The following is a 143434-nucleotide window of genomic DNA, read 5'->3' on the forward strand; positions in this document are numbered from 1 at the left end:
CGATCACCACATTCTTTTGGAGAGACTGGAAACCCAAATTGGTCTACACGGACAAGTTCTGGCCTGGTTTAGATCTTACCTGTCGGAAAGATATCAGTTTGTCTCTGTGAATGGTTTGTCCTCTGACAAATCAACTGTACATTTCGGTGTTCCTCAAGGTTCCGTTTTAGGACCACTATTGTTTTCACTATATATTTTACCTCTTGGGGATGTTATTCGAAAACATAATGTTACCTTTCACTGCTATGCGGATGACACACAGCTGTACATTTCAATGAAACATGGTGAAGCCCCAAAATTGCCCTCGCTAGAAGCCTGTGTTTCAGACATAAGGAAGTGGATGGCTGAAAACTTTCTACTTTTAAACTCGGACAAAACAGAGATGCTTGTTCTAGGTCCCAAGAAACAAAGAGATCTTCTGTTAAATCTGACAATTAATCTTGATGGTTGTAAAGTTGTCTCAAATCAAACTGTGAAGGACCTCGGCGTTACTCTTGACCCTGATCTCTCTTTTGACGAACATATCAAGACTGTTTCAAGGACAGCTTTTTTCCATCTACGTAACATTGCAAAAATCAGAAATTTTCAGTCCAAAAATGATGCAGAAAAATTAATCCATGCATTTGTTACTTCTAGGTTAGACTACTGCAATGCTCTACTTTCCGGCTAACCGGATAAAGCACTAAATAAACTTCAGTTAGTGCTAAATACGGCTGCTAGAATCCTGACTAGAACCAAGAAATTTGATCATATTACTCCAGTGCTAGCTTCCCTACACTGGCTTCCTGTTAAGGCAAGGGCTGATTTCAAGGTTTTACTGTTAACCTATAAAGCGTTACATGGGCTTGCTCCTACCTATCTTTCCGAGTTGGTCCTGCCGTACATACCTATACGTACGCTACGGTCACAAGACGCAGGCCTCCTAATTGTCCCTAGAATTTCTAAGCAAACAGCGGGAGGCAGGGCTTTCTCCTATAGATCTCCATTTTTATGGAACGGTCTGCCTACCCATGTGAGAGACGCAGACTCGGTCTCAACCTTTAAGTCTTTACTGAAGACTTATCTCTTCAGTAGGTCATATGATTGAGTGTAGTCTGGCCCAGGAGTGTGAAGGTGAACGGAAAGGCTCTGGAGCAACGAACCGCCCTTGCTGTCTCTGCCTGGCCGGTTCCCCTCTCTCCACTGGGATTCTCTGCCTCTAACCCTATTACAGGGGCTGAGTCACTGGCTTACTGGTGCTCTTTCATGCCGTCCCTAGGAGGGGTGCGTCACTTGAGTGGGTTGAGTTACTGACGTGATCTTCCTGTCTGGGTTGGCGCCCCCCCTTGGTTTGTGCTGTGGTGGAGATCTTTGTGGGCTATACTCGGCCTTGTCTCAGGATTGTAAGTTGGTGGTTGAAGATATCCCTCTAGTGGTGCGGGGGCTGTGCTTTGGCAAAGTGGGTGGGGTTATATCCTTCCTGTTTGGCCCTGTCCGGGGGTATCTTCGGATGGGGCCACAGTGTCTCCTGACCCCTCCTGTCTCAGCCTCCAGTATTTATGCTGCAGTAGTTTATGTGTCGGGGGGCTAGGGTCAGTTGGTTATACCTGGAGTACTTCTCCTGTCTTATCCAGTGTCCTGTGTGAATTTAAGTATGCTCTCTCTAATTCTCTCATTCTCTCTTTCTTTCTCTCTCTCTGAGAACCTGAGCCCTAGGACCATACGTCACGGCAAACCGGGCATGATGACTCCTTGCTGTCCCCAGTCCACCTGGCCTTGCTGCTGTTCCAGTTTCAACTGCTCTGCCTGCGGTTATGGAACCCCTACCTGTCCCAGACCTGCTGCTTTCAACTCTTAATGATCGGCTATGAAAAGCCAACTGACTTTTATTCCTGATTATTATTTGACCATGCTTGTCATTTATGAACATTTTGAAAATCTTGGCTCTCTCTAATTCTCTCCTTCTCTCTTTCTTTCTCTCTCTCGGAGGACCTGAGCCCTAGGACCATACGTCAGGACTACCGGGCATGATGACTCCTTGCTGTCCCCAGTTCGCCTGGCCTTGCTGCTATTCCAGTTTCAACTGTTCTGCCTGCGGTTACGGAACCCCTACCTGTCCCAGACCTGCTGTTTTCAACTCTTAATGATCGGCTATGAAAAGCCAACTGACATTTATTCCTGATTATTATTTGACCATGCTTGTCATTTATGAACATTTTGAAAATCTTGGCTCTCTCTAATTCTCTCCTTCTCTCTTTCTTTCTCTCTCTCGGAGGACCTGAGCCCTAGGACCATACGTCAGGACTACCGGGCATGATGACTCCTTGCTGTCCCCAGTCCACCTGGCCTTGCTGCTATTCCAGTTTCAACTGTTCTGCCTGCGGTTATGGAACTGCCACCTGTCCCAGACCTGCTGTTTTCAACTCTTAATGATCGGCTATGAAAAGCCAACTGAAAATTATTCATGATTATTATTTGACCATGCCTGTCACTTATGAACATTTTGAACATCTTGGCATAGTTCTGTTATAATCTCCACCCGGCACAGCCAGAAGAGGACTGGCCACCCCTCATAGCCTGGTTCCTCTCTAGGTTTCTTCCTAGGTTTTGGCCTTTCTAGGGAGTTTTTCCTAGCCACCGTGCTTCTACACCTGCATTGCTTGCTGTTTGGGGTTTTAGGCTGGGTTTCTGTACAGCACTTCGAGATATTAGCTGATGTACGAAGGGCTATATAAAATAAACTTGATTTGATTTGATATTCATTAGGTAGTTCGTGGGTGATTGTCTATGTCTAAGTTGCCTGTGTCTGCACTTATTGTTTATATAGCTTCACCTTCGTCGGTTTGTTGTTTTGTATAGTTTGTCAGTGTTCTTCGTTTCGTCTTCGTTATAATTAAATATGTATTCATTTCACGCTGCGCCTTGGTCCTCCTCTCTTCAATGTTACGACGATCGTGACACCGGTGCACAACTGAGCAAGAGGACAAGTACATTAGAGTGTCTAGTTTGAGAAACAGACGCCTCACAAATCCTCAACTGGCAGCTTCATTAAATAGTACCAGCAAAACACCAGTCTCAACGTCAACAGTGAAGAGGCGACTCCGGGATGCAAAGAAAAAGCCATATCTCAGACTGGCCAATAAAAATAAAAGATTAAGAGCAAAAGAACACAGAGAATGGACAGAGGAACTCTGCCTAGAAGGCCAGCATCCCAGAGTTGCCTCTTCACTGTTGACGTTGAGACTAGTGTTTTGGGGGTACTATTTAATGAAGCTGCCAAAATGTGGAAAAAGTCAACAGGTCTGAATACTTTCCGAATGCATTGTTTTCCTATTTTTTTGTGTGTGTGCCTGTTTTGCATGTTATTTTGGCATTAATATGTGCCACATCAGTTTGCAAACAATGTAAAAAAATTATAATTATTGAGTTAATAAAGGGGTAAGGCAGTAAGTAAGTAAGGCAGCTCCAAAATGCACGCGTTTCAGCCTAGCTGTCACGGCCGTCAATAGAAGAGGACCAAAGCGCAGCGTGGTGAGCGTACATATTCCCTTTATTTAGAAATGACGCCGACAAAAACAATAAACAATACAAAACAACCGTGAAGCTTAAGGGCTATGTGCCACAAACAAAGTTAATTTCCCACACAAAAAGGAGGGAAAGGGCTATCTAAGTATGGTTCCCAATCAGAGACAACGATAGACAGCTGTCCCTGATTGAGAACCATACCCGGCCAAAACATAGAAATACAAAATCATAGAAAACAAAAACATAGAATGCCCACCCCAAATCACACCCTGACCAAACCAAATAGAGACATAAAAAGGCTCTCTAAGGTCAGGGTGTGACACTAGCTCAGTGCTTTCTGTGGTGGAGGGGCAGCCAGTGGAAAATACAGAGCGTAGGTGTTGGCAATCTTCTATAGTTGCGCTGTGATTGGCTCAGTGCTCTGTCACTCACAGGGACACTACGTCAATGTAAAATCTACAGGGTGAGCTATAACTTTGGAACCCCTTTGGGTGCTGCCACAGATTTACATTAGAAGTGCCCATCCAAGAAGGCTCAAGGTCATTGGCCACAGATAAAATGACGTCAAATCATGTTATATCTACCGTAGCTTTGATTGGACTGATCATGTCAACATCATACCTTCAACATCTTAGCTTGCAAGCTAGACAAGCAGTAATCATCATTAATCACGTTGACAATCTACTGGAAAATCCTTTTCAATCCTTGTCATATAAAGAGAAATAATAGATAAAACGTTTCGGTGCTCATAAACATTGGACATAAACATTACGCAACAAGTTGAAAATCGCAAATTAAAAAATGAGTGGTTTGGAAGCACTGCAAATCAATCACTATTTTGCTTCCCCTACCTGCTATTCGGTGGAGAGGGTGTGTGGTCCAGGTCTGGGTTTAAGGGTATTTTTTCCAAGCTTAAAAGGATAAACATTCACATGCAAAACCATTGGGCCAGAAAAGGTTGTATACATTGGCCATGCTGTCAATCCAGTATGACTTCTGCCGTGTTCAATACAACTGGAAACTCAGCACTGGGAAATCTCATACTTCAGTGAGTTCAATATAACTGGGAACTCACTGGGAAAATAAGTTTTGAACGGTCATCCAACTCGGAAATCAAAGGCGGGAACTTGGGCCTCTTTCTAGGGCTCCGACCAGAAGATCACTGACATTATGATTCGATCATGTTTATTTCAGAGACCCAGTTGCCTTGAAAGCACCATAAATCCAGAGAATGCCAGACTTTGATGACAAAGTTTCATGACAAAATTTGACAACAAGAAGGGCCGCCGCGTCACCTTCCTGTTCAAGTGAGCACGGCACAACGGTCAGTCCAAAAATGTATTGTATGCTGCTACATAAAAGATGTAAAATGCCAGGGAGGTATGTATACTGTAGCTAAGAAAGTAATACTACGTGCCTGTTGTGTGGTAAGCTGTTAGTAGCCCATGTGCCTCATCCTAATAATTTGGTCCCTTTCCCCCTGATAACTTAGCCTACTGTTCTGACTTGGTGGTGCACATGTCAAATCAAATCAAAGGTTATTTTCACATGCTCCGAATACAACAGGTGTAGACCTTACCGTGAATTGCTTACATAGAAGCCCTTAACCAACAATGCAGTTCAAGAAAGAGTTAAGAAAATATTTACTAAATAAACAAAAGTAAAAGAGTAAAATACAAATAAAAAGTAACACAATAAAAAATAACAATAACAAGGCTATATACTGTGGGTACCAGTACCGAGTCAATGTGCGGGGGTACAGGTTAGTCAAGTTATTTTGTGACTTGACTGACTGGAGTCTTTGACAATTTTTGGGGCCTTCGTCTGACACCGCCTAGTATACAGGTCCTGGATGATAGGAAGCTTGGCCCCAGTGATGTACTGGGCCGTACGCACTACACTGTGTGGCGCCCTACGGTCAGATGCCGAGCACTTGCCATACCAGGTGGTGATGCAACCGGTAAGGATGCTCCCGATGGTGCAGTTGAAGAACTTTTTGAGGATCTGGGGTCCCATCCCAAATCTTTTCAGTCTCCTGAGGGGGAAAAGGTTTTGTCGTGCCCTCTTCATGACTGTCTTGGTGTGTTTGGACCATGATAGTTCGTTGGTGATGTGGACACCAAGGAACTTGAAACTCTTGACCCACTCCACTACAGCCCTGTTGATGTTAAAATGGGGGCCTGTTCGGCCCGCCTTTTCCTGTAGTCCATGATCAGCTCCTTTGTCTTGCTCACATTGAGGCAGAGGTTGTTGTCCTGGCACCACACTGCCAGATCTCTGACCTCCTCCCTATAGGCTGTCTCATCGTTGTCGATGATCAGGCCGACCACTGTTGTGTCGTCAGCAAACTAAATGATGGCGTTGTAGTCATGTTTGGCCACGCAGTCGTGGGTGAACAGGGAGTACAGGAGGGGACTAAGCACACACCCCTGAGGGGCCCGAGTGTTGAGGAACAGTGTGGCAGATGTGCTGTTGCCTACCCTTACCACCTGGGGTCGGCCTGTCAGGAAGTCCAGGATACAATTACAGAGGGAGGTGTTCAGTGCCATGGTCCTTAGCTTAGTGATGAGCTTTGTGGGCACTATAGTGTGGAACGCTGAGCTGTAGTCAATGAACAGCATTATCACATAGGTGTTCATTTTGTCCAGGTGGGAACGGGCAGTGTAGAGTGCGATTGAGATTGCATCATCTGTGGATACTTTGGGGCGGTATGCGAATTGGAGTGGGTATAGGGTTTCCGGGATGATGGTGTTGATGTGTGCCATGACCAGCCTTTCAAAGCACTTCATGGCTACTGACGTGAGTGCTACGGGGCGGTAATAATTTAAGCAGGTCACCTTTGCTTCCTTGGGCACAGGGACTACGGTGGTCTGCTTGAAACATGTAGGTATTACAGACTTGGTCAGGGAGCAGTTGAAAATGTCAGTGAAGACACTTTCCAGTTGGTCCGCGCATGCTTGAGTTCACGTCCTGGTAATCTATCTGGCCCTGCGGCTTATGAATGTTGACCTCTTTAAAGGTCTTGCTCACATTGGCTACCCGAGAGCGTGATCACACAGTCGTCTGGAACAGCTGGTGCTCTCATGCATGCTTCAGTGTTGCTTGCCTCGAAGCAAGCATAAAAGGCATTTAGCTCGTCTGGTAGGCCCGTGTCACTGGGCAGCTCGAGCCTGGGTTTGCCTTTGTGGTCTGTAATAGTTTTCTAGCCCTGCCACATCCAACGAGCATCAGAGCCGGTGTTGTAGGATTCAATCTTAGTCCTGTATTGACGCTTTGCCTGTTTGATGGTTCGTCTGAGGGCGTAGCGGGATTTCTTATATGCGTCCAGATTAGTGTTCCGCTCCTTGAATGCAGCAGCTCTAGCCTTTAGCTCGGTGCGAATGTTCCCTGTAATACATGGCTTCTGGTTGGGATATGTACGTACGGTCACTGTGGGGATGACGTCGTCGATGCACTTATTGATGAAGCCGGTAACTGAGGTGGTATACTCCTCAATGCCAATGCCATTGGATGAATCCCGGAACATATTCCCGTCTCGAGACTTCTTTAATATTAGAAATCACACACCAGCTATTATTTACAAATAGACACACACACCCGTCCCCCGTCTTACCAGACATAGCTTCTCTGTCCTGCCGATGCATGGAATACCCAGCCAGCTCTATAGTATCCGTGGCGTCGTTCAGCCACAACTCAGTGAAACATAAGATATTACAGTTTTCATAATATTCATAATCGTAGATCCTCCATTTTATTTTCCAGTGATTGCACATTGGCCAATAGTACAGATGGTAGTGGAAGATGTATTCAAGAGTAACAAGTACCTTTGGTTGTCAGGGAAAATGTATGGAGTAAAAAGTACAATATTTTATTTAGAATGTAGTGAAGTACAAGTAAAAGTTGTCAAAAATATAAATGGTAAAGTAAAGTACTTTCAACCACTGATTTGTTTAATTGGACAGGCTCACAGTAACCTGCATTCCTATCATATATCCTCATATTTTCCACCAGGGGGAACAATTTCTCTAAAATGTCACAAGAGGACCCTTTTGGCCCTTGCTGCTTTGATATTAATTTACAGTCTATGACCCATTAGCATGACTAGAAAATGATGGTTGGAGGGAGACCTGAACACAAAAAAAGAAAACCAGGAACATGAGAAATATAGCCTAGGCTACTTGTTGACTGTTGTATACATGTCAGGTAATATGAGAGCATACATGAGAAATCAGTCATGGCACCAAGATCAATATTAGGCCCATACCTTCTCATCATATTCAAAGACTGCAAGAGGGGATGGCAAATATTATTCCCAGTCTCTAGTGCAGAGTGAGAATATACAGTAGGTAGCCTAACGCATCATCACATGAGAGCCTAGATGAAACATGGATAGGCTAAATACAACTATACATTATTTCCATATTCTCTGAAGCAGACGAATCTGTTTCTCCCTTAATTAATTAGACAACACGCTATCCAATAGGCTTCCAGGAGCAAAGGAAAAGAGCGTGTCAGTCCCCTCCCCTTTGGCCACACACCTGACGTAAGTGATGGTGTCTGTTAATAAATGCATTTTTCTGTCGCGTAGATAACCTGCACTTGGTTCTGCTTTTTCAATAAATGTACCTAATAGGCAACTCACGCGACTCCGGCAACCAAAGTAACTAAGTTTATTTCTGGAAGATACAGAGAGTAGAGTCTAGCTGTCTTCTACCAGTGTCCCCCCGGTTCACCCGCAGAATGCGGCACATCTTCCACTGAGGTGGAATAGAAACGGTTCCAGGAAATCGATTACTTGTGCCACTGCTCACTTGGCAACTGAACGACGGGCTGCGAGGTTGCTTGTGAGTTTGGTTTGGAATAAGACCTAAATTGAAGAGCGACTAAAACGTTTAGGGGAGTTTAGGTTACTTATTGAAAGATTCTGCGAAAGGTGAGTATTTGCTATTGATATACTGTTGTTTCCGTTTTTCTTGCTGTAATTGTTGTTTACTTAAAGTTTCTTGTTTTTTTGATTTCCCGATGAATTCCAGAAGGATAAGAGCATTCTTAAACACAGATAGGCTACACTTTTCCACATCAGTTTATATTGATTTTCCATTTCTCTACAAATTATTAGTGATAATGGGCTATAAAGCCCCACAGTTGACGTGTCACCATACCCATAAAACGGGAAATGGTTCGAATCGTTTTTCCACCATCCATTTTCCCATAGGGGATTTGTTTTGTGTAGGCTTAACGTTTTGATAACCATTTAAATCTCTCTTGGAAAGGTGACATCAATATATTCAGCTCTATTTATGCTCCAATTCGAAAATTACCGCAAGATTTTATGGGTATTATGACTCATACTGTGGTACTCTATAGGCCTATATTTTCTGTACTCAACAATACGCCAACTATTGGCAATTGCGTATGGGCTAGTCTTGTGTTGCCATACTGCCAAAATCACTTCGTTGTCATGCCTAGAGGTCTGGAGAATGTTGTATTGCAAAAACAGTTTAAATTGTCCTCTGGCTACCAGCTGCAAGATTTGATTGGATGGTACATTTCAACGTATGGGGTGGGGGGTGTCAGCTATGACATGACATTTTGAGTTTGAAAACATCTCCTTTTTGTTATTGAACTACAGTGAAGTAGATTTACACCCGGTAACAGAATTGCGGTAATGAAATTGAATCATGGATCCCTGAACTGCACTACATAGAACAGCATAATTATCTATATGAATGTCATTCTTTTCATGGGGATGTATCCTAAATAGGTACACAACTGTAGAAATATGCAATATCCTCCTTTGCATATGTGGGTACTATTCTACACACTGGCTATTATTTTAATGCGCTCTGCCTCCAAACAAGACCAAATTTGTTTGGACCGAACCAACTCTGAACCAATCATAAATGTTTTATGTTTCACAAGTTTGGACATTATGGTAAAGTAGTTTAGTAGAGTACAGTACATTATAGTGTGCTCAACTCAGTGTGCTCTACTATGTACTGTAATTAACTCTATTTTACTGTACTGTACTGAGTTTTTTAAAAACTTTACTGTACTCTCCAAACTTGTGAAAAATAGGAGTCTGATTAGATTAGATCAGGACGTTTAAATTAAAGCTTGTCCGTACCGTTCCAAAAAAACGTCTGTGAACGTTGAAATCCAGGCCAGGGCGGACTGACCTAATTTTAACTACTTTTCAACGTCCATGGACGTCCGGTGTCGGTCGGTTTCTCACTGGGTAAGGATGCTGGTTACAGTAAATGGAGGGCTCAATGGTAGGTGTCGGTAAGAGCTGGGAGAGGTGACATTACCTGGAGAGGGAGAGAGAAAAGGAGGGGTTGTCCAGACTGTTTTCACACTTGCTTTGACCACCAGACGACAGAAAGGGAAACATACAGTGCCTTCGGAAAGTACTCAGACCGCTTTACTTTTTCCCAATTTTTGTTACGTTACAGCCTTATTCTAACTGTTTTTTTCCCTCATCAATCTACACACAGTAGCCAATAATGACAAAGCTAAAACAGGTTTTTAGAAATTTTTGCACATTTTACAAAAAAAAAACGGATCACATTTTTCATAGGTATTCAGACCCTTTACTCAGTACTTTGTTGAAGCAGCGATTACAGCCTTGAGTCTTTGTTAGGACGCTACAAGCTTGGTACACCTGTATTTGGGGAGTTTGTCCCATTCTTCTGATTGGTGGAGTGCTGCAGAGACTGTTGTCCTTCTGGAAAGTTCTCCCATCTCCATAGATGAACTCTGGAGCTCTGTCAGAGTGACCATTGGGTTCTTAGTCCCTGACCAAGGCCCTTCTCACCCGATTGCTCAGTTTGGTTGGGCGGCAAGCTCTAGGAAGAGTCTCGGTGGTTCCAAACTTCTTCCATTTTAAGAATGATCGAGACCACTGTGTTCTTGAGGACCTTCAATGCAGCAGAAATGTTCTGGTACCCTTCCCCAGATATGTGCCTCGACACAATCCTGTCTCGGAGCTCTACGGACAATTCCTTCGACCTCATGGTTTGGTTTTTGCTCTGACATGTACTGTCAACTGTGGGACCGTATATAGACAGGTGTGTGCCTTCCCAAATCATGTCCAATCAATTTAATCTATATATTTGCGCCCATCATCTCAGTGAACTAATCCATTGCTGAGGCCTAGACTAAAAGTCAATTTATGCTTGATTTGAAAATGTGGTTGGAGGCTCCAACCAGGAGGGTTGGAGGGTGTGACGCAATTGCGTGGCCTCCAGAAGCATGCGGAGGGCAAATCGAGCTCTGTACAGCTTCGCCATACGCTTCCCAAATATTGTAACAATGCGGAGGGCTCTGCATAGCTCCTCATTGACATGATTGGTTGACGGTAGGTGGAGGCGGTACATCCTGTAGAAAACACACACTCACTTCCTTGACAACAGCTCTGCACTGCTCCGCGATGCGCAAGAAGTATGAAGGCCCTGACTACTGCTGAGGCCATATCACCGTAAATGCTGCATGGCCAATGCAGACGTAGGATTGGCCAAGCGTCCAGATGCACAATGCACTTCTCTTTCCAGAATACGCTTTTCCCGCCAATTTGTTGACTTTCATTGTTTCATGACTCCATTGTGTGAATTGTTGGTGTTTTGATTGTTAGTGTAAGAATATGTCGAAGATAAATACACAACGCAGAGACTGAGGACGAGAGGTCAAAAGGATGAGACGTCAATAGAGTAATAATGATTTAAGGGAAAGTGTTTTTTCTGTAATAGGGAATTATTGATCAATGGTTCAGAGAAATGGGAGGAATAGGTCTTCTGAAATAGGATACTTGTTATTTGGCCATTGGCTAGTTTTATTGCAAGGAATTCTAATTGGTCAACCACAGGCTAGGGCTGGGTTATAAAACTACATGCTGTCCCTTTGTTTGGGGGAGAGAATCACTGGAGAGAACCGCTGGAGAGCATCACTGAGGACAGGGGAGAATGACCATCTATGATTTGTCTTCTTTGAAAAAAAACTATTTTCCTCCCCCTGATTTCCTTTGGAGTTTGTTATTGAAGAATAACATAAATCGCTAACATTAGTATATATCAATTCCCCATTACATACGGTACCAGTTAAAATGGCGCCGGAAGAAATGGCAGCAGTTTTACGGGCGCCCAACCAATTGTGCTATTATGTGGGGGGTTTTCACGTTATTTGTAACTTATTTTGTACATAATGTTTCTGCAACTGTATCTTACGGAGAAAAAAAAGAGCTTCTAAATATCAGGACAGCGATCACTCACCTCGGATTAGACAAAGATTTTTTCTTCAATAAGCTGGACGCACAGGACATACTCTGAACACCAGACAAGGCCAACATCCCAAGAGGAAGAGACGCAGGCACAGAGGACACCGGGCGGGATGCGTCGTTAGGATCCGCCGACGGCGAGTGGGAAAGCTGCCGTTACCGTCAATATTACTCGCCAACGTGCAATCATTGGACAATAAATTAGGCGAGGTACGATCACGAATATCCTACCAACGGGACATCAAAAACTGTAATATCCTATGTTTCATGGAATCGTGGCTGAATGACGACATGGATATTCAGCTAGTGGGCAAGATAGAACAGCACACTCCGGTAAGACGAGGGGGGGCGGTCTGTGCATATTTGTAAACAACAGCTGGTGCACGAAATCTAAGGAAGTCTCTAGAGTTTGCTCGCCTGAAGTAGAGTATATTGTGATAAATTGCAAACCACACTACTTGCCTAGAGTTTTCAGCTATACTTTTTGCGCCTGTTAATTTACCACCACAGACAGATGCTGGCACTAAGACCGCACTCACTCAGCTGTATAAGAAAATAAGCAAACAGGAAACCACTCACCCAAAGGCGGTGCTCCTAGTAGCCGGAGACTTTAATGCAGGGAAACTTAAATCAGTTCTACCTAATTTCTATCAACATGTTAAATGTGCAACCAGAGGGGAAAAATTATAGATCACCTGTACTCCACACACAGAGACGCGTACAAAGCTTTCCCTCGCCCTCCATTTGGTGAATCCGACCACAACTCTATCCTCCTGATTCCTGCTTACAAGCCAAAATTAAAGCAGGAAGCATCAGTGACTCGGTCTATAAAAAAGTGGTCAGATGAAGCAGATGCTAAACTACAGGACTGTTTTGCTATCACAGACTGGAGCATGTTCCAGGATTCTTCCGATGGCATTGAGGAGTACACCACATCAGTCACTGGCTTTATCAATATGTGCCTCGAGGACGTCGTACATACCCCAACCAGAAGTCATGGATTACAGGTAACATTCGCACTAAGCTAAAGGCTAGAGCTGCCGCTTTCAAGGTGTGGGACTCTAACCCGGAAGCTTATAAGAAATCCTGCTATGCCCTGCGACGAACCATCAAACAGGCAAAGCATCAATACAGGGCTAAGATTGAATCATACTACACCGGCTCCGATGCTTGTCTTATGTGGCAGGGCTTGCAAACTACAAAGTGAAGCACAGCTGCGAGCTACCCAGTGACACGAGCCTACCAGATGAGCTAAATCACTTCTATGCTCACTTCGAGGCAAGCAACACTGAGGCATGCATGAGAGCATCAGCTGTTCCGGACGACTGTGTGATCATGCTCTCCGTAGCCGACGTAAGTAAGACCTTTTAAACAGATCAACATTCACAAGGCTGCGGGGCCAGACGGATTACCAGGACGTGTGCTCCGGGCATGTGCTGACCAACTGGCAGGTGTCTTCACTGACATTTTCAACATGTCCCTGATCAAGTCTGTAATACCAACATGTTTCAAGCAGACCACCATAGTCCCTGTGCCCAAGAACACGAAGGCAACCTGCCTAAATGACTACAGACCCGTAGCACTCACGTCCGTAGCCATGAGTGCTTTGAAAGGCTGGTAATGGCTCACATCAACACCATTATCCCAGAAACCCTAGACCCACTCCAATTTACATACCGCCCAAACAGATCCAGAGATGATGCAATCTCTATTGCACTCCACACTGCCCTTTCCCACCTGGACAAAAGGAACACCTATGTGAGAATGCTATTCATTGACTGCAGCTCAGCGTTCAACACCATAGTACCCTCAAAGCTCATCACTAAGCTAAGGATCCTGGGACTAAACACCTCCCTCTGCAACTGGATCCTGGACTTCCTGACGGGCCGTCCCCAGGTGGTGAGGGTAGGTAGCAACACATCTGCCACGCTGATCCTCAACACTAGAGCCCCCCAGGGGTGCGTGCTCAGTCCCCTCCTGTACTCCCTGTTCACCCACGACTGCATGGCCAGGCATGACTCCAACACCATCATTAAGTTTTCTGACGACACAACAGTGGTAGGCATGATCACCGACAACGACGAGACAGCCTATAGGGAGGAGGTCAGAGACCTGGCCGGGTGGTGCCAGAATAACAATCTATCCCTCTACGTGACCAAGACTAAGGTGACGATTGTGGACTACAGGAAAAGGAGGACCGATCTCGCCCCCATTCTCATTGACGGGGCTGTAGGTTGAGAGCTTCAAGTTCCTTGGTGTCCACATCACCAACAAAATAGAATGGTCCAAACTAGAGGTCCACCGATTAATCGGGATGGCCGATTTAATTCGGGCCGATTTTCAAGTTTTCATAACAATCAGTAATCGGCATTTTTGGACACCGATTATGGCCGATTACATTGCACTCCATGAGGAGACTGCGTGGGATGCTTGACTACCTGTTATGCGAGTGCAGCAAGGCGCCAAGGTAAGGTGCTAGCTAGCATTAAACTTATCTTATAAAAAAACAATCAATCTTAACATAATCACTAGTTAACTACACATGGTTGATATTACTAGCTTATCTAGCTTGTCCTGCGTTGCATATAATCGATGCGGTGCCTGTTAATTTATCATTGAATCACAGCCTACTTCGCCAAACGGGTGATTTAACAAGCGCATTTGCGAAAAAAGCACTGTCGTTGCACCAATGTGTACCTAACCATAAACCTCACGCCTTTCTTAAAATCAATACACAAGTATATATTTTTAAACCTGCATATTTAGTTAATATTGCCTGCTAACATGAATTTCTTAACTAAATATTCAGGTTTAAAAAAATATACTTCTATGTATTGATTTTAAGAAAGGCATTGATTTTTATGGTTAGGTACATTCGTGCAACAATTGTGCTTTTTTCACAAATGTGCTTTTGTTAAATCATCCCCCGTTTGGCGAAGTTGGCTGTCTTTGTTAGGAAGAAATGGTCTTCACACAGTTCGCAACGAGCCAGGCGGCCCAAACTGCTGCATATACCCTGACTCTGTTACACAGAATGCACGAGAAGTGACACAATTTCCCTAGTTAATATTGCCTGCTAACATGAATTTCTTTTACCTAGGCAAATTGTGTCACTTCTCTTGCGTTCATTGCACACAGAGTCAGGGTATATGCAACAGTTTGGGCCGCCTGGCTCATTGCGAACTAATTTGCAAGAATTTTTACATAATTATGACATAACTTTGAAGGTTGGGCAATGTAACAGCAATATTTAGACTTATGGATGCCATTCGTTAGATAAAATACGAAATGGTTCCGTATTTCACTGAAAGAATAAACGTTTTCATTTTCGAAATGATAGTTTCTGGATTTGACCGTATTAATGACATAAGGCTCATATTTCTGTGTTATTATATTATAATTAAGTCTATGATTTGATAGAGCAGTCTGAGCGGTGTTAGGCAGCAGCAGGCTCGTAAGCATTCCTTTAAACAGCACTTTCCTACATTTGCAAGCAGCTCTTCGCAATGCTTCAAGCATTGCGCTGGTTATGACTTCAAGCCTATCAACTCCCGAGATTAGGCTGGCAATACTAAAGTACCTATTAGAACATCCCAATAGTCAAAGGTATGTGAAATACAAATGGTATAGAGAGAAATAGTCCTATAATAACTACAACCTAAAACTTCTTACCTGGGAATATTGAAGTCTCATGTTAAAAGGAACCACCAGCTTTCATATCTTCTCATTTTCTGAGCAAGGAACTTAAACGTTAGCTTTTTTACATGGCACATATTGCACTTTTACTTTCTTCTCCAACACTTTGTTTTTGCATTATTTAAACCAAATTGAACATGTTTCATTATTTATTTGAGACTAAATAGATTTTACTGATGAATTAAGTTAAAATAAAAGTGTTCATTCAGTATTGTTGTAATTGTCATTATATATATATATATATATATATATATATATATATATATATTAAAAAATCGTCCGATTTAACCGGTATCGGCTTTTTTTGGTCCTCCAATAATCAGTATCGGCGTTGAAAAATCATAATCGGTCGACCTCTAGTCCAAACACATGAAGACAGTCGTGGAAAGGGCACGACAAAGCCTATTCCCCCTCAGGAAACTAAAAAGATTTGGCACTTGTTGGCATCCTCAAAAGGTTCGACAGCTGCAACATCGAGAGCATCCTGACTGGTTGCATCACTGCCTGGTACTGCAATTGCTCGGCCTCTGACCGCAAGGCACTACAGAGGGTAGCGTGTACGGCCCAGTACATCACTGGGGCTAAACTGCCTGCCATCCAGGACCTCTACACCAGGCGGTGTCAGAGGAAGGCCCTAGAAATTGTCAAAGACCCCAGCCACCCCAGTCTTAGACTGTTCTCTCTACTACCACATGGCAAGCGGTACTGGAGTGCCAAGTCTAGGACAAAGGCTTCACAACAGTTTTTACCCCCAAGCCATAAGACTACTGAACAGGTAATCAAATGCCTACCCAGACTTTTTGCACTGTGTGCCCCCAACCCCTCTTTTATGCTGCTGCTACTCTCTGTTTTTCATATATGCATAGTCACTTTAACTATACATTCATGTACATACTACCTCAATTGGCCCGACCAACCAGTGCTCCCGCACATTGGCTAACCGGTTTATCTGAATTGTGTCCCGCCACCCACCACCCGTCAACCCCTCTTTAACACTACTGCTACTCTGTTCATCATATATGCATAGTCACTTTAACCATATCTACATACTACCTCAATCAGCCCGACTAACCGGTGTCTGTATGTAGCCTCGCTACTGTTATTTTTCACTGTCTTTTTACTGTTTTAATTTCTTTACTTACCTATTGTTCACCTAATACATTTTTTGCACCATTGGTTAGAGCCTGTAAGTAAGCATTTCACTGTAAGGTCTACACCTGTTGTATTCGGCGCACGTGACAAACTTTGATTTGATTTGAAATGTTTGGACACTTACTCATTCAAGGGTTTTTATTTTGACTATTTTCTACATTGTAGAATAGTAGTGAAGACATCAAAACTATGAAATAACACATATGGAATTATGTAGTAACCAAAAAAGTGTAAAACAAATCAAAATATATTTTATATTTGAGATTCTTCAAAGTAGCCACCCTTTGCCTTGATGGCAGCTTTGCACACTCTTGGCCTGTTGGCCACTTGGCCTGTCTATGCTTGGTTTATTTGACCACGTCAATAAAAAAATGTCTAAGAATAACAGTAGGTTTCACAGCTTTTTCTCCCAATTTTGTGATTACTATCTTGTTTCATCGCTGCATCTCCCCAACGGGCTCGGGAGAGGTGAAGGTCGTGTTGTCCGTCCCCCAAAACATGACCCGCCAAACTTTTTTTTTATTCGTTTTTTTATTTTAATTTTTTACTATTTTCTACATTACAGAATAATAATGATGTCAAAACTATGAAATAACACATGGAAGCATGTAGTAACCAAAAAAGTGTTAAACAAATCAAAATACAATTTAGATTCTTCAAAGTAGCCACCCTTTGCCTTGATGACAGCTTTGCACACTCTAGGCAATCTCTCAACCAGCTTCATGAGGAGTGTTTTTCCAACAGTCTTGAAGAAGTTCCCACATATTCTGAGCACTTGTTAGCTGTGTTTCCTTCACTCTGCGGTCCAACTATTCCCAAACCCTCTCAATTGGGTACTGTTGAAAAACAAAATGATAGTCCTGCTAAGCGAAAAACCTGGATGGGATGGCGTATTTCTGCAGAATGCTGTGGTAGCCATGCTGGTTAAGTGTGCCTTGAATTATAAATAAATCACAGACAGTGTCACCAGCAAAGCACCTCCACACCATCACACCTCTTCCTCCATGCTTCATGGTGGGAACCACACATGCAGAGATCATCTGTTCACCAACTTTACGTCTCACAAAGACATGGCGGTTGGAACCAAAAATCTCAAATTTGGACTCATCAGACCAAAGGACAGAGTTCCATTGCTTGTGTTTCTTGGCCCAAACAAGTCTCTTCTTATTTGTGTCCTTTAGTAGTGGTTTCTTTGCAGCACTTTGACCATGAAGGCCTGATTTCATGCAGTCTCCTCTGAACAGTTGATGTTGAGATGTGTCTGTGACATGAACTCTGATGCATTTATTTGGGCTGCAATCTGAAGTGCAGTGAACTCCAGTGAATTTATCCTATGCAGCAGAGGTAACTCTTCCTTTCCTGTGGCAGTCCTCACGAGAGCTAGTTTCATCATAGCACTTGATGGTTTTTGCGACTCCACTTAAAGAAACTTTCTAAGTTCTTGAAATTTTTCAGATTAACTGACCTTCATGTCTTAAAGTAATGACGGACTGTTGTTTCTCTTTGCTTATTTCACCTGGTCTTGCCATAATATGGTCTTTTCCCAAATAGTGCTTTCTTCTGTATACCACACTACCTTGTCACAACACAACTGATTGGCTCAAACGCATTAAGAAGGAAAGAAATTCCACAAATGAACTTTTAACAAGGCACACCTGTTAATTGAAATATAATATAAAATATGTTTTGATTTAACACCTTTGGTTACTACATGATTCCATATGTGTTATTTCATAGTCTTGATGTCTTCACTATTAAAAATAGTAAAAAATAAAAACTTGAATGTGTAGGTGTCTCCAAACCTTTGACTGGTAGTGTGTGTATCACAGGAAAATCAAGTTTATGACTGCACTGGGCCTTTAAGTCTCTGAAATACATTTTTGTGCTGGCTTAATTGATTAGAGGGCTTGTGGTTCAGAGGTCATTTAGAGCCTGAACAAGTGGCAAGTGTATTGTGCTGTGCTCCATTATTCAACACTCGTCTAAGCAGTAGTTCAACCAGTCTTTCTTACCTCGTTTTCAAGTTCCTTTTTTTCCCTCTCGATCTCTCTCTCAACGTATTTTTTGTACAGTACTGTACAGCACTTCAGTCTTTCTCTCCCTTTGTCTCGTTCACCTCCTTGTATTTCTAAATAAAAATGTCAGTGACTATTTTCTCCATTAAAACGTCTTCACAAGGAGTGAAACCTCCAGTCTGTAGAGGGCATCAACAGGAGATGACACATTCTTAATGACCGATTGGTCACTTTTCCTCATGTCGACCTCTTAACCTACAACTATTGTCTGAGCTCAAGGGGGGGAAGTAAAACTGAAAGTGAGGGTCGTTTTTCCTACTATTACTCATGACAAGACCTCCTTTCTATTTCTGAATAATTATTTACTTTCTTTATTAAGGCAATTTCTAAACGTAAACATCTGGATAAGTGTAAGAAGCTTTGTGTGAGATCCTGGGGGTTTCCACAATGCTAACAATACTTTATATCCTCTCTTATCTCACTTTATTACTCGCCTCTCTTCCTTCCTCAACAGGTGCCAAGATGTCCAATGAGGTTGACGCGGGGGACTATGGGCCAATGAAGCGGCTCAGTACCATGTTTTCAACCCTCCAGGATAAGCTACACCGAGACCGTGAGTGTTTTTCTTTAGAAGTGAAATGGAACTGAGCCAAAGTGTGTATAGAACATAAATTAGGCGTCATTGGAAAAGGTTCATCACAGATCTCTACGCAAACATAGAGTAAGAGGCAAGCATGGATCATCGGGATCATGAGCTAAACACGCCTGTCAAGCAGACACAAAGATTTAGCCTCGACTGCTTTGTTCGCTCTCACTCCGGCAAACACATTGGATTCCTAAAACCCAAACGACACCTCCTTATAAACACACATTTTTCTCCCTCCAGAAATTCACTTAGACTAATCCTGGAGATATGGGAGGAATTCAGATTGTCTTTTAATAAGAGGGATAACCAGGATAAAGCTGGACCATGCTGGATGTTTTCTATCATGTACTTTTAGACATTGTTTAGTTTTTTTTTTAAAGTTTTTTAAACACAGCTCCTGGTGTTTGACAGTGCATATCATCTGTTGTGGCAAGTCATCAGGGACACCGTTATGTCGGTGACCATCTAGCTTACTGGTTGTATTGGGGCTTAACTGGTGTTACCATGGTGATCACATGGTAGACTAGCAGAAGTATTTGCTTGTTTTGCAGAAAGCAGCACAGTCACACCTGAACTGTCACACAACTGTCACTGGTGGTTAACAAGGGGAATTGTCACATTGTCTTTTGAACAAATCCTCATTCTCAGGCTTTCACTGGCACCTTCTACCCCACAGGCAAAAACCACCTTTATGTAAGACCGTTGTCAGTGGCACTTCCTGCTATCATTTCTCCTCTTGTGGTTTCTGTTGGTTTACACACTGTTCCTCTTAGCTCTTTAGCTTCCTTTGGAGCGTTGTTGTTTTATTTTTATAAAACTATGTTTACCCCCTTTTTTCTCCCTATTTTGTGAATATGATCTTGTTTCATCGCTGCAACTCCCCAACAGGCTCAGGAGAGGTGAAGATTGAGTCATGCGTCCTCCGAAACATGACCCGCCAAACTGCACTTCTTAACACCTGCTCGTTTAATCCCGGAAGCCAGCTGCACCAATGTGCCGAAGGAAACACTGTTCAACTGAAGACCGAAGTCAGCCTGCAGGCGCCCGGCCCACCACAAGGAGTCGCTAGAGTGCGATGAGCCAAGTAAAGTCCCTCCGGCCAAACCCTCCCCTAACCCGGACGTTGCTGGGCCAATTGTGCGCCGCCCTATGGGACTCCCGGTCACGGCCGGTAATGACAGAACCTGGGATCAAATCCGGGTCTGTAGTGACGCCACAACGCTGCTATGCAGTGCCTTAGGCTGCTGTGTCACTCGGGAGGCCTTGAGTATTTTGTTTTAATCTATAGAGCATTGTATAGGCATCCTCCTAAACTAGTATAGAGCTGAATCCTAACTTAAATATTCACTCACATCTTCCATGGACATCAATGCATGACATTTAGCAAATTACTTTGGCCTACTGGACTGGCAGAATACCAAAATAAAATTATTCAGTTCCAAGCCATGTGGAGTTTGGAACAAACTGTTTCATGGTCCTCCTAGACCATTTATGAGAACCACCATTCCAAGCCACAGTTAGTTGACTGTCCCTCTCTGTCTGTGTTTTAGGGAGTGATAGGGATTTGACCCTGCCTCAGCCTACTGCCCCAGCCCTCGCGGTGACCTCTTTCTTTGAGTACCTGGTGGTGGTCAGCCTAGCGAAGAAGAGGGGGCAAGGGACGTATGAACCCCAGATCACATATCAGTTTCCCAAGGTCAGACCGACACTGACATAATAGACACACACACACACGCATAGTGAGCACCACTCTAAAATGTGTTTGTGTGTGTGTTGTAGCTAGCTAATATGGGGCGCTCACAGAGAGAGGAAGAAGAGAAGTCCCTGAAAGCCATCCTCCTTTTCTGTTTCCCAGAGGGGGTCAACTGGGCCCCCCTCACTGAATACCCCAGGTACGTGCCACCTCTCATATTCTCTCCATCTGTCACTGTCCTCATCTCTCTTTCTCTGTGCTTGTCTCTTTGTTTCTGCCCCCCCCCCCCCTCACTGATTGTTTTCTCTCTCACGCAACCCATTTTTTCAGTTCAGTGTCACACTTGGCTCAAAATATATCTGTGTGTGTATGTGTTGTTCGTGTGCAATGTTTGCAAACTGCAAAGCATCATCTCTTGCAAACAACTTCACTTTGACCCAGGAAGCAGAGGCATCTCTCTCTGTTCTACTCCTCTGCCAGAGAACAGGTTTGAATAGAGAGGAGAGACTGTTTTGTACAGCCAGAAGAAATGGCCTTATTATTTTCATTACAATGGATCCCTTCTTTAAGCCAGTCAGTGCTTCCTCTATGATTCTGTTCCTCCACCTGGATGCCAATGCAAATCAGTCTCCAGGTTACCTACTGTCATTAACTCTACAATCTGTTGTTACCTCTCTTCTCTCTCCATTTCCTTGCTTTCCTGTCTGGATCCACTGACTAGCAGGATGTTCGATAGTGGACTGTTCCTGCTTCCCTATAAGATGGGTGGTTGTGTGGTCTCATTTTCTTTATCCTACGTTCTCTTTTGGAAAACAGTTTTGGTTGAAGATGGATATAACACATGTTGATAGAGTAGACGCAGGTTCACTTTGCTAATCTGTTTCGCCCTCCCTCTCTATACTCTCTCTTAATTGCTCTTTCTGCAGTGAGACCTTCTCCTTTGTTCTGACGGAGGTCGACGGCAGTAGGAGGAATGGCTACTGTAGGAGGTTACTGGTAAATGGATCATCCATGGTGTGATTCTCATGATAGGACATGAGAATAATCTCTGGTATTGGGTTTTCTTGTTTCTCATGACATGATGTCGTTGACCGTTTTCTTGCAGCCCCATGGCAAAGGGGCGCGGGCTCCAGAGGCCTATTGCATCATCAGCCGGGTGGCCTGCTTTGGACTCTTCTCTAAGGTGAGCGTGGAGGGCAATGTAACACACACACACACACGCATTTGCAGACACATGCACTCGCACACATGCAGACACGGAGTGTGATGAACTGATGTCCTCATTCCGCGAGGATGTCTTCTAAACCTTACAGTAGATTATCTTTGCTGGGGCAGGTAAGGAGTCTATTTGTTGTCAGCAGTTTGTCTGTGTATTTACAGTGGGGAGAACAAGTATTTGATACACTGCCGATTTTGCAGGTTTTCCTACTTACAAAGCATGTAGAGGTCTGTAATTTTTTATCATAGGTACACTTCAACTGTGAGAGACGGAATCTAAAACAAAAATCCAGAAAATCACATTGTATGATTTTTAAGTAATTCATTTGCATTTTATTGCATGACATAAGTATTTGATCACCTACAAACCAGTAAGAATTCCGGCTCTCACAGACCTGTTAGTTTTTCTTTAAGAAGCCCTCCTGTTCTCCACTCATTACCTGTATTAACTGCACCTGTCCACGCACTCAATCAAACAGACTCCAACCTCTCCACAATGGCCAAGACCAGAGAGCTGTGTAAGGACATCAGGGGTAAAATTGTAGACCTGCACAAGGCTGGGATGGTCTACAGGACAATAGGCAAGCAGCTTGGTGAGAAGGCAACAACTGTTGCCGCAATTATTAGAAAATGGAAGAAGTTCAAGATGACGGTCAATCACCCTCGGTCTGGGGCTCCATGCAAGATCTCACCTCGTGGGGCATCAATGATCATGAGGAAGGTGAGGGATCAGCCCAGAACTACACGGCAGGACCTGGTCAATGACCTGAAGAGAGCTGGGACCACAGTCTCAAAGAAAACCATTAGTAACACACTACGCCGTCATGGATTAAAATCCTGCAGCGCACGCAAGGTCCCCCTGCTCAAGCCAGCGCATGTCCAGGCCCGTCTGAAGTTTGCCAATGACCATCTGGATGATCCAGAGGAGGAATGGGAGAAGGTCATGTGGTCTGATGAGACAAAAATAGAGCTTTTTGGTCTAAACTCCACTCGCCGTGTTTGGAGGAAGAAGAAGGATGAGTACAACCCCAAGAACACCATCCCAACCGTGAAGCATGGAGGTGGAAACATCATTCTTTGGGGATGCTTTTCTGCAAAGGGGACAGGACGACTGCACCGTATTGAGGGGAGGATGGATGGGGCCATGTATTGCGAGATCTTGGCCTACAAACCTCCTTCCCTCAGTAAGAGCATTGAAGATGGGTCGTGGCTGGGTCTTCCAGCATGACAACGACCCGAAACACACAGCCAGGGCAACTAAGGAGTGGCTCCGTAAGAAGCATCTCAAGGTCCTGGAGTGGCCTAGCCAGTCTCCAGACCTGAACCCAATAGAAAATCTTTGGAGGGAGCTGAAAGTCCGTATGCACAGCGACAGCCTCGAAACCTGAAGGATCTGGAGAAGGTATGTATGAAGGAGTGGGCCAAAATCCCTGCTGCAGTGTGTGCAAACCTGGTCAAGAACTACAGGAAACGTATGATCTCTGTAATTGCAAACAAAGGTTTCTGTACCAAATATTAGGTTCTGCTTTTCTGATGTATCAAATACTTATGTCATGCAATAAAATGCAAATTAATTACTTAAAAATCATACAATATGATTTTCTGGATTTTGTTTTAGATTCCGTCTCTCACAGTTGAAGTGTACCTATGATAAAAATTACAGACCTCTACATGTTTTGTAAGTAGGAAAACCTGCAAAATCGGCAGTGTATCAAATACTTGTTCTCCCCACTATGTGGGCGTCTGAGTGTGTCTACTTGGGTGCACTGCACAGAAGTGTGTGTGTGTGTGTGCGCGAGAGGAAGATAAACAGGCTGTTTTTAGTTTTGCCCTCTTAACCTTTTGCTCAGACAAAGGGAGATATGATTTCTCTACTTTATTAGGCCCCAAAGGTACCTGATAGTCTGTTTATGATAAACTTCTTATAACTATTTACAACTTGAGAGACACTCATCTACCTACACACACACACACAAAATTAGATGGCAACCTTATCTAGCTAGATGAGTAATATAAAGCATCGATCACAAGTCTAATTGCAATACAATTAGATAGGCCTGATGACACATTCTAAATGGTATGCTTAATATGGAGGCCGGTCTTCCCGCAACAGTGCGCTACTACGGTTTTAATGGTGATTTATAATTCTATATCTATGTGTGTTTCAGATCTTTGATGAGGTGGAGAAGCGCCGGCAGATCTCTATGGCGATGATCTATCCATTCATGCAGAGCCTGAGGGAGGCGCCGTTCCCTGCTCCTGGAAACACTGTCAAGATCAAGAGCTTCATTCCAGAGTCTGGAACAGAGGTATGGAGTATCGATATATACACACACACACCAAGGTTGTTAAAAAAAAATTATATTTGTTTTTATTTCTATTAGTTTAAAAAGATATCTTTTGAAGTTCAGTTTAGTTTCAGATAGTTTTCAGATCCACTTTACTAGATTTGATTTATTATAAGTTTTATATTGTTTTTGTATTGTTTAGGTTTAGTGTTCGTGACAGAAAGTAGCAAATGCCTGGGAGCAGTGGAGGCTGTTGAGGGGAAGACGGCTCATAATAATGGCTGGAAGGGAGCAAATGGAATGGCTTTAAACCATGTGATGCCATTCCACTGGTTTTGCTCCAGCCATTACCATGAGCCCGTCCTCCCCAATTAAGGTGTCACCAACCTCCTGAGGCTGGGAGCCATTTATGTGTTGTATAGTTTGTTTTTTGATGTCAATACATAGTGATGGGTCAGGTCATAGGTTAGGTTTAAAGGTAGACTCAGCGAGATGACGTAGATGCACAAAGTAAACAGTAGTCGTTGGTCAATTTCTGCAACAACCAGGAGCGTTGAAGCGAGAGGCTAAAGTTCTCTGCTGTTTTGGTCCCGTAGCTACCACGTTGTAGCGGCGTGAAGGGCACCCATGCACATGCACACATACTCTGTGTGACTTTGTAAGAGCAATCTTGCATTGTGCTCATCTCAATGGGCTCATTCGAGCGGATCACTTTTGTCAAGCCTTTCAAAGTGTTGCTTTCTGGGGATGAAAATTGTCCGACTTGCACCTACATGTCGACTGCATGAACTTTACAAAAATGATGTGATCGAAGGTCATGAAGGTTTGACTGCAGTCAACTATAGGTTTCTGCAGTTGATCTTCACTAATGTCATCCTGAAGCCATCGCCTGCATTGTGGGAGGCTGTATTATCAACCAATCATTAGGATGTTTTTGTTTGACCCACGCGAACGTAACCAAAGACATGATTGAAACAGGAGCCAATTTGCCGCAATTTATATGGAAAGTGGATACATAAAAATAAATGTGATATTTAAGGCTGTCATTAATTTATTTTACAATGCACATTATATCAACATTTCAGTACAGCGTGTGTGATATAGGGTTTAGATACATTTCTAAAGACAATGGCAACACTGCCATGTTGATCTGAGCCTGGCTGTTGGAAAACCACATTAGTGTCCGACTTTCGGGCGATCGACGATGCACCTCCCCCAATTTCACTCCTCGACTTTTGCATACAGTCTGCTGCTTTAACCTACCACCCTACCACCCTAACACACCCAATATCTGTGGCATTGCTCATAGCAACCGTCTACCATTTTAAAATGATCTAAAATCAGTCTCAATGTGACCTGCCAGATTCAGAAGCTTGAAAACCCCATTAGAATTTTTATTTTATACAGGAACACTTGAAGTAGATTTTAATTGTTAATGAACAATGATTAATTTAACTGGAGAGGTTCCAACAAACTTGATGCACCATAGAGCTCCTGACAGACGTGTACTATCGGGGCAGTCCCGTTAGATCTCTTATATACTGCTTACAGGCATGTTACAAAGGCATGAGTTAGCTTAGTCATCATTCCTCATTAAGTTAGGTTCATGCATGTGACAGACCAATACCTCACAAGGCTTCTTCTCTCCAAGCTGAGACCTTGAAAATAAGATATCCTTTCTTTAAATTGCAGGTACTGATAGTCAGTCACTTGCATGAACACAGAAATTGGTTATTAGAAAAGCAAAAACAGAACATTTTCCATCACAACCCCATTTGATTTTTACCCCCCTGATTTTGACTAAATTGTTTTTTCATGATTCGTTTTAGTTTACTATAATAATCTTGACACACACACACCCTGGCACATGTGCACACACTGGCACACACACAATGGCACAAACAGAGAGCGGGAGAGCTTCAGGTAAAGCGTTAGGATCAGGACCTTCATCCTAGATTACGGCACTAAGATACAGACACACAAACGTATACACACACTGAAGACCTGCTGTCGCTCTGCCCCTGGCCTGTGCGTCTTCAGATCATCAGTTTGACGAGGCCGTTGGACTCATGGTTGGAGCATGTGGATTTCCGGACACTGTTCCGCTGTCTCACAAATGAGGAGGTGCTGAAGGTGTTTGCGTCCACCGTGCTTGAACGACGAATCATCTTCATGGCTGAAGAACTCAGGTACAACCCTAACCCCTACCCTAATCCTAACCCCAAAAATGACATCACTGAGCCTGGGTTGTCTGGGACATAAGCAGGCCTGTTGTCTGCATGTTGAATGGGTGTAAAGTTTGTACCTGCTTCCCCCCCCTACAGTACCCTGTCCCAGGTGCTGCATGCAGTTGTGGCGCTGCTCTACCCGTTCACATGGCAACACACCTTCATCTCCATCGTTCCCTCAGTGCTGATTGATGTCGTCATGGCACCCACTCCCTACCTACTTGGTGTCCAAAGGAACAAACTGGATGATGTCATCGACCAGAGTGATGTGAGTGTGTGTGTGCGTGTTCTGTCTCTGGCAGAGCAGAATAATGTGTTTGTGTGTATGTCAGCTTAAAAAAACACTATGTGATGAAGAGTTGTTTGTTGGGGAAAAAAGCCAGAATTGCTATTGTTTTATTTTTCCCAATAAGTTTTAAGGGATGCTTTGGGATTTTGGCAATGAAACCCTTTATCTACCCCCCCAGAGTCAGAGGAACTCATTAATACCATGTGTATGTCTCTGCATCCAATATGAACAAAGTTAAGAGGTTGTTTTGTGAGCCAATGCTAACTAAAGTTAGCACAGTGACTGGAAGTCTATGGTATCTACTATCATGCTAGCAGTTACCATAACCTTCCAATCATAGCTACTTCCTTTAAACTACACGCAGACACATAAAAATGGTATCGGTGGGTTCATCTGACTCTGGGGAAGTAGATGCTAAAGTATGCCTTTTTTAGGGCAGTTGTTGAGTGCTGTAAACAATCAGTTGTTTTACTGTCTGTTTACTGGTGTGTTTGGGTTAAGGCATTCTGGCCTCTACACTGTGTTACAGGCTGCAGATGAAGCTATCCAGTGACACTCGTTAAGCAACTACTAACACGATTACAGTCTATGGAAACCAGCGAGTGTGTGTATCTCCAACCTGAAGATTTATGTTTGTCTATTTATTTGTCTGTGTGTCCTCGCTCTCTCCCCACACATGCAGATCTGTCTTAATGTGTGTTATTCTGTCTTACAAACAGATGCTCATTGTGGATCTGACAGAAGGAGCAGAGAACACCTTCATAACCTGTGTAAGTATCGCATGCGCTGTATTTCCCCCTCAGGTTCAGAAACAAACATACAGAAATAATCATTACACAATCATATCAGTAAACTAGCATCACTCCTCCTCACATGATTCTCATTTTGTATTCTGTGTGTGTCTGTGCAGTTCAGACCAGTTCTATTCAATGTTTTTCTCTCTCTCTTGCCAAATGTGTGTGTTCTCAGAAATACCTAAACATTACCGCTGGTCTAACAACAACCTCTCAGGTTCCTGTCTGTGTGTGTATCCTTTCTCTCTCTCTGGCACAGATAGGAGACGAGAGCACCATCCTACCAGAGAAACTACAGGAGGAGCTTCTCCAGGCCTTGTGTTGCAGAAGAGACAACTCCAGTGAGTGGACCCATCCTCCATTTTGTTATGACGGCGTAGATACCTGATGACTAGGTTCAAACACAATCTCTGAGGGAAGTTGTACTATCAACACATCCAGGGATTTCACTCTTGTTTATTGGGCTGAAATGGCTTTTTAAGAGGATCCAGTAAACAGTTAAGGGTCTCACAGTTCACACCAAATAAGGATCTCCCGTTCGTCTACTGATCGTTCAGCGCGCTGTTGACCTCTGACTGCCGACATTTCCGTGCTACATGTAAAATCGGTTTGCGCTTGGTTCACAAGTACTCTCGGCTGGCAAACACTATTGGTGTGTTCAAGCCCTTCAATAAAGAGTGACTCAGACTTTCATTCGATTTCAGCAAAGACTGACTTAGTCAGCCACAAATCGAACCATATAGGTTAGCGTCACGGTCCATACAAACCCAATAATAGAACTGAGATCCTCTGTGAAGAATGAGTGAAAAAGAATATGGATGTGCAACGAAATGGACTTCATGATTGCTGCAATAGAAATATACATATCTCACACAGGGTTGGGGAGTAATGGATTTGTAAGGGATTACAAAAGAACGGTAACTGTAATCAGTTACGGTACCAGAAATAATATTGTAATCAGATTACAGATACTTTGGAAAAACTATATTCCTTTTAAAATCAAAAAGGATGTTTGCGGGGGAAAAAATCTTTGACACTTCTGTTTTCTCAATGACATTCAAATCAGCATTGAAAAAAGTTTAAGTTTGTTCCACCTGAGCATGTCTGACCACAAGTCAGAGACCACTATGATGACACACCAAATGTGTTTGGATTGCGGGAAAAGAGAAGGAATAGGCTTTTGTGGGCTGCGGTCCAAGCTATGTCTTCCAATGGTGCGACTGATGTCGGCATCCAAAGATTTTCCAACCTGAAAAAACGCTTGTTGGTAAGGATGAGAGCAGTGGTGTAGTCTTTGGCGATACGGATATCACTTATTATTGATATCTACATGGCGCATTGTTGTGAATCACACTGCTACTCTCTGATTTAGCTATTTGCGCCTTACGGATTGTGGTTGTTGTGGATGGCTGTTCAGAAATCTAAATGTGTATTTGAACCCAATAATGGTTGCATTCAAGAAGTTTAAGCTGCTTATCAATCATTGTTTTTGAAACCAGTGGACAGCCAGTGCGCTCTTTCAACAGCTGCATAGGGTGGATCCCAGCCTATGGAATAAAAGTGGGGCTTTTATTGCTCAATCTAATTCATGCTGATGAAAAATAAATACATTCGTAGGCCTAATGGACACATGCTCAAACTCGCACACTTTTGATAGACTTAAAAGGGGCAATCAGTAGTTGCTATATCCATTTTTGGACTTATATTAATTTATATATATATATATCATATATATTAATGTAAAGATATTATTATATGTAGTAGAAAGTGATGGGTTAGATGAAGCCTACACAACCAACCCATAAAGTAAAATGTAACATCCATATATGGCCAGCTATGTCAACTTTACCATTGATTTATCCTGCAATAGATGTCATTCAATTACTAACATACATTTTTGTCGACTTCTAATGCCTCATAAGGGGAAAGTAATCTAAAAGTAAATGAATGTAATCAGAATACGTTACTGAGTTTGGGTAATCCAAAAGTTATGTTACGGATTACAATTTTGGACAGGTAACTAGTAACTAATGGATTACATTTAAAAAGTAACCTACCCAACCATGCTCTCGCATACTACACTGTGAACCCTGGCATATCCCCAAGTTTGTTAGTCTGAGTGTGTGGGGTGGGGGGGGAGTGTTGTGTTGTTGGGGAAACATACTGTATGAACATGAATACACAGGGCTTGACTGTGGCACAACCCTGGAAATTCCACTCTGTGTACTGCAATGCCAAAGTTGATCCAGCAACCTGGTCTCAGAGCATTTCGTGTTATTCTGTACATAAATCCGGGACACTCTTTAGTATGAAATGTTACATTTGGTATGGTTTCAGAGGACGGATGGTTAATTAAGGCAAAAATTAAAGAAGGGTGGTTGGTCGGGCGAACTTCTAGCAACCCAAAAGTTGCGAGTTCAATCTCATCATGGACAACTTTAGCTAATTAGCAACTTTTTAACAACTATTTAGCTACTTTGGAACTACTTAGCATGTTAGCTAACCCTTCAACTAACTCCTAAATTTAACCCCTAGCCTAGCTAACGTTAGCGACCTAGCTAGAATTCGTAACATATAATACGTTTTACAAATTCGTAACATATTGTAAATATGGCAAATTCGTAACATATAATACAAATTGTAATGGATAACATCATACGAAATGGGTGATGGACATCCTCAAATTAATACATACCATACAAAACGTAACATATCATTCTAAATGGAGTATAGGGTATTTACGTACAGAATAATACGAAATGCTCTGAGACCAGGTTGGATCCAGACAGATGCTACTCCTCAACCCCTACGCTCTCATACAAACAGACCCAAGCCCCACACACACGTTCACCATGTTTTGTGGTTGCCATACAGTTGTCATTTGCTTTACAACCCTATGATTGTGTTGACATCATAGGATGTCTCATAGCAGACAATACTTTAAAACTGACTGAATCTTCTGTTCACGCCGTGTTTTGCCCAGCTTCGGAACACAGTAGAGGGGTGATGTCAGAGGACTTCCAACATGTGTTTTTATAGACAACTCCTCAGCATCCTGACTGAAACATCTGTATTCTCTTCACTCTGTGTTTTGTATCTAGCCTCAGAGGAGTTAAACAAGGTGGTCTCAGAGGCCTTCCTCTCCTTCTTTGTGAAGACGGTGGGTCACTTCTCCTCCCATGTCAAAGGCAGCAGCGGTAGTAAGCCCGGAGTGTTCCAGAAGAAGAGCTTCTGCAAGGCCTCCGAGCACAAGGCCAGCCAACATTTTGTCAAGCGTTTTATCCAGACACAGATGTTTGACATCTTCATACAGGAAGTGGAGAGACGGCCCACACAGGAAGGTCTGACCGCATCACTACCTGATAGAATAGAATGTAATAGAATACAATATAACTTTGTACTTCCAAAGATAGATGTGTGGGTAATTCATAGATGAATATTCACTTACCCAGCCAGCAATGATTAATTTGTTTTTCCCCTGTCTTGTTTTTTAGGATTCTTCCACAAAAAAATTGCGGAGTACCAAGAGAGTAAGAAGAAGGAGAAAGCAAAGAGAGGTGAGGGGGCTTGTGGTGTAAATGTAGGCGTCTTCATACAAAATAAACAACTTATTTGTCACATGCTTCTTAAAACAACAGGTATAGACTAACAGTGAAATGCTTACCGGTCCTTTTTCAACTATACAGAGTTAAATATTTTGTTTTTAAATAGAAATAGTGACATGAGGAATAAAGATTTTTTTTTACAATTATGTAACACTGTATACAATGTCAAATAGTTGTAAACAGTTGTGATGCTGGCTGAGGGTGACAATACAGGATTTTTATTACATTGTTTGGGGGGGGGGGGGTCGATCAGATTTAATAGTGCGGCTAGATAGTAGATTCCATCAATGTAATTGTTTGCATCATTTCCAATCCCCAATATATATTTTTTGTAAATGTGTGTGTGTGTACATACATACATACATACATACATACATACATACATACATACAGTGGGGCAAAAAAGTATTTAGTCAGCCACCAATTGTGCAAGTTCTCCCAATTAAAAAGATGAGAGAGGCCTGTAATTGTCATCATAGGTACACTTCAACTATGACAGACAAAATGAGGGAAAAAAATCCAGAAAATCACATTGTAGGATTTTTAATGAATTTATTTGCAAATTATGGTGGAAAATAAGTATTTGGTCACCTACAAACAAGCAAGATTTCTGGCTCTCACAGACCTGTAACTTCTTCTTTAAGAGGCTCCTCTGTCCTCCACTCGTTACCTGTATTAATGGCACCTGTTTGAACTTGTTATCAGTATAAAAGACACCTGTCCACAACCTCAAACAGTCACACTCCAAACTCCACTATGGCCAAGACCAAAGAGCTGTCAAAGGACACCAGAAACAAAATTGTAGACCTGCACCAGGCTGGGAAGACTGAATCTGCAGTAGGTAAGCAGCTTGGTTTGAATAAATCAACTGTGGGAGCAATTATTAGGAAATGGAAGACATACAAGACCACTGATAATCTCCCTCGATCTGGGGCTCCACGCAAGATCTCACCCCGTGGGGTCAAAATGATCACAAGAACGTTGAGCAAAAATCTCAGAACCACACGGGGGGACCTAGTGAATGACCTGCAGAGAGCTGGGACCAAAGTAACAAAGCCTACCATCAGTAACACACTACGCCTCCAGGGACTCAAATCCTGCAGTGCCAGACGTGTCCCCCTGCTTAAGACAGTACATGTCCAGGCCCGTCTGAAGTTTGCTAGAGAGCATTTGGATGATCCAGAAGAAGATTGGGAGAATGTCATATGGTCAGATGAAACCAAAATAGAACCTTTTGGTAAAAACTCAACTCGTTGTGTTTGGAGGACAAAGAATGCTGAGTTGCATCCAAAGAACACCATACCTACTGTGAAGCATGGGGGTGGAAACATCATGCTTTGGGGCTGTTTTTCTGCAAAGGGACCAGGACGACTGATCCGTGTAAAGGAAAGAATGAACAGGGCCATGTATCGTGAGATTTTGAGTGAAAACCTCCTTCCATCAGCAAGGGCATTGAAGATTAAACGTGGCTGGGTCTTTCAGCATGACAATGATCCCAAACACACCGCCCGGGCAACAAAGGAGTGGCTTCGTAAGAAGCATTTCAAGGTCCTGGAGTGGCCTAGCCAATCTCCAGATCTCAACCCCATAGAAAATCTTTGGAGGGAGTTGAAAGTCCGTGTTGCCCAGCAACAGCCCCAAAACATCACTGCTCTAGAGGAGATCTGCATGGAGGAATGGGCCAAAATACCAGCAACAGTGTGTGAAAAAGCCTTGTGAAGACTTACAGAAAACATTTGACCTCTGTCATTGCCAACAAAGGGTATATAACAAAGTATTGAGAAACTTTTGTTATTTACCAAATACTTATTTTCCACCATAATTTGCTAATAAATTCATAAAAAATCCTACAATGTGATTTTCTGGATTTTTTTTCTCATTTTGTCTGTCATAGTTGAAGTGTACCTATGATAAATTACAGGCCTCTCTCATCTTTTTAAGTGGGAGAACTTGCACAATTGGTGGCTGACTAAATACTTTTTTGCCCCACTGTACATACATACATAGTACCAGTCAAAAGTTTGGACACACCTATTCATTCCATTTTTACTATTTTCTACATTGTAGTATAATAGTGAATACATCAAAACTATGAAATAACACACATGGAATAATCTAGTAACCAAACCAGTGTTAAACAAATATAAATATATTTGAGATTCTTCAAAGTAGCCACCCTTTGCCTTGGTGACAGCTTTGCACAGTCTTGGTGTTCACTCAACCAGCTTCATGAGGTAGTCACCTGGAATGCATTTCAATTAACAGGTGTGTCTTAAGTTAATTTGTGGAATTTCTTTCCTTAATGCGTTTGAGCCAATCAGTTGTGTTGTCAATTCGGAAAATTTCGGAAGAATTTTGAAAGTTGAAAGCTTCATTAAATAGTACCCGCAAAACACCAGTCTCAACGTCAACAGTGAAGAGGCGACTCTGCGATGCTGGCTTTCTAGGCAGAGTTGCAAAGAAAAAGCCATATCTCAGACTGGCCAATAAAAATAAAATATTAAGATGAGCAAAATAACAGACACTGGAACTCTGCCTAGAAGGCCAGCATCCCGGTGTCGCCACTAGGAGTGCCACCTCCTGGATGAGCGTTTTCCTGTTTGCTTATGGCGGAATACAGCTTATTGAGTGCAGTTTTAGTGCCAGCCTCGGTCTGTGGTGGTTTGTAGACAGCTACGAAAAATACAGATAAACTCTAGGTAGATAGTGTGGTCAACAGCTTATCATGAGATACTTTACCTCAGGTGACCAAAACCTTGAGACTTCCTTAGATATCATGCACCAGCTATTGTTTACAGATATGCATAGGCCCTCGCCCCGTGTCTTACCAGAGGCTGCTGTTCTGTCCTGCCGATAGCGCGTGAAGCATGGAGGAGGTGTGATGGTGTGGGGGTCCTTTGTTGGTGACACTGTCAGTGATTTATTTAGATTAAGACACACTTAACCAGCATTCTACAGCGATATGCCATCCCATCTGGTTTGCACTTAATGTGAATATCATTTTGTTTTTCAACAGGACAATTACCAAAAACACACCACCAGGCTGTGTAAGGACTATTTGACCAAGGAGAGTGATGGAGTGCTGCATCAGATGACCTGCCTCCACAATCACCTGACCTCAACCCAATAGAGATGGTTTGGGAATAGTTGGACCGCTGAGTAAAGGAAAAGCAGCCAACAAGTGCTCAGCATATGTGGGAACTCCTTCAAGACTGTTCGAAAAGCATTCCAGGTGAAGGTGGTTGGGAGAATGCCAAGAGAGTGCAAAGCTGTCATCAAGGCAAAGGGTGGCTACTTTGAAGAATCTCAAATATATATTTTGATTTGCTTAACATTTTTTTTGGTTACTACATGATTATTTCATAGTTTTGATGTCTTCACTATTCTACAATGTAGAAAATAGTAAAAATAAAGAAATCCTTGAATGAGTAGATATGCCAACTTTTGACTGTTACTGTATATGGCACAGTTGTTCCTTGTTTTGGTTCTTAAATACAAGTGATATATACCTTTTATTTTATCAGAATTGTCTTTAACCAATGTTGATCTTTAATGCAGGGCAAACAGACAAGCTCCTTACTTTTTCCCACTTCCACTTGCCTCTTCCATTTTTGCAGTAATGCTGGATTTAGTTGGTTGTATTTTTGGGGTAAAGTGGACATTTCCATATTTTTTTTTTTGGTAGCTGCATGTGTAAAAAAATTAAGTCGCACACCATGTATAAACTCCCAGCAATTTAATGGGTATTTACCAACGTTTCGGCATCACTGTGCCTTCCTCAGGGTAATGTCATGAATAGTTGAACCAGGTTATGTAGACACACAGTGCAATTAGTGTAACCAATGAAAATAGTGAGAGGTGTCATAATGATTAAGTTAATTAACATTAGTGAAACTGTTACAAAATACTATATGGCATATTAAATATATTACGCTATTGTTATCATATAGACACATAATGGAATATTGTACATCATATTAGCATCAACATGCATTATTTCATTCAATTTCACATCATTTCGTATTTCATTTTTGTTACATGTAATCTTTTGGTTCAACCTTAATATATTAATGAGCATCATCAACAGGGGGAACATATTAGCGTACACCTAATAAGCTGTAAAAATATTTTCTCAATTTATAAGACTTGTTCATAAGAAAGGCCTGAGATCAAAGTCAATATTCAGACCACTAGGGGTCAATGTTTTTAGATAGGATATCCAGTAAGCCTCCCTTTTGTAGGCTTTTCCACATGAACAGGTGATGAGATAGATTAATCTCTTGGTCTTGCATGAGATGATACCCCTAACAGGGATCTTTCGACCTGTATGTGGGTGTCTGAAGAAATACGTTTTTTATAGTGCTATTGCACTGTGTGCATGAGCCACATTTGTAGTTCCCATTAGGGATAGGTGTCTGAGTGGGCTCAGGGGGCATGTCAGATCTCACCAAACTATCTCCAATATTGCGACCACGCTTATAGACCACCAGTGGGGGTTTCTTGAAGAGGTGTGCAATTTTTTTGTCTGATTGCAGAATATCCCGTGCTTTTTCAGGATTCCTTTCATTTTTCTCCGAACCCTTGGTGTACTTTAGTGCAGAAGATGGTTGTGTTTTTCTTCTTTGATGGGTTTTTTAGTAATTCCTCTCTTGGTTGAGATATTTTCATCATTGCAGCATCAAGAGTTTTGTCCTTGTAGCCTCTCATTTTGAATTTCTGTCATTCTTTTAGCATTGCTTTCAAAATCTGACTGGTGGCCACAGATTTGTTTAACCCTGCATAACTGGCTATATGGTAGACCATTCTTGAGGGGAAGGGGATGCATACTATCTCACATAGCAAGGTATTGCGATCTGTGGGCTTTGTGTACAAGTCTGTGTGTAATGCATCATTCTCTTTGATAATCCATAAGTCCAGGTAGTTTATTTTTCTCTTATCAGTCTGCATGGTGAATGAGGTATTCAGAGCTCTCGTTTAGTAGAGTTTGGAATTCATTTAGTTCCTGCTGACTTCCTTCCCAGAGCACAAAGACATCAGCTATGTATCTCTTCCATAGAAGTATTTTGTATGTCTCTGTTTTATAAAGGAATGCTTCTTCAAATTGCCCCACATACAGGTTTGCATAGTTGGGGGGGGGGGAAGGGGAACCCATGGCTACACCCTGAATTTGAAGGAAAAAGTCTGACTCAAAGACAAAGTAGTTATGGGATAATACCAGTTCAGTAAGTTGTAAGATGCAATCATTGGATGGTGCAAGTGTAGAGTCTTTCTGCTGAAGGAAGTGTTGCAGCACCTGCAAGCCTCCAGTGTGTGGGATGTTAGTGTACAAGCTCTCCACATCAAAAGTGGCCAGCAGGGTGATCATCAGGGTGATCATGTGAAACTCATGTGAAACTTACAAGAATCATTACTTTGATGGAAAAACTAATTTTGCCTCTTAGCCTATGTCGTAAACAATTACGTATTCCTTAACACTCGATAACGTTATGGAAAAAAGGTTTCATGGATAAATGTGGTAACTCATCACTTGCTGCGATAACATATTTTTGGCTAGTTTTCAGGCCTTGTGTGCAGGTTTTCAGAGGTCATAGGGCTAGAGATTTGAGCTGGACCTGGCAACACTGAGCATGACAGTTAAACCCAGGGAGTTCTTTCAGAAAAGGGAAGAATGCTTCAGGAAACAGTGCTTTGACAGTGGAAAAGTAAGTCAGCTAGCAAGACCTCATTTTATAACAGGTGATGATCAGCAGAAATAAGGGAGTACTATCTCTCATAGTAGTAGATGTGGGTTTCTCTTTCAAACAATCCCCTTGTACACAGCTAATAGCTAGCTAAAGTTAGCCAAAGCAAGCTAGCTAACTACAAGCTAACTAGTGCAACCCTAAGCAACAGTACATATGAAGATGAAAAATGATCAGGCCTACTGTACATCTTACTGTAGAACTTATTGGTGAAAACAAGTCTAGGTTGGAACTATTGCTGTTAAAATACAAGTAATTTTTTAAATTCTGAACTGGAATAAAATGATTGAAGCAAGATGCTTTTTGAGGAAAACACACAGTTCTGGGTTGTTCATCTACAGCAGGAAGTGGTATCCTGCCTGACTGAGAAAGCAGTAGATTTTCTGATCCAGTTTGTCACCACATATCTATGAGTCAGGGTTCTCAACTCTGGCATACTTTAAAAAAACAAGTACAGAAACAGACTCCATGCTGAGCATGACCTCAGGGTTTCATTGTCAAAGACTGAGCACAGAATAGACCTGCTTGTTGAAAACTTCAACCAGTCACACCTCTCATTAGAGCTTTGTGTTTCTTTTCTGGTTTACATCTGTGTGATATGATCAATCAGTTTATTCCAGTTCAGAATGAAAATTATTATAGTTTAACAGCAACAGTTCCAACCTAGACAGTGTTTTTAATGGGGGAAAATAAACATGAATAGCTATTTATATTTAATTTCATTGTTATTTGTCTTTATTGCATCTGTTTTAGGCTGGCTTAAGGGCAATGAAATGTACTGATATTTATGTATAGTTACATGTTTTCATAAGCTTGAGTCCCAGGAAAATACAGAATTTCTCATTTGGGTCCAAGGCTGAAAAAGTTGAAGAAACCCTGCACTACACTAACAAAAATCCCTATATGGAGGCTAATGCAAAGATTAGCCGCTAGCTGGAGGCGAGCACGAAAATATCACCCGTTAAGCTGGCCCAGGCTATAGCTGGAGCAGAGCCAGCCGTGGGTAACATGGACGCCAAGGAATTTGAGGACACTGCTGCAGAGCTCATCATTGCTCGAGTACGAATTCTGTCATAACAGGATCTTCACAAAGGATAAAATGCTCACTAACAGGGATGTAAAAAATATATAAAAATGTGAGTATGGAAAATTTCTGGTATCTTTTATTTGAGCTCATGAAACATGGGATCAACACTTAACACATTTTGTTAATGTTTTTGTTCAGTTTAGTTTAAGTACAATTAGATGTGTGTATCATTCTCATGAAATGTATGACTAAATATATACTGTATAATAGTATGGTACGATGTAAATGACTCAATATACCAATAAATGTCATAACTATCTTGTTATTGCTTTAATCTATAACGGCATTAGAAGTAAAATGTTTTATTCTGTTATAAAGCCTTAATAAACAACAGTGAATTTGATGCTTTTCATTCTTATGAGAATGAGACAAGTAAAGCTTCTATGTAGTTACTGCATAGGTGATTAGGTTAACATGAAACAGATTGATGGAATTATTCAGGCCAGTTAACAGCAATACCTCCACACACCTCCAGGTGGTTATAGAAACTGGTGGCAAAAAGTGGCCAGCTGAAATGTTTTATATACTGTAACAAAATAAACTTTTAGTAGAAACAAACATCTTAAAATAACCAAAAATCTTGTATTAAGCACCTCCTTACATCTCACCAATATTGTATCCATTCTACAGGAAAGAGAAATTCACATGACTTTTTATGGGTAATAGAGATGATCATTGGGGAAAATAGAAACATAAAAACTAATAGAAAAGCATCCCAAGAAAATCCATAATTCACAAATGACCAAACCTACAGCCAAACCCAATTCTTATATTATCCTACTTTAACAGAGTGAGAGCAACATTAAAGTTAGCATCCCAAAGCAAAGTAAAGTAGAGCAAATAAATCATATTCTAGTTAATTAGTTCAAGTGCCTTGCTGTAAACCACCTAATGATATCAATTCTCATGAAAGACAAACGTAAGATAAATCTAACAATGAGCATTTGTTGCGCTAAGAAAGCCGAAACAAACATCTTGACGATTCTTTGGCACCATCGAGAGGCTGGTAGAGAATAGCATACCGGTTAGTTGTGTTCTGACTACTGAAAAAAAAGACATGTCTTTATCAGCGGATCGATCCCCTTTAGGTTTAAGAAAAATATAATTACTTTCTAACAAGAACCAAAATGTCAGTATAAAAGGGCATGTGGAATTTACACTATCTGAGAATTAGGTCTTTTCAGCGGTATATTTAAGCAATAAGGCCCGAGAGGTTGTGGTATATAGCCAATATACCACGGCAAAGGGCTGTTCTTACGCAAAACGCAATGCGGAGTGCCTGGATACAGCCCTTAGTCGTGGTATATTGCCATTATACCACAAACCAATCAGAATTCAGGGCTCGAACCACCCTGTTTATAATAGTGCTTGTTGATTACACCCTCAACATTCTCATTGATTCCATTCAGTATGTTCATAATTACAGCTCGACTCAACCGCAACACTAGGAGTTGTCCTGTTCAGATGCCCCCCGCCATCAGTGGGGAGGTCTCAGATTGGTTGACCTGTGCAGTGATGCTGTAGTGGGGAGAATCGTAGAGGTGATTGCTCTGTAGGTCCACCTCTGTCCGCAGCGTTACTTTCTACAAATGGGAAACGGAGAACAGTTGTTAGAATCATGGTCTCCAACTTCTGCCCTGGAGAGCTATGGGGTACGCAGGATTTTGCTGCAGCCCACCTGGACAAAAGGAACACCTATGTCAGAATGCTGTTCATTGACTACATCTCAGCGTTCAACACCTTAGTGCCTACAAAGCTCATCACTAAGCTGAGGACCCTAGGACTAAACACCTCCCTCTGCAACTGGATCCTGGACTTCTTGACTAGCCTCCCCCAGGTGGTAAGGGTAGGCAACAACACGTCTGCCACACTGATCCTCAACACTCAGGGGTGTGTACTTAGTCCCCTCCTGTACTCCCTGTTCACCCACGACTGCGTGGCCAAACAACTCCAACACCATCATTAAGTTTGCTGACAACAACAGTGGTAGGCCTGATCACCGACAACGATGAGAGAGCCTATAGGGAGGAGGTCAGAGACCTGGCAATGTGAGCAAGACAAAGGAGCTGATCGTGGACTACAGGAAAAGGCGGGCCGAACAGGCCCTCATTAACAACATCGAGAGTTTCAAGTTCCCATCGAGAGCATCCTGACCGGTCCAAGCTTCCTGCCATCCAGGACCTATATACTAGACGTTGTCAGAGGAAAAGCCCCAAATTATTGTCAGAGACTCCAGTCACCCAAGTCATAAGACTGTTTTCTCTGCTACCGCACGGCAAGCGGTACCGGAGCGCCAAGTCTAGGACCAAAAGGCTCCTTAACAGCTTCTACCCCCAAGCCATAAGACTGCTGAACAATTAATCAAATGGCCACCGGACTATTACATTGACCCCCCCCTCCATTTGTTTAGTACACTGCTGCTACTCACTGTTAGTGTGGCTTGATCTAGTAATTCCTACATGTAGAAATTACCTCAACTAACCTGTACCCCCGAACATTGACTTGGTACCGGTACCCCCTGTATATAGCCTCGTTATTGTATTGTGTTACTTTATATTATTTTTTACTTCAGTTTATTTGGTAAATATTTTCTTAACTCTTTCTTGAACTGAACTGTTGGTTAAGGGCTTGTAAGTAAGCATTTCACAGTAAGGTCTACACATGTTGTATTCAGCGCATGTGACAAATAAAGTTTGATTTGAACATATATTCTGTCTGGTCCAACTGATGGAGTGAGTGAGGTGAGGAAGAGAGCTTAGGTACCTGGAAGTCTCTGATGTAGGTGAGGAAGAAACTGACGAAGGAGAGAGCCAGAGACCACTCAGAGATGGTGCTGATGATGTGAGGGATGTAGCCCTGCAACAGACAGAGGTGTTAGCGCACACACGCACGCTAACACAAGCACAAACCATCACAAAGTCTACTGACCGTCTCTCCAGGTATCCAGTGCAGTTTATGGGCCACGTCCACTCCGGGTAGACTGCTGTACATGATGACAGATGACACAAACACTGAGAGATGAGGGGGTTAAGGAGCACAACAGGCAGAGGCTAGAGCTGTGTTACAGAGGGCAACTCTTGCAATATTTCAGAACGGTTGGATCTTGAACAAGCTGTCAGAGGTCCTTGCAATTTGTTGCACAAGTTCACAGCTTCCATTCACTGTAATTGACTGGCATTGTCTTATAGCAACAACATTCTATTATCAGCAACAATGAATCATGATTTCATATTTTCTTGTTGCAGAAATAGTGGAGGATACTGCTGATGATGCTGGCGAAGGTCCAGACTCCGATGCCGAGTCGGACCCAGAAGATGCTCTTCCCGTGGACGTGAGGCTGCATGTACAGAGACACCAAGGTCTGCACCAGGATGTACAGTGCCCCCACGCCAAACGTCAATATTGCCCCCACCAGGTGCATGGAGAACAGAGTCGTTTTCTGGTTGTTGTTGAGAGAGAGAATGATTTTATAGTACCACATTTACATACACTGTCATCAAAACAAACAGGAACAAGACTCGAGTCACACACAAACACACACGTGTCAATGGGTACCTGAAAGTTAGCAACAATGCACATGCCAAAGGAGCTGGTCCATCCCAGCACCAAACCCAAGAGGTTGAGTTTATGCAGCTTCGACTCCTCTTCGACTGTCAAGGCTTGGACCTGCTTGTAGCGTACGTACATGGTGGCTATGCCTGCCACGACAAACATTATCACAAATCAAAATATAGGTCACAAATTCAGTCAGATTTACAGCTGGTTTCAAATGTATTGCTAGATTCCAAAGAGGAATCCAAGAGGTAATGGTGGTGTTACCTAAGTATGCTGAGATGTCCAGCATGATTCCAAACACACATCTCTCTGGGGCAACTGTCCCAGTGTCGCTGTGAACAGAAACATGACCATCAAATGTAATCTCCTACTATCACAATGTAATGTACAACTGTAATACATGTAAATTGTGTCTACTACTTATAAAGTGAAGTGATTGCAAGTATAATGGTAAAAAGGCACAGAGGATGGTGTTTTGAGCCTGTGTCTGACCTGATGTATGGCACCAGTGGGTCCACATGTCTCAGCAGCACAGCAGTGATGTAAGCAAAGATGAACGTGGCCGCTGTCCATAATACCAGAGCCACCGGTAGAATACACAGGCCCTGCTGGAACCACCACATATCCTATGCTGTGTGTGTGTCAAACCACCAGTAGCCTATCCAAGTTAGACCACAGATGCTGGTATATTGCATTCACCTGTAGATATTGGATTATGTGTGAGGCACCACACACACACAAAAAAAAAAAAAAATTGCTGAAGCTGCTGCACACTCTTGTTTCCTCATTCTGGATAAAAGCTTAGAATCAAGAGACTACAATGTATTCCTGCCACGTGATCTCATTTCCTCTACTAGTTGTGTGGCTTGATCTAGTCAAGTGACTTGAGATACAGAGCGAGCTAGTTACATTTGGTAGGCCACAATGCATACATGTATTTATTTTTTAAATAACCTTTATTTAAGAATTAAGTTAAGAACAAATTCGTATTTACAATGATGCTACAATACATGCTACTGTTTAATAAAATGAGTAGAGTGAACAAGATCCAGGTTTTCTGTTCTACCTCATAATTAACTGCACACACCTGGTGTCCCAGATCTAAACAAGTCCCTGATTAGAGGGGAACAATGAATAAATGCAGTATAACTGGCTTCCAGGTCCAGAGTTCAGTTTGCAGGCTTGATGCTGCGTTCAAAACAATTGGGAGCTCGGAAATCTCCGACTTCAGTGCACTCAAAACGACTGGGAACGCAGAAAAATTAGCTCCGAATGGAAAAACTTGATTCGAACGGTCAGTCCTCTCGAAATTTAAACTCGGACACTCGGGCCTATTTCCAGAGCTCCGACTTTCCACCTGAAAATCTGACGTCATTATTTGACCTAGTATTTTTCCGAGTTCCCAGTTGTTTTGAACGCGGCAATAAACTGTACCTTCAAAAAAGCGGTTCCTTTGTTGTCACCTCATCACACGAAATTCGGTCTCACAAAAGACCAACAATGAACAGCGGGAAAGCAGAAAAAGCTAATATTTCTAGTCTACTCTTTAGATCGCTCTGATTAAATGAAGGCTACATGACCCAGATGAGGAATTAGGTCACGCTTTCTCAACTAAAATCACAAGCTCATTACTTCCTGTTAGTGTTCCAGAAGAGGCGTGGCATTGAAATACCCAGATCTGTAGCAAACGTCAATAAAGAGACCTCCGTTCCATCAGCAACAATACGCAAGACATATCAAGAAAAAGACTGTGACCTCGGCGATTTCCCTTCAAAATAAAAGTCCCCCGGTGACGATGGTAGAAAATAACAATTGGACGAAATTCATAACATTTTATGCTGAAATATTTTTGTTGTTGTTTAACAATATGAAAAAAGGAAAACATTTAATCGACTTTATAGCACAAATAATATTATAGCGCTGACATTATTGTTAACAGCAAAAAGTAATGATTACTAGAGAGTTATCATGGTAACAGTAATACAAATAACTAAACCTTATTTATAATACTACTATTATTAATAATAGTAATAACAATATTAATAATAATTGTATTATTATAATAATTATAATAATCTACTTTTGAAAATACTTTTAAATCCCATTGTTAATTAGTCCATTCGTATTGCACGACGTTCAGTACGTTTTTCATATTGGACATATACACTGCTCAAAAAAATAAAGGGAACACTTAAACAACACAATGTAACTCCAAGTCAATCACACTTCTGTGAAATCAAACTGTCCACTTAGGAAGCAACACTGATTGACAACAAATTTCACATGCTGTTGTGCAAATGGAATAGACAAAAGGTGGAAATTATAGGCAATTAGCAAGACACCCCCCAAAACAGGAGTGATTCTGCAGGTGGTGACCACAGACCACTTCTCAGTTCCTATGCTTCCTGGCTGATGTTTTGGTCACTTTTGAATGCTGGCGGTGCTCTCACTCTAGTGGTAGCATGAGACGGAGTCTACAACCCACACAAGTGGCTCAGGTAGTGCAGCTCATCCAGGATGGCACATCAATGCGAACTGTGGCAAAAAGGTTTGCTGTGTCTGTCAGCGTAGTGTCCAGAGCATGCAGGCGCTACCAGGAGACAGGCCAGTACATCAGGAGACGTGGAGGAGGCCGTAGGAGGGCAACAACCCAGCAGCAGGACCGCTACCTCCGCCTTTGTGCAAGGAGGTGCACTGCCAGCGCCCTGCAAAATGACCTCCAGCAGGCCACAAATGTGCATGTGTCTGCTCAAACGGTCAGAAACAGACTCCATGAGGGTGGTATGAGGGCCCGACGTCCACAGGTGGGGGTTGTGCTTACAGCCCAACAACGTGCAGGACGTTTGGCATTTGCCAGAGAACACCAAGATTGGCAAATTTGCCACTGGCGCCCTGTGCTCTTCACAGATGAAAGCAGGTTCACACTGAGCACATGAGCACATGTGACAGACGTGACAGAGTCTGGAGACGCCGTGGAGAACGTTCTGCTGCCTGCAACATCCTCCAGCATGACCGGTTTGGCGATGGGTCAGTCATGGTGTGGGGTGGCATTTCTTTGTGGGGCCGCACAGCCCTCCATGTGCTCGCCAGAGGTAGCCTGACTGCCATTAGGTACCGAGATGAGATCCTCAGACCCCTTGTGAGACCATATGCTGACACATGCACATTTGTGGCCTGCTGGAGGTCATTTTGCAGGGCTCTGGCAGTGCACCTCCTTGCACTAAGGCGGAGGTACCGGTCCTGCTGCTGGGTTGTTGCCCTCCTACGGCCTCCTCCACGTCTGCTGATGTACTGGCCTGTCTCCTGGTAGCGCCTGCATGCTCTGGACACTACGCTGACAGACACAGCAAACCTTTTTGCCACAGTTCGCATTGATGTGCCATCCTGGATGAACTGCACTACCTGAGCCACTTGTGTGGGTTGTAGACTCCGTCTCATGCTACCACTAGAGTGAGAGCACCGCCAGCATTCAAAAGTGACCAAAACATCAGCCAGGAAGCATAGGAACTGAGAAGTGGTCTGTGGTCACCACCTGCAGAATCACTCCTGTTTTGGGGGGTGTCTTGCTAATTGCCTATAATTTCCACCTTTTGTCTATTCCATTTGCACAACAGCATGTGAAATTTATTGTCAATCAGTGTTGCTTCCTAAGTGGACAGTTTGATTTCACAGAAGTGTGATTGACTTGGAGTTACATTGTGTTGTTTAAGTGTTCCCTTTATTTTTTTGAGCAGTGTATATTGCACCGTACACCATTTTTTGTACATTGTGTCTCAGTAAAGGGGGGGTCTATTCTACCCAGGGCCACTTCTAGTTTCCAAATCCACAGTCTCGATGTTTCTACCAAGCAAACATTGTATCCACCAACAAAGTGATGTCATTTGTCCCCGCGCTCAGTTGGCGTGCCAACGTTTTTCCCGCGCAGACTTTCAACTGGTGACTTTACTGCAAGCTTAGCTAATTTAGACGAAGCTAAAGTAGCTTTCATTACTATATTTACATATATTTCAAAACGTTTGAAACAAAAGTTTTGAAGCAAAATAAGGATTTTTACTTTGATAGCCTATTCTATTTGAAAATAGGTCAGTAAATTGATTTCACACCTGGCACTAGATTGTTAACAGTGGTTAGCTGTTAGCTAGCTAACGTTAGCAAGCATATACAGTAGGCTAAAGTTGTCATTTGAACCAGTTCTTTGGCACATTTATTTTCTTTATTGACAACCAGCAAGAAATGGCAATGCACAAGGGACATGCTCAGAAAGGCAAAGCAAAAGGCACTATAACCAACTTAGGCAAACCCTATATGGAGGACTTCAATGAGAGTTTCAACAATGAAAACCTGCCAGGTAACATTGTTTGTCCTGGGAACTGGTAGCCTAAAATATTGTGCATGTTTTTATACATGACATAATATCTAATAGTCTACTTTCTTTATTGTTACAGTAGTTGAGGCAGAGGCATTGAGAGGAAGGAAACATCTGTCAGAGCCAGATGATGATGATATTGACATCACCAAAGGGTAGGCCAAGCATTCGTCACAAAGTGACATTTATTTATCAGAGGTGAACATACAGTATCATCCTGTGTGATTTAATTCATGGGTTGATATTGGTGTCATTCAATAACTATATAATGTCTTCCTCTTCCACAGAGGGGATATGATGACCATGTTGGATAGATTTGGAGGTATTGTGTGTTCCAAAGAAGAATCTGATTTACTTTTCCACTAGATTTATATCTAATCTCTCACTTTCTATCCTTATATTTCATACTCTGGCCTTGTGGTGTAAAGTACTTAAGTAAAAATACTTTAAAGTACTTCTTAAGTCGTTTTTGGGGGTATCTACTTTACTATTTATATTTTTGACAACTTTTACTTTTACTCCACTATATTCCTGAAGAAAATAATGTACTTTTTACTCCATACGTTTTCCCTGACACCCAAAAGTACTCGTTACATTTTGAATGCTTAGCAGGACAGGAAAATTGTCAAATTCACACACTTATCAAGAGAACATCCCTGGTCATCCCTAATGCCTCTGATCTGGCGGACTCACTAAACACAAATGCTTAGTTTGTAAATTATGTGTGAGTGTTGGAATGTGCCCTTGGCTATCCGTAAATTTGAAAAACAAGAACATGGTGCCATCTGGTTTGCTTAATGTAAGGAATTTGAAATTATTTATACTTTTACTTTTGATACTTAAGTATATTTTATCAATTACATTTACTTTTGATACTTAAGTATATTTAAAACTCAAGTAGTATTTTACAGGGTGACTCACTTTTACTTGAGTAATTTTTTATTAAGGCATCTTTACTTTTACTCAAGTATGACAATTTGGTACTTTATCCACCACTGGGGCCTTGCACACTGATTGGTACAGCGATTGTTTCTCATCAATGAACTATGCATTACATCTGTGAGCCTCTTTCTCTCTTTACTGCCAGCGGACATCAACAAAGCCTTCCTGGCAAAACGCAAACGTTTGGAAACGTTCACCAAGTCCTCTGTGAGGACTAGCCATCAGAAGATTGAACAGTTATGGAGGGTCCAACAAAGAGACAGGTAATGAGATGTGTAGAGTGAAAGGAGGGTGCAAGTGTGTGTGTGTGCGTTTGTGTGTGTGTGTCTGTGTGTGTGCGTGTGTAGCCTGATTTGTATTATATCAATTCCGCAGGAGTAAAGTGACAGAAGATTACTGCACCCAGTTCAATGCAGTCTTCAGTCAGTGGGACACAGATGTGCAGAAGTCCAAGGATAACGAGGAGAAACTACTGGTAATGCTCTGTCAGGACAGAAAATATTGTACCTATTTCTATTCTATACCTACTTACAGAGTAACACTGGAGTAACTAAGGCATCTTTTAGAGCTAACTGTAGGTGCTGTATATGTTCCCATAGAGTATGTTCCAGCACCAGCAGAAGATGTTTCAGCACAAGAGGGCCTCCCAGAGCCAGAGACTGAAGACTCTCAAGCAGCTGCTGGAGCAGTACATCCAAGTATATTATCTCATAGTAGTCTTTAACATGGTGATTTTAAATCTATGTCTCAGCTGGTTTTCTCATGCTACCTTGTTTTGCTGGGCTGGTAGAGCCTTGATACGATGGAGAAGACCCATGTCAGCCAGCAGGGTGCTGCACAGGGCGAGCTGCGCCAGGAAATGGCACTGTTTCAGAAAAAGATTCTCAGTGACACAGTAAGTAAAAGGACAGATCAATTTACTAACTCATTGTTCACGCGCCTTACGTTGGTTGACCTCTTTGCTTAGCTGAAGCATTGCTAAGAATACAAATTGATATGTGCCATTTTTAAATATTAGCATACTATGGGCATGAGCACTATGAGCATGAACTGAGCTATTTAGAAAATACTTATTTAACTGTTCTATTTAGAACATTTCATTTAGTTCAACAGACAATACATTTTTTATTAACAGCAACAGCAAGAGATGGCTACAGTGCGCAAGTCTCTGCAGACGATGCTGATGTAGGATCTTCAGAATGCAGGGAGCTGAGATGAATCAACTCCATCCAAATGCTTGTTGTGTGTACATATCACTAAGCTGGGTTGCCTGTTCTACTTTAGTTTATGGATGTGTTTCAGATAGAACTTTACAATCCCCAGATAAGTGTTAAACATCTCAGGAACCACATCTACCTGAACCAGTAATCTGCAAATAGCTGTTTTGAAATCTTGTGTGTTGTGTACATGTAACATTGCATTTCTGTTGTCAACTGCTTCATTCAAAAGATCAAGATTGTGTCAGCTGAGGGTTCCAGACAAAGTGTTGAAGTCAAAGAGGAATGTCATTCACTTCATATTTTGGAGTTTTGGTTTCATATGTTTAATCTACTTAATTGATCCCTGATTGAGAGGGGGGTTATGGAGAAAATAAGACTTCTCGTTACTAAAATGTTGTCAGGAACTAAGACCATCTGTTATTGTAAATATACACTGAGGTGTACAAAACATTAGGTACACCTTCCTAATATTGAGTTCCACTCCTTTTTGCCCTCAGAACAGCCTCAATTTGTCAGGGAATGGACTACAAGGTGTTGAAAGCGTTCCACAGGGATGCTGGCCCATGTTGACTCCAATGCTTCCCACAGTTGTCAAGTTGGCTAGCTGTCCATTTTTGATACACACAGGAAACTGTTCAGCGTGAAAAACCCAGCAGTGTTGCAGTATTTGACACACTCAAACCAGTGTTCCTGGCACCTACTACCATACTCCATTTAAAGGCACTTAAATATTTTATCTTGCCCATTCACCCTCTGAATGGCAGACATACACAATCTATGTTTCAAGGCTTAAAAATCCTTCTTTAACCTGTCTTCTCCCCTTCATCTTCACTGATTGAAGTGGATTTGGCTTTCACCTGGTCAGTCTATGCAGTGCTTGACTTGGACTGAAATAGATGCCAGTACTCATTTTTGGTGTCCGTACTGTTTATATTTAGGTGTAGGAGCTCCACAATACTTTTGAGCTAATATAAGAGGAGCAGGAGTTCAATCAGTAGAACATTTGAGGTGCCAGTTCTCAGCTCCGGTGAGCTCCTGCCCAAGTCAAGCACTGAATCTGTAGTATGTCATGGAAAGAGCTGATGTGTTTTGTACACTCAGTGTAGAAACCTTTATCACAAATAACACAGGCAACAAGTAGCTTCTTACATGTGTGAATGACATTTTATTTGCATTGGTAGGTGAGGGAGAGATTGTCGAAGTGATTTTGAAGTTATTTTCTCATAGCCTATGAACATACAATTCTGCACACTGTAATATACCTGAGCTTGACGGTCTGGCTAAAAGAAAACAACAGTAACAAGGAAGAAAACACAAGCCTTTGCCAGTAAACACACACAGAGACAACATGCCCCTAATTTGTTTAAGAGGCTTGACCTTTATCTTCCAAAAGAAGAAAAAAATTATATTGTGTTTAAGGCAACCTTTTACTTGTCTGAAAATTACTTGTACACATTGTCAAATGAGCTCAATAACAATACACACAGAAATAAAGTCTGTTTTTCATTGAAATGACAGAGTTTCTATTGATTCTGATGGTGAATTATAAGCAGACTGCAGGTATAGAGGCAAAAACGTTGTACAGACAAATAAGATTAGGGCACAGTTAGAATATCATTTTTCTGTCACATTGAAACTCCCCAATTCTCCCAAAACACTATCAATTGCTGTACGTGGACCTGGCACAGGGCAGAAAGTTGTTCGTAGATGTGTTACACGGTAATTTAAAAATAAATTACAAAATCATTTTAAGTAAAATTAAAACATGTCCTTAGATTCTAGATATGAGCAAGCGCAGACAACATCTTTAGCTTCCAATGAGAATGACACTACTTTTTGGGGGGACAAAAATCACATCAATACTTTTCAATAACACTTGGCATTTAGTTTTCGTTGAGCATTCCCGAGACAAATGCAACACGACAGTATCTGAGAGGGCAGAGGTGCAACAGGACAATACAATAATAAACAGGCACACAAATCTAAAGCAAAATGTAAATTATATGTTATACATTCAACTATTTAAAAGCAATATTAAACTGGATATACAGAGTAGTATGCTTGACAAGCGCTAGCAAACCTGCATGTAGTGCCATAAGCACTGTGTAATGTTGGTGGCATTGGAGACAATGTATGCTTGAGCCATTTCAGGGAAGCAAGGCTTGAGACACTTATCTTTTCAAATATGCAATACAATTTGTATCTTTACAAGAATTTGTTTAGTCATGTAGTAATATCTGTAATATATTACAGAAATCATTTGAATGTAATTGCAAGGTAATGTACCACTTATGTAGGTTTGATCAGATACTGTATTGCCAGGAAAAACTTTTTGAAATAAAAGAACACTACAAATACCAACACCCTAATAGTTTGATATTTGTGAAACTGAAAAGTGAGGTTATGCAAATATTGCAAAATGATATATACATTTAATAAAGACACGACACTCTTACGAAACAAAACTGAAAGCAGACTGACAACCTGTGTAATCTCTTTCGATGCTGTACATTTCCTTGTAGAGAACAACTAACCAACAAACACACTATGTCAACACATGAAATGTTTGTTTCAAAGTTCAATAAGAAAATAATAATGATCATTATTAAATGAATAGGGCAGCACCTATTCAAGCCCCTTGCAGTCTTCTTGCACTTATTTACCCTCTCTGACACAGAGAAGAGCATTCAGTACATGTCCAATGTGACTATTCATTTCAGAAAAAGAGACAAAGCATTATTTTTGTTCAGGAATCTGATTACTGTAACAAGATGAAATCAACAGAAATTGCACAAAGCAGCGATGGACAATAACTTATTATTATTATCATCATTATTATTAACTCATTATATTTCATTTATGCCCACATTCACTTGCCAGCACCTCTACTGGTAATAGCTCCACCCACATCATAGCTTCACACACATCCACCCCAACCCTGCCTCAACAAATACAAAAAATGGTGAAAGAGCAACAACTTACTAACTAACATGAAGAGAGAGCGAAAGAAAGAAAGAAAAGAAAGAAAGAGCGATAGACAGCAATGGCGTCCGTGCCCTCACTGAAGGGTGGAGGGGGTCAGTGGCTTTATTCGGAAGACAAAGATGTGAAGATGGGAGGCGATCTGGTTGCAAACACTGACACAGTAACGCACCAAGTCAACGAAAGACAGGATCTGCAGACGGAAAGCAGAAGAGGAGAAAATGAAGAGTCAGGAAACAAGATAACTTGATCAACACAACTGTACACAATGGATCCAGTGTGTAGATGGCTAGATGATGCCGAAGATAAAAGTATGAAAGGGTTTTGCGACTAGTTCCAAATAAACGTGGCATTAGACTGAAAACACGTGCCTCTGAAAAATGCACAGTAAGTCTTTATACCTTTCAGAGTGAAGTACAATTAGTGTTGGATATGATCAGACTGATGGTTCATTTCAAAGATACATGTTGTCATTAAAACACATGCTGCAGATTGCATGCCCTCATGCATTGTTGTTGCATAACTTCACCCTGGACTTGCTCAGATACTATAGACCTCTATGTCATGGAAATGTGCGTGTGTGTGTGTGTACTCACCAGCGCAATCCACAGCACCAGGTATTCATCAATAAAACTGTTGAAATACTGGTCCAGGAACAGCAGGCCTGGCCCCAGGAATGCTATATCATGGAGATGCATCTCACTCTTTGTCATATGTGCTACCTGAAACAAACAAGACACAGGCATCAGTCATGCTCCAATCAGCAAGCACATTTACATTGATGACATTCATTTACGTCATAAACGTTCTTACATCCAAGCACATTTACACAGGATGCACAGGTATTACATTACACCAATTAGCAGCGCGCCACACTTACAACTAATTTGTTGGTGATCTTGGCCGACACGAAGCCAAAGGCCAGGATATAAACACAGGGGTGCTTCTCAAACAACTGGATAGCTGACATCTTATAGATCATCATGGCCAGTATTATTACTGAGCCTATATGTAACACAGGAGATAGGACACTGGTTCCCTGGAGAAGAGAGGGAGAAAAGAGAGAGAGACTGTATAATAAACGACATTAATAGGCCACAATGATACAATATGTGAATGACATGGGAATGCAGTTAGGGTGAAAGAAAACACACAGTAATGAACGCTGGTGTGTATAATCCACCATCACCTTAGGCCGAAACATTTGTGTTTTGTTTTCACCTTTCATTTATGCACTATGATTATTAAAACATCATGGTGCCGAAACAAACATCTTAATTTTGCGTTCAAGCCTCAGTTTTGGATTTATTCCTTTGTTTGACAGATGGTCTCCATCTCTTCCAGTATTCTTATTTAGAATTTTATGCACCTGGAACAGACACTATTCAGTAGTAAGGACCTTAAAAGAGCACAGATGGCCTCATATAATTTGTGTATAACTAGGTGCCATAACATACAGTATCTCCCGAAGGAAAACATATAAAGTAATTACTTCCATGTGACAAACACTGATATCGCTCCGACAACTGAACTGAACTGGGATCAGGTCCAACAGTCTTAACACACATCCTTCATTTCCTCTGAAGCTAATAGATAACTCCGTAAAATGGATGAAACAAGTACACAAGCACATCAAGCTAGCTTCACCATCTCTAGAAGGTACATGGCAAAGCCTATATAGTGATTGTGAACTACCTTGTGTCAGTGTTGGTGAAGGAATTTGGGAGAAGGACTGATGTCAGATTGCCCCTTCCCCCTAGGCATTTCTGTAGATCTTAAAGGACTGGAAATATGTGAGCAATAGGGAGAGAAAAAATCTGAGTCTATCAGGGCAAGGAGTGACTACCATTAAGTTGATATGCCCATCTACATGAAGGTCATGGACTAGGCTACAGGTCGATTTGGAATTGAGCGCGAGTGTCGACTTACTGCTATTGTGGATCCATTTTTGCCCTTACCTCCGGTAAATATAACCCGGAAGTAATTAGTACAGGAAAAGATGGCACCTAAGAAAGTGCAGATGGCTGGAACTATTTTCATCTGGATGTTTATGACTGGGATCTGTGGAGGTGAGAGAGCAAGATATTATTCATTACAAAACAACAACCAGTCACCACCACTTGAGTGTTTAGTATATTAAAACAGCCCTGAACATTGTTAGTAAGATGGGTACTTGTCAGTAAAACTGTTTCATTACTCAAAGTGAAATTGCATTTACTATGGTAAGGAATCATACTGCACAAAGAATTAGAACATACCAATGCAGGAAACTCCACCGTTATAATAGCAGTTACTGTTTCAGTTTCAACATTCAGTTATGCCATTCATTTCAGTTACCAATAGACAATCAGTGGAAGTTTGAGCCAATCAGAATTACCAGTGACTGCCAGAAAGCGGATCCTCCCACAGCGGCCAGCAAATACATGATTATAATGAAGATTTGCACCTCAGTCACATCAATGCTGAGAGGAGCAGGCAGAGAGCAGAGGTTAGTCAGAAGTCATCAACTCTGTCCATAAGCACAGCGCCACACAGCTGCCCTATGGACCGACCCAAACACTGTCCACCTGACCACAGCTCTCCCAACCAATCATGATAGACTAATAGTAAACATGTATACTACCGTTCAAAAGTTTGGGGCCACTTAGAAATGTCCTTGCTTTTGAAAAATAAATAAAAAATCCATTAAAATAACATCAAATTGATCAGAAATACAGTGTAGACATTGTTAATGTTGTAAATGACTATTGGAGCTGGAAACGGCTGATTCTTTATGGAATATCTACATAGGCGTACAGAGGCCCATTATCAGCAACCATCACTCCTGTGTTCCAATGGCACGTTGTGTTAGCCTTTTAAAATGAGAAACTTGGATTAGCTAATTGATCATTAGAAAACCCTTTTGCAATTATGTTAGCACAGCTGAAAACTGTTGTTCTAATTAAAGAAGCAATAAAACTGGCCTTCTTTGGACTAGGTGAGTATCTGGAGCATCAGCATTTGTGGGTTCGATTACAGGCTCAAAATGGCCAGAAACAAAGAACTTTCTTCTGAAACTCGTCAGTCTATTCTTGTTCTGAGAAAAGAAGGCTATTCCATGTGAGAAATTGACAAGAAACCGAAGATCTCAACTGAGCAAGAGGACAAGTACATTAGAGTGTCTAGTTTGAGAAACAGACACCTCAAGTCCTCAACTGGCAGCTTCATTAAATAGTACCCGCAAAACACCAGTCTCAACATCAACAGTGAAGAGGCGACTCCGGGATGCTGGCCTTCTAGGCAGTGTTGCAAAGAAAAAGCCATACCTCAGACTGTCCAATAAAAATAAAAGATTAAGATGGGCAAAAGAACACAGACACTGGACAGAGGAAGATTGGAAAAAAGTGTTATGGACAGACGAATCTAAGTTTGAGGTGTTCGGATCACAAAAAAGAACATTCTGGATGAGTGCTTGACGCCATCTGTCAAGCATGGTGGAGGCAATGTGATGGTCTGGGGTGCTTTGGTGGTGGTAAAGTGGGAGATTTGTACAGGGTAAAAGGGATTTTGAAGAAGGAAGGCTATCACTCCATTTTGCAAACCCATGCCATACCCTGTGGACGCACTTAATTGGAGCCATTTTCCTCCTACAACAGGACAATGACCCAAAGCACAGCTCCAAACTATGCAAGAGCTATTTAGGGAAGAAGCAGTCAGCTGGTATTCTGTCTGTAATGGAGTGGCCAGCACAGTCACCGGATCTCAACCCTATTGAGCTGTTGTGGGAGCAGCTTTGACCGTATGGTACGTAAGAAGTGCCCATCAAATCAATCCAACTTGTGGGAGGATGCTTTAGGAAGCATGGGGTGAAATCTCTTCAGATTACCTCAACAAATTGACAACTAGAATGCCAAAGGTCTGCAAGGCTGTAGTTGCTGCAAATGGAGGATTCTTTGACGAAAGCAAAGTTTGAAGGACACAATTATTATTTCAATAAAAAAATCATTATTTATAACCTTGTCAACATCTTGACTATATTTCCTATTCATTTTGCAACTAATATCATATATGTTTTCATGGAAAACAAGGACATTTCTAATCCCAAACTTTTGAACGGTAGTGTATGTTTCAATATTCCTTCAGTAGCATGGACTACTCCTCGTCACATGCTCCGTAAACAACAGGTGTGGACTAACAGTGAAATGCTTGCTTACGGGCCCTTCCCAACAATGCAGAGAGAAAGAAAATAGAGAAATAATAGAAAAGTAAAACCCGTAATAATAAAACAGATACACAATGAGTAACGATAACTTGGCTATATACAAGGACACCTGTACCGAGTCGATGTCTAGGGGTGCAAGGTAATTGAGGTGCATATAACTAGGAATAAAGTGGCAGATATTAAACAGTAGCAGCAGTGTATGTGACGAGTCAAAAAAGTTAGTGCAAAAAAGGTCAATGCGGATAGGTAAATATTTAACCAAATAGCTACCCAGACTAACTATACTGAACAAAAACATAAAACGACCCATGTAAAGTGTTGGTTCCATGTTTCATGAGCTGAACAAAAAAAAACATTCCAGAAATGTTCCATTCGCACAAAAAGATTTCTCTCAAATGTGGTGCACAAATTTGTTTACATCCCTGTTAATAAGCATTTCTCCTTTGCCAAGGTAATTCATCCACCTGACAGGTGTGGCATATCAAGAAGCTGATTAAACATCATGCTCATTACACAGGTGCACCTTGTGCTGGGGACAATAAAAGGCCACTCTAAAATGTGCAGTTTTGTCACACAACACAATGCCACAGATGTCTCAAGTTTTGAGGGAGCGTGCAATTGGCATGCTGACTGCAGGAACGTCCACCAGAGCTGTTGCCAAGCCGCCTCCAACGTCATTTTAGAGAATTTGGCAGTACGTCCAACCGGCCTCACATGTACATGTGTGGAGTCATGTGGGCAAGCGGTTTGCTGATGTCAACGTTGTGAACAGTGCCCCATGGTGGCGGTGGGTTATGGTATGGGCAGGCATACGGACAACGAACACAATTACATTTTATCAATGGCAATTTGTATGCACAGAGATACCGTGACGTGACCCTGAGGCCCATTGTCGTGCCACTCATCCGCCTCCATCACATCATGTTTCAGCATGATAATGCACAGCCCCATGTCGCAAGGATCTGCACACAACTGTCACAGTTCTTCCATGGCCTGCATACTCACCAGACATGTCACTCATTGAGCAAGTTTGGGATGCTCTGGATCGACAGCGTGTTCCAGTTCCCGCCAATATCCAGCAACTTCACACAGCCATTGACGAGTGGGACAACATTCCACAGGCCACAATCAACAGCCTGATCAACTCTATGCGAAGGAGATGTTGCACTGCATGATGCAAATGGTGGTCACACCAGATACGGACTGGTTTTCTGATCCATGCCCCTACCTTTTTTTATGTTGCGTTTATTTTCTTGTTCAGTATAAATCTATTATAACTATTAACCCAGTTGTCTCCCAACTCCCACTGTTGCCAACTCCCTCTCCTCTGAGCGCAGACACACTCACATGCCAAAGCGCAGGGTGCCAGAGACGTAGGTCTGCCAGTGGGCACAGTAGAACATGAACATGCCAGCGAAACAGCAGAAGAACATCCAGTCAGGGTTGGTGCCCAGCTGCACTGCTATACTGGTGCCCAGGACCACAAACACTGAGAGAGAGAGAGGAAATAGAAGCACAGATTCAATGACATCCTAATAGGGCAAACCCACAGACACACAGAGGGGCAGCTGTACCTGTGGAGAGGGAGTCACAGCCGTGGTCAAACAGTTCGCCCAGTGGAGAGCTACTATTGGTTCGTCTGGCCTGCTTCCCGTCAATGGCGTCCAATGACTGGTACACAAACAGGCCCACAGCACACAGAAGGTATGCCCACAGAGGTGCCTGAAGAAAAAGGAAGTCACAAAAATGGGGGACTTGGTGAATACTTATGACTTCCTTTCTCCCAATGGAGAAATATAACATGTTTGATTATGTTAGGGTAATTTCCACAAGGCATTTAGAAGTTGTGTTCTTTGAGAACCAGTGGGTATTATCATCAATAGTGCACCATCTGACATAAAATATGATCTTCTGGCAGATGTAGGCTACAGCTATACAAAGGAGAGATGTTTGTGAACTTGTATAGTTTGTTTCCCTCTCAACAGCTTTGGAACACCGCAGAGCTTGGTCCTTCATTAGCCAATCAGCACGGAGAGAGTTTCACAGCATCATCAATGTTGTCTGCCTTCATTTCCTGTTCTGTACTCACTGGGTCTATGATGAGCTGACAGCAGCTTATACACTGACTAAAACCAACTGGAATATGACACGGCCTACAATTTACAGGCTTGCCAATTTGGCATTCATATAAATAACTCTGTTATTGCAGAGTGGCACAACCTGGCTCATACCCCGATAAATTACGCTTTTTTTTATTCATTCAGGCCCTCTGACCAAAAACAGGGATTTGGGGAGTGGGAGGGGGTTTGCGAAAGGAAAGTTTGTTCGTGGGGCATGTGGGATGTTGAAAAGTAGAGCAGGGTGGAAAGATCTACCGACTGCCTCTGTGTTCTCATGAAACATGTGATTAGGAATTAAAAATGCCGTGAGAAATCTAACAAGGGCCCCTAGAGCAAGTAGACTTTCTGTTCAAACACGACATGGTGAGACACTCAGCAAAGAGAACATGACACCCTGTATCAGCTGCACCGTTTACTCATTACGCCTGACATTTTCAGTCATTTAGCAAACGCTCCTACAGAAAGAAACGAGTACAGAAAGAAATGAGTACAGAAAGAAATGAGTGCATCGATTTTCATACTGGTCCCCCATGGGAATCGAACCCACAACCCTGGCGTTGCAAGCGCCATGCTCTACCAACTGAGCCACACGGGACCCACATAGACTCCTATAGAGCACTAATACACCCACAGCCACGGGGCAGTCTGTCCTTAACGATCCTGACCTGGGCCATCAGCAAACAGGACACTGACTACTGCAGCATGTTAAGTAAATACAATTGTCTCTGGGCTATGAAACAGTGCTGCCACTAATGTTTTAGCATCCTGTTAACATAAATATGACCTGTGATGTCAAGTGTCGAATCACTCTTACAACAATGAGCATGGACATTGTAAAGGCAATATAATTAGGACGTCTGTACATAGTCACTGAGCCTCTCCCTCTAGAGCTAGTACCCTACCAAGCCTGTCCTCTCTGTACTAAACTCAACTGAAGTCCCTCGTCTCTTCGTCTCGCTCTGCCCAGTTTCTCCACATTGTGAGCATACAGTACATGCGCGCAGAGCCATCTCTCGACCTTTGTCCTACAAAAAGAAACAGGAAGAGGAGGAGGTCGAGAACTAGAGACAGAGCGCTATTTATAGAAAGGGAAAACAAAGTTACGCCCTGCAGATCCTCCTAATTACACCCCTAACTAACTGCTCTAACCCACCTTTTAGCTGCAGCCTGTTAAGACTGTCGTCTGCTTTAGCAGCACAGGGGAAGTCAGGGGACACTAAAGCAGTGCTCTTCAACCCTGCCCCCTGGAGACTCACAGGGTGTGCAGGCTTTTGTTCCATCCCAGCACTGGATTCAACTAATCAACTAATTATCAAACCCTTGATCAGTTGAATCAGGTGTGTTACGGCTGGGCTAGAACAGAAACCTGCACAACCTATGGGCTTCCAGGACCAGGATAGAATAACACCGGCATTAAAAGAGACCCATAAGATGAGGCCATGTTTTGCCTTGCAGATAACATCCAAAAGTAGGCCGAGGGTAATTTGTGGATTCAATTCAACGGTCAAATATACAGTTAGCTGCTAGCTGGGAAAGCTGGAATTTTGATCAATATGATAGGGTTAATACATGTTTTCTTCCATGGTTAGACTGGCCTTTCTATGATAAAATAGGTAGAGACTAAGTCCAGTCCACACTAGTGCTGAACCCACAAAGCACATGGTGGTCTATGGACGAACAAAATGCATTATACTGCATTGGGCTGTTTGGTAATGGCTCTTGTATACAAAGTTTTCGTTTGAACGTAATCTAACTCCATGTACTTTGAAGTCTGATATCACCAATTATATTCCCTTGTGGGAAGTTACTCTAGGCTTTCGGTTCTAGAGGGGAACTACTAAGCTTAACAGTTTGCATGTTTTGCCGTGTCCTCTCTATTCCGTCCTTAGCATGCACTCATCTCTGCTGTGGTGCTGGTGTGGGGTGTGGGCCGGGAAGGGGGCTGGGGAACGTGGAATCAGGTGCAGACTAGCTGTAACCTGAGAGCTATGGGCACGGGGTGTTCATCCAGAACAGAAAGCCTGAGCTATACCAAAACTCTCCTCGACAGCAGAGAGAGGGGAAACAAACAAAGCTGTTGCTAATAGAAAAATAAAAAAAAAACAGCCACAGAACCTTGAGACAAAACAACTGACGTTAATGTGTTTTCAAAACAGCTGGGCAATACAGGTAGCTTCACTGCTCAATCATCTGACTGTCTGCGATGGAAGCTTCTCTCTGTCGGTCTGTCTGTCTGGACAGGTAAATACCACGCGGTAGCACTTTACTTCAACCCTCAAACTGTGCAATGTCCACGGCACTAAGCCAGTGTTAGGTTCTTCTTTTTCAGAGTAAATAACTCCCGGACACTAGAGAAGCTTTAACCAAGTTGAATTCTTCCCAAAGGGTCGACACCAGCTGTATTCAGACAAAAGACATGGCTTCCCCCGCGGTGGTGTTCATACCCCACTTTGGGTGGAGTCTCCTCCTTATCTCTAAACATTGCATCCTTCTCGCTAAGCAGGGAACTAAGTGATATGAGCCTTCAATGGTTTCTCGCCTTATCAGTACTGTCACAAATGATTGCAGAGAAAACACTCATCACCCTCCCAAGCTTCATTATGGCACCCCTCATGTCTCCTTTGTAACCAATGTTCCTATACTCTGAGTATAACAATGTTCAAAGTTTACCCCAGAATCCAACACCAGGCAGTGTACAACCAACCAGTTCAGTGGCTGTGTGGCAGTACAGTAGTACGTACACACTACCTGAATAGGTGCCATATTGTTGCCATTGTTACCTGTTCAGTGGCGGTGGGGCAGTAGTAGACTAGCACCAGGGTGGTGAATACGTTGGTGGCCAGGCCCACGATGGTGATGAGGTTGGGAGCGATCCAGGCTGGCACGCGGCCCACCAGCCACTCCCAGTAGCGCTGCATCAGAGGCTCCAGCAGGGAGCGACCTGCACTGCTGTACCTGTAGAGGGGGAACGAGTGGAGTATCCCGGAAAGCCAAAATATTTGGCTTCTTTTAACCAGATAAGGGAGTCTGGGATTTCTTGGTTCCGGAACGGCTGCTTCTCGTTTAAGTTACTAGGCGAAGCGAAGCGCAGATTGGTTGACCTGACAACTGGCGCGTGCGCGTAACACTCAAAAAAGGTAATTATGTCGAGGACAGAAAAAAACGATAGACATGGAGCCAAAAGACCTAGACTTGTGAAATATTGTTCTCGAACAAGAAACAACTGTAACACACAACGAATACGTTCCCATATTTATCCAAAGAAGTAACACACTGACCGCAGCAAAAGACAGAGTGAGCCTGGCAGAAAATTGCAGACCGATTCAATGCATAAGTGAAATTCCAATTCCAATATGTAATAGGCCGAGCTTATACACATGAGTGATTAGTAATAACGCTTTCACTTTACAGAGCACTTTTAGGGCAACGCGGGTGATATTGCATGTCAAGGCTATAACCTAACATGTAAGTTGTAGTAGCCTGTGTCACAATTGCAGTGATAGGCCCATTCCATATCCTATGTTGGAGGAATAATAATTGATTGACGACAGAGTGCTTTTCATGACAACACGGGCAACAACGTTCAAAATAAAGAAAGTCGGACACACCATGTATAATCTCCCAGCGATTTAATGGGTATTTACCAACGTTTCGGCATCACTGTGCCTTCCTCAGGGTAATGTCATGAATACTTGAACCAGGTTATGTAGACAAACAGTGCAATTAGTGCAACCAATGACAATAGTGAGGGGTGTGACATTAGTTTAGTTGTAATCCCCATGGGAGTCCCAGATCATCTGACCAAAGAAGTAAGAAAGATCATTGAATTGAATGACTGTTTCTGGAAATGATTTGGTTTGGTGAAAGTGCAGGCGACAGTATTCAATAGCTACCTGTGTGTTTATACTTAATAAGATTGTATATTCACGTAGTCTCCTTCATTTGGTCCAGAGGGTCTTTGAATGGGGGATATGTGTCCCATCTATAGCGTCAATCATGTTTGGAAAATCTGCGAGATGAATTAGTCAATATTCTACTTTTTATCATGTTGCCTAGACTTATTCATTTGAGATTAGCAAAGTATCGCTGGCAGTCAACTGACTGCAGCCTACTCTACCTGCAATTCTGTAAAAGTCCCACTTGATTATATGGACAGCTTGATGGCCAGGGAATGCAGCAAAGACGTAAAAAAATATCTTCAATGCGAAGCAGAATCTTCTCACGGCTCTACACACAGTTGCCTTGCCAAATCGTTCAGCATTCCCCACATTGCACAGGAAACTTACAGCGGCAAAAAAACTTACAGTGGGTTGAGTATGTTGGCCAGATATACACTGAGTGGACAAAACATTAGGAACACCTGCTCTTTTCATGGCATAGACGGATCAGCGTTATCCAGGTGAAAGCTATGATCCCTTATTGAGGTCACTTGTTAAATTCTCTTCAATCAGTGTAGCTTAAGGGGAGGAGACAAGTTAAAGGATTTTTAAGCCTCGAGACAATTGAAACATGGATTGTGTGTGTGCGCCATTCAGAGGGTGAATGGGAAAGACAAAATATTTAAGTGCCTTTGAACGGGGTATGGTAGTAGGTGCCAGGCGCACCGGTTTGAGTAAAGAACTGCAACGCTTCTGTGTTTCCACGCTCAACAGTTTCCTGTGTGTATCAAGAATGGTCCACCACCCAAAGGACAGCCAGCTAACATGACAACTGTGGGAAGCATCATATCAAATTTGATGGTCACATACATGTGTTTAGCAGATGTTATTGTGGGTGTAGGGAAATGCTTGTGTTTCTAGCTCCGACAGTACAGTAATATCTAACAATATCTAGCATCCCTGTGGAACGCTTGACGAATTGAGGCTGTTCTGAGGGCAAAAGGGGATGCAACTCAATATTAGGAAGATGTTCCTAACGTTTTGTACACTCAGTGTATGATTGATTGTGCGGAAAAACAATAACATTCCAAAATAATTATTCTGAATGATCTAAAGGATGTATTCGAGGTCCAATAATTTGTTCCCTTTGTAATGCTCGGCAAACAATGCAGGCTACGATGTCAATTGGATTTTCCGCAAAGGGACAGGCCATACACGTGCAACACAGCATTCCTAACCTAGCCCACAATGTCTGCTGTGTGGATCGAGCAGTCAACAAGTGGAGCAGTCCTTGAAAGAGTAAGATTTCAGCGAGACAACTCAAAGGCAAAATCCATTAACGCCAAGATAATGGAATTCATTGCCCTTGACAATCAACAGTTCTCTGTCGTGGATGATGTTGGCTTTCGCCGACTGGTCGAGCACCTCGAGCCCCCGGTACACACTACCAAGTAGGCGCTATTTTTCAGATGTTGCCCTACCGGAGTTACACAGTATTGTTGGAAATGCACATCCATGAGCTACTTGCTATGGGAGTCACTGCTATTAGCTTCCCGACTTCCCGATCGTTCGGACAAGCGATGTCAGCCCCTTAAGTATGCGGAGTCTGACAGCACAGTGGGTCGACGAGAATTTCCTACTGAGGAAAGCCGTATTACATGCTCAAGAATGTACTGGTTCTCATACCGCTGCTGCAATTTCAATGGCATTTGCGAACATGTTTGAAACTTGGCAACATGAACACACCCCTAGCTCCATTCGAACAACTGACTGGAGAAATAAGCTCATCAACTGAGTCTGCAGCAGACGTGATACCCTCTGTCATGGCATTGAAACACCTGCTCAACAAAACTGCAGACAGACCGCGGGGTTAACTTGGAAAAGTACTCTACTAGAGACTGTGAACAAGCATTTCGGTGGCATTCTCTCTGCGCCTCTACTGTGTTGCCACCATGTTCGATGCTAGGTACAAGGACTGCTACTTCGATGCAGACAAGAAACAGGGTTTACGTGAAATGTTACATACACAGCTGGACAAGATGGAAACGGACACAGTGACAGTGCGCTCCGAGGAAGAGAGGCCACGGACAGACAAAGCTGAAACTTCACTGCTTGACATGTATGTTGAAATCCTGGTTGAGAATGAAACGACTGAACAAATGAACAACGAAACAGCACAGCAAGTAAGTGAAAGAAATAGGTTTTGATTATGTTTTACTGCTAATGGGGACATATGTAAATGCCAACAAAATAACTTTTGGGTCAGTGTGTGTTTCAACTATTTAACTGTACTAGAATGCTTAAAAGGCCGCTAATAAAATATCGGTTATCGGTATTGGGTTTTTTGGCAAGGAAAATATCGGATATCGGTATCAGACAAAAATGTCAAATTGGTGCATCCCTAGTTTGATGTAATGACAAGTATAAAACATACCATATGATCATCAGAACAAAGGTAAATATTAGATTTTTCTATCACAGTACCTGTGCTCCTCCAGTCTCTTCAGCTGGTGGCGGTTGAGCGGGGGAGACGGCAGCTCAATCAGTCTGCGCAGGGCTCCAGGGGCCAGGCAGCAGGCTGTCTCCATGCCCACACCCTGCCTAGGATCCCTCTCCCTGAGTGTGCCTCGGCATGTCCGAAAACCCCCCTGCTGCTGCTGGTACCCGGTGACGTTCATGGCCCTGCTAGCGCTGTGCCCTCTGCCTCAGGCTGCCCCAGCCTCTGCCTCCCCCCGCCGCTCGCTGGGGCTGGGGATCCACAATGGGGCCCGCACACTGAGGGGTGGAAGAGGAGAGAACAGGTAATGTGAGGTTGGCTTACATGTAGGCTAGGTGCTGAAATGGGACTTGGAGTTCAGTTTGCTCTTGTAGTTCTCTCTTGCCAGTTGCTTCTTAACTGTTTTACGTGAAATGAAATTAGTTCAGTAAGTTCTCATTTCAGTGAAAGTGAGCGATAGGAAGGAAGGATGTGGTGGAATAGCTAGAAAAATTGTTGAAAATGAAAGTGAGAATAAGAATGAACCCTAGGACCCCGCCGTGTTATCTATTGCCATATGCACACAAGTGCACGAGTACGTTCCTCTTCACCCAGTTCTGAGTAATAAAACACTGTGCAGCCACAGTCTTAAAGACGTGATGGGGCAGGATATGGCAGGTCCTGCTGTCACACTCCACTAAACATGAGGCTTCTCAAACAAATCTTAGCCCATAGCGATCCTATTAAATTAAAAGAGGGGCCATGTCATTAACCGTCAATGTTCCAGAATGGCCAGAATGGGGGTAAAAATGGACCCATATTGGTCAGGGAGAATTCCAAACCAGTCTAATTGGAATGAATGGCAGTAGAGACATAATCCTGATTTTACTTATGCAGGAAAATAAAAGTAAGACATATGTTATACTTACATGCTGATCACTACGCTTGCGTCGTGTACGCGAGCGTTGAAAAATAAATGTATACATACGTTATTCAAATATTGCACCCACACTGCTCGCAGCGCCATCGAGTGTCTGCATTGCCAAGTGCTAAAATAGAAGTCAGTTCTATTTGTGACGCTGAACACGGTGCAAGTCCTGCCTCTCCCCATTGGTTTATAGAAGCAGACACCCACGTGCCATCTCCTCATTGGTTATACCCACGTGGGTGATTAAAAGATGAACTGAGGTCGGTCGGTCAGTCGTGGAAATAATATAAAAGTTAGATGCCAATCGCCATATAAAGCCCAAAGAAGAAAAAGCCTGCAAGGAGGAGAGATGACTAGAAACGATTCGTTTGACCATTTTATGTGTGGATTAATTGTCCAAGTAGAGGACCTTGTGCATTTCAGGTAAAATAACAACTCAACATTTATATCCCAGGACAAATTAGCTAGCAACAGCAAGCTAGCTAAATAGGACAAATTAGCTAGCAACTGCAAGCTAAATTTCCATAAAATGTTTAACGCTTTTCGACCTGTCCCCAAATTAATATAATTGGTTCAGAGTTTGTTTTGATATTTCAACCTGCGTGTCGTGATCGCGTTTGGTGTGGGGGGACAAAATACATTTCTGCACGATGGCACAAGTCCAGTCTGGGCATGGTGTAAAGCAATAAGGCCCAACGGGGTGTGGTATATGGCGCAACGCGGAGTGCCTTGACACAGCCCTTAGCCGTGGTATATTGGCTATATATCACAAACCCCCGAGGTGCCTTATTACTATTATAAACTGGTTACCAATGTAATTAGAGCAGATAAAATAAATGTTTTGTCGTACTCGTGGAATACGGTCTGATTTACCATGACTGTCAGGCAATCAGCATTCAGGGCTCAAACCACTCAGTTTATAACATAAATTACGTAATATAATTATTGTCAAGCTAAAATAGTCATATAGTTATAAATACAGTTTATACGGGTTTTAAGCACATTTTCTGTATAAATCACCCTTTAAAATATATTATTTGACACAATATCTTATCACAGCACTGGCAAACTATGGTTGACTAACTCCCTGAATAAAATGGCTGACCTTTATCCCATCATAAGAAGGTTCATTTCCATTCTAGTATTCTTATTCTGTATCTTAGCCACTGAGAATGCCGGCCCATATCATTGGAGAGTGACAACTTGCACAAAGTAACCACAGAAATCCTCTACAACAGTGGATCCTCAAGTTTTGGAAAGTGGTCAGTGCATGTGTCAGTCAGTTTCTCCCTTAGACAACTTGTTGTTTAAAGCAAAGCAGCAGAAAGTCAGTCAGACCCCAGGTCATTCCCAACAGGCTAGTTTCCACTTGCAACGTTAGCACCTACAGTACCAGTCAAAAGTTTGGACACAACTACTCATTCAAGGGTTTTTCTTTATTTTTCTACATTGTAGAATGATAGAGAAGACATCAAAACTATGAAATAACACATGGAATAATCTAGTAACCAAAAAAAGTGTTAAACAAATCAAAATATATTTTATATTTGAGAATCTTCAAAATCGCCACCCTTTGCCTTGATGACAGCTTTGCACACTCTTGGCATTCTCTCAACCAGCTTCATGAGGTAGTCACCTGGAAAGCATTTCAATTAACAGGTGTGCAAAGTTAATTTGTGGAATTTCTTTCCTTCTTATTAATGTGTTGGGAGCCAATCAGTTGTGTTGTGACATGGTAGAGGTGGTATACAGAAGATAGCCCTATTTGGTAAAACACCAAGTCCATATTATGGCAAGACCAGCTCAAATAAGCAAAAAGAAACAACAGTCCATCATTACTTTAAGACATGGTCAGTCAATCTGAAAAAGAAACTTTCAAAGTTCTTGAAATTTAAGTGCAGTCGCAAAAACCATCAAGCGCTATGATGAAACTGGCTCTCATGAGGACCGCCACAGGAAAGGAAGACCCAGAGTTACCTCTGCTGCAGAGGATAAGTTCATTAGAGTTACCAGCCTCAGAAATTGCAGCCCAAACAAATGCTTCACAGAGTTCAAGTAACAGACATATCTCAACATTAACTGTTCAGAGGAGAATGCGTGAATCAGGCCTTCATGGTCAAATTGCTGCAAAGAAACCACTACTAAAGAACACCAATAATAAGAAGAGACTTGCTTGGAACAAGAAACACGAGCAATGGACATCAGACCGGTGGAAATCTGTCCTTTGGTCTGATGAGTCCAAATTTAAGATTTTTGGTTCCAATGACTTTGTGAGACGCAGAGTAAGTGAACGAATGATCTTTGCATGTGTGATTCCCACCATGAAGCATGGAGGAGGAGGTGTGATGGTGCTTTGCTGGTGACGCTGTCATGATTTATTTAGAATTCAAGTCACACTTAACCAGCATGGCTACCACAGCATTTTGCAGCGATACGCCATCCCATCTGGTTTGCGCTTATTGGGACTATCATTTGTTTTCAAAAGGACAATGACCCAACACACCTCCAGGCTGTGTAAGTGCTATTTGACCAAGAAGGAGAGTGATGGAGCGCTGCATCAGATGACCTGGACTCCACAATCACCTGACCTCAACCCATTTGAGATGGTTTGGGATGAGTTGAACCGCAGAGTGAAGGAAAAGCAGCCAACAAGTGCTCAGCATATGTGGGTACTCTGTTGGAAAAGCATTCCAGGTGAAGCTGGTTGAGAGAATGCCAATAGTGTGCAAAGCGTGACTACTTTGAAGAATATCAAATATATTTTGATTTGTTTAACACTTTTTTGATTACTACATGATTCCATATGTGTTATTTCATAGTTTTGATGTCTTCTCTATTCTATTCTCTAAAAATAAAGAAAAAAACTCTTGAATGAGTAGGTGTCCAAACTTTTGACTGGTCAAAAAGTAATGCAAAGTAACTGAGTTTGATACTGGCATCAATGAATATAAAAGGGAAGATCAATGGGAATGGAGAGCAATCATATGCAATACAACTGTGTTACAACTCTTAAATCTGTCTAGAAGCTGCTAGTGGTTTCTCTGCTGTCCCACTAAATGACAGGCACTTACAAAAAACAATATATATATATATATATTGTTTTTTGTATATATATATATATATATATATATATATATATATATATATATATATATATATATATATATATTTATGACTGGCAGGCAGTCTGTGGAATTGTGGCATCCCGGCTAAAACTGGCTAGCTAGCTAACTACAACACTAGCAAATGACAACATGACACAAAGCTATTTCACATGATTTCCCTCGATTAATTTACAATGTAACTGCCAATGTTTCCCCAGCCGATCTCTAGAAATACATCCGTTAATTTGCTACTGCTGTACAAAAAAAAAGCACCCTTCCCCCACCATCACAATGCTAACCAGTAGTTAGCAGCGGGCTAGCAGTTTGCCAAGGAGCCACTGACCTGGCAAGTAAACAGGACAGCAGGGTGTCGAGGCACTTCACAGTGCGTTGAATGACTGACCCGTTGGTAGGATCGTAGCAGCAGTCTTACAGTTTACGGCGTATAAAGGGTGGGAAAGTCCTCAGCGAATGTTACGACAGGCAGGATTCACAACACGTCGGGTACCACTCCAATGTCCGAATGGGGTCCGTGCTATCCGGGATCCTTGGGAAGTCCCTACCCCATGAAGTTGAAATGTAAAACGGGTAAGGGTTATGATTAAGGGTAGCGATTAGGGTAGGGATATCCCAAGGATTCCGGATTGCACTGACCGTCCCACTGGATAGCTGATCCTAACATTAGCTAGTGATGGGTCGTTCTTTTTGAACTGATCTTTTTGGTCGGGACCCGAATCGCATCGGAGAAAGCCAGATAGCGACGTTTATTTAGCTCCCTGATTTACATACAGCTTCTATTGATTTTTTTTTAGCTCAAAACAACGATTACCTGCAGATATATTACAATAATTATACAATGAGGGTGAATCCTCACTGCAGAAACAATAACATGTTAGGAGAGTGCTTCCTTCTGGTCTAAACTCATTTTTGCAGTGCATTAAAAAGAAACGTCTTCTTTTTTTTTTTTTTACAGGGGATCTAATAATTTGTCCAGGTAAAAAAGTATTAGTATGCTCTTTTCACGATCTGGCATAAATGGTACCCTACTTTTTGGCTTTGCATTGGAGATTTGCAATTTTTCCTTGGTTCAAGATCGGCTTTTAAGCATTTTGAACAAAGCCATTTGGGAGCAAATTGGAATGCTTGGCACGTCCCTATCCCCTATTGAAATTGAAATGTAAAATGGGTTAGGTAAGGGTTAGGATAGGCTAGGTTAGGTAATGGTTATTGTAGGGACGTCCCAAGCATTCCAAGGATTCCAGATAGCACTAACCGTGACTGGCTAGCTGATGCTAACATTAGCTGCTGTCAGAAAAATGCAATCTGGGATCCTTGGGATCCCCATTTACGTTGACATTTAAGGTTAGGGTTTAGGATTATGGACGTTATGGACGTCCCAAAGGATCCCTGATAGCAATAACCGTCAGAAAAACACCGATCACTTCCGTTGCAGTCGAGGACCCCAGCGCGAGGTGCGTTCAAGAGCATCAATTCAAACCTGTATTTTTGAACTTGTGTGAAAAGACAGCATTTACAAATAATGTCAAAACTTAGTTCGAGATGGAATAGGGGCGTGCCTCAGATATCTGCTGAGATATCTGCTTGATTTAACAGTTAGCTACTAGGGTGACCAGACGTCCCCATTTTCCGGGGACAGTCCCCGTTTTTGGTGGCCTGGCCCCGGCTGGAGCTGGCCCCGGAAATGCCCCCTTTTTTAACTGTGCGTTAAAATAATACTGCAAAGTGAAATAATATTTTAAGAAAGACCGGGCAACAGAGCCTACCGGTTGACGTCTCAATCGCGTTGTGCTTGTTTTGTCCAGCAGAGGGGCTGCTCGCTATAGCAGCTTCATTCACCCTCCTTCTACTAACTACCTGCTCGCTATAGCAGCTTCATTCACTCTCCTTCTACTAACTACCTGCTCGCGATAGTTTTAGAGAAAACTGCTGTGAAAAACTCGGCCAGAAGCTAGCAAGTGTCAAGTGAATCCACAACATCACCACAAACGTCTTTTTAAGCCAGGTAATTTACAATCGTTTGAGATACTAGCTAATGATGTTATAATGTCACAATGTATTATATAGATAGATTGTCTTCTTTATAAGGTTTTAAATAGGTTATGCTATCTAGCTAGGTTAGCTAGCTACTGTCATGGTAACTTAGCTAGGTTAAAAAACGTTCACATGTAAACATGCAGTGGACGGGCTGTTTTGAAAATATGATTATATTAAATTAATGCACAATTAATTATGAGAATATTTATTTGTAGATTACAATGTTAATGGTTTGGCGTTATAATAAGTAGTGTGAAAATATATTTTGACATTTTCATGGATGACATTAGCATAATGTTTTCTGTTAGAGAGTGGAGAGGAAGGAGAGGAGGAAGACTGGATAGGAAGAAGAGTGAAAGAGATAGAGGAGAAAATGTAAAAATATTATTACAGAGCCTGCCAATTTATTAGTCCAAGCAAAGTTTTTGAGATAAAATACAAAAATGAGGCAAGCAATGGGAATCTGTTAACCAAAGTATTTTATCTAATAGTGTACTATTTATTATTAAAGATTGGAGAAGAAGGAGAAGGAGAAATTAAGGGAGTAAAAAGAGTGAAGCGAGGAGAGTGTGGAAGAGTGAGGTGGAAAGGTAAAGAGCAGGAAGACGAGTGAAGAAAAGAGGAGGAGAAAGATTGGAGGAGAAGAAAAAGTTTGGCTGGCCTTTGTCCATGGAAACCTGACCGTATTCAGTGACACGATCAAGATGCTTGAAGGCCAGGACTGCTGTGCTGTGGAGTCAGCTGCAATTCTGAGAAATGTTGAGGCAAATTGACTGCAAGACGTGATGACAACTTCATTCCAGTTTTGGTCAAAGGACTTCTGAGAGAGCTAGAGGAAAATGGAGCCATGTCTAAAGAGAGCTTTCTCAAAACAACCCAATCATTCTTCACTATGGCTGTTAACTACTTGCAAGCATGGGGAAAGCACACAGATAATCTAAAAGATTTTACATTGTCTCCTTTTAAAAAGGAAACCTCAGCGTGTGGAGATCCAGAAGGCAGCAGGCACACTGCAGGAAAAATGCTTCAATGTGACCATCAATGAGGATGTTGTGTGACGAGGTTACTGGCCTGCAAGAGTTCCTAAAGGGGGGATCGCTTGAAGAATGGATAACATCTGAGACACCGCTTAGTCAGAGATGGAGCACGGTGGTTACCCACTTCAAAGAGAACGACATCACACACACACACTAACCTGGCTAGATTAGCGTCTGTTGTCATGTGTTTACCTGGAAGTAATGCACCAGTCGAGAGAGTGTTCTCCCAAATGAATGATCTATGGACAGCAGCAAGAAATAGGTTCACTGTTCCTACCATCAAGGCCATGCTTATTGTGAAGACAAACTTCAATCTCCCCTGCCAGGAGTTCATGGAGAAGCTTGCCAAAGACAGAGCAATCCTGAAGAAGATACATTCTTCTGAGAAATATACAGATTAGGTTGGTATAAGTATATTATGTGGTTACCAATCTCATCGTCTTATTTCTTATGTTGTTAATTATTTCACATATACTATTGTCTGTTTTTTCAATTTTGCTCATGTTCTCTTCTGCTCTTATTCTACCCAGACTACAAGGACCACTGAATGGCTGTTCAGATCGGACAGTTCTGTCTTGTCTGTAGTCAGTTCTGTCTTGTCTGTAGTGTTTCTCTAATATAGTTGTTTTCTCTATCACAGTGTGCCTGTTAGACTAAATACATGAAACCGGAAATGTCCCCTTTTTTATTTCATAGATATTAACATTGGATATTTTAATGATATATTGACCGCCGAACTGGAAATGTCCCCGGTTTTAATTTCAGGAATCTGGTCACCTTATACTAACCTGCGTCCAAACAAAATTGTCTTTCAAGGTTGCTTAGCGCAGAAGTATAGGACATCGCTGCCACCTAGTGTACATCTACGTTAAAGTAAGTATCCAGTGTTTCCAGATGTCTATGAAGTATGATCTATAATTCATTACAATATGAGAGAAATGGTTTTCCTTCCAATTTTTTATTTGGTGTGGGTGTATTTTTTTTTGATCCCCTTTAGCCGACGCCAATGGAAACAGCTAGACTTACTGCGGTCCGACACGACGAAAAAGACATTACAGACAAAAGACTTTACAATTGACACACATTTAAAAACATTAACATGTAGTGTGTGTGCATCTATCAGTTATACATACATGTCAGTACATACACGCAACAAGCAGGTCACATGGAGGGAGAGGCATTGTGCCGTGAGGTGTTGCTTTATTTTTTAAACCAGTTTTGCTGTTCACTTGCGCTATATAAGATGGAAGGGAGTTCCAGGCACTCATGGCTCTGTATAATACTGTACGTTACCTTGAATTTGCTCTGGACCTGGGGACTGTGAAAGACCCCTGGTGGCATGTCTGGTGGGGTAAGTGTGTGTGTCAGTGTTGTATGTAAGTTGGCTCAGCAAACAATTTGGAATTTCCAACACATGAACGTTTCTTATAGAAACATGAAGTGACGCAGTCAGTCTTTCTTCAACTCTTAGCCAAGAGAGTCTGGCATGCATTGTATTAATATTAGCCCTCTGCTTACAATGAAGAGCAAGACGTGTGGCTCGGTTCTGGGCCAACTGCAGCTTAACTGGGTCTTTCTTTGCAGCACTTGGCCAAATGACTGAACAATAATCAGGATAAGATACAACTAGAGCTTGCAGAACATGCTATGTGGGTGTGGTGTCAAAAAAGCAGTGCATCTCTTTATTACAGACAGACCTCTCTCCCCATCGAATCTATATGCTTTGCGCATGACAGTTTACGATCTAAGGTAACACCAAGTAATTTGGTCTCGTTTTTACGTTTAGCAGACGCTCTTATCCAGAGCTGTAAGTCGCTCTGGATAAGAGTGCATATATTTTCATACCTTTTCTTTCTTTCATACTGGTTCCCCATGGGAATTGAACTCACAACCCTAACTGAGCTACACAGGACTTGTCTCCTCAACTTGTTCAACAGCCACACCATTCATTACCAGGTTCAGCTGAGGTCTGAAAATAATTGATAGTTAAAAAAAACGATGTGAGTAGACCGCTGGTTGGCCAGCTCACTTCATCCTCAATGAGGTAATAGATACAAGTTTGAGGTGGGGCTTTTGAAGTGTTTTTTCCCCCTCCAATTTATGCTTTGGCCACAAATATGAGTATAGGATGAGTCAACAACATTATTTGGGTACGAGTTAACAGAATATTAACTTTTAAAAGTGAGATTTTCACTGGACAGTTACTTTAATGCAGGATTAAGTATGGATGGAACAGTGGCACACAGTTCACCTGTGACCAACACTCATTAAACAAATGATCATATGTTGATAACAGATCTGTAGGTGGATGTCAAAGGGTGACAAATAGGCCACTTTTCGAAAGCTACGAATATTAGACTATATTTAGAGGGATCTTATGGGTTACTTAACATAGAAGGGTATGAGAGGTGGAGGTGATAGTTGAAAGTGACCTAAATAATTCTGCCATGCCTCTTTGAATAATACTAAGGGTCAGGGCAGGCTATCATTATCACTAAGCCTATCATCAATTATTATTATCATCATGAACAACATAATCATCATTACCTCGATCAAGCCTTAAACTGATCCTAGCAGCCCACACGACCATGGCCCCAGTAAGAGGCCCGGGGTAATTTGGAGCTCTGCGGGGAGGGGCACTTCACTTCCCGTAATTCGAATGGATACCGACCGTCAACATCATCAGACTCGAGCGAGGGGAGCAGATCCGACTTGAATTTAACCGATTGACGCCATAACAGAGGTGAGACTGAGAGTAACATTTAATTTGACAATGACCATGGAGACGTTGTAGATGTGGAATAATAACTTATCTCATGAACCTTCTAACGGTAGTAGTTGTTTGGGGGTTGGGGTAAAAAGCGATCTCTCGCTTGGCAGATGTTTACGCTTTTCTGAACAAAGCAACCAGTAAAAACGAGCCTACTAGTGTCTCGCTCAGCTACTTTAATATAACAATATGAGATCGTAACCTTTTATTAAAGAGTTCAGATTTAGATAGGCTACCTAATAACATTTGGTAGATATTGGGATTTACTTTAGGAAGTTGAGAACGTAAATCCGCACGGGTAAAACAAAGGCTCCTCTCTCCAGCCTTGGTAGCTATTTTTGAGTACGCTAGTTTACACAAAAAAGTCCAACCAACCATGCCATTAATGCAAAACGGTCAAACATTTCGCATACCTAAATGTGTTCCGTTTTATTGTAGGACTATCTGTAGGCTATTAAAAGTGTAACACCAGCATTTGATTATAGTACTGTAGCTAGGTACTGTAGTTTATTTATTCTTTAAAGGTCGATTGTAGCCTACAATTACCTCTAATTGTATCTAGATGCAAACACCGTATTCTCATTGCATCGGCTTTAGACTATTTCCTGGCCTTTATATACTTTTATATAAAGGCGGCTATTTGGCCACCATTTCTCAAGGTAAAGATGGCAATTCTTTGGCCAAACTAAATGTAGTTAAAAAAACATTTTTAAAGTCATACTTTCTATTCAGATTTTATGAGTCTGAAGCTGACCTAGGCTAGTCTTCTGTCACACCTGAAGACAACTTGCTGTTTAGTATACAATGTGTTAATAGTATAAGCAGTGCAGACCACTGATAAGAGTAAACACAGTTAATTAAACAACTGTTTATTTATATACTTTTTTCCCTTTATCGCTTTTGGAGCCTGGGAGGTGTGAATGGTCTTTGTCTGTGTCGCTGCCTCCTTTCTCATTTCACGGAATTCGGTCTGCTCCACAAATGATGGGGAACAAAAATTCTATCGGATATTCGGTGCATAATCGGGTTTCTCTCGCCAATAGCTATTGAACCAAGCATGACATTCACACCTTTTTTTGTGTAAAAAGAAAAATACAAAACATATTTCGGATTTTAATCATCAATAGCTCTTAAACAAACAAACAAAGCTTATCATGACTATGAACATGAAGATTGAAGTCCTAAATCTTATTTTGTACAAAAAAAAAATGAATTGTTGTCCATCCACCCAGATTCAGAATATACAATTGTCATACTCATGGCATGCTTGGTTCCATAGTTATTGATGAGAGAAAAACCGAATATCTACACAATATCCAAAATAAAACACATTTTTACCTTGGTTGCTCCACATTCTCTGGGAGACTGTTCTTCTGCTGTGTCTAAACAGGGATAATTGAATATCCTCGGCCCAGCATTACAGACCACAAATCATGAGTCTAAGAAAAGCTATTGCCAGAGGAGTCTGTTTCATATAGTCACTCTCCTCGCACAACTCAAGCTTTCATATCTGTTTTGAGTGTCAGCTGATGGAAAGTATAAATCCCTAGTAGAGACTGTCTCGTTGTCTCTGCCATGGCTGTCCAGAGCCTCTGGTGTTTACTTGAGGGGCAGTGTGGAGAGGGCATGTGTGACTCATGCCGATTCAAAGCTGTGTTTGAAGTGAGAGTCTATGGCTATCTTTACAACAGGCATCTCTCGTAATGTGTCTGTTCTGTTCTGATGCAATTGTACACACACACACACACTCTTGCACAAACATGCAGCCCACTCAGCCTGGCAATTCATTGTCTTCAACAGAGCCCATAGAATAGGGGACATCTGTAGATGGTAGGGCATAGGATACTTTACACTAAGGTGTGCTCCAATTTGTGTGTGGGTAGGTAACCATGGCGACGAGGGGTCATTCCTCTTGCTCCTCGATGAGTAACCACACCAAGGAGAGAGTGACCATGGCTAAGGTGACCCTGGAGAACTTCTACAGTAACCTGATATCCCAGCATGAGGAGAGAGAGATGAGGTGCGTGCTATGGCATTGACACACACACACACGCACCATGCTCTCACATGCTGGAACTAGGAAGATCAGTGACATTGAAAGGGATCTGAAAAGCAAAGGTTGTTCCTCAAAACATGTCAGAAGCTGAGAAGGCAGCACAGTGCCACAAACAAGAGGAAGAGAGAGTAGAGGTGTTACACATCACTGACCTCAACTCGACCTCTCTCTCTGCTTAGAGCCTCACCCTGCCTGGGGGAGAAATGGGTGTAACCGCACCCTGCCAATGCGTGTAGGCAATACAATAAATGCAGTAGTAAAATAAGTCTGAACGATGTTTCAGTGTGTCTGTGAAATATGCTTTTCCCATGACTAGTGCTTTTCACAATTCATCTGGAAGTACTTTTAGTTTGATAAGATCTTGATTTACCCACTGTTGACCATCAGCAGTCCTACCAGGGTCCTGGGAAATTCATATTCAGTTGTTGAATTAAAATGCAATCCCATTCAATCAAAACCTGAATCCAGCAATGCCAGGGATAAGGTTAAATTAAATCGTTTTATACCTTTAATAACCTCTACAGGATCTGTGTACCCCCACGAGGGACGGTTGAGCTAATGTAGGCTAATGTGATTAGCATGAGGTTGTAAGTAACAAGAACATTTCCCAGGACATAGACATATCTGATATGGGCAGAAAGCTTACGTTCTGTTAATCTAACTGCACTGTTCAATTTACAGTAGCTATTACAGTGAAAGAATACCATGCTATTGTTTGAGGAGAGTACACCGTTATGAACTTGAAAATGTATTAAATAACCAATTAAGCACATTTGGGCAGTCTTGATACAACATTTTGAACAGAAATGCAATGGTTCATTGAATCAGTCTAAAACTTTGCACATACACTGCTGCCATCTAGTGGCCAATATCTGAATTGCACCTAACCTGGAATAGTACATTATGGCCTTTCTCTTGCTCTTCAAAGATGATGGGGAAAAACACACAAAAAACGTTTTTTTTTTTCTTTGTATTAACTTTTACCAGATCTAATGTGTTATATTCTCCTACATTAATTTCACATTTCCACAAACTTCAAAGTGTTTCCTTTCAAATGCTATCAAGAATATGCATATCCTTGCTTCAGGTCCTGAGCTACAGGCAGTTAAATTTGGGTATGTAATTTTAGGCAACATTTTTGAAGAAGGGTCCGATTTAACAAGGAACTCTGCTCTGCTAAAGTGCCAGTAATCCATCAGTTTTAACAATTTTGAACACCCACTGTTTAGCTTTGTATATGTGGCCAGAAGTCTTTTGTCAGTGCTGTGTATTATGTTGAGCTCTGTTTAGTCGAGAGAGAGAGAAAGAGTGTTTGAAAAGTCATACGGTTTATACAGTTAATACAGTTTGTCCAGTGGCTGCAGTTGTATCTCATATTTATGACTTCAGAAGCCGTTAGAGGCGTCTGAAAAATAAAGTTATGCACAAATCAAGCACCCAGTCACAGCTCATCCTACCCACAAACGAGCCGTGCCAAAAGAGGAAGTCCACACAAAGAATATTGTTCATGGTGTCACAGACCTGCTTTGAAAGGAGAATATACAATAATTATGGGGGCTGGTTTGGCTAAGCTCCCTCATTTTTTCAAGAAAAACATTTATGGTTTGTTTCTCTTTGAGAACATATGAATGGGTCATTCCTTTTCTGTCACCATTCCTCCATAACTGCCCCAAATAAATTAAAGAACAGGTAGTGTAGTGCTCAGTATGGAGCTGCAGGCTGGGAGGTGACTTCCTGAATCAACATATTTGACCCTAACCTTTGATTCTTGACCCCCGACCCCTATCTTGTTGCTAGGCAACAGAAGCTGGAGAGGGTGATGGATGAGGAGGGACTGCCTGATGAGGAGGTGAGTGTAGTAACACACGCACGCACACACACACACACACACACGACACAAACACAAACACTTACACATACCCTGTGTTGCAGAAGTGTATGCGGCGCTCCCAGCACGCACGTAAGGAGACAGAGTTCCTGAGGCTGAAGAGAACCAGGCTGGGATTGGAAGACTTTGAGTCCCTCAAGGTGATTGGTCGAGGAGCCTTTGGAGAGGTAAGCCTACATAGAGCTATTGCAGTCCTAGTTAGGTTATTACTATGTAATTAGTTATCATTTCACAATATAATAGCTTTGCGGGGTAAAAAGTGGGTTTGTCAATAAAGTGTAGCTGAGTTATGTTTGTTATCACGCTCTGGAGTGGATCCTACCATTTTCTCTAGTCCCTGCTGTAAGTTATCTATCACTCAGCAGCAATAGAGGAGAGTGGGGTAAGTTGAGTAATTTTTTACATTCAGCATCACTGATATCTGCATTTATTTTAGGATGTTGTGGATCCCTGGAAATAATAAGAATTCATGTAAACGTTACTGTTTTGATAACCTAGCTTGTCCAAAATAAGTGGTCTCTTGGCACAATTTATCCCGGGTATGGGTTAATCACGGTCACTTTTTGTCTTTTAATCATTTTAAGCATATTTTAACACAGGCTTAACACCTAACAAACACTTTTAACATAGTACAGCTCCTGTTGTTACCTCATATCCTTGTGCTCCCGAGTGGCATAGCGGCCTAAGACACTGCATCTCAGTACAAGAGGTGTCACTACAGTCCCTGGTTTGATTCCAGGCTGTTTCACATCCGGCCGTGATTGGAAGTCCCATAGGACGGCGCACAATTGGTTCGGGTTTGGCCGGGGTAGGCCGTCATTGCAAATAAGAATTTGTTCTTAACTGACTTGCCTAGTTAAATAATAACTTCTTTTTTTTAAATATCCCAGCGATAATGCCTTGCATTACTCCTGGGAAGAAAACACTTACATTTGCTCAACTTGACATTGGCTTAATGATTGGTTCACTTTACCCCACGGCCATTGGCTCAACATTTTTACTATAGTAGCCCACAAAGCTACAAGGATGTACTTTCATGATAGGTTTAGGACCTCCTATTGCAGCTTATAAAATGATGACCTCTTCCTAAATATTTGGTCAAATTATACATTTTGTATAGTTTATAATTATCCCACAAACAAGGGTGGCTCAATGTACCCCACTCTCACCTACAGTCCTGTGTTTTTCAGTCTGAACTGCCTAATCCACTGGTTTCAGAAAATAATTTGATGATGGCGATGATGTAAATCGCCTCCCATTTGCCATGACCTCATGAACTCATGTTGGCTCACCTTTGCCCTCTGACCAACAGGTGCGTCTGGTCCAGAAGAAGGACACAGGTCATGTCTATGCCATGAAGATCCTGCGCAAGGCTGACATGCTGGAGAAGGAACAGGTGTGTGTGTTTCTCTTTTTCTCTCTCTCTCTCTCTCTCTGGGTGTAACGTTCGTCGTTAAGGGTAGACCAAGGCGCAGCGTGATTTGGGTTCATCATATTTAATCAAATGTGAACAAGCAAAAAAAACTAACAATACAACGAACGAAAAGCTTCGTCGTGCAGAATACATGCAACCAAACAAAGACAAGATCCCACAACTGAAGGTGGGAAAAAAGGGCTGCCTGAGAATGATCCCCAATCAGAGACAATGATAGACAGCTGCCTCTGATTGGGAACCATACTAGGCCAACAAAGAAAAAGAAAACATAGATATACAAAAACTAGAGTACCCACCCTAGTCACACCCTGACCTAACCAAAATATAGAGAATAAACAGGGATCTTTAAGGTCAGGGCATGACAGTACCCCCCCCCCCCCCCAAAGGTGCGGACTCCGGCCGCAAACCTGAACCTATAGGGGAGGGTCCGGGTGGGCATCTACTCTCGGTGGTGGCTCCGGTTCGGGACGTAGCCCCCGCTCCCTACGCTGATCCCTCCGCTTCTGTGGAACCGGACCGTGGATCGTCGCCGGAGACTCCGGGCGTTGAATTGTTGCCGGAGGAACCGGACCGTGGATCATCGCCGGAGGCTCTGAACTGGGAACCACCGCCGGAGGCTCTGGACTGCAGCTCGTCGCTGAAGACTCTGGACTGCAGCTCGTCGCTGGAGGCTCCGGACTGCAGCTCGTCGCTGGAGGCTCCGGACTGGGGACCGTCGCTGGAGGCTCCGGACTGGGGACCGTCGCTGGAGGCTCCGGACTGGGGACCGTCGCTGGAGGCTCCGGACTGGGGACCGTCGCTGGAGGCTCCGGACTGGGGACCGTCGCTGGAGGCTCCGGACTGGGGACCGTCGCTGGAGGCTCCGGACTGGGGACCGTCGCTGAAGGCTCCGGACTGGGGACCGTCGCTGAAGGCTCCGGACTGGGGACCTTCGCTGGAGGCTCCTTTCCCTGGATCGTCACTGCAGGATCCAGGCCACGGATCGTCACTGGAGGCGTCGTGCCACGGATCATCACTGCAGTCTCCGTGCCACGGATCATCACTGCAGTCTCCGTGCCACGGATCATCACTGGAGGCTTCGTGCCACGGCTCATCACTGGAGGCTTCGGGCCACGGATCATCACTGGAGGCTTCGGGCCATGGATCATCACTGGAGGCTTCGGGCCATGGATTATCACTAGAGGCTTCGTACGTGGAGCCGGAACAGGTCTCACCGGACTGAGGAGATGCACTGGAAGCCTGGTGCGTGGAGCAGGCACCGGATACACTGGGCCGTGGAGGCGCACTGGAGGTCTCGAGCGTAGAGCTGGCACAACCCGTCCTGGCTGGATGCTTACTTCCGCCTGGCAAATGTGGGGCGCTGGCACAGAGCGCACTGGCCTGTGAATGCATAACACGGTGCCTGACCGGTCACATGCTCCCCATGGTAAGCACGGGGAGTTGGCTCAGGTCTGCACCCTGACTCCGCCAATCTCCACGTGTGCCCCCCCACAATTTTTTGGGGGGAGCTGCCTCTCGGGCTTCCGTTGTTGCTCTAACTCTTCGTACCGTCGCCGTTCCGCTCTCGCTGCCTCCATCTGCTCCTTTGGACGGCGATACTCCCCGGCCCTTGTCCAGCGTCCTTCTCCCTCCAGGATTTCCTCCCAGGTCCAGTCCTCCTGACCACGCTGCTTGGTTCGTTGGTTGGTGGGATCTTCTGTAACGTCGTTGTTAAGGGTAGACCAAGGCGCAGCGTGATTTGGGTTCATCATATTTTATTAAAATGTGAACCAGCAAAAAAAACAATAAACAATACAACGAACGAAAAGCTTCGTCGTGCAAAATACATGCAACCAAACAAAGACAAGATCCCACAACTGAAGGTGGGAAAAAGGGCTGCCTAAGTATGATCCCCAATCAGAGACAACGATAGACAGCTGCCTCTGATTGGGAACCATACTAGGCCAACAAAGAAAAAGAAAACATAGATATACAAAAACTAGAGTAGCCACCCTAGTCACACCCTGACCTAGCCAAAAAATAGAGAATAAACAGGGATCTCTAAGGTCAGGGCGTGACACTGGGCTCTATTTTAACAAACCTAACACAATGGTAAATCATAGCGCTGACGGTAGCGCTATAGGTTCGGGGCGGCAGAAATACTTTTGTTATTTGACGACTTGAATTATGGGTGCAGTAGCTGGCGGTGGCACGAAAGCCTGGGTTTTAATTACTAAACAAGTTGAAGGTGTGTCCAGGCTTGACCCCTTATTGCTCAATCAGAACGTGCTCCATGGCTAAATATGGGTTTCTTCAAGTTGTGTACGGTCTTTTATGTATTGCGTTGTCATCAACTCCAATTCAAATGTGAGTCCATTATAGCTTCGTTTGTTAAAAAGCCTCCAGAAACAGCATGTAGGCCTATCCCATCTTTGCTAAATACGTTGAACATGTTTGCAGTCAACATTGTAAGAAGCCTTATTGCATGGCTTCAATATGGAAATACATAGCATTCACTCTGATATAGGGGCTAGGCCTACTGTAAATTGCATTATGTCTGCCATGTCTGAGCCATGGACCTGCCAAATGATGTCAATAAGCAAGATTAAATTCCGAAAGAGAGCGAATCATTCTAATCAAATTCTTATCAAAAGGAAACAACAACTTGTTTGAAATAGGCTATGTCTAAATACTGTTACAGGCACCATAATTGCTCTCTTTGGGCGTATAATATTAAGGTAGACATTGTTGTAAACAAGTTGTTGCTTTTACTCACATCCAAAATAATAACGTGAGCAGGCAAAAAAATATATGTTTTTCTGCTTCCAAACCTGATCTTTTAATAAAGCTTATTATTGATTAAGATTTATTTCAAAGCAGTCTCACGAGCCAAACCCTTTATTGATAGGCTACTATTTGGCCAATGCATTGGGCAGAACAACAACAAAAAAACAGCCTTCATTGAGTGGGGGGGGGGGGGGGGGGGGGTGGTTTTTAATAAAATGAAATGGAAAAACAAGCAATCTTTCTAAATAGGATGGGGTCAGAAGCGTGACATCATAAATCGCATCTCGCGTCAATGTCTTAACATGACATTTGCACGTCTATTTAAAATACTAGGGCCCTGTCAATTGTTTCGCTGCCTACTGAGAGTGACTCCAAAATGTTTCAAGTCACTCTCAGTAGACCATTTAAAACCCCTTCATTCATAGGCTACTTAGCTAATACATGGCCAGGATAAAGAGATGCACCTATACGAAGCTGCTAAACCAGGCTATGCTCGGTTTTTAATCAAATTAAACGAAATGGGAGGGGAACAAATCGTTTTTTTATGTTTCTAAATACGAGATTCAAAGGCCCAAAAGACACATCTCTCTTTCCATTGGCACTGTGAGCCATCGCTGGATAGCCTGCGCTTCCACACTCAAATTCCATGCCATTATCAACTGTGTTACCGTTAAGACCAGCTTTTGGTGGGTCTTAACTGCCCTTTAGCACTGCATGAAATTGTCACTATGCACTTGTTTTTAAGGACACACCTCAAATATTGCCACTCCTCCCACCTCAGTGCAAGCGAGCTGATGTGTAATGCCAGTGCGCCAGTTTTTTTACAATGACGAAATTGCAAACTATTGTGTGTTCGACACTTGAGTCTCCTTAGCGCCTGCTGATAATAGAGCCCTGTGTCCCTTTTATTCACTCAGCTCAGACATGTACTGTATCCAAGGAAATGTACTGTATCTAAGGACATGTACTGTATCTAAGGCCACAGGATTACTTCACATTCCTCCTTAAGCCTTGTGTCGTGTTGAAACATATTCCTTATTTTCCCAACGCATTATGGATATTTAACGTTGTTTATGTAGCAACAGCAATGGCTATTTCTGAATGTACCCTCTCCCCCCTCTCCTCCACTGCCCTCGGATGGGACTGAACCTGTAGGCTTATTGATGTATACATTCTATGTGTTGTGTTTTGATGTTAGGTGGGTTAGCATTAGTGTAGAGAGATTGGGTGTGTGTGTTCCTTCTATGTGTTGTGTTTCGATGTTGGGTGGGTTGGCGTTAGTGTAGAGAGAATGTGTGTGTATGTGTGTTCATTTTATGTGATCTATGTGTTGTGTTTCTATGTTAGGTGGGCCATATCCGGGCTGAAAGGGACATCCTGGTGCAGGCAGACAGTCTGTGGGTGGTCAAGATGTTCTACAGCTTCCAGGACAAGATGAACCTCTACCTACTCATGGAGTTCCTACCTGGAGGTGTGTGTGTTTGTGTGTGAAGTGTGCACGTGCATGTTTGCAGTTGTGTGTGTGTGTGATGCTGATGCTCTTTGTGGCACTCCATGCAGGTGACATGATGACATTGCTGATGAAGAAGGATACTCTGTCAGAGGAGGAGACTCAGTTCTATGTGGCTGAGACGGTCCTGGCCATAGACTCGATACACCAGATGGGCTTCATACACAGAGACATCAAACCTGACAATGTACTGCTGGACTCCAAGGTACATATACACAGAACATGCTATATAATACATACATGCAAGCAAACACACACACACTCTGTAACGTACGCGCTTGGAGTCAGGAAGCCGGTGCAGAAGGTACGTTTAATGATAAGAGACGGCAGATAAACAAAACATGAGAAGCATACTGAACGAGAACAAAACCAATACTGCCTAATGACTGAGGCTACTGAGGGCTAAATAAAGGGAGAGTATTCAAGGGGATGATGAGGTCCAGGTGTGCGCAATGATGGTGCCAGGACCTGTGGTTAGTAGACCGGCGATGTTGAGCGGCAGCTGGAGTAGGCGTGACACTCGGTCTGGCTCGGGGTCCACGGAGCCAGGGCTGGCTGATATCCCAGGACGCACTGGAAGGGAGTCAGCCCGGTAGAGGAGTGACGAAGTGAGTTCTCTGCGTACTCCGCACTGGGAAGGAACCGGGCCTACTCCCCCTGCCGGTCCTAAGGAACCTCCCCAGCTTCTGGTTAGTCCTTTCCACCTGCCCGTTGGACTGAGGCCAGTACCTGGATGTGAGGCTGGCTGTGGCCCCCAGCTTCTCCGTGAAGGCTCTCCATACTCACGATGTGAATTTGGGGCCACGGTCGGAGATTATGTCCACCCGGAAGGCCTCAGGGCCAGAACATCTGCTGGAACAGTGTCTCAGAGACCTGGAGAGCGGCAGGGAGACCAAAGAGAGGGATAAAATGGCAGGATTTAGAGAATCTGTCCACAACAACCGTAATAGTGGTGAAACCATCAGACGGGGGGAGATCAGTGACAATGTCTATGGACAGATGGGTCTGAGGCCGCTGAGGCATGGGAAGGGGAAGGAGGTTCCCTGCTGGAGCATGCCAGGGAGGTTTAGTTTGGGCACATACGGAGCAGGAGTTGACAGAGTGGGCAACGTCCTGCGCCAAGGTGGACCACCAGTACTTAGCGGAGATGGATTGAATGGTACAGGTGATACCTGGGTGTCCAGCGGCGAGGGATGTGTGCGCCCAGGTCAACAGCCTATCTCTTACCCCCGTGGGAACATAGACTCGTTCAGTGGGGCAGGTAACAGGTGCGGGTTTCCTCTCCAGAGCCTGGCGGATGTGGAACCACAGGGTAAGGGAAAGCAGGGCTTCAGGCATCCTGGTGCCGAGGCGGTGCGAAGGCGGTGATTCTCATCCTTCGACCAGGATAAGGTGGGGTTATGACGTTGGAGCCACGGCAGGCTGAGGATGACTTTGTGTACGGGTGTAGTGATGATGAAGGCTTTCTTGGTGCATGGCTCCCACGGTGAGGTTGAGTGGTGCTGTGATGTGCGTGATAGTGCCGGATCCCAATGGTCGGCTTGGACCGGAAAAGGAGAGGAGAGCGGGTATGAGGTGATGTTAAGGGAGGAGGCGAGGGCCTGGTCGATGAAATTCCCCGCGGCACCGGAGTCCACTAGAGTTCTAGCGACAACACCTGAGGGACAGCCAGCCAGTGAAATGGAAACCAGGAAGGGTTTGGCGGAAAACGCTGATGATGGAATACTCACGCCTACCCTGGGAGACGGATGATCACGGGACCGCCCCTCTGCCCTAGTGGACCCCGTGTTGGGACGCACCGGACAACACTGAAGCTGGTACCTCTCCTGGCCGCAATAGGAACACGACGTCGCTCTGCTAAGGACAGGTGTTTGGCCCCTGCCTCCATGGGTTCAGGCACTGCCTCAGAACGGCCAAAGGAGGAGGGCGAGGGGTGAGGAAGGTTCCGGCACTCCCAAAGAAGGTTGCTGTAGTAACCTGGTATATTTATGTTAAGCATTATGTTTACCAATAGATGGCAGTATTGACTCAATACGGGATTTGCTTTCAGTTATCCGTAGCCGTTTAGTCTGTCATAAAACCGTGCTCGGAAAAGCCTCAGGAAGCTTACGCAAGGTGCATTCCGGTAATGTTATTCTAAGTAAGAATTAAATAATAAAACGTACTTATGTGTCCGGTGTCATCAATCTAAGAAGCATCCTAAGATACTACAGTTGTCCAGACAGATGGCCATCGCGATGAGTGCGTCCAAAGAAAGGTTGTTGTCCCGGCACGCCAGCTCCGTCTGAACCGCCTCGCGCAGTCCTCTACGGAATAGGGTGCAGAGCACCGGTTCATTCCATCCGCCGGAGGCTGCCACGGTCCGGAAGGTGAGGGCGTACTCAGCAATGGTCTGGGCATCCTGCCGGATTTGGAATAGTCGGTCACCTCCTTCTCTGCTCTCCGGTGTATGGTCGAAGACCGCCCTTAACAGAGCCATGAACCTCTCATATGAACCCATGAATACAAACAGGTTGAAATCTGGTTGAAATAACGTCATTAAAGCAGGTTGAAATCTGGTTGAAATTATGTAATTACAAACAGGTTGAAATTACGTAATTACAAACAGGTTGAACTCTGGTTGAAATAACGTCATTAAAACAGGTTGAAATCTGGTTGAAATTATGTAATACAAACAGGTTGAAATTTGGTTAAAATAACGTCTTTCCTGTTTTGCTTTTTTACGACCAAATCTTTAAAATAAATTATGTAAATGTCATGTTATAGTAGGGTCCAGACACTTTTTTGCGATTTCACTTGTTTTGGAGAAACTTACCTCAACCAGTGATTCACTTCCTCGTCCTTGTTGTGCTGTACGGGAGGCTCCGAAAAATATGAACAAATTCTCCAAAAACACCCAAATACGTCCTTTTAGAAACTGAAAAGCTCTCAGTATAGTGATGCAGGTCTTTAGATGTTGTACACAAAATTGTGTCATTCAGAACTTTGGAACGTTATATTTCAATTAGTTGCAACACGAGTGATACCGCTCTGTCCATTCTATCAGCAAGCTACAAGGAGAATGGAACAGCTGGATAAAGGAAACAGAGTCGCACAAAATGCAATGTAACGTTGCGATGAAGTTCAGAATGACAATTTTATGTGTACAACATCTAAAGAACTGCACCACTCTATGTTTGCGTTTCTAAAACAATGTATTTGGTTGTTTTTGGTGCACTTGTTCATGTGTTTTCAGAGCCCCCTGTACTGCACAACGAGGATGAGGAAGTGAATTGCTGGTTGGGGTAGGTTTCTCAAAAACAAGTGAAATCTAAAAAAAAGAAAAAGTGCTCTGGACCCTTCTTTAATCTATAACATGCCATTTACATTTATATTTTTTGATTCGGTTATAAAAAAAAAAAGCAATCAACCAGATTTCAAACAGGTTGAAATCTATTTGAAATTACATCAACACACACACACACACAGGAGGATTACATCAGCATTAGAATGCGGTGATCTTCCTGAGTGTCGAGTCTGAAACTGTGTTGTGGATTTATAAATTTCAAAGTCACCACAGGAAGTGTGATTTCAGAAACACTCTGGTGTTGTCATGCATTATTACTGAAACATCCCCAGGAAGTGGTGTAACACAAATAACCGTGTGTGTGTGTGTTCAGGGCCATGTGAAGCTATCAGACTTCGGCTTGTGTACAGGGTTGAAGAAGGCCCATCGGACAGAGTTCTACAGGAACCTCAACCATAGCGTTTCCAACGACTTCAGTAAGTACAACAATAAAGCTATACTCAATGAATTTAAGTATATACAATTAGTAGATACAATTAGAAAGCTAATACAACTATATATTTGTCATGAATCTTCCTCCTGGGTGCTTAGCTGTAACTGAGTTGTGCCTAAGACCAATCATTTATTCTCCACAGCATCTCAGTACATGAACTCCAAGAGGAAAGCAGAGACCTGGAAGAGGAACAGACGACAGCTGGTGAGTATCATGGAGCTCTGGCTACCTTTAGTCACTACTCCACTGGAGGATCGGTCTTAAGCCCAAACTTCCTCATAAACACAGCAAAGATGACTGTAGTTGTTAATAAGGGTATAAGACGGTTTACCAATGGCCTCTGCTTTTGAAATGTGTTGGTTATCCGTGTTCATTCACTCATAGGAAAAAGTGTTCTCTCCTGTAAAGAGTAGAGCATCTCCAAAACCACATTTTCTCTTCGTGCGAGAGAGCCTGTCGTTCTGTATAGACCTGATTTTCTAGATGAAATGAGGAAGGCCAGTGTAGTAGCAGAGATACAGTACACATCTGGTGTGCAGATGGTTGGATGTCTGTCCCTTTTTATGGGCTGACATTTACAGCACGGTTACAGTTACGTCAGCTTGGTTTCCACAGCGAATGTACTGTGTGGCATGGTAAGAGAAAAAGGCTAGGGTTGACTGCATTTTAATTAGGTCAATTCAGAACATTACTTGAAATGGTTATTCATTTCAGGGGCTAGAGGTTGTTTTACTGACTGGGCTGTGTCTAAAGCAGGGCGTACCTCTTACCCTCTCAACTCTCCTCTCTCTCTCTCTCCTTTCCTCTCTCTCCTTTCCTATCTCCCTCTCTCAGGCTTTCTCCACTGTGGGAACTCCAGACTACATCGCCCCGGAAGTGTTCATGCAGACCGGATACAACAAGCTCTGTGATTGGTGGAGCCTGGGGGTCATCATGTACGAGATGCTGATTGGTAGGAGTGATCGGTTGATTGGAACACAGGCACTAACTTGCAAGAAGTAAGTTATGATTGAATTAGGATTGCTGTCTAAGTTTCTTTGTTTCTCTCCAGGCTACCCCCCGTTCTGTTCGGAGACGCCCCAGGAGACATATAAGAAGGTGATGAACTGGAAGGAGACTCTGGTGTTCCCTCCGGAAGTCCCCATCTCAGAGAGGGCCAAGGAACTCATCCTCAGGTGAGCACCAGTACACTCTTGGAAAAAAGGGTTCTAAAATGGTTCTTTGCAGAGGGATGGAGTTCTACCAATAACCATTTCCATTTGAAGAATCCTTTTTGGAAGATGAGGGTTCTTTGTAAGGCAAAGGGTTCAAACTAGAATCTTTCTCATCCTAAGAACCGTTTTAGGAAGGAAGGGTTCTTTGGATGGCAATAAGGATTCTTTGAAAGACAAGAAGGGTTCTACATAGAACCCTTGTGAATCTAAATAAGCTTTTTTATTGTATTTTATTTTAAATAGTGCCTGAGCATTCCTGTTTATCTCGGTGTTTAAAGTTGAACCCTCGTGAGCTTAAAAGGATAGGTGTAAGAATGTTTTAAACTGCACCTACACTACCGTTCAAAAGTTTAGGGCCACTTAGAAATGTCCTTGTTTTCGATGAAAACATACATGAAATGAGTTGCAAAATGAATAGGAAATATATTCAAGATGTTGACAAGGTTATAAATAATGATTTTTAATTGAAATAGTAATTGTGTCCTTCAAACTTTGCTTTCGTCAAAGAATCCTCCATTTGCAGCAATTACAGCCTTGCAGACCTTTGGCATTCTAGTTGTCATTTTGTTGAGGTAATCTGAATGGATTTCACCCCATGCTTCCTGAAGCACCTCCCACAAGTTGGATTGGCTTGATGGGCACTTCTTACATACCATATGGTCAACCTGCTCCCACAACAGCTCAATCGGGTTGAGATCCGGTGACTGTGCTGGCTACTCCATAATAGACAGAATACCAGCTGACTGCTTCTTCCCTAAATAGTTATTGCATAGTTTGGAGCTGTGCTTTGGGTCATTGTCCTGTTGTAGGAGGAAATTGGCTCCAATTAAGCGCCGTCCACAGGGTATGGCATGGCTTTGCAAAATGGAGTGATAGCCTTCCTTCTTCAAGATCCCTTTTACCCTGTACAAATCTCCCACTTTACCACCACCAAAGCACCCCCAGACCATCACATTGCCTCCAACATTCTTGATAGATGGCGTCAAGCACTTCTCCAGCATATTTAAATTTTTTCTGCGTCTCATGGATGTTCTTCTTTGGGATCCGAACACCTCAAACTAACATTTGTCTGTCCATAACACTTTTTCCCAATCTTCCTCTGTCGTGTCTGTGTTATTTTGCCCATCTTAATCTTTTATTTTTATTGGCCAGTCTGAGATATGGCTTTTTCTTTGCTACTCTGTCTTGAAGGCCAGCATCCCGGAGTCGCCTCTTCACTGTTGACGTTGAGACTGGTGTTTTGCGGGTACTATTTAATGAAGCTGCCAGTTGAGGACTTGTGAGGCGTCTGTTTTTCAAACTAGACACTCTAATGTACTTGTCCTCTTGCCCAGTTGTGCACAGGGGCCTCCCACTCCTCTTTCTATTCTGGTTAGAGCCAGTTTGCGCTGTTCTGTGAAGTGAGTAGTATACAGCGTTGTACGAGATCTTCAGTTTCTTGGCAATTTCTCGCATGGAATAGCCTTAATTTCTCAGAACAAGAATAGACTGATGAGATTCAGAAGAAAGTTCTTTGTTTCTGGCCATTTTGAGCCTGTAATCAAACCAACAAATGTTGATGCTCCAGATACTCAACTAGTCTAAAGAAGGCCAGTTTTATTGCTTCTTTAATCAGAACAACAGTTTTCAGCTGTGCTGATTTCAAAAGGGTTTTCTAATGATCAGTTAGCCTTTTAAAATGATAAACTTGGATTAGCTAACACAATGTGCCATTGGAACACAGGCGTGATGGTTGCTGTTAATGGGCCTCTGTACGCCTATGTAGATATTCCATTAAATATCTGCCGTTTCCAGCTTCAATAGTCATTTACAACATTAACAATGTCTACAGTGTATTTCTGATCAATTTGATGTTATTTGTATGCACAAAATATTTGCTTTTCTTTCAAAAACAAGGACATTTCTAAGTGACCCCAAACTTTTGAACGGTAGTGTGTGTGGGAATATTTGTACACAGCAAATTGGCCAGTGTTACCTAGTGTTGATTTTTCAGTGAAACATTTTTAAGGTTGATTCAGGAGTTAAATTAACTCTATAAAGAGCTAAATTAACACTCAGGGGTTTAAACAAACCCAACTGTTGGTGTTAATGACCAAAGGTAAATGTGTGATTGTGTCATTTGTACTCTGTGTAGAGTAAAACACTCAAAACCACACCCATCGTTAACATGTTTCCTAGCATGCTCTATAGCAGGTTGTTGTCTCCTATGGGGACAAACCGAAGGACCCTATATGGTTCTACTTAGCACCTTTTTTTCTAAGAGTGCACTACATATAACATGGTCAAAAAGAGAGAGAGAGATGGATAAACAGTCCATAGAGGCCATTGTAGAGTATGTTATTCTTGATAAGAATGAACGTCAACTAAATGGTTCAATTGTAAAACATGAATGTCATCTCAAGCTAATACTGTATCTCTGGCAGGTACACTTCTATGTCCCTTTATGTGGTTGTTCTCAGGATCAACATTTTGGTTTATTCCTACTTAGGTTCTGCTGTGAGGGAGATCATCGGATCGGGGCGACAGGGGTGGAGGAGATCAAGAGAAACCCATTCTTTGAGGGAGTCGATTACGACCACATCAGGTACACAGGGACTTCTTTCCAGGAACAGTTTATAGGCAAAACAATTCGTTTTTTTATATATATATACCTCGGCGGTCCAAGAAGTCCAGGTCTTACTACAGTCTTACTGTGTTTGTCGCCCAAACCAGGGAGAGACCTGCAGCGATCCCCGTGGAGATCAAAAGCATAGACGACACATCAAACTTCGACGAGTTCCCTGAGTCGGACATCCTCTCACCCACAGGTGAGACAAAGACAAGCGTTTCGGCAGAAACTATTTTCTTGTGTCTTTCATAGTTTGTGTGTTATTCTTGACTGTGTGTGTGTGTGTGTGTGTGTGTGTGTGTGTGTGTGTGTGTGTGTGTGTGTGTGTGTGTGTGTGTGTGTGTGTGTGTGGTTGTACAGTACACCTTGTGGCTATCAACTCTAAATTTCTCCCTTTCTCCTTGTCTATTTCCGCTCCCTCTTTCTTCTCCCTCTTTCGTCACTCTCCTTTCTCGCCCCCTTTCTCTCTCTCTCCCCCCAGCTGCAGCAGCACCCACCAAGTCTCCAGCAGCAGCAGCTGCAGCGGAGGCTGACTATAAAAATAAGGACTGGGTCTTCATCAACTACACCTACAAGCGATTCGAGGGCCTGACAGCCAGGGGAGCCATCCCTTCCTACATGAAGGGAAGCAAGAGATGAACTCTGACCCTATAACCTGTGCTGCAATGACCCCCTGATTCCCATATCCCCCGCAGCACCCAGATACCTTCACACAACGGTTCAGTTTCATAATACAAATATGTTTTTTTTTTTTTACAAAATTCAACTGTTAAGCTGTTCTATTTCCTGCAGGCCTTCTGAACCAGGATTCTGAGAAATCTGGTTGAACCAACTCTAACCAGTTCATTATACCCTGTGGATACATGGTTGTAACCACAGTTTGGCCTTCTGTGACTTAGGGCCCAGTAACCGGGTTTCCCGGATGTGAAAACCACCATTCTTCTTTCACTGTCAATGCATGTTTGGATGAATTATCAGTAAAATTTTTACAGTGTGTAACAATAACTCATCTCAAATATGCTTTCTCGCTGTGTAGGAAGAATGTCAATTTTATCTTCGATACCAGGATAGCAGTTTTGATTGAATAGGGCCCAATTTCTCAGAGCTGAAGCCCGGCTCTTACTTTCCCACCAGCACTGAACTCTGATGTACAGCCTTATAGCTGTCCCCTTGTGTCCCTCCAGAACCTTCTCCCCACTCTTCTCCTCAGCCTGTCATACGGTTAATAGGGAAACGTCTCTACTGTTCTCTAGGAAGCTGGCAGGTTCACAGCAGTCTGTCTCACTACCCCTGTGACGTCATTAGATCACCGCTTGCCTCAGAGAGAGGAGTTCTAACAATGCTATTTTTAGCATTCTATTTCTGTGATTCCTGTGATGTCATCAGTCCGAGTGAGTGAGAATGTTCAACAAAGGACGGAAAATTCCATGGTAGTCTAGCTACTCCTCAGTAAGGGGTTTATTGAGGAAGCACTTCTCCATCACTGCCTTTGTTGGTTGTCTCAACTTTTAATGTGCCCTGTTATTTCTTTTATCATTTTGTAATGTATCATTTTCATAATACAGACGTTTTCAGAAAGGTTCATTCGAATGCTTTGTTGGATTGAAATAGTACTAGTCTTCAGGGATATAACTAATGCTGGTTGTGTGTGTATGTTGAGCTGTCTGAATGACACTACCTTGAGACATCATGTCCATTTTATATGCCTTACCCAAAGAACTCCAAGAGCTGTACATTAGTTTTAAATTGGAATCCCCCTTTTTTTGTTTCATGTTAAATTGTTTGTATGCAGGATGGAATGCTCTAGACTTTTTGCTCACCCGACAGTGCTTGATTTTTTTTACAGCTGCTCTTTCTAAAGCTGGTATTTAATGAAAGGCTTCTCATGTTACGTTTTTTTCCCCATATAGTATTTTTAACTCAAAAAGGAACCACTGTTTTATGCACAATGCTGGGGATTTATGAATTTCACGTACATTTAAAACTTCAGCAAATATGAAATATAGAGCTTGAACTTTCACATATATCTGTGTTAAAGCACTTTCAGCACTGTTAGTGTGTGTATGTGCGTATTATGTAAAAAAGGAAAACAAACTTGGCCTCACTTTACACCTTCCATGAGTAACTACAGGATAGCTTTTACTAGATGAACTACTGCAGTCAGGTAGTAGTAGGCCTAACACTAACCATTTGTTCTCACTCTTTTATTTTTCAAGAGACTAAAATGGTATGTGCTATAGAACTACTTGTACTTAAATGTAATTACATAGATTATTCCCACATAGTAACCCAGTAGTAATACCTGTGTAAAGTGATGCAACATTTTTTCCCCAGATAGACGACTGAATGATGTTGACGGTTAGTTCTCCACTCGTTCTGATTTTCACTCGAGTGCTTTAAGGTCTTTGTACCCGCTGGAGAAGTAAACTCTGAGCAGCTGCTTAGCATGATAGACTCTTACTAGTGTAATGCTGTTTGAAAAGGTGCAGATGCCAAATAGGCGGTACAATAATTCCCATTACGTCTGCTTATGTTTTTTAAAATAGCCTATATTTTGTATCAATGCTCACACCAAGCTGTTCCTTTTGAACAAGGAAAAATATTGATATGCAAATGAGTACATGTATAAACCGCAGTCATTTCTCTGCTGGGTGACACATATACTATGTATAGATCTGTGTGTGTATGTGTGTGTATCTTATTGAATCCTTCTGTATGAGGTTTGAATGTTTTCAGCTCAACTATATTTCTCAGCAAAGGAGAACACATGTTCACTATGAGAAAAAAAGCTTTAAATGCTGAGAAATTATTTAATCTTTCAATAAAACATTTGTACAATTCTGGGGCATACTGTTGTTTCTTTTTTATGCCTTTGTCAGCATGGCCATCTTTTCTATGAGATGTCAACCTGAGGTTTTATTTATCAGAACACAAAATCATGAAGTTAGCTATGCCATCATTTTATTTCGGTTTCCCGTGCAGCTGCAACAATTACTTGAACAAATTCTTTGAACAAAAACGATGGAAATACTTTAAACAATAATATTAACTGCAACCTTTATATAAATGTAGAAAGCATATAAAATGTAATCGGTCATAAAAGGAAAAAAAGAGCACACACACACACACACACACACACTTATTATGACATAATACATTCTAAATGAGGAAACACTAGATATACTCTGGTAAGGTCTAGTTATCTACTGTAAACATCCTCCTTGTCCAAATCCATGTGTGTATGTGTGCGTACATGTGTACATGTCTGTGTTTCATGCGCATCTGTTTCTGTATGCGTACATGGGTTGGACTGTATGGTCATGGAGGTTTGTTTGAGTGTGTCTGTAAACTCACACATCCTGAGTGGAAGACAGGCTGATGTGGTAACTGATGACGGCCTCGGGTAGAAGTTGCCCCAAAACACAGATCTAGGGCTAGATTATTTCAGATCTCCGCTTGCTGACACCCACATAGAGGTCACAGGTGGAACTGCATTAGAGCTGTCAAATCAACAGGCGCTCCCGGCGTTATACCTAAAGCGGACATTGCCATTGGCTGCACGGTATCGCATTAACAGAAATCTCATGCAGCCCTGTTTACAAGTTAGAACACTGGAATGTGAGATGTAATCTACACCTCAATTAGGCTGATAGAAATCCTCATTATTTTGTTTAATGATTTTGAATTTGAGCGTCATTATTTCTATACAGCCTACACATTCTCGGTCTGAACTTCTAACACAAGTGGGACGGTGTGGCTTCATGAGATCACCAGAGCAGCTGCTCACTGATTTGACAGCTCCAACCCAGTTACATCTCCGACACGCCAGAACATCAGCTATGCGGGTGTCGTCTATCGCTGGTTAATGCTTGATCTGATTGAATCTAGGCCCTAGTATCAGCGCAACCTTAACCTTGCCAAACCCTGACCTTGACCAATAGGGAAAAAAAAAAAAAACTATACCCAAGGTCAACTTCTACCCTCTCCTCAACTATCATTGGTGGGTGGGGGTGGGGCCTGAGACTGGGGGCGGGGATCAGGGCTGATCAGCCTATCCAGCTCATCGACCTGCGGGTTGGGTGTGGCTGCGGGTCGTGTTGGCTCCCCCAGAGAGGCGATGAGGTTGGGGACACTCTTGCTTCGGACGCACTGGAAGTCCACGTGTCGACTCTTCCCTTCCTCCTTCTCCCAGGACAGCTGGATGAAGGGCCGCTGCACGTAGTTATAGATGACCTCTGACCTCCCACCGGGACGGCGCTTCACCTTCTCCTTACAGGTAGGGTACCCTGGGATACATGAGGACCAGACGCACATCATGTTCACTATCTCTGTAGGGTTTGCAGATTTGAGGGAAGCAAAATGTAGCCTATGGCATTGGAAGACTTGGGGCTAGATTCAATAAGTATAAGATTTGTGTTATTGCACAATTTAAATGGAAATATAATTTTCGATTGAGACGACATATCCCACTGGGCACAGACGTCAGTTCAACGTCTAGTTTTGATTTAAATACGGTTGAGTTGTCAACTAACGTGAATTCAACGTGAAATCAACAAACAATTTCACCATGTCATTGGATTTAGGTTAAAAGCTGGATGAAAAAAAGGAGAATGTCTTGACGTTGATGACTTTTTGCGTATCCAATCAGTTTTCCACATTGATTCAACATCATCACATAACATATATTTTTTTTATTGAAATAACGTAGAAACAGCTTTGATTCAACCAGTTTTGCCCAGTGGAATGCAGCGTGTAACACAAATGCGGGAACATAGCCTTTAAATTTCAATCTAGCTATAGACGGGTTGGTTGCTTAGCAACAAAACCTCTGTATGCAACTATAGGGCAAAACAGACGGGGTTGGCTTAGATTGTTGATAACATGCCAACTATATTTAGTCTCCAATGTATATTGAAAATACATTTTCACAATGAGCACTTGTTGTTTCTCAAATACATCGTTACAGTTGTTGGTTAGCTAGCTAGCAAATGTTTTGCCATATTAGCATTGACATAAAATCAGACAAAACACCTCAAAACAAGACATAATATCAATAACAAGATGAAACGTGCCACTTAAGATTCCTCTCAATGTTACTAGCTATCTTGCCATCCAGAATCACAACAAAACATGGACTTCGTCCCCATTAAAACATGTGCATCATTTTCATTTCTGCTAACCCATATATAGCATGGATCTTCCGCGATACGGATTGAATCTAAGCCTTATTTCTTATACCTATTTGTTTCTTTCAGATATTCTGACACCTAAGCAGAAGAGGCTAGGAGAAGAGGCTGAGGGCTAGCGGGTTGATTTGGGACATGGTAACGGACTCACCCTCAATGCCGATGCGAATGTTCTTCAGTCCTCTCTCCTTTAACAGTGCTTTGGCCACATCTCTGTTCTCTATGTACTTGAAGAAGCGGTAGAGCTTGGTGCTGTACAGAACTGGGAACATTGAAGAGAGAGAGAACAGGAAATAATATTGAACAAAGTGCTCACTCCAAAATTATTCATAATTATTTTCCAAAAAAGGTTGGGGCACTAGATTCTCAAAAGTCTAAAGTATAGAAAATGAAACAAACAGCACTGTCCGAAATATACATGTCAATGATCTATTTTATTAATAATGTATGATTCATTATAATTACCCTGAGAGAGTTGAAGGACTAGGTCACTTACTCTGTGAGTACTCCTCTCCCATGGGTGGAGGGTTGTCATGGTCCCAATCCACTATGTCATCATCTGTGAGAACTACGATGTGACACTCCCTCTCCCCCTCCTGAGCACTAGACACCATCACCGGAACAACTAGCTCCTCTAGGAAGACATCAAACTGACGCTTTGCACCATCGTTGGACAGCTCATGCAGCAATGCACCTGGGACAGGAACGAATGGTCACACCATTTGAACTATGACCTCTGATTTGACATCATAGTCTCTTGTACATGGCAAAATGTATATTTCAATAGTGAAAATTCAAGATGAAGAAGACTCGGCAATTAGGAACAGGTTTTGAAAAGTGGTTTAACTTCATTTTGAAAACTGTGCATGCAATAATTGCAAAACATTACTCAATGTTTCGGTTTTGAACTGGGCCCTGGTCAAACCCGGTGTGACTGTGCTACTCACTGAGGTCTCGGCACCTGACGGTACTGTAGTCAAAGTTAATACAGAGGTAGTCACACGCTTCTCTGAGCTCAGACACTGACACCCCCTCTGGACACTGCAGGATACCCCCTTTGTAAAAGTCCTGCGAGAGAGGGAGAGAGAATGAGAGAGAGAGTCAAGGGACAGAGAGGAAGAGGGGGGAGAGAGAAACACAGTAGGTTAGTTTAGGTAAGGGAAGATATAAGCAATTTCATAACTCAGTGGAACTATTTTAAGTGAAACACACCAGGACGACTTTGAATATGCTGGCTCCGATTCCCTCAGCGATCTCATACTCTCCCTTGGCGTTTGGCCGGGTGAAGTGACGGGCAGGACCAAACATCCTGAGAATTCAAATGTGTTATTTATTTATTTCATTATACTAAATGTCCTCACAATAAGCATTTCCGAGTTTAATGCATGTTGAAAGCCTTGTCTGTGTAGATGTCCAGTTACCATTCAAGTCTTATTTCCTTTCTTTAGTGCAGTGTTGTCACACCCTGATCTGTTTCACCTGTCTTTGTGCTTGTCTCCACCCCCCCTCCAGTTGTCGCCCATCTTCCCCATTATCCCCAGTGTATTTATACCTGTGTTCTCTGTTTGTCTGTTGCCAGTTTGTTTTGTTTCGTGAAACCTACCAGCGTTTGTTCCCCTGCTCCTGTCTGTTCTTGCTCCTGTTTTCTAGTCCTTCCCGGTTTTGACCGTTCTGCCTTCCCTGACCCTGAGTCTGCCTGCCGTTCTATACCTTGCCCCACCTCACTGGATTATTGACCCCTGCCTGCCCTGACCCTGAGACTGCCTGCCGTTCTGGACCTTTTGCAGCCTCTCTGGATTACTAACCTCTGCCTGTCTTTGACCTGCCGTTTGCCTGCCCCTGTACTATAAATAAACTTTTGTTTCTTCAACACTGTCTGCATCTGGGTCTCACCTGAAACCTGAATCATAACAATGCCTCCATTGTGTATGCGAGAGAAGGTGTTAATGAGAGGAATATTCCTGGGTAATATTTGACCAATCTCAGATTATTAGCCCAGATTAACCCAAATGGCCAATGGGTCAGAGTAAACATCTCTGAGACTAGAAACAAACCACTCTGAAATGATTCCTGAGGGATTAGGGTTTTGTTAGTGTTTCTTCTTTATCTGTCCCTGGTCTAATAATAGGCTGTACTACTGTATTGGACACGGTGGTGATCCACGCGTGCCTGATGACTAACCTGGCCTGAGACCTGAAGACTTGCGCTAAGGCTTTGGCTGATTTAGGTCAGTGGGCTAGCACAATCTCAGTCTGTTATAATATAATAAAATAGTCTAAATCTGACACACTGATTGTGATGCTTAGGGGTCTGGACTTTACCTCCCCAGCATGGTGTCAGGGTGGGCGGTGAACAGGGCGGGGTCCACCACAAAGTGAGTCCCGTCCACCATCAGGGTCACCCGCTCATGGGGGAGGCGAGACAGGGGAGACAGGTTCTTCTCACCCCTCCCCTCACGTTGGAAGTCTGGACGTGCTGCCATGTCAATGTCTGGGAGAGAACAAGTGCCATCACAGTTGACCTCATGGATTTACATTTGTGCCAGAGATATCCTACAAATATGTCAACTGACAAATGTGGCCAAAACCATGAGGCAGTGAGGACACTGGCTCTGACATGGCTTTATCCCCCATTACTCCAACACAGCCATATCAGGGTTAGACGGAAACAAAGGTGGACTGGAGCAAAGACATGCCCTACTGTACTGTAGGTCTAATTGATGGTATGGGGTCAGACAACTAGTAGTATTCAGGCCTTCAAACTGGCCATCCCACTGAGTCAGTGAGCCTATTAGCCTGGTGCCCTGGACCCATCTGCTACTGTCAGCCTCCTCACTAAGTCCCGAGAGAAGGAGGAGATTACTGCAGTAGCGTACCGTAGCTGCACAGTAACATGCCAGCTTTTCCAGCCTCACCAGTTCTCCCAGTTATCTGGACTGGGATTGAGACAGACAGCAGCAGGAGGAGGGGTCATGGGAATAACTGTCGAGTGATGAAGTCGACAACAGTGGCCACAATACTCTCTGTCTTACATACAGTATCTGCTTGGGTCTCTGACATTGAAGATTGTTTTGCTACTAACAAACCTGGCATTCATCTCCCACCAACAGGACTGTGACATCCCTCCTGCACTTAAACTTAGTATTCAGCTGAGACAACAGAAATAAAGCATTACATACAGAAGTGAATGTGAGAGGACAAAGAGTAGGTATTATTCCAGTGGAATGAGAGATTTTGTTATTATTTTTATTTAACCTTTAGTTAACTAGCCAGTTAAGAAGAAATTCTTATTTAATGACGGCCTACCGGGGAACAGTGGGTTAACTGCCTTGTTCATGGGCAGAAAGACAGATTTTCACCTTGTCAGCTCAGGGATTCGATCCAGCAGCAATCTTTCCGGTTACTGGCCCAACGCTCTAACCACTACGCTCTACCCAACGCTCTAACCACCTGCCGCCCAATTAGAACCTGTCTAATGAGAATAACCATTAGACAGGCCGTAAACTATGTTAATTTAGCTTTTCAAAGTAAAATAGATGTAGTAAAAGGGTAATTAGTTAAAGGGTAATTAATGCGTGGGTTATTCTACTGGTATAACACCTGAGTTGTAACAATGGTCTTCAACGGTGTGCAGTGCACAGCATTCCATTGTAGCCAACAGGTGGAAGACAGACAGGTTCTAATGTAACACAATGAGGAAAAGGTTTTGATGGGATGCAAATTATAACAACTGTTGAGGAGAGCTGATAATATTAACACTGCACTGTAACGTAACTGGTAGCCTAAGCCCAAAATCAAGATATATGGTAGGCTACCCCAACCCATACCGTATAGCCCCAACCCCATCAACAATTCTGTATTTGTCTAGCTAATAAACAGCACTGACTATTTTATTCAGTCTGCGTCCAGGGTGTAGACAATTTTCACTGTATCCGTCCCTGCTGATTTGAGATTTGACAGCGCTACGAATTACGCTGCGCCACATGTCTGGAGCTTACGTGCCCGTATCACGGTCTGCATACGTCATAACAGAAATACAGAGCTGTATTATAAAATGCCATAATAACATTCAGATACAGTTGCAGACATATTACCAAAACATAAGCTATAGGCGACGGAGACCACCAGACAACGACTAACCACCAGACTTACCAGAACGTCTGAGTGAAAACGGCTGTTCTTTGTAACCGGTCTGTCACGCGAACGATGGACCCGATGCCAAGTGCCAGAGCGCGGGGTGCAGGAATATAGGTTTACCGAAAGCGCCCCAGCCCATACGGTGACAGCGGATCAGTGCTCTCAAATCCAATTACTCCCGATGTAGAGACCCAGAGACTCTCGTAAGAGAATTCCCAATCCGTTTGTTTCAACGCGCAGAATTGCTACTGTGTATCTACCTTTCCTTAACTGACCCCTACCATATATCTCCAATAATTTGACGGGGGGGTGGGAAATATTTTCACTTCATAAAGTCATATTTATTGGTATGGTTTAGAGAAACAATATTGAAACATATAAACAGAGAGAAAATAATAAAATGTCTCAAATAATGTTATCTGACCGTAAGGCGCTACAGAGGGTAGTGCTTACGGCCCAGCACATGACTGGGGTCAAGCTTCTTGCCATCCAGGACCTATATAATAGGCGGTGTCAGAGGAAAGCCCATAAAATTGTCAGAGACTCCAGTCACCCAGGTCATAGACTGTTTTCTCTGCTACCGCACGACAAGCGGTACCGGAGCACTTAGTCTAGGACCAAAATACTCCTTAATGTTGAGGACAGAGGGCGCTGTTTTCACTTTGGGGGAAAATCGTGCCCAATTTAAACGGCCTCGTACTCAATTCTTGCTCGTACAATATGCATATTATTATTACTATTGGATAGAAAACACTCTCTAGTTTCTAAAACCGTTTGAATTATATCTGTGAGTAAAACAGAACTCCTTTTGCAGCAAACTTCCTGACAGGAAGTGGAAAATCTGAAATCGATGCACTGTTCTAGGGCCTGCCTATAAAGGTCCTTGATATTTATTAGAATACATGCACTTCATACGTCTTCCACTAGATGTCGACAGGCAGTGAGAGAAGAAATGGAGTGTGTAACTTGATCTGGGGTCGAATAATAGCTCTCGGCATGACGTGTCACCAGTTTCCTGTTTTCTGGAGAGCGCGTGAAGGGACCTGGATTTGCCTTCTGATAAGCTGTCGTTAAGGATGACTAATATCTCCGGCTTTGATTTTATTTGATACATGTGACAATATCATCGTAAAGTATGTTTTTTCAATATAGTTTTATTAGATTATTGAAATTTATTCGGGACGTTAGGCGTGTTGCGTTGTGTGCCTTTGTTCAGGAAGGAGAGCTTAGCGCCACTTTGCTAGCTTTCCGTGCTAATTGACTGGAGAAGAGGACATTCTAAATCCAAACAACGATTGTTCCCGACAAAGGACCCCTTGTACAACATTCTGATGAAAGATCATCAAAAGTAGGACCCATTTTATGATGCTATTTCATATATCTGTCGAACATGTTGTACTAGTCGTTTGCGCCCAGATTTTGGGTACTCTCTCGCTATACCTAAGCTGGATGTTGTAATGAAGTTATTTTTAGAATTCTAACACGGCGATTGCATTAAGAACTAGTGTATCTATCATTTCCTATACAACATGTATTTTCTAGTAACGTTTATGAATAGTTATTTGGTCAGAATAGTTGGAGTGTCATAAAAATATCCGCACATTCTGGGAAAAAGATGCTACGTTAGCACAATGTATAACCACTGATTTCAGCTCTAAATATGCACATTTTCGAACAAAACATAAGTGTATATATAACCTGATGTTATAGGACTGTCATCTGATGAAGGTTTATGAAGGTTAGTGAAAATTAATATCTTTTGCTGGTTTATTCCCTATCGCTAACGTGCCTATTGCTATCGCTAACGTGCCTTGATGAATGAATGCGGTAGTGTGGTAGGCTATTGTAGTAAGCTAATATAATGCTATATTGTGTTTTCGCTGTAAAACACTTAAAAAATCGGAAATATTGGCTGGATTCACAAGATGTTTGTCTTTAATTTGCTGTACACCATCGATTTTTCAGAAATGTTTTATGATGAGTATTTAGGTATTTGACGTTGGTGTCTGTAATTACTCTGGCTGCTTCGGTTCTATTTCTGACGGTAGCTGTGATGGTAGCTGCAATGTAAAACTGATTTATACCTCAAATATGCACATTTTTCGAACAAAACATAGATTTATTGTATAACATGTTATAAGACTGTCATCTGATGAAGTTGTTTCTTGGTTAGTTTGGTTGGTTCTTGGTTAGTTAGGTTGGCTTTGTGCATGCTACCTGTGCTGTGAAAAATGTCTGTCCTTTTTTGTATTTGGTGGTGAGCTAACATAAATATATGTGGTGTTTTCGCTGTAAAACATTTTAAAAATCGGACATGTTGACTGGATTCACAAGATGTGTATCTTTCATTTGCTGTATTGGACTTGTTAATGTGTGAAAGTTAAATATTTCTAAAAAATATCTTTTGAATTTCGCCTTTTCAGTGGAATGTGGGAGGAGTTCCGCTAGCGGAACGCCAGAGCCAGACAGGTTAACAGCTTCTACCCCCAAGCCATAAAACTGCTGAACAATTAATCAAATGGCCACCGGACTATTACATTTACCCACCTCCATATGTTTTGAACACTGCTGCTACTTGCTGTTTATTATCTATGCATAGTCACTTCACCCCTACCTACAAAAAATTATCTCAACTAACCTGAACCCCGCACACTGACTCGGTACCGGTACCCCCTATATATAGCCTCGTTACGATACAAATATGATGGCAGTAAAGACATGACCCACCTTTTAGTAAAATCAAGTATAGGCAGTGGCGACCTGTCATTCAGGGCAGGTGGAGCTCATTTTTGCAAAAAATGAATAAATAAATTTTTTTGGGGGGGGCTTGCCTGTTTTGCATGTTATTTTGGCATTAATACGTGTCACATATCAGTTGCAAACAATGTAAAAAATATATATATCATTGAGTTAATAAAGCCGCATACAAACATGGTCTCTTTTTTGTTTTCTTGAGTAATGCAGCTCCAAAATACAGGTGTTTCAGCCTAGTTCAGTGCTTTCTGTGGTGGTGGGGCAAGCCAGCAGAAAATATGGAGCGTTGCGCTGTGATTGGCTCAGTGTTCTATCACTCATGGGGACACTACGTCACCTCCAAGTCTAAGGGTAGAGCTTGAAAATTCAAGCCCCTTGGGTGCTGCCATAGAGTTACATAAGAAGTGTCCATCCAAGAAGCTCAAGGTCATTGGCCACAGATAAAAGGACATCAAATCACGTTATATGTACAGTAGCTTTGATTGGATTGATCATGTCAACATCGTACTTTCAAAACCTTAGCTAGCAGTCATCATCATGAATCAAGTCGACAATCTACTGGCAAATCCTTTTCAATCCTTGTCATATGAAGATAAATAATGAAGCGAAATTATAGATGAAACGTATAGGTGCTCATTGGCCATTGGACATAAACATTACACAACAAGTTGGAAATCGCAAATTCAACAATGAGTGGTTTGGAAGGAATCAGTGACAGTGGCTAACTGCAAGCATTGTAAAGCAATCACTAGCCTGCTATTCAGTGGAGTAGCTGTGTGGTCCCAAATCTGGGATTAAGGGGCTTTTTTCCAAATTTGAAATGATAAACATTCAACACTGGCCGTGCTGTCAATGAAGCATGATTTGTGCCGTGCTCAAAACAACTGTTAACTCGGAAATGCGAAAACTTGACTTCAGTGAGTTCAAGACAACTGGGAAGTCGGGAATAAATGAGCTCCGACTGGGAAAATATGTTTTGAATGGTCATCCAACTCGAAATTGTAAATCCAGCCTCTTTCTAGAGCTACGACCTGAAGATCAATGACGTAATCATGATTCAACCTAGTTTTTTTCAGAGTTCCCAGTTGTTTTGAAAGCACCATAAATCCAAAGAATGCCAGACTTTGATGACAAAATTTGCCAACAAAGGACCGCCGCGTCATGTTCAAGTGAGCACAGCACAACAAGGTGAGTCCTGCTGTATGCTGCTGCATAAATGATGTAAAATACCAGGGAGATATGTATACTGTAGCTAAGAAAGTAATACTAAGTGAATGTTGTGTAGTAAGGTGTTAGTAGCCCATGTGCCTCATCCTAATAATTTGGTCTATTTACCCCTCTTAATTTCGCCAACTGTTCTGACTTGGTGTACAGGGAGAACACTGTAAGAACGGCCGATGTTCTGAATTCTGTCGCTGTACATTTCAAAAGTGCTAAACAAATAGTTATATTGACTACATCTGTCCTAACTCGCTCATTAATGTCTTAATCGAAATTACGGATTGCCTCTTATCTGCTTGTCTTCCCCTTATGCCATAGTTTGTACATCTCAATTGTCATTAGAAACCACATTTGTTTAAGCAAGTCAGCCATATCAGCTAAATGAGGCTGAATGAACTGTTTTGCTGCCAGACAAGGCTCCGCTGATAGCCAGGTGTAGCAGTGGTAAGATGTTGGGACTGCTGTTGGGACAGCTTTATGTAGGCCGTTTGTGGGCACCGTTTTTTACCGTTATAGTGCAATTCATGTATTATTTAGTGTTGTGTTGTGTAGTGGCTTTGCTAGCATATATCCTTCTTGTATTGTTTTTTTCCCCATCAAGAGTTACATGCTAAAATCACCACTGAGTATAGGCTACACATTATACACATTACACACCTTTGCTTTGTTTAAAAAGGCCTGTGGGAATACCAGATTTTATAATTCAAAACTTATTGAGATTCAAATGTTATTTCATCTTATTTTTTGCCTTCATCACACTACAGCTACTTTATTTTGCCTTTATTTAACCAAATTACAGATGAATCATTAAAAAGACAATACCACTACCTCTTGAAATACAACCTAATCACTTTTAAGCTTTTAAAAGGGGCAATCTGTGATTGCTATTATGTATTTGTGGACTTTCTAACAAATTATGTACACATTAATACTTGAAGAATATAACGTATAAATGCCTTATAGAGCTCCTATAGAGCTCAATTTTTATGGAATGGTCTGTCTACCCATGTGTGAGACGCAGACTCGGTCTCAACCTTTAAGTCTTTATTGAAGACTCATCTCTTCAGTAGGTCCTATGATTGAGTGTAGTCTGGCCCAGGAGTGTGAAGGTGAACGGAAAGGCACTGGAGCAACAAACCGCCCTTGCTGTCTCTGCCTGGCCGGTTCCCCTCTCTCCACTGGGATTCTCTGCCTCTAACCCTATTACAGAGGCTGAGTCACTGGCTTACTGGTGCTCTTCCATGCCGTCCCTATGAGGGGTGCGTCACTTGAGTGGGTTGAGTCACTGACATGATTTTCCTGTCTGGGTTGGCGCCCCCCCTTGGGTTGTGCCGTGGTGGAGATCTTTGTGGGCTATACTCGGCCTTGTCTCAGGATGGTAAGTTGGTGGTTGAAGATATCCCTCTAGTGGTGTGGGGGCTGTGCTTTGGCAAAGTGGGTGGGGTTATATCCTGCCTGTTTGGCCCTGTCCGGGTGTATCGTCGGATGGGGCCACAGTGTCTCTCGACCCCTCCTGTCTCAGCCTCCAGTATTTATGCTGCAGTAGTTTACGTGTCGGGGGGCTAGGGTCAGTCTGTTATATCTGGAGTATTTCTCCTGTCTTATCCGGTGTCCTGTGTGAATTTAAGTATGCTCTCTCTAATTCTCTCTCTCTTTCTTTCTCTCTTTCTCTCTCTCGGAGGACCTGAGCCCTAGGACCATGCCTCAGGACTACCTGGCCTGATGACTCCTTGCTGTCCCCAGTACACCTGGCCGTGCTGCTGCTCCAGTTTCAACTGTGCTGACCTGTTGCACCCTCGACATCCACTGTGATTATTATTATTTGACCCTGCTGGTCATCTATGAACATCTTGGCCATGCTCTGTTATAATCTCCACCCGGCACAGCCAGAAGAGGACTGGCCACCCCTCATAGCCTGGTTCCTCTGTAGGTTTCTTCCTAAGTTCTGGCCTTTCTAGGGAGTTTTTCCTAGCCACCGTGCTTCTACACCTGTTTGGGGTTTTAGGCTGGGTTTCTGTACAGCACTTTGAGATATCAGCTGATGTAAGAAGGGCTTAATAAACACTTTTGATATGATTTGATGGTCAGTCTGGCGGGTAGCCTAGCGGTTAAGATCATTGGGCCAGTAACCGAAAGGTTGCTGTTTCGAATCCCAAAGCGAGCAAGGTGAAAAAAATCTGCAATTCTGCCCTTGAGCAAGGCATTTAACCCCCAACAATGTTGATTGAGGCAGCCCCTGCACCTCTCTGATTCAGAGGGGTTGGGTTAAATGCCAAAGACACATTTTGGGTGAATGCATTTAGTTGCACAATTTACTAGGTATCCCCTCTCATCCATAGTTCTGTCTATGAATTTGAGAGTGGTTACATTTCTCCAGCCCCATCCCTCAGCCGTTTACCAAAAGTGGTGAGGTTGCTGCTCTGTTATTGTTTGAACTGCAGATAGTCACTTTAAATACTTAAACAATGAATGATTTTTTTTTGTACCAAATTGTTTTATTTCTTATTTATTTAGTTGGGGAGGGGGGGGGGGGTAGTTACAGGTACAACAATTAATATTCTTTATAAATAATCTAACATTTAATTTCCATAATAAGTAGGTTTCAACCAAATCGCTCTACCTCAAAAAGAAAATAGGACAAAATGCCATCTACAGAGAGGACTTTAAACCCTTGGTATACTACACCATAAGTTGTCCATATCTCATACACACTGCTCGCTAACCACAAATACAATCCCAACCATTGACTCTAACCTTACTCTTCATCCTAACCTCATCTTTAACCACATCCTCTTATCTGCACTTTAGTCCATTCTACAGTAGCATGGCCAGCTAGTGACTACCCTACACCACAAGGCTTTTCTCCCATGTTACACTACATGGTCATCCTCTCCGTGCTGGAGATGATGTACATGTTTGAGATATAGGATTTACAGTTTAAAAAAAAGTCCAGGCATTGTGAATACATGTTGATATGTGGAGATCTGTACAGAATGTGTGTGTATCTTGAACATGCACGTTAGCTTTGTCAATACAGCTTACATCCTGAGATGGTCCTAATATGGACACCGTATACATGATCCAGCCCAGAGACATCCTGCCCCAGCTATGTCTTGCCTTGTCATCATGACAGAATTCAAAGAATGCCCCCTGAAAAGTAACGTCCTGACCCTGCAAGAATACTTAGAAAACACAACCTTCCCTTCCTCTTTGAGCTAATCACTGACACAACCATATTCAGTACCTACCCAACTACAGGTGCATTAGTGATTACTTCAAGGATGGAGGGAAAGACGCTATTTTTCCAAACAGGGCCGACATTTTATACAAGCAAAACTTCCTTAAATTGAGACTCAAGAACATGTTTAATCGGGACAACGGGATGTTCACCTGAACTCAACGTAAGTCCGAACAGTAGTCTGTTCTGTGAACATAACATGGTAAAGATATGTTCACATATCGTAAGTCTGCTCTCTCCCGGGGAAAGTCTTTATATCAACCAAGAGAGAAATCATCCAAAGTCAGAATATCACCACAACAGTGGATTCATAAAGCCTGCTTAACCAATCAGATGATATCACTTGCTATGAAGGCACCCAATAAGGCAGCTTGATTCGGCCTCATGACGATTTTTTCTTGAGTGATGGTCGGGGGGACGGAACATAATTACAAATCATTTGTAGACTGCAATTTGACTGCAAGAAGCCCAAACAGATATCATATTTGACTAAAGCATAATCATTTCAAACCTTGCTTACATTTGAATACGATCACGTGTCTCTCTATTATGCGTGAGAATACTTGCGAACAGATTTCCAAAATTAAAATCACATGGAGCTGATTTCCTAGTATTTTTACAAACTTTTATATCCAACAATGGACATTCAAAAATATCCTATATACTGTATATATATTTTTTGGCAAAAACAACTTGGGGGGTCAAATAAAACCACCTATGGGCCAAATTCGTCCCACGGGCCACCAGTTGGGAAACCCTGCAGTAAGGACTGTCCTATTTGTAGAATCTGGCATTTATGACTCAGCACGTGATGTCACTCGATGACATACTGCGGCGCTACGCCAGACAGGCCTATTGGCCTACACAACATCCCTGGGTGTTGTTCATTGGTTGGCCTTTCTCTGTGATCTGCGAGGGGGCCTGATTGGAGGTGTGGCAACGCTCCCTCTGCGACCATTCATAAGCTCAGTGGCGGAACTTTCCATGTCCACAGGGTCAAAGTTCAACGCTTCAGCCATTTCCCGTTTCGTCACCGACACAAAACGAGGGTCCCTGGCCAAGCTCTCCAACCCCCCGTTTATCAAGACCTAACAGAGGTGAAAGACATGAGGAGAGAGGAGAGCGAGAGAGAATAACTATAAGTGTCTGATTCAAAATTAGTTTTGACGAGTGTTCCATGTCAATGTCATTAATACAATATGAATTCAGTATGTACGAAATGCAGTGCCTGGTCTCTCCACTCACCTCCTGTATAAGTGTATCGAAGGCGCTGTCTGGGCCCTGGGCCTGGGCCTGCTGGGGGCTGAGGGGCTCTCTGTGGGTCTCAGCGTCCTGCCTGGGTCCAGCTACTGTCTGCAGCTGCCAGTCTCTGTCTGGGGAACTTCTGCTGGTTGAGATGGTATAGACCTGAACCCGGTCATATGTCCCATAAGAAAAGCTACAGAAGGACAAAGAATCAGCTTTTTATCCACCTGCTTTATTACTGTGTAGTGTGACCTCTCAGCTAAAGAAAACAAACACACAAAACACACAAAAAATGACCACTCACACACACACTCACCTTTCCCCGGCATTGTTGTTGACATTGTTGTTGTTGGTTTTGTTAGGCGTTGAGGGGAAGAAGTCCTCGTTTGCATGGTAGGCAGGTGAACAGGTAGCCTCCCCGTCGTCTGATCTGCTCATCTGCAGGGGCCGCTGGCTGGTCACCTGCATGGAGACACAGACAGGTGAGTTACCTCCATCGGGCCAGGAGTTTTTCCTGTCGACATGATCTGGAAAAACTCAGGGTCCATACCATGTAAAGCACTTTGAGTCCGAAGAAGGTTACATACTGTAAGTGTTAATACTGAAATGGTTGAAATGATGAAATGATGACCTGTGTAGCGTTAGGGTTACGGGTTCCTTCCTCCATGGTGAAGGAATCAACGTGGTTCCCAAACAGACCGCCCGGCCGCTGGGAGGAAGAAAGAAACAACATTTCACAATAAAGGGGAGTTTTATTCTCTTTCTTTTCACCCTCAACTTGTCCTCCCTCCTCTCTTTCCCCCCCACTCCCTCTCCCTCCCACTCCCTCTCTCCTCTTACCCTGAAGATACCCTCCTCTGCTGCGTCCTCCATGGCTCTGTCCATCTCCTCCTCGTTCATCAGGTCTCCGGAGATGGCTCTCTGCAGCTCTGGAGCCGCCTCCTCCTCAATGCTCCTCAGACCTGCCTGGAAGAGAGGGATAGAGAGAGAGAGATATGGTGAGGGGATACCAATTAAGACTAGATCATTCATAAAAAGTCTAGATGACATTTATATTACACGTCATTAAGACAACTAGAAGGTATGCAATTATCAAATTCTGACGTGGCTAAGGTCTCACCTGTATCTCGTTCTTGGCGTTCTTCTTGGTGGGTCGGAAGCCATAGTACTCCTCCTGTCTCTTCTTCAACTTCCTGAAGTAGTCCTGGATCAGGAAGGTTGCGTAGAACTTCCCCACGGTCACCTCATCATCTGACACACACACACACACCCATAAAAACATGGCAGCAAATTAGAATGAACGACTTGTTGTTGGACTATAAAGTTGAGGATTACGATAGGATGTTTGAACTCACCTCCGATTGGTGGGATGACCTGGTCCAGCAGCTTCATACTGGTGCGTTTCCAGATCTTCTTGATGATGGCCCTCAGCTCCTCATTGGCCTTCTCAAAGTTGCCTGACCAATGAGATAGCAACAGTGAGGCGGGGATATTAATACAACACTTTCAATTGGACCAGTCACTGACTACAGTACTCTGTAATTGACTGAAACACACACACCTTCAGTCTTGATCTTCAGCCCGGTCCTGACCAGTGCGAACAGCGTAGCGTTAAAGGTGACCGTTCCGTCACTGTTGAGTGGCATGTTCATGGACACCAGTCTCTGCAGGCAGAATCAATAAAGATATCATTAAAAAAAGGTGTCTGCTGCATAAATAGATATGTTAAATTAACACATACAATAAATGAACAGATTCCCTCCTGTATCTCTCACCTTGCAGGCTACTCTATGGGGGCAGAACTTTCCAAAACCCAGAGGAGGCTGGATCCTACGCAGCAGAGTCACCACGTCCAGGTGCTTAATACGCCCCCTGCAGGACAGGTGGGGAAACAACAGCTACTGTAAATAATCTAACTGCAGTACACTGATAATAGGATAAAAAGACGCATCATAAGATAAACCTGTAAGCCCCATTTTTACAGTCCATATATAGTAAACTAAGGGGCAACAAACTTACGTGGCCTCTGGGTCGTACTCTGCCCAGATCTTCCTGAACTCGTCCAGGTGATGAGGACCCAGGATGGACCAATCACGTGTAAGGTAGTCAAAGTTGTCCATGATGACCGCCACAAACAGGTTGATGATCTGTGGAGGACAACAGCATCATATGTGTGTGTGTGTGTGTGTGTGTGTGTGTGTGTGTGTGTGTGTGTGTGTGTGTGTGTGTGTGTGTGTGTGTGTGTGTGTGTGTGTGTGTGTGTGTGTGTGTGTGCATGCAAATGTGTGTGTGAGTGTATGCATGTGTGTGTGTGTGTGTGTCATTCACCAGAAAGGCACAGAGCATGTAGAAGCTGATGAAGTAGATGATGGCGAAGCTGGCTCCACAGGTCATCTCCTCCCCAGGCAGGTAGTCTGACTTAGGGTCACACCTCTTCCCATACAGACACGCCAACATTACTTCCTGCCATGCCTCACCTGTCGCACACCTGGAGGGAGAGAGAGAGAGGGGGGCGGGGGTAGAAAGAGAGAGAGATAGAGAGAGGGAGGAGAGGGGGGGATAGAAAGAGAGATAGAGAGAGGGAGGAGAGGGGGAGGGAGGAGGGGGGGAGAGAGAGAGAGTAGGAGTGGGAGAGAGAGAGGTATGAAGAGGGAGAGGGGTAGGGGATAGAGAGAGAGCACAACTTGTTTTCAGCCCTTGTGTTGTAATCATTGAGTGTAAGGTACTCTTGCTATACCAGTCTGCTGTGTAAAGTGTCTGCAAAGGCAATGGAAGAAAATGGAAACAGAGTTAGTGGACTGATGGATCAGATCACCCACCTGAAGAGCAGCAGCACAGCATGGGGGAATGTCTGGAAGTTGTTGTTCCTGTTGATGTACGTCCCGTCTATTAGCGCTATCTTACCAAATATCTGCAGGAGACACACACACACAGCTCATTAGAGAGTGCTGTACGTGTGTGTGTGTGTGTGTGTGTGTGTGTGTGTGTGTGTGTGTGTGTGTGTGTGTGTGTGTGTGTGTGTGTGTGTGTGTGTGTGTGTGTGTGTGTGTGTGTGAGTGTGTCCAATACCTGCATCCCAACCACAGCATAGATGAAGAACAGCATGAGGATGAGCAGGGCGACGTAGGGCAGGGCCTGCAGCACAACAACCAATTACATAGTCAGACTGGTGCACACTGTCCAATCAAATCCTGAGACTTGTGAAAGGCAACATTTTCATGAATCTTACAGAATGAAAGGCAAAGAAACGGAGTGAACTCTGACCTGTAAGGACTTGATGAAGGTCCACAGAAGGTTCCGGATCCCTTCAGAACGGTTCAGCAGTTTCACCAGACGCATCACACGGAACAGTCGGAAGAAGGTGATTGACACACGGGCATTTTCAGAATCTGCTATCGCTTGCATTGGGTTCACCTCCTGAAGGCACCAAAGGAATAAACAGTTGCTGAAAATGCTTCTTGTCCTGGCTTTTACTGAGACTGAAGATCAAATCAAATCCAATTGTATTGGTCACATGCACACATTTAGCCGATGTTATTTGCGGGTGTAGCGAAATGCTTGTGTTCCTAGCTCCAACAGTTTAGGAGTATCTAACAATTTGCAATGCAATGTTTTGTACAATGAATAAACAATGCTAACGCGGAGTTTCATGCAATGTTTCATGCGATGCTCTTGCAGTGTCTACGGGCGAATAATTACAGCGCAGCCGTGGAGACAGTATAGTCCTCCAGAGGAGGCCAGGGCTGCCTGTGAGGGGGAGAGACGGGAGACACAGGAAGTGAAGTCAGACATGAAGTGACATCAGACACAGGTGGTGGAACAGGAAGTGGCGAAGGGGGACAGGGCCAGCTTTGGAGGTATGCGTGGAGCAAAGGTGGAGGAGAAAATGGAGGACGAAAGACTGCAGTAAGTGGGGAGAGAGAGGGAGAGAATACATTTGAGCACAAAAAAGGACAACGTTGTAATATACGACTGGATGACGGCTGAGGGGTGAAGATGTGAAAATGGTTGATGGGGTCTTCTGAAGGTTTACTGTAATGGCAACTTGAGTTAACATTATGTTGTCTAAAATTACATTTACTTTTCCGAAGCGAAACATGTCAAATGCTGCTTTACATCTAGAGCCTGACGCCAAACCTGTTGACTCAGTCCCTTGTACAGGAATCACAGTAAAAACCACAGAAGGATGTCAATCTCTTACTTACAAGTAGGAATGATTGACAGTTCGCTGGACACACGGTGGTGGGAGGTGAAACAAGGTGACAGTGGTTGTTTTCTGCCCTTAACAACTGATCTGGAATCAGCCCTCTCAGTCTCAAACAGTAAAAGCAATGAGGGAAATGACCAAACGGTTATTATGTTAGGGGCATAAAGTAACCAAGCAGACAGGGTGTGGTGTGGTGTTCAAGGCGTGGCAGGTGGGTGAGGCAAGCTCCAGCCAGGTGCTGCAGGGCTTCAGGAGGACGGTGTGTTCGGGGGGTTGAGGGTGCAGCCGGGGCAGAGGTGGGTGGTAGTGCGAGGGTTACCCCTTGGCGAATACTGACCGCATCCTCAGTGCTATTATTGGGGCCGAGTTCTGACAGGGGAGCCTGGCCTGAGTTTCTCTAAGTGGGTGGGGTGTCAGACAGGGGTGTAAACACAGTCCAGAAAGTCAGATGACAGGACAGAGCTTTTATTGTGAAATATCTGTAGATTTTCCTCAGCCTTCTTATAAATAATCATCCGAAAACATTCAAAATGTGAAGACAAAAATGCACAGTGGGTCCACCTGAACTGTTTAGTAAAACCTAAACCTTTTAGGAACAGTGGGGATTGTGAGTACTGCAGTACATAACATATTACAGTACATAACAATACTTACATATTTCAGATTAACATTACGCAATGGCAATACTCACATCGACTTCACTCAGGATGACGTCAACAACGCTGCCGATGACGATGACAAAGTCAAAGACGTTCCATGGGTCTCCAAAGTAACCCTAGGGGCAAGGAAAGACATTAATCACAAGTGTGTGTGTGTGTGTGTGTGTGTGTGTGTGTGTGTGTGTGTGTGTGTGTGTGTGTGTGTGTGTGTGTGTGTGTGCGTGTGTGTGTATAAAAGGTATCTTAATCTACAGACACTCCAGCTCTGAACTTTGATGGCCATGAGTTTGAGAAGAGGGTAGCACACAATGAAGAAGTACGAAGTAGCTACATAACCACTGTGCTATTATTCTGGAATCATTGTGATCCCACATTGATTTGCAAGGCATCTTGGGAAGTGTAGTGCATTCAGGACATCGCTATGGACCACTGACCTTAGCTTTGAAGGCCATGAGTTTGAGGATCATCTCCACAGTGAAGAGCACAGTGAAGATCACGTTCAGCATGTCTGACAGGTCGGTCACATGGGTTGACTGGTTACAGTGCTGTGGGAGAAGAGAGGGGGAGAGAAGAAGGAAATGAAAAAGGGAAGATATTTATTCATTAATATTATTTGACTTGTCATTTTCCAGGATGAAATCTCTTGAGATGCCCATCTTGTTTTCAAGAGTGTCCAAAAAAAAAAAAAAAAAAAAAAAACAGACCTCCTAGATATGGAGAAGGGATGGACACATCTAGTAGGAACATCTTGCAGGGGCATCGTATTGATGTGACGCAGGAGAAGTCCTTTCAAAGTTTCCCGTTTTTAGTATTTGAAATGAAAAGGTTCCCTGAGCCACCCCCGATAGCGTTACCTGCATCCCCAGACACATGGTGTTCAGCATGATGAGCAGAAACATCAGGTACTCAAAGTAGCAGGAGGTGACGATGTACCACACGTTGTACTGATACTGGTTCTTCGGAATGTAGCAGCGCAGCGGCCGGGCTTTCAGGGCGTACTCGACACACGCACGCTGTCAGAGGGAAGACCAGGACACAGAGGGGTTACACACTGCTGTGTGTTGGAACAACCAACAAAACAGAGAGACACACACACACCCAGAGACACACACCTGGTTCTTATCCAGCTCGCAGTTCTTGTACTCCTGCTCTCCCTGCTCCTGAAATGTAACGATGACGAAACCCACGAAGATGTTCATCATGAAGAAAGCGATGAGGATGAGGTAGACAATGAAGAAGATGGAGATGGCGATGCGGTTGTTGTAGATGGGACCCACATCCTCCATGTTAGAGTCTATGGCCTTGTAGAGCAACCTGTGCGCGCGCACACACACACACACACACACACACACACACACACACACACACACACACACACACACACACACACACACACACACACACACACACACACACACACACACACACACACACACACACACACACACACACACACACACACACACACACACAGAGGCATTTGAGCAAGCATGACATACATACATTTTTATGTGTTCCATAGTACTTTATTGGGCATGCCATGTGATAAATACAAAATCCCAAGCTTCTATGTATGTCTCACTTTGGCCAGCCCTCGAAGGTGGAGACAGTGAAGAGAGCCAGCATGCCTTCAAGGATGTTGTCAAAGTTGAGCTCTGCGTTGATCCATTCTCTCTTATGGATGGTCATCGGATGGATAGCACCTTCCTGGTACCTAATGTAGTTGCCCCTGAGAAGGAGAGAGTGAGAGCGAGAAAGAGAAAGAGATAAAGAAAGAAAGAAAGAAATTAAGAAAATTTTAAATTAAAAAATGAAAGAAATAAAGAGATAAATGAGTGAAAGAGAGTACATGGGAGAGGAGAGTGTGGCAGAGAAACAGAAAGCAGGACTAATGTAATGCTCCATTCTGTACTTTCATGTAATGTTGTGTGCGAGGGACTAAACAATATCACTGCACTCTCTTACTTGCACTCCTCCTCTGTCATTTTGTCAGGATCTGTGCAGGCATAGAATTTGCCCTGCAGGGATGAACATGAACACATACATACAGAACATGAGCGAGAATATTAGATATATAAATTACATTCCTATAAATGACCATACATCCCTAAAAATGACCATACATCCTTATAAATTACATGCCTATAAATGACCATACATCCCTATAAATGACCATACATCCCTATAAATTACCATACATCCCTATAAATGACCGTACATCCTTATAAATTACATACCTATAAATGACCATACATCCCTATAAATGACCATACATCCCTATAAATTACCATACATCCTTATACATTACATGCCTATAAATGACCATACATCCCTATAAATGACCATACATCCCTATAAATGACCATACATCCCTATAAATGACCATACATCCTTATAAATTACATGCCTATAAATGACCATACATCCCTATAAATGACCATACATCCCTATAAATTACCATACATCCTTATACATTACCATAAAAATTACCATACATCCCTATAAACTACCATACATCGCTATAAACTATCATACATCCCTATAAACTACCATACATCCCTATAAATTATCATACATCCTTGTACATTACCATACAAATGACCAAAAATCCCTATAAACAACCATACATCCCTATAAACTCCCATACATCCCTATAAATTACCACACATTCGTATAAACTACTATACATCCCTATAAACTACCATACATTCCTATAAATTGCCATACATCCATATAAATTACATCCCTATAAATTAGCACACATCCATATAAACTACCATACTTCCCTATAAATTACCACACATTCGTATAAACTACTATAAATCCCTATAAACTACCATACTTCCCTATAAATTACCATACATCCCTATAAACTACCATGCATCCATCTAAATTACCATGCATCCATATAAATTACCATACACCCATATAAATTACCATACATCCTTATAAACTACCATACATCCTTATAAATTACCATACACCCATATAAATTACCATACATCCTTATAAACTACCATACATCCTTATAAATTACCATGCATCCATCTAAATTACCATGCATCCATATAAATTACCATACACCCATATAAATTACCATACATCCTTATAAACTACCATGCATCCTTATAAATTACCATGCATCCATATAAATTACCATACATCCATATAAATGACCATCCATCCCTATAATTTACCAATAATCCCTATAAATGACCATACCTCCTTATAAATTACATCCCTATAAATTACCATACAGCCCTATAAATTGCTATACATCCTTATAAATGACCATACAAATTACCATACATCGCTATAAACTACCATAAATTCCTATAAACTACCATACATCCCTATAAACTACCATACATCCCTATAAACTACCATACATCCCTATAAACTACCGTACATCCCTATAAACTACCATGCATCCATATATATTACCATACATCCCTATAAATTACCATACATCGCTATAAACTACCATGCATTCATATAAATTACCATACATCCATATAAATTACCGTACATCCCTATAAACTACCATGCATCCAGATATATATTACCATACATCCCTATAAATTACCATAAATCGCTATAAACTACCATAAATCCCTATCTAGAGCTCACCTTGAAGAGCTGGACTCCAATGCAGGCGAACATGAAGTCTAGCAGCAGGGTGACCAGCACGATGTTGCCAATGGTTTTGATGGCCACAAAAACACACTGGACCACATGCTAGACCACAAGAGACAGCAGAAACCAGCATATCAGATGGGTACTTCAGGACCAGAACTAGAAAAACATGTGGCTGCTGGGTTGGTCAAAGTATTGCATTTGGTGCGTTAGGTAATGGGAACATGTAAAAAAACAATGAGAATGTGAATATAGTGTCAGAGGAGCAGGTAAGGAGTACAGGTGATGGATAGAAGTGAGGGGTAGAGAGCACAGGTAAGCTCACCTTCAGGCCTTTGGCCCTGTTGATGGCCCTTAGGGGCCTCAGCACCCTCAACACCCTGAGGATCTTCACCACAGAGATAGCACTGGACCTAGATAGGGAAGGCACCACATCTCACACTTGACTTGTCTATAGTCTGTATTTCTAGAGAGAGACACACACTCATAACTGAAGCTACATCAAGCATTATGGAATAGATTCAGTTGTGCCACAGCATTTAAATGACATGATACATTCCCAGGCACTACTTACTCCATGAGCATGGAGAGGAGGGATACGCTGACCACAATCAGATCCAGGATATTAAAGGAGTTCCGGCAGAAGGAGCCGGGGTGCATGATGGCACCGTATACGGTCATCTGGAGTAGAGGCGGAAGGATACTGAAGATGACGAGACTGGTTGAGACATAAACCCTCTCAAACCAACAAACCATTAACCCACATGAACTCATGGCTACTCATGTGAAAACATATAGAGTTGAATATGGCTGCGGTGCAGGTTAAAGTGGATGTAACATAATGTCGGGAGAGCTTGTCACATTACCGATGTACCGTTGCTGCAGAAAAGGTGCATGTACTCGGTAATGTAAACATGTAAGACACGATCCCATTTAGAAAAGTGCCTTTCTAATCCAGTACAGCTACTAGTAGTGGAGCCGACAATGCCTGGTTACCTTGAGGACAACTTCCACAGTGAACACTGAGGTGAAGACCACATCAGCGGAGGCCAGCACCTACACAGGGGAAACAGGGCAACATGACAACGTGGGCGGATTCATTTCAGCCTAGTAGCGCGCCAGAGCTCTTTAGCAGAATCTCTAATGTGGTACTCCGTACAGTCTTGCATTCATGCTGCATAGGTTAAAGACAGTGATGCCATGAAGCAGAGAAAACCCCTTTGTGTCAGTTATTTTGGTCAAAATTCCTTCCCTTTCGGCTTTCTTTACTGAAACAAATGCTTTTCCATCTGAGATAAGGAGGTGACTGATACAGCAGGCAGAGCAGGCATGTCTGTGGGCACCTGGTTCCTGAAGGACATGGGGTCGATGGGGTCCTCGGCAGCCAGTGAGATGCTGCTGAGGAGGATGAAGAGGAGGATGATATTGGTGAAGGCGGTGGCGTTGATGATGCGGTGGCACAGCTTACGGATCCTGGAGGGGGACACCATTTACGTCACAGGAATTTAACAGCAGACACTGTTATGCAGAGTGACTGACAGCCAAGTAAGGAGGCTAAAACAACCACATAATGCCAACATCATAATGCATTCATTGTAATCCATTCATCATCACCACCATCATCAGTACATTTTTCATTTTGGTCATTTAGCAGATACTCTTATCCAGAGTGACTTACAGTTAGTGCATTCAACTATAGGCAGATAAACAACAACATATCCCAGTCTTAGCAAGTACATCATCATCCCCATAATCATCACCATAATCATCATTACTTGTTATCAGAGCTAAAGATATAGAAGGAGCTGGCCTCTGGAATAGGCACCACCTCCTCCTTCAGCTGCAGGTCTGCCATTGGCCGTGGCCTCGGGGTGTCAGGGATATCAGGCTCCTCCTCCTCATCATCACCTGGACGAAAGAAAGAACAGGAAACGTGACATGTTCTAAAAATTCTAAGATCTCAGAGTTCTCTAAGATCCAGATTCGATTGACATGAATGTGCCCAGAGGTGTGTGAGCGAACGGGGTTTACCAGGGAAGTCAGCAGGGGGGAAGGGGTCCTTGATCTCATTCACGTTGGACTCAAACTCGTCCACTCTCAGCTGTGACATAAACAAGCATTTTGATTAGAGTGGGGCCTGGGTTCAAATCCCACCGGTTAAACTGACGCAAAACGTGGGGCGGGTTTCTCCGTGAAATATACAGTGGCGTGTAATCATGGATGCCAAGGGAAGCCAGGCTTCCCCAAGTATTTGACCAACAAAAATACAAATTATAAAATAATTTATATTTTGTATCTCTCTGTGTTTTCATAATTTTAGGTCAATATGCAAGTGGCTGAATCTCATGTAGAAATCATCTGAGTGAGGGAAACAGCACCCCTCTGTCTCAACATGTGTAGCTGATGCTGTCTGGACCAAAAGCGTAAACAATGTTGGGCCGTAGCATTTGATTGATTGATGCCAGCAAGCATTTGGCCTCCCTTGATACAATTTTTATAAGATAATTAGCCAATCAGAGCTGAGCTGGGCTCAACTGTGGGTTGTCCTGGTGCAGCAAAACACCCCCCAAGGGGAAGCTTGGTTTGGATTTGGTTTCACACCAATCAAAACACTTCCAAAGCAAAATGTCATTTTCAGAAAAACGTGTCTGTTTCTGCTCTGCTTGTGTTGATGTCCTGCGGTAGCTAGCTTGCTAAATCGTCCCTTTCCTAAGCCATAGATGGAGATGGGGATTTTGACTTTTTTTTACTTAATTCTCTGTACAGGCCAATGATTATAATGGCAATATGTTGTGCCACTGGCCTGAGCCATTGAAGTTCAATATGTAGCCTAGTAGGCTCACGTCAACTAGCTAGCTAACTTAGCTGGTTCATTGTTGCCCATGCAAGGAAGTTAGGCTAGCAATCATTTTAGCTAGGTAGCTTATGACAACAAAAATGAAAAGTGTACCGTATGAAAGAGACCATAGTCCGTTTTGCCAACATGAAAGAGGAGGATGGCATTGGGGTTCAACTAGTCTACAAGTAGTGTGAGTAAACAAGTTTCATTTTACTTGCTTGCACACACACACACACACACACACACTCGCGCGCGTGCACACACGCACGCACGCACGCACGCACGCACGCACGCACACACACAAACACACACACACACACACATATAGACAGACAGAAATCCGTACAATTGGACAGCCACATGATATTTAGCAACATTGATTGGACTAAATGATTTTTGGTATCTTTAAGTTTGTTTTCAGTGTATTAAACTAAGCAGATATTTTTTTATTTAACCTTTTTTTAACTAGGCAAGTCAGTTAAGAACAAATTCTTATTTACAATGACGGCCTACACCAGCCAAACCCGGACGATACTGGGCCACCCTATGAGACTCCCAATCACGGCCGGTTGTGATACAGCCTGGATATAGCCTTGTTGATTTGATGATGTTTGAATGTTAAAGTGTAAATGGTGCTGGAATAGCAGAGGCAGTGCTCCTGTTGTCTTTGTGCTGATTTGCTGTAACTCCGTGGGTCTAAATCAGTCGTTGTTTAGTAAACTGTCGAAAACACTATCTTGCTTGACCATGCTGCAGGTGATATAGCTGTTTGTTACATGCAATATTTGCTTTGTGGACTTCACTGGACAGATGTTGCTCTCCAGTTTTGTGATGAAACAAACGTATGTGTAGTTGAATTTATTCCGCTACTGTGTGACTGTTGTCTTTTTGTTGTCATGGCCTTATTGTATACCACGGTGGCGTATGAACCAATGGGTTATAGAGCAAACAACGCAATTATCACAATATGGCTCTTGGCTTCTTCTGTGATTTTACCCCCGCACCGCTACTGGAAATATCTGACCTTGGCTGTGGTAGGGATGCCCTCTATTTTGGCTCTCTCCGCTGCAAGCTTCTTGGCCAGGAGGGCTTTCTCCTCTGTGGCCTTGTCAGGCATGTTAGCCCTGAGCAGCTTCTTGCGTTTCTTCTCCTCAGACTTCTCCTTCTGAGCCATGGTCAGACTCTCAGCCTCCGCCAGGTTGTCCACAGCGATGGCCAGGAACACATTCAGCAGGATGTCTAAGTGCTAGGGGTCAAAGTTCATTACGGTAGGAAATGGAAGAGAGACACTAATGTACCCAAGGACAGAATTTACAGTCTGATTTCTGTCTGAGAGAGGTGTTGGACAGCACACACACACACACACACACACACACACACACACACACACACACACACACACACACACACACACACACACACACACACACACACACACACACAGAGGATACAGTTTCCGCAGACGAAGAGGATGATGAAGTAGATGCTGACGAGGATCCCGGGCATGGTGGGACCGCCATGTGCCATGATGCCATCATACATCACAGAGTTCCAGTCCTCCCCCGTCAGGATCTTACAGAGAGAGAGAGGCAGGGAAGGAACACAGTCAGGCTCCCACTGACAAATGATCGTCCTGCTTTTCCACAGCGAATGAAACAAAAAGCAAGCGCTGATGTCCAACATTTTCCTATCATACGTGTACATATGCTCCTTCAGATGTCCATATCGTCCTTCATCTTGTTAGTGTGATAAATCTGTTAAAAATTTAAAATAAAAACTGTATTTCCTTGCCCACCTGGAAGACACTGATGAGAGCTTGGGGGAAGCTGTCGAAGGTGCTGCGGGGTTTGGGCGCATTGGGGAAGTTGAACTTCCCCCCGAACACCTGCATGCCCAGCAGAGAGAAGATGACGATGAAGAGGAAGAGGAGGAGGAGCAGGCAGGCGATGGAGGGGGTTGAGTTCAGCAGGGACACCACCAGATTACTGAGAGACGTCCAGTACCTGAAGCACACACACACACACACACACACACACACACACACACACACACACACACACACACACACACACACACACACACACACACACACACACACACACACACACACACACACACAGAGAGTAAGCACTTCCTGTGAAGCTACAAGGGGTTGGGGATGTAAGATACAATCAATTAATCAATAAACCCATCAATTAATTGGACCAATCCTGGACCCGGAGAGCCGTGGTGTGTGCAGGCTTTTAATGGAGTCCACCACTAACACACCTGAAAGCCTAATGCAGCCTAATGTGAAGTCTTACTTGGTTACTTTGAGCAGCCTAAGTAGTCGAATGCAACGCAGCACAGAGATCCCCATGACAGTCATGACGTCCATGCGGACCAGGACGAGTTCCAGAATGCCGGTGGAGACCACGAAGCAGTCGAAGCGGTTGAACAGAGACATGAAGTATTGCTGGAGACCCAGGGCGTACATCTTCATAAACATCTCAATGGCGAACAGAGACAGCAGCACCTTGTTGGCAGTGTCTGTGAGGGGGAAGGGAGAAGCGGGGGGGGGGGGGGGGGGGGGGGGGAGACATGGGGTAGAGAGAGAGAGGTCTGCATGTGTTAGCCATGGCGTAGACAAGAGCCTTGTTAGATGCTGGGATTGTGTGTATATGAGTTGAAGCTGTAGACATGATATGTAGACCCTGACCTTGCCACTCGGTGAGTTGCTGGGACTGCTGGTGGTGTTCAGTAGCGATGGCCAGCGTGTTCAGAAACACCAGAAGGATCACCCACCAGTAGAACATACGGGACTTCACATACACAAGACACTTACGCCGGAAGAAAACGTTCCATTTACGAGCCAGCTTGCTGAACAGAGCAAGTGAGAGATGAGGGAGAGGAGGAGGAAGATATGGGATGTTAGGAGGAAGTCTGTCAGACTTTTGTTTTATCAAAACACCCGAGTGTTGTCCCAGTCAGAAGCCGGTGTAGGTGTGTACTTACTAGTAGTACATTATTTTTTGCATGGTGTCCATGTCCTTTAGGCTCCCTGCCTCGGATTCTCCATCCTCCAGCATTAGCAGGCCTGGGGACAAGAGACACTGGTGTCAGCAGGTTGACTTTTATTGTCATTAGTCTTGTACTGGAAGCAGAACTGAGAGATTTCCCCTTAGATAATTGAGCTGCATTGTCAAAATTGTCTATATTGTAAGATTTCATGAAAATAAAAATATTGAAGTTTAGACTGAGGCATTAGGGTTAACAGTGTGGTTAAGGTTAGGGTCGAGGTTAGGGTCAGGTGTTTAAAAAAGTGTTTATGACTTTGTGGCTGTGCCAGCTAGTGACCGCTCTGCAGAGCTGCCACCAGAACAAGATTCATGACGTAAAATGCCAACCTGCAGGACGTTTGCAACGGGCTGACTCTTATTGTACTCCTCCCTCTATTCTATTGTGTGTTGGTGAAAGGGTTAGGAAGCCATAAGTACCCTGTCCCTCCCCGTCGGCGTCCATGACTTCGGCCTGTGTGATCCACTCCATGTAGCCCTTCAGATCCTCATCCAGCTGCTGGGTCTCCCTCATCTCTGTGTACTCTCCACGCGCCTTACCCTTCTCTCGCTCCTTAGTGAATTCACTGACGGTGGGGAAAGAGAGATAGAGAAAAGATGAAAGTGAGAGAGATGTGTGTGTGTATGTGTGTGTGTGTGTGTGTGTGTGTGTGTGTGTGTGTGTGTGTGTGTGTGTGTGTGTGTGTGTGTGTGTGTGTGTGTGTGTGTGTGTGTGTGTGTGTGTGTGTGTGTGTCCTCTTACCCACTGAGCACGCCCAGAACCAGGTTGAGTACGAAGAAGGAGCCAACCAAGATGAGCGTCAGAAAGTACATCCACGGCCACTCCATACCGATGGCATCATTCACCTGAGGAGAGAGGGAGGGGAAGAGAGAAAGAGAAGGAGTGTGGAAGGAGAGGAGAGAGAGACAGGGGGATATAGAGGAAGACATAGACAAAGTGAGGGGGAGAGAGAGAGAGAGGGAGAGCGAGTGAGCGAGAGAGTGAAAGAGAGAGAGAGAGAAAGAAAGAAAGAGAGAGACCAAATTGAGACTGCATGCAGAATTCTACAAAAAATATCAATGTAAAATGTAAAACACCAAATAATGCACGCAGAGCAGATATAGGTCGATGCTCACTAATTATCCAAATCCAGAAAAGAGCGGTTAAATTCAACAACCACCTAAAAGGAAGTGATTCCCAAACCTTCCATAACAAAACCACCACTTACAGAGAGATGAACCTGGAGCAGAGTCCCCTAAGCATGCTGGTCCTGGGGCTCTGTTCACAAACACAAACAGACCCCACAGAGCCCCAGGACAGCAACACAATTAGACTCAATGAAATCATGAGAAAAATCAAATAAAAATACCTGACACATTGGAAAGAACGAACAAAAACAACTGAGCAAACTACATTGCTATTTGGCCCTTAACAGAGAGTACACAGTGGCAGAATACCTGACTACTGTGACTGACCCAAAATTAAGGAAAGCTTTGACTATGTACAGACTCAGTGAGCATAGCCTTGCTATTGAGGAAGGCCGCCGTAGGCAGACCTGGCTCTCAAGAGAAGACAGGCTACAGTATCTGCACACTGCCCACAAAATGAGGTGGAAACTGAGCTGCACTTCTTAACCTCCTGCCAAATGTATGACCATAATAGAGACACATATTTCTCTCAGATTACACAGACTCACAACTATTTTTTTTTAAATGTTGTTGATAAACTTCAATGTCTGTTGGGTGAAATACCACAGTGTGCAATCACAGCAGTGTGTGTGACCTGTTACCACAAGAAAATAGCAACAAGTGAAGAACAAACACCATTGTAAATACATCCCATATTTATATTTATTTCCCTTTTGTACTTTAAATATTTGCACATCATTACAACACTGTATATATACATACAGTTTTTCTCAGTCGCTTTGGTGCATTTCTTAGATCAAAAGTGCAATTCTTGATACTACTTGTACAAATTCCAAATCATCTAGTCACTTGTGCACATCATTAAAGCAATTTCTTATTCCTTTGAACAAATTGCAATTGATAATGTACAAGTGTCAGCTTTTTTCCACATTATCAATTGCTCATGTCATGTTGATCAAAATATAGTAGATGGTTCTCTGTTGAATAGTCTTACCCCTCAAAACATCTAGGCATTAGTTCCTTGCATAAGCCATTACATGCAAAATTGTTGAACTATTTGTCATAAACTGTCAAGCATAGTTTTACACATTTCTATTAGACCTTATGTACAAAAACGTGAATTGATGAATCGTGCAGGTGAAATTGACCCTCACTCATGAAGGAATGTAAAGTGTTAGTTCAACCAACAATCAACCAGTTGTCTAAATTGCTCAAAGGTGCATCTCATGAAGAATCAATTGGCAAGCATATATAGACAGACCACAACACAGAGTTGCAATTTTCCAATAATGGATGGACCAGGAAACGAACAGTGTCAACAGCCAAGAGGAGGAAGAAGAGGAGCAAGGATGCGTGGTGGAAGGCAAAACAGAGGAAGAGGCAGAAGAGGACATAAGTGCATATCTGATGACATAAGGGCCACTATTGTAGACCATGTTGTCAATCATGGCCTTACAATGGCTGAGGCGGGTCGAAGGGTGCAGCCGAATATTGGGAGATCAACCGTGTCCTCATTAGTTCAAACGTTTCGAAGAGAGAACAGGTATGTCCACCAATGTACAGTGCACTGTTACTGTATATAAGCAGTATACTGTATACTTCCTACAATGCTTCATATTACAGTAGTCCACTTGTATTTCACAGCATACAGAAATATACTCTATACAGATACAGTGGGGCAAAAAAGTATTTAGTCAGCCACCAATTGTGCAAGTTCTCCCAATTAAAAAGATGAGAGAGGCCTGTAATTTTCATCATAGGTACACTTCAACTATGACAGACAAAATGAGGGGAAAAAATCCAGAAAATCACATTGTAGGATTTTTAATGAATTTATTTGCAAATTATGGTGGAAAATAAGTATTTGGTCACCTACAAACAAGCAAGATTTCTGGCTCTCACAGACCTGTAACTTCTTCTTTAAGAGGCTCCTCTGTCCTCTACTCGTTACCTGTATTAATGGCACCTGTTTGAACTTGTTATCAGTATAAAAGACACCTGTCCACAACCTCAAACAGTCACACTCCAAACTCCACTATGGCCAAGACCAAAGAGCTGTCAAAGGACACCAGAAACAAAATTGTAGACCTGCACCAGGATGGGAAGACTGAATCTGCAATAGGTAAGCAGCTTGGTTTGAAGAAATCAACTGTGGGAGCAATTATTAGGAAATGGAAGACATACAAGACCACTGATAATCTCCCTCGATCTGGGGCTCCACGCAAGATCTCACCCCGTGGGGTCAAAATGATCACAAGAACGGTGAGCAAAAATCCCAGAACCATACGGGGGGACCTAGTGAATGACCTGCAGAGAGCTGGGACCAAAGTAACAAAGCCTACCATCAGTAACACACTACGCCGCCAGGGACTCAAATCCTGCAGTGCCAGACGTGTCCCCCTGCTTAAGCCAGTACATGTCCAGGCCCGTCTGAAGTTTGCTAGAGAGCATTTGGATGATCCAGAAGAAGATTGGGAGAATGTCATATGGTCAGATGAAACCAAAATATAACTTTTTGGTAAAAACTCAACTCGTCGTGTTTGGAGGACAAAGAATGCTGAGTTGCATCCAAAGAACACCATACCTACTGTGAAGCATGGGGGTGGAAACATCATGCTTTGGGGCTGTTTTTCTGCAAAGGGACCAGGATGACTGATCTGTGTAAAGGAAAGAATGAATGGGGCCATGTATCGTAAGATTTTGAGTGAAAACCTCCTTCCATCAGCAAGGGAATTGAAGATGAAACGTGGCTGGGTCTTTCAGCATGACAATGATCCCAAACACACTGCCCGGGCAACGAAGAAGTGGCTTCGTAAGAAGCATTTCAAGGTCCTGGAGTGGCCTAGCCAGTCTCCAGATCTCAACCCCATAGAAAATCTTTGGAGGGAGTTGAAAGTCCGTGTTGCCCAGCAACAGTCCCAAAACATCACTGCTCTAGAGGAGATCTGCATGGAGGAATGGGCCAAAATACCAGCAACAGTGTGTGAAAACCTTGTGAAGACTTACAGAAAACGTTTGACCTCTGTCATTGCCAACAAAGGGTATATAACAAAGTATTGAGAAACTTTTGTTATTGACCAAATACTTATTTTCCACCATAATTTGCAAATAAATTCATTAAAAATCCTACAATGTGATTTTCTGGATTTCTTTTCTTCTCATTTTGTCTGTCATAGTTGAAGTGTACCTATGATGAAAATTACAGGCCTCTCTCATCTTTTTAAGTGGGAGAACTTGCACAATTGGTGGCTGACTAAATACTTTTTTGCCCCACTGTACATACTGCACCTTACATGCACCCACCTGTATGTTTTACAGTAAAATGTGTGTTCGCATAGTTTTTGTCTATGTGAAAGTGTGCGATGCATCACTGCATTTTTCCCCACATAGGACTGCAAGATTACCTCAAACCGGTGGCAGAGGACGCCTTTTCACACCTCAACAGGAGGAGGCTATTTGCACCATGGTCCGAGCAAACAATGCCATGAGACTCAGGGAAATACAAAGGACCATTATAGAAGACAACGATGTCTTTGAAAACATCCATACGGTTAGCATCTCAACCATCGACAGGGTGCTGCATAGAAACCAGATGAGTATGAAACAGCTGTACCGTGTACCATTCCAAAGGAATGAGGACAGAGTTAAGGAGCTACGGTACCAGTATGTACAGGTAAAACATATATCTATGTAACTACTTTACAGCAACATTTTATAGTGATACATAGTACAGTAAGCATAAACTGCACACATTTCCATTGCTGCGGAAGGAACATGCAATATATGTACATTTTATGTCACTCTTCCTTACCAAAACAAATTCAACTGTGTGTTCTGGGATATAGCGTATAATGGAGTTGGAATCAAGTGAACCCTCTCACAACTTTGTATACGTGGATGAGGCTGGCTTCAACCTGACCAAATGCAGAAGGCGGGGTCGGAATATCATCGGTCACAGAGCTACTGTGGATTTGCCAGGCCAACGGGGAGGAAATATCAGCATGTGTGCTGCTATTTCGGAGCATGGTGTCCTAACCCATATTCCCCTTACAACACCCAGCATCTACTCAACTTTTTAGAGACTCTCTACAGGGCTCTCATCCCTGATGATGAGAGGGGTCTGTTTAGAGAGGATTTGCCAAAGTATGTGGTCATTTGTGATAATGTTAGTTTCCATCGATCAAACATCATAAGGCAATGGTTTGTGACCCACCCGAGGATGCTCATAGAATTCCTCCCACCTTATTCACCATTCCTTAACCCAATTGAGGAGTTCTTTTCAGCATGGAGGTGGAAGGTGTACGATCGTCAGCCACACACACAGATGACCTTGCTGGCTGCAATGGATGCAGCATGTGAGGACATCACAGTAGACGCCTACAGAGGATGGATAAGGCATTCCAAAAGATTCTTTCCACGTTGCATTGGATGGGAAAATATCCGGTGTGATGTGGATGAGAATATGTGGGCCGACAGACAGGAACGTCTGGATGTGTAGAGACAGCACAACAGTGCTGCGGGCAAAGTTGTGCCTTAGGGGTGGTTTCCTGTGTTGCTTTCTAATTTAGTTTTTTTCCCTTTGTGCCCCTTGGGTTGTCCAGTCTCTTTCAATCAATAACCCACATGCAGTAATATGTAAATAGTACTGTTGAAATTGATATATGCCATAGAAGTGCAGCCTTGTGCATTTTCAATACAGTAACTGTCATCCAAACTGTAGCCTAAGTTTACATCAGGTAATACTGTCAAAGTACACAGTTACATTGACAACATGCCTAAACATTTTGACGACCTTGTTCGTGAACAATGACTCAATGACTTATCATTCTGATGACACTGACATGATCATTGGCATGAATATTTACTTTTGAGAGATGTACTAAGGATTTTTAGTGACTGACTAGCTTTAGAAACATATCTATTGTATATTGCAGTTTGTACAAATTGTTCTGAGAAATGCACTTATTATTTTGCACATGTTAGGGAGGATGTGAAAAATGCACCAAAGCGACTGAGAAAAACTGTAATATGACCTTTGAAATGTCTAAATTATTTTGGAAATTTGTGAGTGTAATGTTTACTGTTAATTTTTTTACTGCTTATTTCACTTTTGTTTATTATCTATTTCACTTGCTTTGGCAATGTAAACATATGTTTCCCATGCCAATAAAACCCCTAAAATGGAATTGAAATCTAATTGAGAGAGTGAGAGTAAGAGTGAGCCTGAGAGAGTGAGAGTGATAATGAGACTGAGTGAGAGAGAGAGATAATGAGACCGAGTGAGAGTACAGGTATGGGCTACATTAACTGGGGTGAAGTACATAATGCAACAGGATGAAGCAGTACAGTAATATTAAGGTATAGGGGTGATGTAACAGTACCCAGTAGAGCACGTCGGTCCAGCCCTGGGTAGTGATGCACTGGTAAACAGTGAGCATAGCGAAGCCCAGGTTGTCAAAGTGTGTGATGCCGTTGTTGGGTCCGGCCCATCCCGTCCTACACTCTGTCCCATTGATGGTGCAGCGCCGACCATTACCGGCCTGGGCACACGGAGATGCCTTCTCATTCTCCACTGTGGCTATGATATCTGCAGGACAACGGGGGAGAAGATATAAGTGTGTGTGTGTGTGTGTGTGTGTGTGTGTGTGTGTGTGTGTGTGTGTGTGTGTGTGTGTGTGTGTGTGTGTGTGTGTGTGTGTGTGTGTGTGTGTGTGTGTGTGTGTGTGTGTGTGTGTGTGTGTGTGTGTGTGTGCGTGCGTGCGTGCGTGTGCGTGTGTGTGTGTGTGTTTCCTACTTGTGCCTGTGTAGTAGCAGGTTTTATGCATCTTGCACTTGAACAGCTCCAGTCCCACGATGGCGTAGATGGTGACCATGAAGAAGACCAGCAGGGAGATGTGGAACAGAGGTAGCATGGATTTCAGGATGGAGTTCATCACCACCTGCAGGCCTGCAGGGGAAGAGCAGACACATTTTAAACATCAGCGGACCTAGTAGTCCGGTAGTTGACAACCATTTTCAGTTACTGTACCACCGACTGAATTTTCCCCTTGAGTACCCCTGAAGTACCCCCTCGTGCATTTTACCAGTAGGTCTATGGTCTCATGAGTCTTCTCAAGTACCCCCTGTAGATAGGCCAATTTCCCCTAGCGGTCCTAGTACCCCTGGTTGGGAACCACTGTAGTAGTTAACCAATATAACTAGATCAAACTGCAAACTAACCGCAATGAACCAAATCATGTTGTATTTGACACTAGCATTGTTGCTGAAGGTAAGTGTTCTCAGAATATGGTTGTGGTGAAGTGAGTGCTAGGCTCCTCTTACCACAAATGAGCTATCTGCTTCCCGCCAATTTGAGCGCATTCACTGTTTTGCCCTTTGTTTTTTAAATGCTTAGAAATTCCCATATAGATATATCACCAGTAATGATTTCCCAGTAATCTAAAACGTTAGCGTTTGGTTATATTGGTCATTTCTGTTCATTCATGAAACATATGATCACATTAACTTACCGTTCAAATTCCTCCGGGAATAGACATATTGTTTGTAGAGCTTATACGAACTACACTACACTTGTGAGAAATATGTTTTGGTTTATTTAATATGAATAGGACATGTTAAGCCTGATTCAGAGGCTATTTATTTTGTCATTCTACACTTTAACCTGAATTGCCTTCTGCTGATTTCCTGTCCCTGACTGCTCCAGGGTTCCTATTGTACAGTGGTCCTTACTGGGGACTCCAGAGACCAGCCTGAGGGGCCGGAGCACCCTGAATGCCCTGAGGGCCTTCATGTCGAAGCCTCCTCCCTTGTCCCCTGGTTGAGCCTCCACACCACTGATATAGGTGATGAAGTCCCCGATGACTGCAAACAGCCTGGAGAGGGAGAGGAGAGGGAGAGAGGGAAGAGAGAGGAGAGAGGAGAGGGAGAAGAGAGGGAGAGGGGAGAGGTTGAAAGATAGAGGAGGACGAAAGGGAGTCGAGTAGTCACAGAAGAGTTATAGCATGACAGAGCATGACAGAGCATGACAGATCATGACAGATCATGACAGAGTATGGCAGAGCATGACAGAGCACGACAGAACATGACAGAGCATGACAGAGCATGACAGAACATGACAGAGCATGACAGAACATGACAGAGCATGACAGATCATGACAGAGTATGGCAGAGCATGACAGAGCATGACAGATCATGACAGAGTATGGCAGAGAAGGACAGAGCATGACAGAACATGACAGAGCATGACAGAACATGACAGAGCATGACAGAGCATGACAGAACATGACAGAGCATGACAGAGCATGACAGATCATGACAGAACATGACAGAGCATGACAGAGCATGACAGAACATGACAGAGCATGACAGAACATGACAAAGCATGACAGATCATGACGGAGTATGGCAGAGCATGACAGAGCATGACAGAACATGACAGAGCATGACAGAGCATGACAAAGCATGACAGATCATGACAGAGTATGGCAGAGCATGACAGAGCATGACAGAGCATGACAGAACATGACAGAGCATGACAGAACATGACAGAGCATGACAGAGCATGACAGAACATGACAGAGCATGACAGAGCATGACAGAACATGACAGAGCATGACAGAGCATGACAAAGCATGACAGATCATGACAGAGTATGGCAGAGCATGACAGAGCATGACAGAACATGACAGAGCATGACAGAACATGACAGAGCATGACAGAGCATGACAGAACATGACAGAACATGACAGAGCATGACAGAGCATGACAGATCATGACAGAACATGACAGAGCATGACAGAACATGACAGAGCATGACAGAACATGACAAAGTATGACAGATCATGACAGAGTATGACAGAACATGACAGAGCATGACAGAGCATGACAGAGCATGACAAAGCATGACAGATCATGACAGAGTATGGCAGAGCATGACAGAGCATGACAGAACATGACAGAGCATGACAGAACATGACAGAACATGACAGAGCATGACAGAGCACGACAGAACATGACAGAGCATGACAGAGCATGACAGAACATGACAGAGCATGACAGAACATGACAGAGCATGACAGATCATGACAGAGTATGGCAGAGCATGACAGAGCATGACAGATCATGACAGAGCATGGCAGAGAATGACAGAGCATGACAGAACATGACAGAGCATGACAGAACATGACAGAGCATGACAGAGCATGACAGAACATGACAGAGCATGACAGAACATGACAAAGTATGACAGATCATGACAGAGTATGACAGAACATGACAAAGCATGACAGAGCATGACAGAGCATGACAGAGCATGACAAAGCATGACAGATCATGACAGAGTATGGCAGAGCATGACAGAGCATGACAGAACATGACAGAGCATGACAGAACATGACAGAACATGACAGAGCATGACAGAGCACGACAGAACATGACAGAGCATGACAGAGCATGACAGAACATGACAGAGCATGACAGAACATGACAGAGCATGACAGATCATGACAGAGTATGGCAGAGCATGACAGAGCATGACAGATCATGACAGAGTATGGCAGAGAATGACAGAGCATGACAGAACATGACAGAGCATGACAGAACATGACAGAGCATGACAGAGCATGACAGAACATGACAGAGCATGACAGAGCATGACAGATCATGACAGAACATGACAGAGCATGACAGAGCATGACAGAACATGACAGAGCATGACAGAACATGACAAAGCATGACAGATCATGACGGAGTATGGCAGAGCATGACAGAGCATGACAGAACATGACAGAGCATGACAGAGCATGACAGAACATGACAGAGCATGACAGAGCATGACAAAGCATGACAGATCATGACAGAGTATGGCAGAGCATGACAGAGCATGACAGAGCATGACAGAGCATGACAGAACATGACAGAGCATGACAGAACATGACAGATCATGACAGAGTATGGCAGAGAATGACAGAGCATGACAGAACATGACAGAGCATGACAGAACATGACAGAGCATGACAGAGCATGACAGAACATGACAGAGCATGACAGAACATGACAAAGTATGACAGATCATGACAGAGTATGACAGAACATGACAGAGCATGACAGAGCATGACAGAGCATGACAGAGCATGACAAAGCATGACAGATCATGACAGAGTATGGCAGAGCATGACAGAGCATGACAGAACATGACAGAGCATGACAGAGCATGACAGAACATGACAGAACATGACAGAGCATGACAGAGCACGACAGAACATGACAGAGCATGACAGAGCATGACAGAACATGACAGAGCATGACAGAACATGACAGAGCATGACAGATCATGACAGAGTATGGCAGAGCATGACAGAGCATGACAGATCATGACAGAGTATGGCAGAGAATGACAGAGCATGACAGAACATGACAGAGCATGACAGAACATGACAGAGCATGACAGAGCATGACAGAACATGACAGAGCATGACAGAGCACGACAGAACATGACAGAGCATGACAGAGCATGACAGAACATGACAGAGCATGACAGAACATGACAGAGCATGACAGATCATGACAGAGTATGGCAGAGCATGACAGAGCATGACAGATCATGACAGAGCATGGCAGAGAATGACAGAGCATGACAGAACATGACAGAGCATGACAGAACATGACAGAGCATGACAGAGCATGACAGAACATGACAGAGCATGACAGAACATGACAAAGTATGACAGATCATGACAGAGTATGACAGAACATGACAAAGCATGACAGAGCATGACAGAGCATGACAGAGCATGACAAAGCATGACAGATCATGACAGAGTATGGCAGAGCATGACAGAGCATGACAGAACATGACAGAGCATGACAGAACATGACAGAACATGACAGAGCATGACAGAGCACGACAGAACATGACAGAGCATGACAGAGCATGACAGAACATGACAGAGCATGACAGAACATGACAGAGCATGACAGATCATGACAGAGTATGGCAGAGCATGACAGAGCATGACAGATCATGACAGAGTATGGCAGAGAATGACAGAGCATGACAGAACATGACAGAGCATGACAGAACATGACAGAGCATGACAGAGCATGACAGAACATGACAGAGCATGACAGAGCATGACAGATCATGACAGAACATGACAGAGCATGACAGAGCATGACAGAACATGACAGAGCATGACAGAACATGACAAAGCATGACAGATCATGACGGAGTATGGCAGAGCATGACAGAGCATGACAGAACATGACAGAGCATGACAGAGCATGACAGAACATGACAGAGCATGACAGAGCATGACAAAGCATGACAGATCATGACAGAGTATGGCAGAGCATGACAGAGCATGACAGAGCATGACAGAGCATGACAGAACATGACAGAGCATGACAGAACATGACAGATCATGACAGAGTATGGCAGAGAATGACAGAGCATGACAGAACATGACAGAGCATGACAGAACATGACAGAGCATGACAGAGCATGACAGAACATGACAGAGCATGACAGAACATGACAAAGTATGACAGATCATGACAGAGTATGACAGAACATGACAGAGCATGACAGAGCATGACAGAGCATGACAGAGCATGACAAAGCATGACAGATCATGACAGAGTATGGCAGAGCATGACAGAGCATGACAGAACATGACAGAGCATGACAGAGCATGACAGAACATGACAGAACATGACAGAGCATGACAGAGCACGACAGAACATGACAGAGCATGACAGAGCATGACAGAACATGACAGAGCATGACAGAACATGACAGAGCATGACAGATCATGACAGAGTATGGCAGAGCATGACAGAGCATGACAGATCATGACAGAGTATGGCAGAGAATGACAGAGCATGACAGAACATGACAGAGCATGACAGAACATGACAGAGCATGACAGAGCATGACAGAACATGACAGAGCATGACAGAGCATGACAGATCATGACAGAACATGACAGAGCATGACAGAGCATGACAGAACATGACAGAGCATGACAGAACATGACAAAGCATGACAGATCATGATGGAGTATGGCAGAGCATGACAGAGCATGACAGAACATGACAGAGCATGACAGAGCATGACAGAACATGATAGAGCATGACAGAGCATGACAAAGCATGACAGATCATGACAGAGTATGGCAGAGCATGACAGAGCATGACAGAGCATGACAGAGCATGACAGAACATGACAGAGCATGACAGAACATGACAGAGCATGACAGAGCATAACAGAACATGACAGAGCATGACAGAGCATGACATAACATGACAGAGCATGACAGAGCATGACAAAGCATGACAGATCATGACAGAGTATGGCAGAGCATGACAGAGCATGACAGAGCATGACAGAACATGACAGAGCATGACAGAACATGACAGAGCATGACAGAGCATGACAGAACATGACAGAACATGACAGAGCATGACAGAGCATGACAGATCATGACAGAACATGACAGAGCATGACAGAACATGACAGAGCATGACAGAACATGACAAAGTATGACAGATCATGACAGAGTATGACAGAACATGACAGAGCATGACAGAGCATGACAGAGCATGACAGAGCATGACAAAGCATGACAGATCATGACAGAGTATGGCAGAGCATGACAGAGCATGACAGAACATGACAGAGCATGACAGAACATGACAGAACATGACAGAGCATGACAGAGTATGGCAGAGCATGACAGAGCATGACAGAACATGACAGAGCATGACAGAACATGACAGAGCATGACAGAACATGACAGAACATGACAGAGCATGACAGAGCATGACAGAGCATGATAGAACATGACAGAGCATGATAGAACATGACAGAGCATTTTCATCTCTTCCCTACTTACCCCACAGATACACAGACAAAATCCAGTATGTTCCAACAGTTCCGCAGATACGCATTCTCGTGAAATAGAAATCCATAGGCTATTATCTTTAGAAAGCACTCTATGGAGAAGACGATGAGGAAGATGTACTCCAGACTTTCCTGTGAAACAACGATAAAGGCTTGTTAGGGTATCATGAGGTACTAACTACAGTACTACAGTACCCATTATACAGTACCCATAATGAATATGTGCAATGGAGTATAATTCCTTGATTCTGCTTGGTGACAAAGTCTCCAAACACGTTATAGCTAGTTGTAAGAGTTTAGGAGTCAATGGCATAACAACCATTTTAAGTATATTAATTTGAAACTAAACTTGAAATATTGAGTTATTTAGAGTATTTACAAGAGTTAAACGGACTAAGTTGATCCTGTTTGGTAAATCCATCAGCTCAGTAGCTCCCTGGTGTTCTGTGTATTTGTGTCTCTCCTCCTCTCCCATTACCGGCCAGGCATCCAGAGAATGGCCCCACTGATTAACAACTGGGCACCTCAGAGCTGAGGTCCCTAAGATGGCACCCACTCACTCAACGCCCTGTCTGTTAACTTGCAAGAAATATACTGTTTGTATACTGTTGTACTCCACAATGCAAATTAACTTAAACTTGAACTTGAAACGTGATTTTGAGCACGGACAAGCGATAAATTGGAAAGCAAATAGGCATAAGTCGGTGATGATGGATAGATACTGTAGCAAGTGGCCATGGGTAACATGAAATGCTATGTTCTATTTGATGCTTGATTACTTAATAGGGTAGGACTATTCAGATCCCCGGAGAAAGGGCATGTGCAGGGAGTTTTATAGCGTCAACAACAGTGTTGTTAATAAAGTTTCAAAGTGCTGTACTGTACTGCTTGTAGCACAGTGAACCTAAATGACATTGGGTTAGATTCTGGCATGTCATGGACATTCCTATAGCGCAGTTTATAGTATGTATCTTTAGGTTTCCAACACACACACACACACACACACACATTCACCATCATTGTAAAGCCATAGTTTTCTTGTTGCTTTGACAAAGTCATTTCTGAAGATGATTATTTATTTCATGTGATTCGTGATTAATTTACGTCTGTCCCCCATTTTAAGGTCAACCCTGCTGTGTGAACTAAACTCTCATTTTAATATGGTGTAATTATTCCTTCTTAAATATGTTTTTGGAAAGCAAACATTGAACATAGCCAAATCATAGTGTAAAAGCAGGTGAGCTGGTCCTACTCTTTTTGGCTATTTTCTGGTGTTTTGTGGTGGAAAACTGATATAGACAGGCTAGAAATGTGTTAACAATTAATTTTTTGTTGTTGTGAAGCTTGCATTCAATTGCCACTCCCTGTTGCACAAAACAAGCTTCTATTCTTCCTGTCACGAGGCTGATTTGAGATGAAATCTTCAACCATGTTACTTTATTTGGCACTTTATAGGTACTTTTTTAATTTAACCTGTTGAGATGGGAAAACGTGATATTATATTAAATTATTATATTATATTACGTTGAACATGTGCTCTTTATGACAGAATGTTAAAATTAGGTGAAATCAAACTTTTTTTTACCATGTTATACACACTTCTCATAAGGCACCGAATCGGTGGAACGACCCCTCTATCTTTATCTCCGGATTGGGGTCACTCAGATACAGAAATATCTGTCAACCCATTTGTAATATGGGCATTTTGTGGTTGATTTCATGATCCTTTCCAGAGAGTGTTACAAAACTCCAAATGAGCAGAACTATCAGAGTTGGACAGCAGTTAGTTCCATGTGGCCAGTCTGGCATCTGGCCCACAAAAACAAACCAGGTCAACTTTCTAGCACTTGCTGCTGGATCAGATGTCAAACTGGATTACACCAGACATCCAGGCCTTTGTGCCCATCAAAAGTCAAGGTGACTACACTAGGCTCCAGATCCCAGTCTGCTTGATTTATGAACTGTGCTCATACAACAGAACAGTGACCAGTTAGCAGCAGGACCATGAAATAATCAGGTCATTCACCGCCATGATCGAGGTATGAGTACAGTGCTCACTACGCATTCAGACACATATGTACACTCACACATGTTCTGTGTTTTCATGACAGACGAGGAAGCTTCATGAGGAAAACTCAAGGTTACTAGAGTAACCCGGTTTTCTGAGAATATGAGGGAGATGTCTCACTATGGGATTCGCTGGATAGTCGCATCACTACCGAAGAACCAATCACACAATGTCTGTCGGAGGCAGACAGGTCGAGTGGCGAATGAGGTGAGCCCCTCCCTCTTTATAAGGTGCCACTCGCCCCACCCTCTGGCCAATCTCAAGCATGTCTCTCTTCCTTGCACTCTTGCGAGCAGGGACATGAGGTGAGACGTCGCACTCGTATTCTCAGAGAACCGGTGTTACGCAAGTAACTTTGAGTTCACGTTCAAATACTTGATTCTATTCTATGGCAATTATAAGTATTGCTCACTTTAGGCTTACCTTCACCTTATGAAAACCAGTGGTGTAAAGTACTTAAGTAAAAAATACTTTAAAGTACTACGTAAGTAGTTTTTTGGGGTATCTGTACTTACTTTACTATTTTATATTTTGCCAACTTTAATTTTTACTTCACTACATTCCTATAGAAAATATTGTACTTATTACTCCATACATTTTCCTTGACACCCAAAAGTACTCGTTACATTTTGACAGGAAAATGGTCCAATTCACACACTTTTCAAGAGAACATCACTGGTCATTCCTACTGCCTCTGATCTGGCGGACTCACTAAACACAAATGCTTTGTTTGTAAATTATGTCTGAGTGTTGGAGTGTGCCCCTGTATGTATGGTTTAAAATCTTACTTTGATATGTAAGTACATTTGAGAAATTCCATTTACTTTTGATACTTAAGTATATTTAAAACCAAATACTTTTAGACTTTCATTTTTACTTGAGTCATTTTCTATTAAATTAAGATATCTTTACTTTTACTCAAGTATGACTATTTAGTACTTTTTCCACCACTGGTGAAAACCCCGGGGCAAACTGTAGGCACGAATGGTGGACTGACAGTTCGTGCAGCTCACTCACTTGCCTTGCAGACGTAAGGACAATCAGTAAAGTGGTTTTGAAGGAGAGATATCATATCCACGCTTTCCGGCAGCTCGAAAGGTTGCTGTGAAATAACCTCAAGCACAATAGACAGGTCCCAAGACGGTGCTAAAGGCTTGGAGACTGGACATACTGTAAGTGACGCACCCTTCATAAAACGACATAACAGGGGATGCCCCCCTACTGTGTTGTTGTCAAAGCCTATATGGTAGGCAGAGATAGCAGCTAAATAGACCGTTACAGTGGAGAAAACCTTCCCTCTCTCCAGAAGGTCCTGTTACAGTGAGCGTGTAGAAGGTGCTCTGGCACTCTGGATAGTCTCACTGACTCTGAGTGGCAAGCCTGTCACATTCAGATTCATGGGCCAGGGCCAAAGAGCCAGGGTTTCTGGGTGAGGGTGGAAAATCTCTCCATTAGCTTGGAGAAGAAGCAGAGCTTCCCTGGCCATCAAGGGTCTACCAAGACGAGGGATAAGCCTTGTTCCCTCACTCTGACTAGAGTAGGGAGTATCAAGCCTAGAGAAGGAAAGGCGTATAGCATCACCCTTAGCCAAGGGTGTGCCAGCGCGTCCACCCCTAGTAGTGAGTCTCCTGCCAGCGCAAAGAACAACGGGCAGTGCGCATCTTTGTGCAATGCGAAGAGATCTGTGGTGGCTCGTCCATATCTCACCCAGATCTGGTTCTCCACTGGGCGATGGAGTCTCCAATCCAGGTACAGGGGATTCCCTCTGGACAACAAGTGCGCTTCTACATTCAGTACCGCCGGGATATGAGTCACATGTAGTGAAAGGAGGTGCGCTCTGCTCCGCAGAATAATCTTGACAGCTAGTCCGTGTAGATGCAGAGAGCGAGAGCCGCCCTGGCGGTTGATGTACGCCACCAGAGTCATATCGTCGTCCAGCTTGACACCTAGGTATTCTATTCTCTGTGTTGGCAGTTCTTTTCCTGGTTGAATTTGAACCCTAGGGAAGCCGTGTCCTGTACTTCTTGCTCCTGTGTCGTGAAGCAAAGGAGGTAATTGTCTATGCAGGCTTAGACTCTGAGTCCTCTGATCCTCCACACACATGCTGAACGTCCGGGGAGCTAGCGCTAGCCCGAAGGGGCCAGCGAGGTATTCGTTGGCTTTACCCTGGGTAACACTTTATTTGGATAGTCCGGATAGTCTATAATGTAGATGCTCTACAGATGGTCAAATTATCAAGAAGCTATCTGTTGGTAAGCAACTGCTTACTAAGGTTACAGTTAGGGTTAGGTTAAGAATAGGGGTTAGGCTAAGGGTTAAGTTTAAGGTTAGGATTAGGGTAAGGGTTAAGTTTAGGTTTAGGTTTAGGATAAGGTTAGGGTTAGGTTTAGAATACGGGTTAGGGTAAGGGTTAAGTTTAAGGTTAGGATTTGGGTAAGGGTTAAGTTTAGATTTAGGATAAGGTTTAAGGTTAGGGTTAGTAGATAGTTTAAATATTACTGATTGTCTGTAGATAGTCTGTAGAGTATCTACAGATGGACTATCCAAATAAAGTGTTACCAAGCACTGAAAGGCAAACCTGAGAAAACCTTCTGTCTGCTGACAGAATACTTATGTGAAAATAAGCGTCTTGTAGGTCGACTGAAGTGAACCAGTTGCATTGAGGAATAGAGCGAGGCAGAATGTTGAGCGATCTGAGTCGTCACTTGCTACTGAATTTAGAATTCAATTGAAAAAGGGTGGCTTCATAGCGAACTGCAGTCTGTACCCCTTTTAACTGCGGACAAGACCCTGGGCTGGACTGCACATTTTGCAGTTCCTTGCTCTTGCAGCGAGTTGCTCACAAGTTAGATGACTCTTGCTCACCAGTGTTGACGAAGCGCCCTCTGGTGGCTTCATGGCGAGGCACCCTTTTGTTGTATTTTTGCTCTGTGCCCTTGGCAAGATGGATTGAGGGGAGAGCTGTGGCAAGGAAGGCACTTGGTGGTTGAGTGCGCTCCCTTCGTCTTCCCTGTGAGTGGACGCATAGGAATGAGCCGTTGCACGGGGGATAGGGTTTTAGGAGCACAGATGTGCTTCTCCCCCATAGTGATGTGGGGGGAAAGTCTGTGCTCCACCTGAGAGGGAACAGATCAGGACATGGTGTGAACTGTTGGCTGCCCCTTTCTACCGCTGGAGCCAGTGTGCTGCCCTCTCCCTGCCACGAAGCCATGGCTTGTGGAAGGGTAGACCGGGTAGCCACGGTACCCGGATCTGCAGGGCAGGCAGAAGTTGAAGGCTTCGCCTTCCTTCTTTCAATGTTCGCACTTCTGCCACATGGCGGTGACAGCTGGCCAAAACCGTTCCTTAGGCTCAATCAGAGCATCAGGGAAATCTGCTTTCTCCACCTGTGGAGTGGCCTGCTGGGAGGAGTTGTTTCCCTGGGACGGTGTCAGAAAGGAGCCTCCTCCCATTGAGCCAGTCCCTTTCGCGCCCTATGGGCGCAGGCCACTCAATATTGAGCCTGGTCGCTGCCCGCCTGCAGGTGAGCCGGACATTTTTTCTCTGGAAAAATATGCATTGCTTAGGGTGCTAGAGGGCCTCGAGATGTCCCCTCCCCCCTTCCCAACTGCTAGGTTTCAAAACCATCCATACCCTCAGCCAAGGAGGTTTGGGGTTAAGAGTTAGGCTTATTGCCCCCAGGCTGTAAGGGAGAACAGTCCATTTGGGGCAGGTCTTAGGCATCTTCCTACAACGCACACAGGACTCAGGGTTAGTGAGTGCTGCTTTGGCATGCTCAACCACCAAGCAGGTGATACACAAGGAGTGTGTATCCTTGACTGCAATCATGGCCCTGCATGGACACGGGTATGCGGTGCTTTGGCAGCGGCCCTGCTCAGGTAGCAGGTTACATAACTCAGAGAAGAAAACAAAACGTTTGTAAACTCTGGTTAGGAGAGTGCTAGCCGTGTGTAGCTGCGAAGCTAGTTGTAGCTAGCTAGCGTTCGCCTAACATGAAGAAGAGTGTGTTGCAGCGTAGTCTGTCGGTGACCACAAGCATGGCAGTCTCTTGAGCGCCACGCTTGTGAGGCTGGATTGGTCCGTTTAGTCAACACAAAACGAGTGAACACAGGTTGAGCTAAACGAGAAAGGAGAGCTAGCCATTTTTACCCTTGCAAGTAGAAAAGCTAGTGGTGCTTAGCTGGCCTTACAGCGAGCTAGCTGGATTAGCTAGGCCTTGTGGCTTGCGCTAGCCAAGTCTCAGTAGCTAGCCGTGTGACGCTAGCTGCAACCGGAGAATTAGAATTCTATTCTAAAGTAAAAACGTTACTTTCGGTCAGTACTCAACACAAAGGGCGAGAGCTGAGGTCCTACGTTTGGCAGCGTAACCTCGCGGTTCGCCTGAAAACAGTTAAGCAAGAAGACAGGGGTCAAGTCGTGCTGAGGAGAGCTTCAGAGAGGGTAGGGATCTTCGCAAGGAAGAAAGTGAGAATGACCAGAGGGTGGGGCGAGTGGCACCTTATAAAGAGGTAGGGGCTCACCTCATTCGCCACTCGACCTGTCTATCTCCGACAGCAAATCCCATAGTGAGACATCAAAACAAGTATTTGAAATAGAACCCCACAACTAGCAGTATTACGATCTCCATCACTTTCAATCCATATGAGATGGTGTGTATTGGGTCCAGACTCACCAGGTTGCTGTTGGTGTTATTGCTGTCCTCCTCAGGCATGGGCAGGAACACAGCCAGGGCCACACAGTTGGCAAAGATGGTCAGCAGGATGATGATCTCAAATGGTCTGATGGGGAACGCTCAGGAAAGGTTCAAGCGACATTATACACATCCAGCAGAGCACAGAACTGCAGGGTGTAGGAAATAACATCATTTTAATAGTATCTTTTAAAATATACCATAAGATACTGTGTGGGGGTATTTTCCGTTCTTATTCAAACTGATGTTACCTAACCAAGCGATATGGATGGATATGGATAGCTATTCCACCATTCAATGCCCACAGGAAGTACACATGGATCTCAGTGAGATCTTTCAACCTCACCCACC

The 143434-nt window shown here is 43.1% G+C and overlaps 7 protein-coding genes across 10 annotated transcripts in view; 3 read left to right on the top strand and 4 right to left on the bottom strand.

Moving 5' to 3' along the window:
• Window positions 1-8057: 8057 nt before the first annotated feature.
• LOC120063108 (DENN domain-containing protein 2D-like) lies at window positions 8058-34653 on the top strand. 3 transcript variants are annotated; one of them, XM_039013281.1, is made up of 14 exons: window positions 8058-8437; window positions 19154-19252; window positions 20836-20981; window positions 21065-21177; window positions 21905-21974; window positions 22084-22161; window positions 24365-24505; window positions 26525-26673; window positions 26809-26980; window positions 27721-27771; window positions 28055-28136; window positions 30897-31136; window positions 31290-31352; window positions 34417-34653. In XM_039013281.1, the coding sequence occupies exons 2-14, from the start codon at window positions 19162-19164 to the stop codon at window positions 34449-34451; spliced, it is 1431 nt and encodes a 476-aa protein (XP_038869209.1). In that variant the 5' UTR covers window positions 8058-8437; window positions 19154-19161; the 3' UTR covers window positions 34452-34653. The 3 variants fall into 3 exon arrangements, with proteins under 3 accessions (XP_038869209.1, XP_038869225.1, XP_038869216.1); XM_039013297.1 differs by lacking the exons at window positions 8058-8437; window positions 19154-19252 and adding an exon at window positions 20391-20485; XM_039013288.1 differs by lacking the exons at window positions 8058-8437; window positions 19154-19252 and adding an exon at window positions 20412-20456.
• Window positions 34654-38282: 3629 nt separating this feature from the next.
• Window positions 38283-43454, bottom strand: LOC120063127 (DNA damage-regulated autophagy modulator protein 2-like). The gene is made up of 8 exons (XM_039013309.1): window positions 43218-43454; window positions 42276-42482; window positions 42048-42115; window positions 41784-41926; window positions 41490-41667; window positions 41157-41239; window positions 40992-41084; window positions 38283-39811 (listed from the first exon to the last, which is right to left on the bottom strand). The coding sequence occupies exons 2-8, from the start codon at window positions 42404-42406 to the stop codon at window positions 39689-39691; spliced, it is 819 nt and encodes a 272-aa protein (XP_038869237.1). The 5' UTR covers window positions 42407-42482; window positions 43218-43454; the 3' UTR covers window positions 38283-39688.
• Window positions 43455-45717: 2263 nt separating this feature from the next.
• LOC120063135 (synaptonemal complex protein 3-like) lies at window positions 45718-48820 on the top strand. The gene is made up of 8 exons (XM_039013322.1): window positions 45718-46131; window positions 46229-46304; window positions 46437-46471; window positions 47237-47354; window positions 47467-47566; window positions 47691-47789; window positions 47882-47986; window positions 48227-48820. The coding sequence occupies exons 1-8, from the start codon at window positions 46017-46019 to the stop codon at window positions 48278-48280; spliced, it is 702 nt and encodes a 233-aa protein (XP_038869250.1). The 5' UTR covers window positions 45718-46016; the 3' UTR covers window positions 48281-48820.
• A 629-nt stretch (window positions 48821-49449) lies between these two features.
• LOC120063142 (choline/ethanolaminephosphotransferase 1-like) lies at window positions 49450-68713 on the bottom strand. Its single transcript, XM_039013331.1, has 10 exons — window positions 68344-68713; window positions 63977-64267; window positions 60395-60569; window positions 57069-57216; window positions 56842-56983; window positions 53671-53755; window positions 53223-53354; window positions 52174-52332; window positions 51890-52015; window positions 49450-51486 (listed from the first exon to the last, which is right to left on the bottom strand). Exons 2-10 carry the CDS (start codon window positions 64168-64170, stop codon window positions 51370-51372), a joined length of 1278 nt encoding a protein of 425 aa, XP_038869259.1. The 5' UTR covers window positions 64171-64267; window positions 68344-68713; the 3' UTR covers window positions 49450-51369.
• Window positions 68714-73748: 5035 nt separating this feature from the next.
• On the top strand, window positions 73749-93959 carry LOC120063149 (serine/threonine-protein kinase 38-like). Of its 2 annotated transcripts, none has more exons than XM_039013344.1 (14): window positions 73749-73835; window positions 75746-75882; window positions 77716-77767; window positions 77851-77973; window positions 79119-79202; window positions 83355-83478; window positions 83568-83722; window positions 87177-87279; window positions 87439-87500; window positions 88131-88248; window positions 88348-88471; window positions 90999-91094; window positions 91223-91317; window positions 91600-93959. In XM_039013344.1, the coding sequence occupies exons 2-14, from the start codon at window positions 75752-75754 to the stop codon at window positions 91755-91757; spliced, it is 1425 nt and encodes a 474-aa protein (XP_038869272.1). In that variant the 5' UTR covers window positions 73749-73835; window positions 75746-75751; the 3' UTR covers window positions 91758-93959. The 2 variants fall into 2 exon arrangements, with proteins under 2 accessions (XP_038869272.1, XP_038869280.1); XM_039013352.1 differs by having other exon boundaries at window positions 91606-93959.
• A 1146-nt stretch (window positions 93960-95105) lies between these two features.
• kctd20 (potassium channel tetramerization domain containing 20) lies at window positions 95106-97615 on the bottom strand. Its single transcript, XM_038965592.1, has 5 exons — window positions 97517-97615; window positions 97252-97372; window positions 96801-96998; window positions 96456-96566; window positions 95106-95404 (listed from the first exon to the last, which is right to left on the bottom strand). Exons 1-5 carry the CDS (start codon window positions 97610-97612, stop codon window positions 95106-95108), a joined length of 825 nt encoding a protein of 274 aa, XP_038821520.1. The 5' UTR covers window positions 97613-97615.
• A 10922-nt stretch (window positions 97616-108537) lies between these two features.
• LOC120021753 (dihydropyridine-sensitive L-type skeletal muscle calcium channel subunit alpha-1-like) overlaps window positions 108538-143434 on the bottom strand; it is a 37434-nt gene continuing 2537 nt past the window's right edge. Inside the window, exons 2-42 of the mRNA XM_038965602.1 lie at window positions 143066-143171; window positions 136318-136457; window positions 131153-131295; window positions 130218-130370; window positions 129805-130010; window positions 124038-124141; window positions 123716-123861; window positions 123234-123315; window positions 122938-123098; window positions 122543-122768; window positions 122035-122242; window positions 121691-121811; window positions 121264-121478; window positions 119432-119501; window positions 119176-119308; window positions 118744-118873; window positions 118397-118456; window positions 117975-118081; window positions 117726-117813; window positions 117395-117502; window positions 115730-115782; window positions 115347-115493; window positions 114877-115078; window positions 114619-114777; window positions 114199-114309; window positions 113797-113880; window positions 112598-112645; window positions 112163-112315; window positions 111968-112033; window positions 111718-111809; window positions 111227-111386; window positions 110918-111045; window positions 110674-110770; window positions 110460-110562; window positions 110254-110355; window positions 110019-110149; window positions 109739-109864; window positions 109530-109607; window positions 109215-109360; window positions 108899-109091; window positions 108538-108741 (exon numbers count right to left, since the gene is read on the bottom strand). Of these exons, the coding sequence (XP_038821530.1) occupies window positions 108538-108741; window positions 108899-109091; window positions 109215-109360; window positions 109530-109607; window positions 109739-109864; window positions 110019-110149; window positions 110254-110355; window positions 110460-110562; window positions 110674-110770; window positions 110918-111045; window positions 111227-111386; window positions 111718-111809; window positions 111968-112033; window positions 112163-112315; window positions 112598-112645; window positions 113797-113880; window positions 114199-114309; window positions 114619-114777; window positions 114877-115078; window positions 115347-115493; window positions 115730-115782; window positions 117395-117502; window positions 117726-117813; window positions 117975-118081; window positions 118397-118456; window positions 118744-118873; window positions 119176-119308; window positions 119432-119501; window positions 121264-121478; window positions 121691-121811; window positions 122035-122242; window positions 122543-122768; window positions 122938-123098; window positions 123234-123315; window positions 123716-123861; window positions 124038-124141; window positions 129805-130010; window positions 130218-130370; window positions 131153-131295; window positions 136318-136457; window positions 143066-143171 (5290 nt within the window). The remainder of the gene's footprint in view (window positions 108742-108898; window positions 109092-109214; window positions 109361-109529; window positions 109608-109738; window positions 109865-110018; window positions 110150-110253; window positions 110356-110459; window positions 110563-110673; window positions 110771-110917; window positions 111046-111226; window positions 111387-111717; window positions 111810-111967; window positions 112034-112162; window positions 112316-112597; window positions 112646-113796; window positions 113881-114198; window positions 114310-114618; window positions 114778-114876; window positions 115079-115346; window positions 115494-115729; window positions 115783-117394; window positions 117503-117725; window positions 117814-117974; window positions 118082-118396; window positions 118457-118743; window positions 118874-119175; window positions 119309-119431; window positions 119502-121263; window positions 121479-121690; window positions 121812-122034; window positions 122243-122542; window positions 122769-122937; window positions 123099-123233; window positions 123316-123715; window positions 123862-124037; window positions 124142-129804; window positions 130011-130217; window positions 130371-131152; window positions 131296-136317; window positions 136458-143065; window positions 143172-143434) is intronic.

The sequence above is a fragment of the Salvelinus namaycush genome, chromosome 2 (assembly GCF_016432855.1).
Source record: "Salvelinus namaycush isolate Seneca chromosome 2, SaNama_1.0, whole genome shotgun sequence".
In the NCBI taxonomy this organism is placed as follows: Eukaryota; Metazoa; Chordata; class Actinopteri; order Salmoniformes; family Salmonidae; genus Salvelinus; species Salvelinus namaycush.

What these genes read in the sequence shown, in the direction of transcription:
- LOC120063108 (XM_039013281.1), top strand. Translation starts at nt 19,162, where the DNA reads ATGTCCAATGAGGTTGACGCGGGGGACTATGGGCCAATGAAGCGGCTC. An exon ending in CCCCTCACTGAATACCCCAG is followed by an intron (nt 21,178 to 21,904) that starts GTACGTGCCACC and finishes CTCTTTCTGCAG; the next exon opens with TGAGACCTTCTCCTTTGTTC. An exon ending in GAGACGGCCCACACAGGAAG is followed by an intron (nt 31,137 to 31,289) that starts GTCTGACCGCAT and finishes CTTGTTTTTTAG; the next exon opens with GATTCTTCCACAAAAAAATT.
- LOC120063127 (XM_039013309.1), bottom strand. Translation starts at nt 42,406, where the DNA reads ATGTGGTGGTTCCAGCAGGGCCTGTGTATTCTACCGGTGGCTCTGGTA. An exon ending in GCATTGTTGCTAACTTTCAG is followed by an intron (nt 41,668 to 41,783) that starts GTACCCATTGAC and finishes AACAACAACCAG; the next exon opens with AAAACGACTCTGTTCTCCAT. An exon ending in CTTCGCCAGCATCATCAGCA is followed by an intron (nt 41,240 to 41,489) that starts GTATCCTCCACT and finishes CTCATCTCTCAG; the next exon opens with TGTTTGTGTCATCTGTCATC.
- LOC120063135 (XM_039013322.1), top strand. Translation starts at nt 46,017, where the DNA reads ATGGCAATGCACAAGGGACATGCTCAGAAAGGCAAAGCAAAAGGCACT. An exon ending in CATGTTGGATAGATTTGGAG is followed by an intron (nt 46,472 to 47,236) that starts GTATTGTGTGTT and finishes CTTTACTGCCAG; the next exon opens with CGGACATCAACAAAGCCTTC. An exon ending in TGCTGGAGCAGTACATCCAA is followed by an intron (nt 47,790 to 47,881) that starts GTATATTATCTC and finishes CTGGGCTGGTAG; the next exon opens with AGCCTTGATACGATGGAGAA.
- LOC120063142 (XM_039013331.1), bottom strand. Translation starts at nt 64,170, where the DNA reads ATGAACGTCACCGGGTACCAGCAGCAGCAGGGGGGTTTTCGGACATGC. An exon ending in CTGTGACTCCCTCTCCACAG is followed by an intron (nt 56,984 to 57,068) that starts GTACAGCTGCCC and finishes TCTCTCTCTCAG; the next exon opens with TGTTTGTGGTCCTGGGCACC. An exon ending in GGCACCCTGCGCTTTGGCAT is followed by an intron (nt 53,756 to 56,841) that starts GTGAGTGTGTCT and finishes TGCTCCTCTCAG; the next exon opens with CATTGATGTGACTGAGGTGC.
- LOC120063149 (XM_039013344.1), top strand. Translation starts at nt 75,752, where the DNA reads ATGGCGACGAGGGGTCATTCCTCTTGCTCCTCGATGAGTAACCACACC. An exon ending in TAGCGTTTCCAACGACTTCA is followed by an intron (nt 87,280 to 87,438) that starts GTAAGTACAACA and finishes TATTCTCCACAG; the next exon opens with CATCTCAGTACATGAACTCC. An exon ending in CATGTACGAGATGCTGATTG is followed by an intron (nt 88,249 to 88,347) that starts GTAGGAGTGATC and finishes GTTTCTCTCCAG; the next exon opens with GCTACCCCCCGTTCTGTTCG.
- kctd20 (XM_038965592.1), bottom strand. Translation starts at nt 97,612, where the DNA reads ATGTTTGGTCCTGCCCGTCACTTCACCCGGCCAAACGCCAAGGGAGAG. An exon ending in CGTCAGGTGCCGAGACCTCA is followed by an intron (nt 96,999 to 97,251) that starts GTGAGTAGCACA and finishes TTCCTGTCCCAG; the next exon opens with GTGCATTGCTGCATGAGCTG. An exon ending in GGGAGAGGAGTACTCACAGA is followed by an intron (nt 96,567 to 96,800) that starts GTAAGTGACCTA and finishes CAATGTTCCCAG; the next exon opens with TTCTGTACAGCACCAAGCTC.